At 42.3% G+C, this 144,179-nt stretch overlaps 4 protein-coding genes, 1 long non-coding RNA gene and 1 pseudogene across 5 annotated transcripts in view; 5 read left to right on the top strand and 1 right to left on the bottom strand.

Annotated features, from left to right (window-relative positions):
* The first annotated feature begins 12,225 nt into the window (after positions 1-12,225).
* rem1 (RAS (RAD and GEM)-like GTP-binding 1) lies at positions 12,226-21,733 on the top strand. The gene is made up of 5 exons (XM_034082914.2): positions 12,226-12,316; positions 16,750-17,159; positions 19,702-19,784; positions 20,240-20,447; positions 20,733-21,733. The coding sequence occupies exons 2-5, from the start codon at positions 16,784-16,786 to the stop codon at positions 21,008-21,010; spliced, it is 945 nt and encodes a 314-aa protein (XP_033938805.1). The 5' UTR covers positions 12,226-12,316; positions 16,750-16,783; the 3' UTR covers positions 21,011-21,733.
* Positions 20,355-50,823, bottom strand: LOC117446638 (uncharacterized). Its single transcript, XR_004552168.2, has 3 exons — positions 50,757-50,823; positions 49,612-49,715; positions 20,355-20,438 (listed from the first exon to the last, which is right to left on the bottom strand). It is a non-coding gene; the product is annotated as an uncharacterized lncRNA (long non-coding RNA).
* Positions 35,884-37,216, top strand: LOC139433830 (piggyBac transposable element-derived protein 4-like; annotated as a pseudogene).
* A 1,864-nt stretch (positions 50,824-52,687) lies between the features above and the next one.
* On the top strand, positions 52,688-77,881 carry LOC117446617 (protein SSUH2 homolog). The gene is made up of 12 exons (XM_034082912.2): positions 52,688-52,820; positions 61,476-61,559; positions 61,640-61,715; positions 63,006-63,135; positions 69,125-69,185; positions 69,904-70,025; positions 71,237-71,299; positions 71,416-71,495; positions 72,110-72,202; positions 73,427-73,532; positions 74,056-74,163; positions 75,247-77,881. Exons 1-12 carry the CDS (start codon positions 52,808-52,810, stop codon positions 75,385-75,387), a joined length of 1,077 nt encoding a protein of 358 aa, XP_033938803.1. The 5' UTR covers positions 52,688-52,807; the 3' UTR covers positions 75,388-77,881.
* Positions 77,882-81,090: 3,209 nt separating this feature from the next.
* Positions 81,091-83,319, top strand: LOC117446611 (uncharacterized). The gene is made up of 3 exons (XM_034082907.2): positions 81,091-81,332; positions 81,484-81,583; positions 82,017-83,319. The coding sequence occupies exons 1-3, from the start codon at positions 81,104-81,106 to the stop codon at positions 83,233-83,235; spliced, it is 1,548 nt and encodes a 515-aa protein (XP_033938798.1). The 5' UTR covers positions 81,091-81,103; the 3' UTR covers positions 83,236-83,319.
* A 60,498-nt stretch (positions 83,320-143,817) lies between these two features.
* The window catches only part of st3gal8 (ST3 beta-galactoside alpha-2,3-sialyltransferase 8), a 46,660-nt gene continuing 46,298 nt past the window's right edge, over positions 143,818-144,179 (top strand). Inside the window, exon 1 of the mRNA XM_034082909.2 lies at positions 143,818-143,901. The gene's annotated coding sequence lies outside the window, so the exon portion shown is untranslated. The remainder of the gene's footprint in view (positions 143,902-144,179) is intronic.

Below are 144,179 nucleotides of genomic sequence, written 5' to 3' on the forward strand. Positions count from 1 at the left end.
TGTTATTGCTTTATAAATTCATGTATGTTTATGATTTTTTTATGTTGGGTGCCATTCATTATCAACAAGAGATAAGATAAGTCAAAGAAGTACTTTATTGATGGCAGTATAAAAATACAAATGTTGTATCAAAGGCATGCCATTAAACAATACAAATAAAAAAATGTAAAACTGAATTGCAGCCAGCATAAATATACATGGAATTGTAAATATAAAATGAACATTTTAAAGAAAATAAATAAACAAGGAAGTACAAATGTTGCATTTAAAAATTAACTAGATAAAAAATATATAATATGTACAATAACTATTAAGGTTTTTTGAAGTATCAGGGAGGAGACGGGCCACGTCGGCTGCCCAGTCATGGTGCCGTTCCTGCTGGGCCCGATCCTCACCTCCTCGTTTCCTCTTGCCTGGGTGACAATAAGATAATAATTAGCAATAAGGAAAACACACAGTACAGGTACAGGTCACACAAGGATATAAGAATAACATGTATAAACAGAACAACAGTAAGGTGAACTAAAGAAAGTTCTGGCCCTAGATGTTTACAATGATTGTGAAAGTGAATTACATTATGTCCAGCCTGTTGATAATGAATATAAATATATGTATATGATAGGATGTCACACACAACTGTACTAGCTGCTTACTAGCTAAGACTTTACTTGTAACAGAGCATTTCCACACAGTGATATAGCTTATTTTAATTACTGACGATGGATGATCCACGGTTTAAAAAAACAAAAAAACAATTCCAGTCGTTTTGCCATTTCTATTTCTTACCTAGAACCACACGCTGCGGTGTCGTGATGGCACTCGGTGTTGGTTGTTGAGTCGGTGTCGATTCTTCGGCTGGGGTCCGTTCTGGATTCACTGACGATGTGGACGGAACACTGCCATCACCCGTTGTTCGGGAATGTTCCTCCTCACGAGTCCCAATGTAATCATCTAGAACAGCAAAATGACTTGTTAATTCCACAAACTACTGCAGCACAATACTAAATAGCAACAACAACTATAGAAAAGAAAAACTGAACGTAAACAATGGCACATATGGTGTTAGCAAACAATAGCTCTAGCTAAGGCTATCTGCCTAGGCTATCTGCCTTAGCTAGCTATGTAGCTCTTCGGGGCTCCATAAAAGCACGGGTTGTCGAACATTAATGTAAGGATAAAATAGACATCTTTGTTAGAAGTGAGCGTACCTTGCAGGGACTCCAGTAAAGCCGTTCCGTTTTCCCTACATCGCAGGAAAGTCCTCGAAAATCCGCGCTCGGACATCTGTGCAGAGACATCCTGGAACACTTTCACATTTCGCGTTGTTCCGTCGAGCTCCCGCTGGATTTTATCATCCCCAATGAGATGTAGGAACGTCGTCACCTCCTCGGTCGACCACGGTGTGCTTTTCTTCGACGTTGCCATTTTTGTAGCTCCTCCGTTTACAAAATGCTGCAAGCTTGCTTCTTGATATATATGTGACGCGAGGGATGATCTCGCGCGCGATCTTGTGACGATTCTCTCTGACCAATCAGCAGTCGAGTGTTGACGTCACAGCCCTGGCCTGGTCTGATAGAACCACGATTTTATGGGGCCGGAAAAAGAGAGAAAAAGTACCCGCTAGCCGGTACTAGGCTATATGGAAATGCCACCAAAAACTGGCCTGGCCGCTTGAGGACGGTCCAGGACGCTTAAACGGGGCTACCCGCTGCAGTGGAAATGCGCCATTACAGTGGTTGCTGCGTCAATAGGTAGTGTCGTCACCCGGTCTAGATGCACACTGAGTTCTTCAGATTTTAAATGCGGTATATACAGTATAGGACATTATACAACTTCTGAAATCCTCCTCCTGCTGCCTTTATATTATTCCAACAGGATTTTTCAAAGATGTTTTGCCTTGCATGGCCTCAGATCTACTTCATATAGTAAACAAATCTCTTCACTCAGGTGTTTTCCCACAGGCCCTGAAAACTGCAGTCATTAAACCGCTCTTAAAAAAAGCATAATCTAGATCAGGGATGGGCAACTTTGATGGTGGTGGGGGCCACATAATTGATGTACTGGCCACCAGGGGGCCGCAGCTTCACTTGGAACACACACACACAAAAATGCCATGTGTTGTACGTAATTATTAACAAATATACTAAGTCTGACATCTTCATTGACATTTTACAATCAAAGGGAACATCCCCAAAAAATGGGAACTTCCTCTAATAAGCCACTAAACAAATATCGGTTCACAGAAATGTTATTTCATTTTTACAAGTGGCATGTTTGTATTGAACAGGTTATCAAACAGTGCAATACAACTATTTTAAACTATTGGAAAGCACGGAAATTGTGTGTGTATTGAGATTAACCATTAAGATGACATAAACATGAAGTCATGAACACTAACCCAGACATTAGTTGTCTAACTTGAACCTAAAACACTTGTAGCCTGTCTCTGCATTCCCCTTATTCCACAATAAGGGGAATGTCAACACGCCCGCACTTTGCTGTTCCTCAGCGCCACTCCCCCTCCCTCCCGCTGAAATTATGAATGAAAAGCGTAGTAATCATAGATAACACGGCAGGGTCCGTGACAGTTTGTTTTCATCTGATTTCAAATAAACAAAGTCTTTTTAAGAATATTAAACTTTTTTCGCCAAATTCAGATGATAAATACAAATGTTAAGCTTGTAAAGGCATAATTACAAGAGGCAATTTAACGTCACAGCAGGCATAACAACAGCCGGTGTTTCTTGTGAGGGTTTCCCCGGGAAACAAACACAATACACACAAATGCGTCACAGATTATTTTGTGGTATTTGAAATCATGTACGCAGCTCGCGACGTAACTAGGAGTCTAGTGGACAGTATCAGTACTACATTTAAAAAAAAAAAAATAATAATTAAATTTTTTTTTTTAATTAATTACGTTGTTTATAAATTAATCTGAGTGCCGCAAAAAGAGGAGGTGGGGGCCGCATGCGGCCCGCGGGCCGCTATTTGCCCATCCCTGAACTAGATGCTTCAGTAATGAACAATTACAGGCCCATATCAAACCTCCCATTTCTAGGTAAAATCATTGAAAAAGTAGTCTTTCAACAGTTGAGTAATTTCTTGCATTTAAATAACTGTTTGGATGTGTTCCAGTCAGGATTTCGTCCAAACCACAGCACTGAGACTGCTCTTGTAAAGGTCTTCAATGACATCCACTTAAACACAGACAGTGGCAGAACTTCAGTGTTAGTATTATTAGATCTCAGTGCTGCGTTTGACACTGTTGACCACAACCAACCTGCTCTCACCAGAATGCGTGACTCCACCACGACTCCTTAACACCGCATTGCGTGGTGGACTCACGAACTTTGTTACATTTACGTGTCTGCACCACGCAAACAACCCCAATGTAAAGTGAATGAGTCTCCTTTGTCGTGGTGTACACACGCATTTCTACCACATCCTGCAGTGAGCTTTTATTCTATAAAACGTTTTTTAAATCTATTTTATAGCTTGTAGTAACTCACGGGAGGCTTCTTTTATTTTATTTGTATTCATAATCATTTTTATTTTTCGTCAGAATGTATTATGGTGCATTAGTTACGAATTTTTGTTCACAAAAAACAGTGCATTGTGTGTAATACAACTGTGATTTGTATTACATTAGTTTGTTTTTAAGGAAGGCCAGAGCTTCAGCTGTGTCAAATAGATTGTTCCCTTTAGTTAACGTATATTCCGATTTGATCATGTCCCCTTTATTGTATTACGGAGAGCAATGTGAGCATCCATTCCCATTGGATAACGCAGGATTTTACACCCGGAAGTAAGTATTCTCTTTACTGTCGATTTATTTTACAGTGCTATCTGCACTACTCATCAACTCAAAAACACCAGATTATCCTTGTTGATTACACAACATTGGTTGGTTTAAATTGTGTACAATGCTTTTGTAATTTTCCCCTTCGATTCGGAGAAACAAATATTTGTTCAGTTTAGGATGGCCGAAGACACTACACTACCCAGAATCCTCAGCTATTGTTCCGCGTTGCCTCAAGCTCTGTGATTGGTTGACCTCCAACTGCATTCCATATGAAAAAAACGTTTCGTAAAAGATAAATCATACTTTATTCAGCAGTGCTTGCTTTACTCTTTGAAAGTCTTAACATGAATGCATTGTAATAAATGGTTTGGTTGCATTAAATATTACACATCTGTCGTAGTTCTTTATTTGTATTTATCTACAGAGATCGGGCTCAGAATAGACCGGAAACTATTCTTTTACCGTTCTGTTTTAATTTCATAATAAAGTTAGTAGTAATAACTTGTTTTGATATTATTGTTTTTTTATCAACTACTAGACCGCTGGTTCATGTTAAGACCATCTTTTCTGTGTTGCTGTGGGTTTTTTCCATCGCTTTTGTGTTACAAATATCAAAACAATAACTAAATATATCCGTCGTAAACTAAACCAGAAACAGCAGTATATTTGATTTTGTTAACACTGTAAACTTGACAGCTTTTTAACCCAAACCACCTACTGGTTAAAGCACGTTATTACACGTTTAGAGTAATATTGAAATCTTGAAAAGGGATGTCCAAAATAGCAATTATATACAGTTTTTAATTAACTATTTGTAGAGAATAACGAGTAATGTATATACTTTATAGGGATCTGCAGATACATATTTAGTCTTCTCAAGCACCAACAATCATTACATTACATTACATTGCATTTAGCTGACGCTTTTATCCAAAGCGACTTACAATAAGTGCGTTCGACCAACAAAATACAACCTTGAAGAAAACAGAATCATATAAGTACATCAGGTTTCATAGAGCCAAAACATTTCAAGTGCTACTCAACTGGCTTTAGATAAGCCAGTCCTCCAATCAAATATCTCTCCTGATTGTTGGCACTTGACAATCACCTTCCCTGAATTTTACTCAGGTGTAACTAAAGTCTGCTTTAAGGGTTGTTTATATTTCACATCATTAATCAGAATCTGTAAAGTAACTAAAATAAATGTAGTGGAGTAAAAATACCAGGTTAACCTTAAAGGTGGGGTAGGTAAGTTTGAGAAACCGGCTCGAGATCGCTAGAATTTGAAAATACACAACCGGAGAAAATCTGCCACTTCCTTATAGAGCCCCTCCTCCAACACACATGAACGCGCACATGACCAATGAGGGCACGAGATAAGTTTGTGCCCCGATGGAAGGCTGACAGGCAGGTAGGCCATCGGCTAAACGGATTGGTTGTACTTTTTACAGTATTACGGCTTCTACAGATGACATTTTTGTTATGGATTTTTTGTCAAAGCACTTAAGATATTCATTGCTATCGGGATGTTAAGAGCATTCCATGGAATATAACAAAAAGTGTATCTCGAGCCGGTTTCTGAAACTTACCTACCCCACCTTTAAAGAAAGCCCTCAGGATTATAAAAGACCCCCATCACCCCAGCCACAAACTGTTCTGTCTGCTGCTTTCTGGCACAACAGCCGCATTCTAGGAGAGGATGTGGCTGTTGTGGAGGACTATAGTACCTGGGAGTGCACTTATGGGCTGAACTGGAGGATCAACACTGACGCTGTGTACAAGAAGGGGATGAACAGACTCTATTTTCTGAGGAAGCTGAGATCCTTCCATGTGTGCAGCATAGCTCCATAGTTTCTCTAATACAACCTCGCTGTATATTTTACACATATATAATCTGTTCAATATTTGATATTCCATATTCCATTGTCATATATTTTTGAATATGTATATTTGCATATATAATATCTACATGTATGTTTTCTATTTCAACACGTATATTTTCTATTTTCTTTTCTTGTTTATTTGTGGTTTTGTTTTATTGTAAAATGACTTTTATGCTGCTGCAACAAAAACAATGTCCCAAATTGGGATCAATAAAGTACCATCTTATCTTATCTTATCTTACATCCGGACTAAAACCACCAGACTCAGGGACAGTTTCATCCCACAGGCCATAAGACTATTAAACACCTGAACTTTGAAATAACATCCATAACATTCATCTGGCTGCTACTTAGAAATGATTTGTCTAATATATCATATATTCCAATCACTTGTATAGACTCTTATTGAACTATTTCACTTTTTACTATTTTTCTTTTTGTATTGACTTGCACTATTTTTCTGTTTCTGTTTTATTGTGTTGCACTGTTGGAGGAGCCTGTGACCTAAGGGGGGGGGGGGCGGGGGGTAGGAGACGTTCAATTCCTGTTTTGAATAGTGTGCCGTCGATGGGTTACATTCCATTTCAAAATGCTGTTTGTCACTCAGCGTAAACTTCAACATCCAACATCCAATCACAGAGCTTGAGGACAAACCAAGGGGTTTGTCAAGCAAAGCACATGGTGTAGTCCCAAACGATAGCTGAGGATTCTGGGTAGTGTAGTGTCTTCGGCCATCCTAAACTGAACAAATGTTTGTTTCTCCGAATCGAAGGGGAAAATTACAAAAGCATTGTACACAATTTAAACCAATCAATGTTGTGTAATCAACAAGGATAATCTGGTGTTTTTAAGTTGATCAGTAATGCAGATATCACTGTAAAATCAATCGACAGTAAAGAGAATACTTACTTCCGGGTGTAAAATCCTCCGTTATCCAATGAGAATGGACGCTCACATTGCTCTCCGTAATACAATAAAGGGGACATGATCAAATCGGAATATAATGTTCTTTTAAAAAATGTTAACTAAAGGGAACAATCTATTTGACACAGCTGAAGCTCTGGCCTTCCTTAAAAACAAACTAATGTAATAAAAATCACAGTTGTATTACACACAATGCACTGTTTTTTTAGAACAAAAATTCGTAACTAATGCACCATAATACATTCTGACGAAAAATAAAAATTATTATGAATACAAATAAAATAAAAGAAGCCTCCCGTGAGTTACTACAAGCTATAAAGTCGATTTTAAAAACGTTTTATAGAATAAAAGCTCACTGCATGACGTGGTAGAAATGCGTGTGTGCACCACGAAAAAAGAGTCTCATTCACTTTAGATTGGGTTTGTTTGCGTGGTGCAGACACGTAAATGTAACAAAGTGCGTGAGTCCACCACGCAATGCGGTGTTAAGGAGTCGTGGTGGAGTCACGCATTCTGGTGAGATCAGGTTGACCACAACATATTACTAAACCGACTAGAAAACTGGGTGGGACTTTCGGAAACAGTTCTAAATTGGTTTGAATCCTACTTAAAGGACAGAAACAATTTGTTTCTATAGGTAAATACAAATCTGAGTTGACAAATATGACATGTGGGGTTCCTCAAGGCTCCATCTTGGGGCCTCTTCTCTTTATTTTGGGAGCAGACTAGGCAAGCAGCAATGAATTCCTTGGTATCCTTCTCCATGGAAGACCACCAAAATCGCTGTCGAATCAGGGCTAGGGACCGTCTCACTCCTGAGTGACAAGCCAGGCGAGAGTTATGACCCCACTGGAGACCCTGGGTACGGAGAGTGGCAGGGACAAACGGTTAACAGGACAGGCACTTGGGGCTGGGTGTTCAGCATGGGAGCGCTTGACCTTATCCTCCACCTCCCAGGTCACCAGACCAATGACACATGTAGAAGCGATGATATTCTCAGGATGAGATGGAGAGCTCTCCGGCTGGAACTGGCGAGACAGGGCGTCAGGTTTGATGTTCTTAGAACCAGGTCTGTATGAAAGAGAGAAATCAAAGCGCGTGAAAAAAAGAGCCCATCTGGCTTGACGAGAGTTCAGCCGCTTTGCTGAACGGATGTACTCCAAATTGTTGTGGTCAGTCCAGACCACAAAAGGCTGCTCTGCTCCCTCCAACCAGTGTCTCCATTCTTCCAGGGCAAGTTTCACCGCCAACAGTTCTCGATTACCAATGTCATAATTTATTTCTGCTGGGGACAGCTTCCCGAGAGAAGGCACACGGGTGCATTTTCTGATCCTCGGCCGACCGTTGAGAAAGAACTGCCCCAACTCCAGTGTCCGACGCATCTACCTCGACAATAAACTGCCTAGTAGGATCTGGAAAAATCAAAATAGGAGCAGAGGTGAAGCATGATTTTAACTCACCAAAAGCCCCTTTTGCCACTGAAGACCACCCGAAGGGAATGTTCTGAGAGGTGAGAGCTGTGAGAGGGGCTGCCACCAAACTGTAGTTTCGAATGAACCTCTAGTAGAAGTTGGCGAAACCCAAAAAGCGTTTGGTGCTCCTTGCGTGTTGAAGGGCATGGCCAGTCAGTCACCGCCTTGGTCTTGTCAGGGTCCATCTTGATGTTTCCGGTGGAGACCACAAATCCCAGGAAAGGGACTTCTGTGGTGTGGAACACACACTTCTCGGCCTTGACGAACAGGTGGTTCTCCAAGAGCCTCTGGAGGACTAGGCGATCATGAACCACATGCTCCTATTTTGACTTGGAAAAAATCTAAATGTCATCCAGGTATACAAAAACACATATATTGAGTAGATCCCGCAGAACATTGTGCACCAGCCCCTGGAAGACTTCAGGTGCATTGGTGAGTCCAAAAGGCATGACAAAATACTCATATGTCCACTAGGAGTATTAAATCCCGTCTTCCACTCGTCCCCCTCCTTGATTCTCACCAAATGGTACGCGTTACGTAGGTCCAGCTTGGTAAAAATAGTAGCACCTTGTAACAGTTCAAATGCAGAGGAAACAAGTGGAAGGGGATACCTGTTCTTAATAGTGATGTTATTGAGTCCTCTGTAGTCAATGCATGGGCGCAGAGTCTTATCCTCGTCACCTCACGCCTAGACTACTGCAACTCCTTCCTGGCTGGTCTTCCTGCATGTGCCATCCGACCTCTGCAGCTCATCCAGAATGCAGCGGCTCGTCTGGTCTTCAACCTTCCTAAATGTTCCCACACCACGCCGCTCCTCCGCTCCCTTCATTGGCTTCCGGTAACTGCTAGAATCCACTTCAAGACAATGGTACTTGCATACCATGCTGCGAATGGATCTGGCCATTCCTACATCCAGGACATGGTTAAACTGTACACCCCAGTGCGTGCTCTACGATCTGCATCAGCCAAACGACTCGCTGCACCGTCGTTGCGAGGGGGACCCAAGTTCCCATCAGCAAAAACATGTGGGTTTGCTATCCTGGCTCCAAAATGGTGGAATGAGCTCCCCATTGACATCAGGACGGCAGAAAGCTTACACACCTTCCGGCGCAGACTGAAAACTCATCTCTTTCCACTCCACCTCGAGCGATAGAATTACTAACAAAGAACAGAGCACTTATATACTAATAAAGGACTGGCTTATCTATAGCCAGTTGAGTAGCACTTGAAATACTTGGCTCTATGAAACCTGATGTACTTTATGATTCAGTTTTCTTCAAGGTTGTGTCTTCCTGGTCGAATGTACTTATTGTAAGTCGCTTTGGATAAAAGTGTCAGCTAAATGCAATGTAATGTAATTATCCTTCTTACCCACGACGAAAAAACCTGCACCAGCAGGAGATGATGAAGGCCGGATAAGTCCTGCATCCAAAGAGTCATTGATATACTTCTCCATTGACTTGTACCAGGTAACAGGTCAATAGGACAGTCATAAGCACGATGAGGCGGGAGTGAGGTGGCCCGAACCTTGTTAAAGGCCCCTTTAAGGTCCCAGTAATCCTTGGGAACACCGGAAATGTCTTTACACTCAGAGGTAATCGGCTGACTGGAATCAATAGAGGAACTAGATCTTAAGCAGACAGCATGACAATGAGCACTCCACTCTCTAATAGTCCCTGAAGCCCAATCAATATGAGGATTATGCCTCCTTAACCAAGGAAACCCCAAAATGACAGGCTGATGTGGTGCATGGATAAGGTGAAAAGAGAGTGTTTCGCTGTGATTACCTGACATGCTCATTTGAACAGGAGTTGATCGTTGTGTCCCTCTACAGAGAAGACAACTATCTAGAGCTGTAGCATTGATGGGCTTCTCCAAAACATCCCGACCAAGTCCCATCTGGAAGGCCAGTGTTATGTCCAAAAGACTGGCATCAGCACCAGAGTCAATAAGAACTGCCACAGTGTGCATTTTTCCCGAGCATTTCAGCTGAGCATGGATTAGGGGTCGAGAGGGCATTTCTAAATTCATAATTTGGCTCACCAGCGCCCTCTTGATGACTGGTGAGCCCTACCTTTTACAGGACAAGAGGAGGCAAAATGACCCTCCTGGCCACAGTACAAACAGCTGTTATCCCGCAAGTGGTGCCGTCGTTCTGCCTCGGAGAGCCGGGTCCGCCCCAGCTGCATTGGTTCAGAAGAGTTCGAAAATCCTCCTCTCACCTGTTCAGGAGCATGCGCAGACGGAAGAAGCGGGGCCTGAGAAGTGACGGAGAAAACCCTCTCTTTCCTCCGCTCCCGAAGACGGCTCTCAATGCGGATGGAGAGAGCCACCAGCACATCTAAATCAGCAGGAAGGTCCCGAGCTGCCAGTTAGTCTTTAAGGCGATCTGACAGACCGTTGTAGAAGGCATCGAGAAGTGAAGAAGCATTCTAGTTACTCTCGGCGGCTATGGTACAAAACTCGATGGAGTAATCCGACACAGATTTCCCTCCTTGCGCCAGGTTAAACAGTCCCCGAGCGACCTCTCTTCCGGGTGTAGCGTGATCAAAACTTTACGCAGTTCATCGGAGAATACGTTTACAGACGAGCAGGCAAGGGATTGTCTCTCCCATTCTGCGGTACCCCAGTCTTCAGCTTTGCCCGTGAGAAGAGAGACAATATACGACACCCGGGATCTTTCTGTTGGGAAGGCGGAAGGCTGGAGCTCGAAGGCGAGGGAACATTGGACCAGGAATGGTCTGCACGAACCTGGGGCTCCAGAGTAGCGTTCCGGAGGAGGCAGGCGTGCATCCGACGCCGGAGGATTCTGGAATCGAACAGCGGAAGCTGGAGTCAGATCCGGACTTTGGACCGTAGGAGGAAGGTTCTGAAGATGATCACGGAGATTCACAAAGGTCCGTTCATGACGAGCGGCCATCGCCTGCATAGCTTCAGCCATGAAGTTAAGCTGCTGCTCGTGGCGTTGTAACATGACATCTTGCGTCGGTGCTTCTGTCGCTGAGTCGGCTGGGTCCATGTTGGCCAGATTGTACTGTCACGATCACAGGTACAGATCAGAACCCAATAGCAGTTTTTAGCAATGTTCAGTTTATTCAGGTCTGGGACAGGCAGGGTCAGAGCCAGCAAATCCGTCAGATAGGCAACAAAAACCAGACAGGGGGCAGGCAGGAACTCGAGATCCGACTATAGGCAGGCAGGGGTCAAAACCGGGCAGGACAAGATACTGGAGAGCTTGGCAGAAAAGACAAGACAATCTGGCAAAGGACAAGAGATAGTGAGGTGGTATAAGTACTTTGGAGTAATGAGGGAATGAGTAACAGGTGAGGGGAAGGACTGGGGAGGCCAGGTGAGGGAAGTGAGCTGATTACAAGAGCCTGGAGAAAGGCGGGATCTGAAATGACAGGAGAGTTAACATGAGCCAAACCAAACAAACAACAATAAATGTGTCTTGTGACAATTAGTTCATTGGCTATTTGTTTAGCTAGCCGTTGTATCTGCTAGCTAGTTTGTAAACATTTTCTTCATGGGCAAAATATACTCTTTACTTTCAATCCAATTACTGTAACTTCCATGTAAGTGAATAACCTGAATATTGAAAGCTTTCACTGAGCCCATGGTGTTTTTATTCAGAATGTTATGCTGGTTATATTAAAAGTCCTTCTTGAATCTGACTTTGTTATAATCAAATGTTTCATTTGTAAATCAGTTTGAAGGGTTTCATGAAGCAAAACTGTGTCTTTTGGGTCAAAGGAAGTGACCACATTTTTCCCTAAAGCAACTCAACCCTCCACACTGACACTGATAAAACAACACACAGACACACAGACACACATGCACATGCACACGCACGCACACACACACACACACACACACACACACACACACACACACACACACACACACACACACACACACACACACACACACACACAAACTCCCCCCTCAGTTATCTGTTTCTCCTCTGCTGTCGCACTGACACACACACACACACACACACACACACACACACACACACACACACACACACACACACACACACACACACACACACAGGGGGAGGTAGATAACTCTGTGATTCCACTGCTGAATTTTTAACGCTGTTGTGGAACTTTTTTTTTCCATGCGGGTTACTGTGGCACCAGGGTACTGTTACAGGACAGAGACAGAGAGAGTTCACTTCTGTTGTTTCTCGAGGCTGGACAGACACACCACCGTTCATGGGGAGTACGGTAAGTTACTCTATCCTACTAATGTTATTTGCTGCCGAGGTCTCTATCTATAGTTTATTAAATGAAACATTTGTATTAACAATGTAGGTCTTTTTTTAACGAAAACATGTGTGAAATGTTTGTTTTCACACATTTGTTATTGTATCTCACTCGGAAAGGAAATGTGAAATCTCCAAATACAAATTCACATTACTGTACATCAGCATTGGTTTTAAGATATTTTAAATGTAAAAAAAGAAATCACATTTAATATCACATGGTACATTTAGGCACATTTTTGGACATTTTATCATATGATGAAGTTCACAGGATTAACATGGTTATATTTAATTCATTTCAAATATAAAGTATAATCTGGATATGAGAAAACCTACATTTCTTGTGCTTTCTTAAGAACGGGTTTCTGTTTGACATCACTTTCTCCAATATATCTGATTTACTGATTAACTCTTTTTAATTAGCAGTCATGTAATGCACATTTTACTATAGATGACAAAAGCTCATACCTCTGACCTCCTGACTGTCTGGTACTTAAAAAGTGTATAATTTTGTTTTTTTTAATATTTAATATATAAATAAGATTAAGTTACAGGAAGAATGTTAACCATCTACTTCCACAGAGGGTATATCTGACCTGGTCTCACTCCCCCTCACTATCACTGTGTGTACTACACTGGGTGCCTTTAAATCCTTGAATTATTTATTGTATGAGGTTTGTTTGTGTGTCTGTGCTCTCTTATGCATACTAGAGGGTCCATAGGGTTTCTGGTAACCAGGATTCAAATCATGTTTAGTCCAATCAGTTTTTTTGTATTATTATTATTTATGCTGATCTTTGAGATAGTCTACATCGTTCACTCTAAGAGACATTGCTATTGACTGTTTTATTTAAAGAAAGATAAAAAGTAATGTATGCAATAATATGCATTAAGTCAAACAGTACACTTTAAGACACAATACAAAGCATGCTCAGTGTCATCATGAATGTTGAGGCATGTAATCTGTCACAGGAAATGTGCACCTAATGTAAATATCGGAAAAACAAGTCTGCAGTTACTCTTCTATTATCTCGCTTATCTTTCTAAAGTTTTCCATTACTACTTTTCATAACGAATCACTTGTCCCCTCAGAAAGTTTTTTTCCATTTTAACTGTAATTTACATCTGTCTCATATGTTGGCCTGTTTTCATTACATTATTACATTTCATTGCATTTAGCTGATGCTTTTATCCAAAGCGACTTACAATAAGTGCAGTCGACCAAGAAGATACAAACTTGAAGAAAACAGAATCATATAAGTACATTAGGTGTCATAGAGCCAAACCATTTTAAGTGCTACTCAACTGGCTTTAGATAAGCCAGTCCTTTGTTAGTATATAAGTGCTTTGTTAGTATGTAAGTGCTTAGTTAGTATATAAGTGCTTTGTTAGTATGTAAGTGCTTAGTTAGTATATAAGTGTTTTTTTAAATTTAAATTTGTATTGCTCGAAGTGGAGTTGAAAGAGATGAGTTTTCAGTCTGCGCCGGAAGATGTGTAACCTTTCTGCTGTCCTGATGTCAATGGGGAGCTCATTCCACCATTTTGGAGCAAACCGACGTGTTTTTGCTGATGGGAACTTGGGTCCCCCTCGCAGTACGGGTGCAGCGAGCCGTTTGGCTGATGCAGAGCGGAGTGCATGTGCTGGGGTGTATGGTTTAACCATGTCCTGGATGTAGGAAGGGCCAGAACCATTCACAGCATGGTACGGAAGTACCAGTGTCTTGAAGTGGATTCTAGCAGTTACTGGAAGCCAGTGAAGGGAGCGGTGTGGTGTGGGAAAATGTAGGAAGGTTGAAGACCAGGCGAGCTGCTGCATTCTGGATGGGCTGCAGAGGTCAGATGGCACATGCAGGTAGACCAGCCAGGAGGGAGTTTCAGTAGTCTAGGCGTGAGATGACGAGAGCCTAGTCCAGAAGTTGCGTCGTTTTCTGGGTCAGGAGGGGACGTATCCTTCTGATGTTGTAAAGAGTGCATCTGCAGCAGCGGGTTGTGGCAGCGATGTTTGCAGTGAAGGACAGGTTGTTATCTAGGGTCACACCCAGATTCCTTGCAGTCTGAGTCGGGGAAACAACAGAGGGGCCGATGTTGATTGTCAGGTCAAGAGTGGGACAATCTTTTCCCGGGAAGAAAAAGCAGTTCAGTCTTCTCAATGTTGAGCTTGAGGTGGTGAGCAGACATCCACTGAGAGATGTCAGCTAGATAAGCAGAGATGCGTGCGACGACCTGGGTCTCTGAGTGGGGAAAAGACAAAATTGAGTGTCGTCAGCGTAGCAATGGTATGAAAAACCATGCAAACTAATGACTGATCCGAGCAAGTTTGTGTACAGGGAGAAGAGGAGGGGACCAAGAACAGAGCCCTGAGGGACCCCTGTAGATAATTGACAAGGGTCAGACTCGGACCCTCTCCAAGTTACCCTGTAGGTGCGGTCTTTGAGGTAGGAGGTGAGGAGGGAAAGTGCAGAGCCTGAAACTCCAAGTTCTTGGAGAGTGCGAAGGAGGATCTGATGGTTCACCGTGTCGAATGCAGCAGACAGGTCCAACAGGATGATGACAGAGGAGAGGGATGCTGCTTTGGCAGTGTGCGGTTCCTCAGAGACAGCCAGGAGAGCAGTTTCTGTTGAGTCACCTGCCTTGAAACCAGACTGGTGCGGATCAAGAAGGTTGTTCTGATTGAGATAACAGGAGAGTTGTTTAAAGACAGCGCGTGTTTTAGACAGGAACAGGAGGAGAGAGACAGGCCTGTAGTTTATAACATCGGACTGGTTGAGAGTGGGTTTCTTTAGGAGAGGGTTTACTCTTGCCTCCTTGAGACTGTTTGGAAAGTGACCAGAAGTTAGAGAAGTGTTGATGAGATGGGTGAGAAACGGTAGAATATCAGGAGCGATAGTCTGAAGGAGGTTTGAGGGGATAGGGTCCAGAAGACAGGTGGTAGGACAGGCAGAGGTAATGAGGGTATGAACCTCACTTAGAGAGAGAGGGGAAGGAGGTTAGTGTGTGGGTGAACGGTGGGTCTGGTGACCCAGTGGTGAGTAAAGGTGAGTCAGAAAATGAAGAGCGAATATCATCAACCTTTTTTTCAAAGTAGTTAACAAAGTCGCTTGACAGAAGTGAGGAGGGGGGAGGGGCTTTGGGAGGGTCCAAGAGGTTGGAGAAGATAGAAAATAGTTTTTTGGGATTGGAATAGGATGATTGGATCTTATCTTGAAAGAAAGTGCTTTTTGCCTGAGAGATCGAAGAAGAGAAAGAGGAGAGGAGAGCCTGATAGGTAAGGAGGTCGTCAGGGTGTTTGGATTTCCACCGTTTCCACTCTGCTGCCCGAAGGACGGTTCTATTAGCACGCAGTGCGTCATTTAGCCAGGGAGCAGGAGGGGACTGACGAGCCTGTCGAGATGTGAGAGGACAGAGAGAGTCCAGAGAGGATCAAAGAGTAGAGAGGAGAGTTTCTGCAGCAGAGTTTTGAGGCAGAAGTTGGAAAGAGTCAGATGAAGGGATGGCTGAGAGCACCAATGAGGTTAGAGTAGAGGGGGGTAACGAAGGTTACGGCCGACAGGTGCAGAATGAGAAGAGATTAGTTTGTTATGTTTGGAAAGGGGTAGAGAGAATGATATGAAAAAGTGATCGGATGTGTGGAGCGGGTTTACAGAGAGGTTAGAAGTAGTACAGTTCCTTGAGAATATGAGATCAAGGACATTGCCAGCTTAATGAGTTGGTGGGGACTGAGACAGTGAGAAAGCAAAAGCGGTTACAATAAATATGAATTCTTCACTTTGTTATAAGTGAAGAAAACTAAGCTATGTTTAGACTTAACCACAGCTGGAGCAACAGCATGTCAGATACTCCTTCATACACTAGCTAGTAAACTAATAGTTTTCTAGGGGAAATCCATTTTTTTTATTAACAGACAAAAATGAAAAAGTAAAGTTGTATTGTACACAACACCCAATGCCACACACCCTTATCAGGACATTAAAACAAGAGTCACTTTTTTTGTGAAGTGGTTATCAAGCATGTTGTCATCGCGATGCTGATACAAATTGTTTTATATATTAGGCAGTCCTACTGAGAAAAGAGCAATGAACAAAATTAGCTTTTATTCAAGCAAAGTAACTAAGGAAATAATTTGATTTAGACTGCCTCTGCAACCAGGGCCGGACACACACTGGAGTACACTTCATCATCACTAGAAAGTTTAAACTACACGATGGCAGCAAAATAGATCATTGTTTTGCCTTAGAAAATGAATGAAAAAAAAAAAAATTCCAAGTTTCATATTTTCAGAAAGACGGGGATTATGCCAGAGTAACACTGAATTGGTTGTTCGAAAGACTTTTCAATAACCTTAAAGACGCTAGTGTACCAGACTTTATTCTGAATCCTCTCATCTCCCCACCAGGCCCGTCCTGTCCTGATGCCTGTACCGTAGCACCATGACCCTGAACACTCAGAGAGGGAAGGAGCCCCTGCGGCGGAGAGGCAGCACGCCCATCCCCCCAGCCCACTTCTACAAGCACCCATCCTTGACCCAAGACCCTCAGGACCCCCGGCTTCCCAGGAGCAACCACCAGGAGCCCGAGCCCCCCCGCCCCCCGCGCAGCCACCCTCTCCTGGGACAGTCTGCGTCCTACCACCCTGGAGACAAGTCCCTGCACTACCGAGCCCAGTGGAGCTCGGACTCGGACGACGACTCGGAGAGTGACTCAGACTGTGTTTACAGAGTTGTGTTGCTAGGCGACCAAGGTGTCGGAAAGACCAGCCTGGCAGGAATCTTTGCCGGGATCACAGAGAAAGAGGAACAACCTGGAGGTGGGATGTTACCTCTGATTCGTTCAGCTTTTGATCCCTATAAAGTCTATGGTTGATCAATAACATTCCACCCTAAAACTAATACAATAGTTTATCATAGAAATATGCCATTAATCTAAAAGAGGTCAAGCTTGTCTTATTTTCAATAGTAGGTTTAAAGTCAGAATATGTAACTTCTTAACAAGAGAAAAACATAATTCCTCCTAAAATAAAATGTTGAGTTTGCAAGCAATAAAGGACTCCTTACTAACGGCCCGTCCACACAGCGGCGTGCGTTGAAGATTGCCGGCGGGCGTGTGCGTGTCTGAAACCACCAATCACATGAATCTCCTGCCCCTGACACACAAGCAGCGGTTTGATTGGCTAGAGCTTGTACTGGCATATGATTCGATTGGCTGACGCTTCTGCCGAGGCTTCAAAAGTTGAACATTTCTCAACTTTCGCAGCGAGCCACGCCAGCAAAGCTCCGCGTCGCTTCCCGCCATGCAGTTCGGCGAAAAGTGACGTCACCCCATTCAAAGTGAATGGTGAAGCTTTTAACGCACGCCACTGTGTGGGCGGACCGTAAGTGCAACACAGGTTCAGGTTTTAATGTCTGGTAGCTCTTGTTGGCGAATGTAAGCAAACTTTAAATCGTTACAGTGTCAGTTAACAAATACGGTTATCAACCTTTATCAAGACTAACCAGTGATTTTGTTGGCAGTCTTTGGTTTCCTGTCAACAACTTAAAAAAAAAAGTTTGGTTCTTTGTTGCAGGATAAACTAGCAGGTTGCATAACTTCAAATAAAAGTTTGAGGAACTACGGTTCTTTCCATGATCTAGATAGGAAGATCAACACTACTTTCGCTAGCTTCATTGGTTGGGTTGGTTCGGCAATATTATCATAAGAAGTCAATTGTGGCAGGTAGGGTAATCAGGCCTTTGCCATTATGGAGAGATATTGGACTTGTGCTTCTGTATGTTGCAGAGAGAGTGAATTTTAGAAACATTTGGCTCTTGTTGCAATGGGCATCTGATTTTGGAGTAATGGACTGTCAGACAAATTGACTTTTGGTCCATTGGGAAATGTTTTGGGCTATTAGGCCTTTGGGACAATGGGCAGCAGACGACATGGGGAGAAGTCACTGGTTGGACACAGTTCTGACATTTTGTGATCGGACAGGAGTTCTGTGTGCATGATGTTTGTTTACAAATAAAACTGAAAGAACATTTTGGCCATGTGAGAGTTTTACACTGTCTTTGAGTCAGATCAGTGACACGAACATTGCAATTTGTATAAAAAACACAAGAAGTGAAAGATGACCTATAATGGAATTTTTCAAAAAGTAATCTTTTCTCATTCGCATTTGTATAAATGATCTCTTATTTATATTAAAAAATGTAATGAAATGTGGCATATCTTCAAAGCAGTTCAGTTAGCTTTTAACAATCTAAATGTGTTGTTTACCTGGCAAAAAAGAGAGTAAAATAACCACAGAAACTTAATAATCAACTGCCCAACATGTAACAGGTATGGTGGTAGCTTTCATAACTTGACTCAGCAGTTCAGTTTCTGACTTTGTTGTAACATCCCAACCTTCACTGACCTGACATCATCGATCTGTCCTCTGTCACGTGTTGATTGGCCTGTAGCCATGATTGATGGATTGATGACGGTCTGACATGGTGTGAGGGGGAAGGGCCTGTCTGCTGTTTTCCGGTTGACTGAGCCCCATTATTTAGTTCCTGCTTTAATTTTACAGTCCTTGATGCTGTTGTTTGAAGGTATGAATTATGTTGTAGCTGTTAACCAGGTTTTTCTTTGTCTCTTTAAAATCCCAGATGCAATAGGCAGGTTTCATTTGCTGTTGGTCCCAACGATGTTGGCGAGTTAGTCCACCACTTTGGTCCCAACTGAAATATCTAAGGTTTTAAAGCCACATTTCTTTGCTTAAAATAACAGCTTAAAAAAATGATTTTGTTCTAAGGAGAATGTTGTCATTCCCACTCTTGGCCCTGTAGCAGAAGAGGAAGCAGAATAATATAGTTGGGCAGATCTATTCACAAAACAGAGAATATGCCAGCCTGTGTGAGGCGGACTCTGTTCACATCAAATGATGCTCGGTGCTCAAACGTCAAAGTTTCCCTGATGTCAAAGGTTCAATGTTAAAGACTATTCCCCCTTCTTTTTGATGCTACTGTTTACATGCAATAGAAAAAACATATATAGGACTACATTTTTTGTTTGCTTTTGTCATGATTTTGTAGAATAAATGAAATACTATAATGCAGAATTAGCATAACGGATCCTTGAAACCTTTGAACTTTTAAGGCTCAGTGTGTGTTCATTGCTAATGGGCAACTGTTAGCATTCGAACATGCCAAAATGTAAAATGGACGCTGTAAACATTCTATGTTTAAACACGTGCTAACGTGCTAACATCAGCATAATAGCATAACAACACTAACATGCTGTTGTTAGCACATTAGCAAGTGTGAGAATACTGTCTATAGTTCAGCCACACACAGATTCTCAGTCTTATTTTCTCTTGTTTGTTACAGAAGACTCATACGAGCGGAAACTGACAGTAGATGGAGAGGAAACAACACTCATCGTCATGGATACCTGGGAGAATGACAAACTGGTACATTGTGTGTGTGTGTGTGTGTGTGTGTGTGTGTGTGTGTGTGTGTGTGTGTGTGTGTGTGTGTGTGTGTGTGTGTGTGTGTGTGTGTGTGTGTGTGTGTGTGTGTGTGTGTGTGTGTGTGTGTGTGTGTGTGTGTGTGTGTGTGTGTGTGTGTGTGTGTGTGTGTGTGTGTGTGTGTGTGTGTGTGTGTGTGTGTGTGTGTGTGTGTGTGTGTGTGTGTGTGTGTGTGTTTTCTGGTAATAACTATAATATTATTTTGTGATCTACATAAAGATAACAATTCCATAAACCAGGATAAATGTGTCATTTTTATTATAAATAAGCAAGGAGGCTGTATGATAAATGAAAGAAAAAACGTTCTAAGAATCCAAATGGTATTCCTCCTCTAATTATATCTTAAATATAATTTTTTTAATGAACATGTTTCTTTCCCATGTCTCTCTTCCTCGCAGGAGGGGGAGGAAGACTCCTCGCAAGATCCCAGTCTGAAGGTCGGGAGTGCGTACGCCATCGTCTACTCGGTCACCGACCGTTGCAGTTTTGAAGCCGCCTCTGAGCTACGGATCACTCTGCGACGCACCCGCCAGGCCGAAAACATTCCCATCATCCTTGTGGGCAACAAGAGCGACCTGGTCCGGTCCAGAGAAGTCTCTGTGGAAGGTGGGCGTCAAAGGTCACAGAGTACATACGTGAGAGATAATGGACAAAGCACAGGTTATTTTTGCTAAAATAAACCCCGATAAGGAAAGAGAATGAGTTGAGAAAGAGTTTCCTTAATCTTCTTAGAGAAGTTGCAAACCGCAGTCATGTCCAAACTTGACCAATAACAATCGAGTATTCAACAAAACCGTGTTATAATGCAAAATATGACACAAATGAATAGTAATTGACTGATGGTATTATGCTAATTAATCTCCCTTCCTGTATGTGTCCTTTGTTTCTCAGAAGGCCGAGCGTGTGCGGTGGTGTTTGACTGTAAATTCATCGAGACGTCGGCGTCTCTGCAGCACAACGTGACCGAGCTGTTCGAGGGCGTGATCCGACAGATCCGCCTCCGTCGGGGCGGCAGCAACGCCATTCAGCGCCGAACTTCCTTCTACAAGCGCAAAGAGAGCATTACCCAGAAGGCTCGCCGCTTCCTGGACCGACTGGTGGCACGCAACAACCAGCGCATGGCGGTCAAAGTGCGCTCCAAGAGCTGCCACGACCTGGCCGTCCTCTGAAGACTAGAAGAGACAGGTCGGACATTATTTGACTCAATTAAGTTCTCTGGTTGTAATAACTTGGACAATGGCGTTGTTTTTCCTGTTTGGTCAGCAAGTTGATGATTCAAATCAAAGTCAACGGACAGTCGCTGGGAACAAACACTCTTTGAACTTTTGGTTTCCAAATATTTGGGACTTTTTCTCCAGATGATCTGAAAAAACTGACTTTCAAGGATAAGCACTGTTGCGTTGGATGAATGACTGTGTGTGTGTGTGTGTGTGTGTGTGTGTGTGTGTGTGTGTGTGTGTGTGTGTGTGTGTGTGTGTGTGTGTGTGTGTGTGTGTGTTTGTGTGTGTGTGTGTGTGTGTGTGTGTGTGTGTGTGTGTGTGTGTGTGTGTGTGTGTGTGTGTGTGTGTGTGTGTGTGTGTGTGTGTGTGTGTGTGTGTGTGTGTGTGTGTGTGTGTGTGTGTGTGTGTGTGTGTGTTCAGGATGTCCTTTAGTTTCCACTCTGCTGTCCTCCTGAGGTTTGAACTGTTTTCAGTTTGACACTGCATAATAAAGTCTTAAAGGAACAGCTCTCTCCAAATCATGTTTGACCACCACTGACCACCAAAGTAACAAAATAACGATATTTTTGTATTATTTACAAGTTATCACTCAGCTAACTCCTTTTCGAAGTAATTGTTAAATAATAGTTTAGCACAACTATAATGTTTTAGCAAATTAAAAGATTCAGCCAATGAAGTGGGTTTTGTCTATCCTTGGGAGATGGTTTAAAGTGGACCTATCATGCTATATTTGAAACATATATTGTAGGGCCGTACCTATATAAAACACATTTGTTTTCAAAATACCAAACAGATCATGCATTTTAGCCATGCCTTATTTCGCTCTATTTGCTATTTTCCAGCCCTGTTTTTGCAAGGGCTGATTCTGTGAGAAGTCTTCTTCGCTGCTTTTGTGGCAGACTACAGCGCCACTTACAGGCCTGGCATATGTACTACAGCGTCTCCAGCGCTTTCGAGCGGCAATGGCCGTGGCCCAACCCCCCATTCCCCTGATAGGTGGAGAGTTGCCCATATAGGCGGAGCACCCCTTTTCTGACGTCAGACAAATTAACGTCTGTATCAGCTCCATTGCAGCCCCGTTTTTAGAGATTTGGGTATGGAGGAAAAGAGAGAGGGTTGTGTTTTCTGACACTTGGTGAGTTCCCTGACACACCGGGGACACATATTCATGTATAAAAGACGTACAAAAGTGCATTTTGCATGATAGGTCCCCTTTAAGTTAGACATGGACCTCGGTTAGTTAAGGTAAGGATAGGTTGTTTAGCTTAGTTTGTGCAAAGTTTCACAAAGAGAGGGTTTCCATCTACAGACACAACCACTGAAGTGGTAAATGGATTTGACTTATCAGCTTTATCAGGTCTTTACGACCCCTCAAGCACTTAACATCCTACCAGTTATTCACCCATTCACAACTCCTTCATACAGAGCAGTGCCACTTGCTCAGGGAAGCTAACATTCATACACATTCACACAGCGTTGGATATGCCATCAGGAGCAACTATGGGGTTAAGTATCTTGCCCAAGGAAACATCGACATGTTGACTGCACGAACCCACAACCTTCTGGTTGAAAGACGTCCACACTCCTTTGCAGCCAGTTATTTCACAATTATCTTAGGTGGTCTTAAGTTAACAGTAAACCTTCAGAGGCTGATCAAATTTCAGCTTGGCTAATGGACGACGTGAGACTAGTAAAAAATATACTGTGTAACAAAGATTTTAGAGGCCCATGTTTTCTTAAAGCCCTGAGCCTGTTTTTCAGGTCTCAGGCTCGAAAATGACATTCCCAGAACAAATGACCATATCTTCCCTTCTAAAAGGGTTAAATTAATAATCTTTTTTCTCAAAGTAATGATAAACCTGAGTTGGATGTAGAAAAGTCAGAATCAAGATGTTTTTATTTTAAAGAAAATTCAGATTGAACATGGTAAAAAACTGTAAATTATAGTGTCCGTCCAAAATATATTTTGTACTTATAGTGAAAACTAACCTTGGATGATGGGTTAGTAGACTAAAAGCTTTAGGAATCCAAAGTACAATATATAATAAGTACCCTGTATCAACATTGATGCAAAACAAGTGATATTTGACCTTTTTAGACAGACCTCTTCTGGTGCCATTTGGGTGGATTTTCCTTATCTCTGGCCCACCTTTCCTTATCTCTGGCCCCCCTCTTTTAATGCCATTGAAGACCACTTTTGACCAGACTACCACACAGGTGAGCCATTTTGCCGTTTTTAGCTAACTAGCTCCATATGTTTTGATGTGTGTTCTTGTTATTATCTCCGAGATTTCGTATAATTGAGTGATAATGAGGGTACCCATTGATTCTGTGTCCCCTCATGATGTGAAACGATGGGTTGAGATGTGCAGCAAAGATAAATAATAAGGTTTTGTGAGTCATCTGTTCGCATTTTTTGCTCGTTGCTAATTCAGAGGCTCAGCATTAGCATTGTGGGATTTTTTTGGAAACAAATTAAAATGATCAGTGAGATGACTTTCTTTCCGTTACATGGATATAAAACATTCATAGTTTATTAAATGAACATGCCCTCAGACACTGTTTTCTGCAAGATGTTGCAGGAGGCCCCCGGAACCGGGGTCTCTCGGGCTTCATCTTACAAAAACACAAGCAGAACAGTAAGGGATGAACTCCTCAGTAATTATCTGCACAAATCTTAGCTGCTAATGTTAATATCTAATTCCAGCTAACTAGCTACTACTCAATACAACACCTAGTGTCACTTTGAATGCTAAGACATATCTTTAGGTAACTACATTATTTCTCTAATTGATGTGCCATATTACAAATAGCTCTGTTCAAGGCTGCAATGTCTGTATTTCTCTGCGCGGTCGAGAGGCAAGAATGTGTTTCAGGCAAATCATTGACTTTCTTTATTTCATTTAATTGTACTTATTTGTTATGTATTACCTTCACTTTTGTTATTGTTTAATGATTATCTTGTGTTTTTTGTTTTCAGTTGTAATCTTCTCTGCAGGAGCTGCAGGGATGTTTACTGTTTCCGTGGTGACGCCTGGACCGTTAGCCACAGTTGAAGAAGAGGCGGTTTGAGCGTTCCTCATTACCTCAGGTTTGCATGCTGACACCTCTGTGGGGTTGACAAGAACCAGGTCGAGTGTTTGGCTAATGGATGGGATGGTGTCTTATAACGGGACTTTCCTGCCCTGAGTTTGGCCTCTCAGGCTGTCTTAGTTTCTGTTATAAGCCCCAATATAAGACTGTTTAAATTTGGAAGTACATTTTGAAAGAGAGTTTAAATATAGGGCTGTGATTAGGCACAATAGGCGCGTTCACACCAAGTACTTTTCCCACAAAGGTTCCTGAGAACTTAGTTCATGAGAACTCTTTTAGTTCTCATGAACTAAAGCAGATCGCGTTCACACCGAAATTAGTTCCTGGGGGAGGATTAGGCAAATGAAGCCGCTGACGTCACTTCTTCTTCTTCTTCTTCTTCTTCTTCTTCTTCTTCTTCTTCTTCTTCTTCTTCTTCTTCTTCTTCTTCTTCTTCTTCTTCTTCTTCGGGTTTACTGGCAACCACTTCACGGCGTATACTGCCACCATAGACTGCCACCCGAAGTCCCCGGCCGGAAGTCTCCGGAGTTGGGGACTGGCTCCAGTAGAAGCTGCTGGGACTCCCAGCTGCTTCTCCTGAAGCCTTCCGAGTAAATCGCCAGAACGCCGACACCTCCTCATCTCCACCGCTCCACCACTCCCATGTTTTATTTTGTGTTGCCATAAGTTAGTCTATCTGCGTTTGTGCGCTGGGCTAATGCTAATGCTAATAATGCTAATGCGAGGATAATAAAATGGCGGCTTCACAAAACATTGTTGGAGTTTTACGGGGCGTGGTTTGCATTCCGCCCAGCCAATCAGACATAGGAACCTTTTTCTCCCACGAAAGTCTGAAAAGGGGGTAAAAAAGGTTTTCATGAACTAATTTAGTTCCTGGTGCTTTTTGGTGTGAACGCAACTAAATCGTAGTTCTCAGGAACCTTTGTGGGAAAAGTACTTGGTGTGAACGCGCCTATTGCTACTTTACGATTAACACTAACATGGTGATTTTTAGTATGTAAAATGTTTACCATTTTCACGGTAGGCTATAGCCTACTATATTATGTGAACATGGCATTAGCATGTTAGCATGCAGTGCTAATCAGGAGTAAACACACATGAGGCTGATGGGAATATCATTACATTTGCAGGTATTTAGTAACAACCTAAAGGAATGGAAAAAAGACAAATTGATTTATTAAAAAGTTATTTTTCCTCCACCAAGGGATGGTTTGGTTGGTTTTTAATCAGGATTACCGAAAAACTACTGCCATTGTCTTTAAAGGTAAGGAAAGTGTATAACACGGGCAAACGAAGAACCCATACAATTTCGCAGCTCATGTGGTGGATAGACATTCATTTTCACTTATCGAAACACATTGACCGGGGCTCTGAGTGCTAGTTTTCAATCATTCTGAATGGGAATGCATGATTTTAACCTTACGACAATATTTCACACAAAACCACACATGTTAATCTGTGAGGGGAACTACAGGAAAAAAGTGAATACGCTACTGTAAAATGACAACAAACTGGTTTAAATGAGCAGCAGTTTATCTATAAACCACATCAGGCGGACAAGTTGTCCCAGTTTTTCTGATCAAATATCCTATCTGCTTATTGATCGTACATTTTGGTGACACACACACACACACACACACACACACACACACACACACACACACACACACACACACACTGGGGTTGTAAAGGGACAGTAGATGGAGAGGGGGAGTGTTTAACATTGATTTGATGAGGGTAATGGAAAAAATGCATGACTGCTCAACCCCGGATGACACACACACACACACACACACACACACACACACACACACACACACACACACACACAGTGATGTATAAACATCCTCTCAGCGGAGGAGGACCAGAGGCTCAGCTGTGAGTTCAGCTCCCTCCTGAATCCGTTATGAATAGAATCATAAGAAAATCCTCAGCAGTGTTTCTTCTCTGAGGTGTAAAAGTTTTGGAGAATACTGGAGGAAAGCGATTTTAATGATTTGTATTGATAGTAAACACTACAATATTTATGCTATTATTACTTTTTTATTCCAGCATGAAGAAAAAACACATGTATTTGCCATTAAATTCTTGTTGAAAGCAGTCTCACTTAACTTTCTGGCTAATGTAGTTAATTAGCTTAGAGCTGACAGGACTTAGCATTTTAGTCTAAGATAAATGTACATTGTTAACATAAAGGCTGGCCTTTTAGGGGCTGCTCAAGAGGGTTCGAAATTGGCTCTTTAATTGGAAGACATAAATATATATATATAGATATATATATATATATCTATATATATCTATATATATATTAACACTAATACAGTTTATTATAATGATTAACTGTTTAATTATATTTCTGGTTTAAATGTTCATTATTATCTAATAACTTAGTGTGACTACTATACAAAGTTAGCAACCCTTTTTGACTGACTTCACTATACAATATTTTTCTGTAGCAATTCAGGTTTACGCATTATTACTGCTTTTATTAACACTCTAATATACATTTTAAAGTATAATATTCTTGAATTGAATACGCTGAATGATAGATCCCATTTTCAGCAATATTATCATTCACACTGTTTTAATATATGTATACCTACTGTTATATGAATAATGAACATAATTATTTCACATTTCTAATTTGCTCTATTTACTCTTTTTTACACTTTTTTATTAAATTCAATTTCCTTAGCTGAGAACCAGTAGAAGTTTTAGCACAGGCAAATATTTTGCAAATTAAATCTTCCCACAAAACAATCCCTCTGAGACATTTGAAAACATTGTAAGCTAATTGTTGAGCTGAAAACTAATTTTAAAAAGAAGCTTCAAACTGAGTGACAAAAACAATGTGTAGCCAATCTGTGTTTGCACACACCGCCACTGACCTGCACATTATTCTAAAGAACATTTCAAACATTTCAGCCCCTTTGAGGTGCGTTTGATTTACAGAGACAGAGCAGAGAAGACAGAAATCAAACACCCCCCTGTGTTTATTTAAGGTGCTTCTGTCGGTCTCCGGTTCCGTGTAAAACCCTCATTACTGTCTGTGACTCTGACTCTTTTTCATGCACTTACACACTCTGACGCTGCCAAAAGAGCAGGAATGTAAACTGAGGACTTTCTGCCAAATGTGTGCGTGTGTGTGTGCGTGTGTGTGTGTGTGTGTGTGCGTGTGTGTGTGTGTGTGTGTGTGTGTGTGTGTGTGTGGCTCCCCCTGCTGGATGGATTTCAAAAAGAATAACAGTTAAGACAATTTCTTGTTTGAACTTCATTATTGACATATTGTTTTGTTACAGTAGCAGCAGGTCAGCAAGTTGCACATGAGTTTCAAATAAGAAAATAAATAATAATAACGACTTTATCGATGGAATGTAGAATACACCATAGAAATACATAAGCAATAATACACTGTAATATATTACTAAAACTAAAGTATATACATAGGATACTGGAAGTGTGCAAAGTAGTTGCAGTATTTTATTAATTAAAATGAAAAAGAAATAAGGTAGAGTGTGAGTATTTCAATTGAAATAATGCAAATTCTCCAGGTCTTCCATGCAAAACAGAGTTTAGGTATTTAAAAAGAAAATAAAGAAACTATGGAGTTGGACCTTCGCTGCTAGACACACTTCAATACTTTCAACCTTCAAACACTGCATGCTGGGAAGTCCGATTACACTCTTACTGTGTCACAGTTTCTTCAGAAACCTTTTGTTTGCCGATTGTTTGGGAACTGTAACCGCAAGTAGGCGAAGCTCAGGTGTGGGCCCTAAAGGAGAAGCTGACACATCAGGCTGCACACACAACATCTCCTTTTCAACCCTTCATTATGCTGCATTTGGTCAAATCAATGTTATGTATCATGTTACCAAAGTAGATAAGGAACTAGATATCTAGGTGGAGAGCAGAGGAACAAAAGCATTTAGAAAGACTCACAGTTTGTTTATTTTTGTGCTCAGCAAATGGACAGTGTCCTAACTCCTGTCCATGGAGTTAGGACACTTTCAACCCTAAACACAAACAATGCCAAGTAGGTCACACATACTGTACAGTACAAGGAATTTGCATTGGTGTTTTGTTGCACAATATAAACATTTAGCAGTACATTCATTCAATCTGCCTTTTTCAAGTCAAAAGACTAATACATTCTGAAGCAGGTCTAAAAATAAGATAAAATAACGATTAAACTCACTGATGTTTGACAGTGTGTGTCATACTGTACACAGTATTACACATTTTAAATATACTTAATATTTTATCTTAAAATAAGTAATTTGCCACTCAAAGCAGTATACCTTATACTGTATGATCAAATGTGACACATTGATTGATTCAGTCTTTCTTTAAATCATTGATTGATTGTTAAGTTTGCTATCATGCTATAACAAAACCAATATGGTACACTATAATTACTTAAAATGCAAATACATACAAAATGTAATATTACTGGTCCTCTAATACAGGCGGAAGTGATGATGCTCCCCAAGTATCAGTTGTATCTCCGATTTCTAAATAGAGTCCACGCCTTTTTTTACAGTGCTGTTCTGCTGAATTGAGAGTGGAGGGGGCGTTAAATACAATTTAAGCAGAAACACATTTTGCATAGGCTACTTGTGTGGGAAATGCCTCAGCAAGAATGTGCTGCAGGGAGGCAGTGCCCTCTGGGGCCCGGTGGAGAATCTCATGCCGGGACTTGACACCACATGTCTGTCTCTGCACGACAGTTAGCCCAGAGCATCAGAGTGTGTCCTGCTTTACATGCTGTACAGTATATAAAGTCATATATCACATCATCACATACATTACCAAGGGAAATATTACACTACATATCTTGGTGGAAGGCACAAGGAACAAGAGTTTACATATTCTTGAGCTCTGTTTGATTTTTCCGCAGGTCATTTTTAACTGGTTAATCCAGTTGTGTTTAAATGCTGTTCTAGAGTGAGGCAATTTTCCACAATTAAGTGAATTGCCAAGTAGCTCACAGGGAATTTGCGTAGGCGTACGAGTTCCTGTACCATAAACACAAAAAGAGGAAATAAAAATGTTTTAAAACTTTCTATAAACTATATAAGAAGGTTTCTTTCAAGCGTCAACCAATGCATTCTGGGAAGTCTGCATATAATCTGTTTCTGTGTCTTTGGCATTTTGAATTTGTAAGGTCGATAAACACTGAGCAGTACATCATTCAATGCACATTTTCAATTCAAAAGAGGGAGGATCTTGAATTGATTTCCCTAACTTGCGGTTTGTTGTTTTACAGTGAAGTAAAGCATTTCCAACCCTGCATCAGAATCTGGTTTATTGCAATACATGGAATGTGCGTTTGTGTATCAGTGCATTAAAAAAAAACACAAATAAAACCAGGTACAAAAAGCAAGAAACATACATGTATTCCTGAAGACAATACAAATATGAATAAATATTATAAATGTATTAAAATGTGTTTTAGATCAATTGAAATTGCAGAGAAGTTTTAAACACAGATCAGATTCAACCAGATCAACCAGAAAGGGGTCGGATTACAGGACTTTAGCTGTCAGGATCCTAAAAGCATCCTCACTGAAAAAATTGATACGTTGGACTAACTTAAAAAAATGTCGCTAATTTGTTACAGTTAATTTTTTTTGTTTATTCCAACTTGATTTTTCAACCTAAGAAAATTAAGTTGAGTTAAGTGAAAAACATTGCTTCTGTCTAAGATATATATTTACTAGGGCTGTCAAACGATTAACATTTTTAATCAGATTAATCACAGCTTAAAAATTAATTAATCATGATTAATCACCATTCGAACTATGTCCAAAATATGCCATTTATTTATGTATATTGTTGTGGGAATGGAAAGATAAATGAAAGAAGGCGGATATATCCATTTAACATACAGTATCTATGTTTATTATAAAAAATGTCTGCATGTCAAAATGAAAGACAACCCACACACCTATCAATCATCAAACCGTGGGGTCTTAATTCATTACGTGTTGATTTCTATCAACGGGGGAGTACTTCAGGAAAGTCGACAGAGGGGGGGGGGGGCTAGTGGAGTACTTCGTGACCACAGAGTGTGAACGTTGTGATCAGCTGTTTTAGCGCAGTTCTCCAGTGAAGGGGGGAGTCTCCCTCCGCAGCCGGTTGGCGTAGTTTTGGCACAGTTCCGTTGTACAGACCGACGTTAACAGCAGCCCTGTCTATGCACACGGAGACCGACTCTGTCGTCCGGTGATCTAACCGCCTTCTGGAAAAGCTTCACAAGTACGTCGGTACGCAAATGCGCTTTGTGACACAAGTTTCAAAACCGTGGCTACTGAAATCAGTCTTACTAACTGCTGTCTGTGCAATTTACTCCGCGCGAGTTGGCAGACTTTATTTTGCTTACTTTAACATCATTTTTCATGGTGGGGCTAAGCCATTTCTTGGTATGGGTGTAGCCTACCCCAGCCATACCCTGGCGCTGCCACTGGTGGCACGTATGGGGCGGGCCATTCTGCACATGCGTTAAATATTTTAACGCAATTAATTCAAAAAATTAATTAACGCCGTTAACGCGATAATTTTGACAGCACTAATATTTACATTCACACAAAGTAATAAGATGATTCATTCTGAAGACCACACAACATTTATTACTTTGTTATAATGTTACAACCCGCCTCCCTACTCAATAGTAGTGGCTCGTGAGGCAGTCCGCAACATAAAACAAAAATACACAACACGTAGGCACTAAACTGTGATCGTACATTTATTGCCACAATCATAAAACATTACACTGGAGGACAGGTAAAACAAACAAAAACACGGAGGGGACTTGGGCCAACCACACCACGGGCCGTAGGATCCAGAGCCTTCCTCCGCTACCCAAAATCACACAGAACCTAAAGTGAGAAATAAAGCCGCGAAAACCTAACTCTAACACGTCCTCCAGGAAACACAACAAAAAGCAAAAGAGCTCTGCCACAGCAGAGACATCCGGAGTAGTGATCGGCCTCCTCCTTCTCCTTCAATCTCCTCTTTTATGCTCGGCTGATTGGCCACTGGGAACACCTGCGCCAAGCTCGGCTGAGTGACAACTGGGAACACCTGGGGAAGGCGGAGCCAGGTGTACCTGCACAGCAGAGAGAACAAAGAGGACAACAAAAGGGGGGGGGGGAGTACGTAACATAACTTAATTTTTCCTTTTGGACTAACCTCATATTTATATTAGATCTAAGTAGAGTTTTGAAGTTTGTGAAAAAAAAAAAAAAAAAAATACTTCACTTTGTTGCAGGCAATATTTTTTATTATAGCTTAAAGGAGACATGTCATTCTTTTCCGGTTATTACCCGTCCCCTTGTGTGTTATGAAGGTTTTTATGCATGTAAGCGGTGTGCAGAGTCAAAACCCTCAAAGTACACCATGTAGCGAGTAAAACTCTAACACAGAAAATACCTCCCCAAAACGCCTCGTTGGTGAAACGTCATTGTCCATTTTTTACTTCCTGGGTGCTGTGTCGTAGAAGCACCCAGTAGCCACGCCCAGAACTATGACGCGATAAGGTCATGAGGTACCCGGAACCAAATGGGCCAATCCGTGGACCCGTTACATCACGTCCGCGGAGCTGTTACGTTAAGCCCCCGCTGATTGGTCCAAATTGACCAATCCACGACTTCCTCACACACACACTCAGTGCATGCAGCTCTGCTGATTTCTCCTCCCTGGCTGCAGGCTGATAACAGACAGTTGGGATCGCGGCGAAATTCTCTATGCAGACCCATTCTCACAGCGTTTATCAAGCTTCTTCTTACTCAATTTCAAGCCACACTTAGGCCAATCCCAAACCACTCCCTCGACCCTACCCCTCCGTGACGGAGTGAACTCCGTCTGTAGCCACACTCGCAGCTCAACGAGGCTCCCTTCTGTCAGATGGAGGGAGTAAATACAGCAGCAAGCTTTGGGACGGCCTCCCCTCTCTTCGGAAGAAACAGGAAATGCTGTAACTGTATGTAACAACGGTTTCAAATCAGCATCTCTTAGACAAAAAGTTTAAATGAATAACTCAAATAAAACTCCAAACATCTTTCATTGTGTTTCAAAGCTCTTTTAGTTTTAAACCTGATGTTTATAAGCTTCTTAGTTTTTGCAACGGTCTGTAAATATACACAACTTTATAATAAAATGCACACATTTACCTTTTTCTAGACTAAACACAGGTATGATCCTAAGTTAAAAACATATGAGGTTATCATGAGGTTGTTAACATCGCAGTTTATCAGTGGATGTTTGCTGGAACTACTTGTAAACAGCATGTTTCCTGACGGACACACACAGCGTGACTCCGGTCAGGTAGAGACCGGTCTCAAGTCAGCACCGCTGCAGACTCGCAGTTTGAGGGCTTGATAGCCCACTCCCCCTCCACACTCGTTGCTTTGGAACAGCCCTCAACATGGCGGACCCTCCACGTGAACGCGCAAATGGAGGGGTAGGGTGTAGGGGTAGGGTGTAGGGGGCGGTTTGGGAATGGGCCTTATTGTTTTTACTTCGGCTGTGACTTTGTGTGTGCTCAGGGTGAGTTTGGCTGTGTTTCGCTGTGTATCGCTAAACAAGGAAATCACACCTCCACGGAGCTCAGCGCGATTCACAACGTCCCGACTGGTCCCGACCAATCGGAGCACACTGTGCTCACAGGGAGGGGGGGCAAGAGCTGCAGCGAGCCGTTTAGTGGAGAAAGTGAATACTGCTGAATACACATACTTTACAGAGATGCTGTATGCGAAACCAATGTGAGTTTGGAAAATTGTACAGTATTTTTCCATTTTAGTAGACCTCAACAATGGAATTATGATCAGTGGAAATGGCCATGACACCTCTCCTTTAACATATTTTCTTTTATTACAAAGCAAACACTTTAATGTACATCAATACAATACTGTGTATTTTTTACTGTAAACAAATGACATTTGACTTATAACACTTTGTTTAGCTCAGTTCACAAAGACAGGAATATTCTCTTCAAAAGACCTTAACATTTATTGGGATGTCTTTAAAATATGCATCACCTATTCTGTATTATAAAATACAATATTTTTTTAATTACAAATAAATACATCAATTGAGTAGATTATACAACCAATTTGCACTTATGTAAAAAATAAATAAAAGTAAATTAAGATCACTTTGACTTGTTTAAAAAAACTCTCCTGTAGCCTTAACCAAATACATCACAAATATGCATATGAACATGTTAAACTAGCTTGCATATCTATCCTTTAAAATGTAAATATGTAATGCGTTTAAACCTGGCTGCCTTTTAATTAAAGATCGTATGCATAGGGTTGGGTACCGAGAACCGGTTCCGAACCGGAACCGGTTCCAACATTTCGATTCCAACGGCATCATTTAGAAATGTGAATTTCGGTTCCGCTTTTCGATGCCTGAGGAAATGTTTCTCGCCGCTCTCTGTAGCCTACTGTATGACTGCAGCGGGGCGGGAAATGTAGCGTTGTACCTACACTTCCTACAGTGTAACCTGAGACCAGGGCCGGCCCGTTGCACTGGCGTTATAGATGTTCGCCTAGGGCGCCATAGATGTTCGCCTAGGGCGCCAGATCTGTGGAGGCGCTGCGCTGACAGCTCTGGGAGGAAAACAATTTGTTTTGACCGTTGGTGCTCATCCTAATTTTTGGCCTTGATGTAACAACATTCATAATTAAGTAAATGTAACACCCTTTTCATCCCGGTTACAATTTTCATTTCCTCTGTACGATGGGCGCTGTAAGTGATGAAAATGGGGGATGTTGGCTTATCTGGCAACCGCAGCTCACAGCCAAAGTGCGAGGGAGAAAGGGAGGGTGCACTGGACCCGGGCTGCAGTCGAATAGTCCAAAGATCAGCTCCTAAGTTCTAACCCTATCGTCTATTCCTTGACCTCTGAGTGAAACGTCACGGGGTTAAGGGATAGTGGATAGGAGAATTCAAAAGGACTTAGGAGAAGATGCTGCGGTACTTTAGAGAATCCGAATGCACTTTCACTATCCGACGTGTTTATGATGCGCCAGCGGAGGTCATGAATGTGCGTCTGCTGCTGTGGGGAAACCATGGAAACTACAGTTTTCTATACAGCGGACTACAACATGGATGTTTAATAAGAAGGAGGGACTACTGTAAACTCATCTAGAGACTCTACACCGTGCTCTTATGCTGCTACTTTATGCTTTATGAACGTGGACAACAGAGAAGCATATTCTTCATCATGACCAAAGTTGGAATTGAAATAAAAAAGGAAAGTGAAACTTATGCTCGTCACCCTCTCCCTCCGGTCCACATTAATACCAATGATCCCAATACGTATGATTGTATGAACTAAAGATCTTAAAATCAATACAGATGTATTTATTATAAACGTTAGTCCCTAACATCTATCACTGTGTATATCACCATTCAAACATCTTTTAAAAGTTGAACAAACTCCACACAGCTCAGTAAAGACTGAAATGTTGACTTTATTTGATAATTTCAGTAAAAACTAACGTTCATATTTCTCTTTTTGATTATAATACTGATGAACGTTCAAAACAAAGCACTTTGGCAACTTACCACCTATGTTTTAAAATGCTTAATAAGCACCGTAACTTTCATGATATCATTTCTCGGTCATAATCGGTTGTTTCCGTGAACGGCCAACTGTTGAGTGACGGCAAATGCTGCAGCTGCAAGGCATTGTGGGGCAGCATTTTCGCTTCTCCTGTCGGATAGGGAGGTCCAGTGGTTCCTAAGCTAAAGGAGGTTATAAAGGAAGTTTGAAACCTCCTTTCCTATCATTCTCATCATTCAAGAGAATTCTAACGGCACTTATCATGGCTGCCACTGAGGGACTTCCGGGTCATTTCACTCGTTTAGGAAGGTTCCTAAGCTAAATGGACTATTCGACTTCAGCTCCGGTGTTATGCCGTAGGTTGAAGCCTTGCCGTGGATTGAAGCCCTGTTCGCGGGGACGCGCAAAGGTGACGTCATCGCCTGTTTTGAGCGTTCGCCGTTTTCTAAGCTTTTTTCACCCTTTTCAAAGCTTTTTTCTCTCTTTTGAATGATATATCAGATTAAACAGCAAACGGCTGAATAAATAATGTGCATACAATTGCGAGGAGGCTCGTTTTAAGGACACGTTTTTCAGATCTGTCACAATCTTCGTATTGGAATAAACTTACGTTTTTGAGTGCATAGTCCCACTCTGTTATATTCCTCCTTCCTACAGAACAGACAATGACAGGATAATAGGCCTATGTGATTTGTCAATAGTCCTATTTCTTAAAACCTTCTCTGTTGTTTAAGTGTCTGATAACCACGAATAGTAAGCAATGATATAACAGTAATGATATCACATGATCATGTCAGACACTGTTATTTTCAATCAAGTCTAAAAGATAATGTGTTCAAACTGGCTTCACTCACTTCAATTGCTCCTTTGAATATAATTTTTATATATTACTACTCAACACATGTTTGTATTGTAATGCAACTATTTTTTTTAAATTGTATTTTAAAGTGACATTGAATGCTTTGAAAGGTGCCCTAAAATAAAGTGTATTATTGATCTTGTATCTGTGCCTCTATTACATTACATATCATTTTCTATCACACTATTAATGTTCCTTATTTTAGACTAGGTTAATCCTGGTGTCAATAGGGAAGATCTGCACTGTTCTACATAACATGTTCAGAGCAGGTATTTCTCCTGCCGGATTTGGCACCTCATGGGGCACCTCATGGGGCTGCTCATTTTGGCCGGTGTTTACAGATTAAAATATGAATCGACCCTCAGCCTTTGGAGTGAGAAATCGGTACGGAGCATTTTCAGAGCCACGATGTCCCACAGGAGGTTTTACCAAATCAGCCGAACACTGCGGTTCGACGACAAGCTATCCCGACCGCGGCGCCGTGATGACAAGCTGGCTGCCTTCCGCGAAGTCTGGGATATGTGGACGCACCGCCTGCCGATGCTGTTCAGCCCATTCAGCGACGTCTGCGTGGGCCAAATACGGTATAAAGATTTGGGCAAACTGTGATGTAAAATCATCATACGCCTGGAGACTGCAGGTGTATACAGGCAAAGCAGCTGGGCAGTCCTTCTGAAGTCAACCAGGGGATGAGGGTGGTCCTGGAGATGACAGAGGGGCTCCAGGGACACATAATTACCTGTGACAATTGTTTCCCGTCCTTCGCACTGGCTGAGGAGCTGCTCAGGAGAAAACTGGCCCTGGTTGGCACAATTCGCCGAAACAAGCCTGAGCTTCCCCCTATTTTGCTCCAGGCAAGAGCCAGAGCGATCCTCTCCTCCACCTTTGCCTTTACGAAGACCCACACACTGGTCTCTTACATCCCTCGACAGGGCAGGAATGTGCTGCTTCTAAGCACGAAACACCGCAGTCCAGATGTAAGCGACGAAATGAAGAGAAAGCCAGTCATAATCAAAGACTACAACCGATGCAAAGGAGGTGTCGACAACCTTGATAAGGTAGGCACACATGTATTCTTTCTTACTCTTATATTCTTGTCTGAAATATATGTAGGTTTTTTTCAAATGAGCATTTTCCTATAAAATAATTAATATTTGCATCATGAGAGAAAATGCTTGGAATAATTTATTCAAATTGTCTTGTTTTATGTTTTTGTTAGGTTGTTGCCACCTACTCCTGCAGGAGGAGAACAAATCGATGGACACTTGCCCTCTTCCACAACCTGGTTGACATTTCCCATTACAACGCCTACGTCCTGTGGACATCAATCGAGCCATCCTGGCAGCAGCAGAAACCATACAGAAGGAGGCTCTTCATTGAAGAGGTGGGAGAAATGCTGATGACCCCACACATCAAGAAGAGAGGGCGCCTTCCCCGCTCATCAGCCGCTGCAACAATGGTGTCAGATCTGAAGGGTGCTGCTGCAGGCTCCTCTCTCATCAGTGAACAGAAGAGCAGGAGGCAGTGCCGCTTTTGCATGGACAGAAGAGTTTGCAGGACCTGCTGCAAATGTGGGAAATTCATATGCAAGGACCACAGTCTGTCCATTTGCAGCCCCTGCTCCACCTGAGCTGGACTCTCACAGCCAGACACAGTGTTCATTCAATGTTCATCTTTGTAAAAAATAAATGTTTTTCTGGTTCAAAATGATCTTGTATTATTAATTTTAGTCAGGCTGGAGTAGCTTTAAAAGATTTACTCTTTGAAAGTGGGTAAATATATGAATATATCATATTTTTTATAGCAATTTTTGTGCAAATTAATTTTTTGAAAATTATTCTAGTTTTTTGTTCTTTTCAATAAAAAAACTGTGGAGTTTTTTCAACAAACTGGCATTTAAAGGGTTAAAATCCCCAAAATATAATTCATATTTCATATGTGTATGTCAGCCTGGAGTAGTTTTAAAAGAATGACTCTTTGAAAGTGGGAACAAATATGAATATATCATATTTCTATAGCAGTTTTTGTGAAGGTGGCATTTTCTGGCCTCAGGAACACGAGTGTGAGTTTTTGTTTAAATCTAACACTGCAAAAAAAATAACAATGCATTCAAATTAATTTTGCTGCCAATCATTGACCAATCTAGGGACCTAATAATAACAATAATCAAATATTCCTTGAAATGTATTTTTTGAAAATTATTCTAGTTTTTAGTTTTTTTCAATAAAAAAAACTGTGAAGTTTTTTCAACAAACTGGCATTTAAAGGGTTAAAATCCCCAAAATATAATTCATTTTGCACATGTGTATGTCAGGTTGGAGTAGTTTTTAAAAGACTGACTCTTTGAAAGTGGAAATAAATATTAATATATCATATTTTTATAGCAGTTTTTGTGAAGGTGGCATTTTATGGCCTTAGGAACAAATACGTTTTTTTTAAGGGACTCTTAAGGGTTAACCCAGCATAAATCACACACCCTCACCCTCAAAGCATGGTCAACAAGACGGGCAGCGTGTTACAAGGAGATTCGGGTTGTTTCCCCCTCCCCACTGTTTACAGTCCCCTCCGGAGCGGCGTGGTCCGAGTGCGGGTTGCTGCGGAGCAGAGATACACCATCAGCCACATAACTATAGCGGTCCCGGAGCTTTAATAACGGCTCGCCAAAAGTATAAACATCTCTAACGCTGGCTGGGGTCTGGCTGTTACGGAGCGTCCACACTACAGCTCCAAAAATAGCTTGGAGCTGGGCGTGTCTGGAGCTTGGGGATTTTATTCAAGCAACACGGCCAACAACCAATCACATGAATCTCCCGCCCCCGACATACAAAGCAAAAACCCCCGGGGATTTTATGCGAGCAATATATCTATAAACTCCCCAAACAGGCGAAAACCTACCAGTTTCCCCCACTGTCTCTGCCACCTCCCTCCATGCCTGGTTCCTCCGGTTTGTATCCCGGTAGGTGAAGAGGGTCTGGTCATACAAAACCGGGTGTTTCGCTACGGCGATAGTTAGTTTCTCCTCCGACTTTTTTTGAAATATAGAAATGAACGGCGGGATATCTCTCCCAGCTTAGACGCGGTTTGATTGGCTAGCGCTTCAGCTGTCAGATTTTGGGAAACGGGATTTGATTGGCTGGCGCTGGCTACTCCGGCGTCCAGGCGACCAGAAGTTGAACAATGTTCAACTTCTGGTCGCCTGGGTCGCCTGAGACGCCTCGCTCGGCTACCCACAATTCAGTTCGGCGAAAAAGCGCGGCTACGTGACGTCACCCCATTGAAAGTGAATGGGCAGCTTGGAGCTGCTTGGAGCTTTCGACGCTCTCGACACTGTAGTGTAGACGGGCCGTTACGGCCCGTCTACACGCCTCGCCTGTCTACACGCCTCGCCCGTCTACACACTCGCCTGTTTGGGGAGTTTATATATATATTGCTCCCATAAAACCCCCGGGTTTTTTTTGCTCTGTATGTCGGGGGCGGGAGATTCATGTGATTGGTTGTTGGCCGTGTTGCTTGAATAAAATCCCCAAGCTCCAGACACGCCCAGCTCCAAGCTATTTTTGGAGCTGTAGTGTGGACGCTCCGTTAGTGTGTTTAATATGCTGCGGTGTTTTTTATGAGCGGAGCACGCATTGAAAATGACCTGGTTTAACAGCTTAAAAACGAGTTAGCACGTAGCTAAACTTGCATAGCCCCATATAAAATACCTTATGTGAAACCAATATAACATTTGAAACTATTTAAACTTTTCACTAGTCAAACCGACACAACAAAAAAATCGCCACTTGCATGATAAATGTATGAAAATTATCTGGTTAAGCCATTCTTAAAAAATGGTTACACGTGGTTAAACGTTGCGAGCTAACACATAGCCAAATTCAAAGACAGATGGTAAATTACTTGTTTATATTGACACGACACTAAATGGATAAACATTTAAACATAGTTTAAAACAAAAAAAGCAACCATTTCAAATCCTAACCTTATTTAAAAGTGTTTTTGGGTCAGACACTTTCACAGACAGTGGGTAGCGGTGTAATGGCGGCTGCAACAACTCTTGAAGTCACCTTGCTTTGTACGTCACGTGGTCATGTGACATGCTTTGAAGTGAAAATAACGATTTAGGTTGAATATTGTTTTTAAGTTATTTCAGGGGGTGTGTGTTTTGCTTCTGGGCAAACCAATAGAGTCTGGCTGCAGACTGCAGCAAGGAGGCGGATCGTATAGGGGCGGATCCTATAGTGAACGACAGGAGCCAGCGTTTTTGCGGAGGGATCTAGATCGAGTGGACTTTCCTTTCCCGATCACAACAGCAGCCGTTGCTCGTCTCCCTTTCCATCAACAATCACGTTTACTTCCTTCATGGTACAATTATGAATTATGAAACACCGTGGAACACGTGTTTTCCTAGGCAGGCGTTTACACTTTTCGCGCCCATTTTGCTCACAAAATTGTAAACATCCGGGCTAGGTCACATGACTTCCGGTAAGAAAACGTAACGTGTGTGTGTCTCTCTCTCTGTGTGTGTGTGTGTGTGTGTGTGTGTGCGTGCGTGCGTGCGTGCGTGCGTGTGTGTGTGTGTGTGTGTGTGTGTTATGTCTTTGTGTGTGTCTGTGAGTGTCTGTGCCTAACCCTATCAGTCGGAATATCCCTAACAGCCTGACCGTGTCCCTTCTGCCTGTAAAACTACATGGTGATTAAATAATGTTTCCTCTTAGGAAAGCGCGCACAGGACACACATGATGAGAACTTCTTTGCCACCATCGAGACTATGGAGGACAGGCGTGCCATGGCCAGCAAGGCGATGCACGAGGACCAGATGATGCTTTTACACAAGGCCCAGGAAACAGAGGACAGGGTGATTGCGATGATGGAGCGCCAGGATGAACGGGACACAGTCTTGGCACAGCAAATGGGGCAGCAAATGGAGCAACAAAAGGCTTTTCAGCAGGGGTTTCTGGGAGTGCTTTCAGAGCTAGTGAAGTCAAACAGGCCTTCCTCCCTGTAGTATTGTTTTAAATATTGACACACAGCGGTGTTTCCTGGACATGGAAACATTCAGGGCTTAGCCCACAGTTAAACTCTTACAGTGCTATTTTTATATATTTTTTATAAGTGTATTTTTTTTTAAACATTCAGGGCTTAGCCCACAGTTCAACTCTTACAGTGCTATTTTTATATATTTGTTATAAGTGTATTTTTTTTGGGTACATTTTATTTAAGTTGATTTTCTATTGTTATTATATATATATTGCCACTGTTTTTTTAATACTGACACCTAACTTGCACTAAGGTGTGTTGCTGCTGATAAATAAAAGATAACCTCCATGGCGATTTAACAGATAATGTATCTTGCTTATTTCTCCTCTGACACTATCTTTACAGTGACCTGTGTTGCATCCTACAGTATAAATCACATTTAAGTGATTATTCTGATACCATCATGTTTCATCGGTTATAAACTGGCGAAGCTTTAGTTGTGTCCCACCCACAATGTGGCTTTGAAATAGATAATTTCATTGTATTTCAAAATGGTGTCCATCAACACAAGCACTATTTATTTATTGAAAGAGAAAAGTTTGTAATTACCAGTGTTGTGAGTTCAATATTTTAATTAATTATAGTAAGGGAACATCTTAGGAGTTAGTGTACCGAGTTCCTCTCAGGAGGATATATAATAAAAGTGTGTTAACTGCTGAGCCTATTTAATGTGCATACGACACCTGGCAGTTTGTTATTATATTGCCACACTGTTTTGATACTGACATATTTTCTTTGCACAAAGGTGTGTCTGCACTATTGTAATTGTGCCCGTCTTGAATGTGGTAAATAAAAGAGAGAACCAAATGCACTGTACAAAAGATCAAAAGATTTTATTGTCAATTTACAATATAATCGATGTTGAGATGCCTCATAAGGGCTGTGCGCATTTCTTTCCCCCCAGTCTCGCCAATATTGGCTGGCACATCAAGCTGGGTCGCCGCTGGTAAGGCAGTCCATTCATCCCTGTATTCATCACCATTACTCTCACACAGGTTATGTAATATGCAACATGCTACCACCTGGGTTCTGATCTTGTCAATGTTGCAGTCGTTTCTTTTCATCAAGCAGCGCCACCTTCCCTTCAGTCTGCCAAAAGCATTCTCCACCACCACTCGTGCTCGGCTTGTTTTGAAGTTGTACACACGTTGCTCGGGTGTGAGCCTTCCATTGTCCTGGAAAGGTTTCATCAGCCATCTTTGCAGGGGGTAGGCTGAGTCACCAAGGATATAGTAACCCACATCATGTCCCCCAATATTCCTTGTTACATGAGGAAGTAGACCACCCCTATCCACAAAACTAACCAGTGAGGACATGCTGAACACTCTGCTATCATGCATGCTACCTGGTAAGCCAACAAAAACACTCCAAAAGAGGCCCCTAGCATCCACAACACCCTGCAGGACGAGCGAGTGCCAGCCTTTGCGGTTGAAATACTCGTTATGGTATTCCTCTGGTCTCATAATGGGGATGTGTGATCCATCTACTGCACCAACACACTGTGGCACACCCCATTTGCCCTCAAAAGTTAATGCCATCTCCTCTAACTTCTCAGAGTTCGGCCATGGCATAAACTCAGGAAGAAGTAGGCTCACAACAGAGGAGCAGAACTCCTGCACACAGCAACACACCGTAGAGATGCCGACTCCAAACAAATGAGAGATGGTCCTGTACTCTGAGTTGGTTGCAAGTTTCCAAGTCGCCATGGCGATTTTTTTAGGCACAGGGACACACTCCCGGAAGTTGGTGTCGCTTCTCCCCAACGTTGCTCCCAGGCGACAAATTAGGTATTTGAAAGATTGCTTCGACATTCGGAAATCTTTCATCCACTGCTCATCGGTGTACGTTGGCACCACCGTCTCCCACAAGGCCGATGTTCTATTGTTCACCCAGAGAGAGCGTGGGACACGACGCGCTCCGTAGTATTGGCATATCTGAAACACATACAAAGGCACAAATTAGCTCTACATAACTCCACAAATCCTACGCAGTATTCATGTGATTTTACTGAACTTACCATCGCTGTTCTTAGGGCATGAAAACGCTGATCGTCATCAGCCATCTTACGGCGAAACATGGCTATAGTGTGTGCCTTTCGTCGTCCAATCCTTTTCCGAAAGCTTTTTAACCGCCTTTGATTCCGAACCAGCATTGCACTTACAGCATCCGACGAGTGGGTCAAATCCCTAGTTGGCTGCAATAACTCAGTTACAAAGCTGTATAACATGAGCACAAAGACAACAAGCTCATTGAACTCCATCATGTCTGAGGTCTGAAAGTAAACAAACGCCTCATACAGTGGGTGGGCTTTATACCCCCTCCCCCGTGTAGTTTTTCTTCTCTCGTTTTTTTGTTGTACTCGCCGTGAAGTGGTTTTGCGGCCTGCCAGGAAACCCAGAGAAGAAGAAGACGAAGTGACGTCAGCGTAATCGTGCCTCAGGGAAAGTACTGCGGTGTGAATGCGATTGGCACTAGCCCCCTGGCGGATTTAGTGCCGTGGTACTTTACCGCAAGTCCTGCAGTGTGAAAGCGGCTAATGCATTCATTGGGTGGTAGAGTTACACGGGTCTGTAAATGCAATGAAAACAATTGGCCACAGCAAATAATTTATATTAAACATGTAATTTTTACTTTTGAATACTTCAGTACAAAGGGTGTAGTGAATAATTTAAGTGATATATGTGTACACATATAAATCATTAGTCAAAACAGGGCTACATTTGATTTAATTAAAAGGTATAATATGTGGTAAACTGAAGAGCCCTTTGGGAGCCGAAAGAGCCGGCTCTTCTTGGTGAGCCGAGCCAAATGATTCGGCTCACCAAGAAGAGCCGGAATTCCCATCACTAGAACGAATGAATTCTTCTGCGAGGATTTATAAAAGCAGCTGGAATCCCTTAAAGGAGACCTATCATGCTATATTTAAATGATATAGTGTATGACCATACCTATATAAGGTATATTTATACATTTTATTTTTCAAAATACCAAACGGATCATTTTTTAGACATGCCTCGTTTTGCTCATTTTCGCTCTATTCCAAGCCCGTCTTTGAAAATTCTGAGCAGCAGCTGACCACGCCCCCCTGCAGAAGAGCAGGCATGAGCCGGCGAGAGTCACGTTACCATGCTTGCTGTGATTACGAGTGTCGAATAAACATGTCATCTCAGAGCAATGCATGTGTTCAAGCATATTATCAATTTGATCCAGAAACTGACCCTGAAGCAGCAGAGGTTTTGGTGGAGGTGCAAAAATCTCGGTTGCAGCAGGACGTTTCTGAATGGTTAGCTGACAAGCTGTTGTCCCTATTTATTTTACTCTGTTACGATGCTTGCTCCTTATTCCGTTCATAGTTTGGCTAATTAGCAAGAATGCAATGTGTACAGTTTGTAACGCAAAAACAGCGATATATATTTATAAAGGGAGACATTCATATTTTCAGCATATATACAATGGCCTCATTGCGTTTATTAATAGTTTACAGTCCTTTTCTTCCAACATCGTGCAACAACCGTTGGAAAGTTGAATAACTTAGGATGATAAAAAGTATAACTCCAACAACACCTCAGTTGTCAGCAATGTGTGTAGTTTCATGTGTTTTTAAAAGCTCAGTTATTGACTTCTTTGTGCAAATTGCGCCACGATGCCTTCTGAACGGAGAATGTGTGCTGCATGGAGATACCACTGGTAACATTTTTGACAGCTTTACTAAGTTGTCTGTTTAAATACATTTTTCACATGTCATTCAATATATGTTTATCACAATGTGTCAAGACGGATGCAGTAACTTGAGGACTCTGTAACCTATATGGTGGACCATCCTGGATTGGAGCCTGTGTGCCTAAATGTGTTCTCCCTGCAGAATGCGTTGAATATTTACAGAGCTGAACATGGTGGACTACAGTTGAGGCAAATAGAGCAGTGAGTGGTTTGTTTGTTTTGACTGAAATTGTAAAACGAATGCTAATATTGATCATGGAAATAAATACTGGTGTATATGGCTTTATGCAATCTTTCATTCTGTCATTGTACATGTACTATTATATTATATACTACACAGCAATGGCATAACACACCCATGTGTACGACAAAAAGGTCCACACATACAACCTTATGCTTTTGAAATCAGAATATTCTTTACCTATCCAAACATGAATAATCACGACACAGTTGATATCAACTCGGAACTTTATTGTCAAAATCAACGGTTAAAAAAAACCCATAAAAAAAAACTAAATGTAGCCTACTTGTATTTTGTATAAATGTCACTAAATATTTTTACAGAAGCTTTGTGAGCTGGTGCTGGGGCTTCCTTGGACGCAGGATCAGAGTGGTGATTCCGGCCTGCGTTGTCCTCAGGATACGCAGGGAGTTTCCTGATCCGTGAAATGTCGATGTTGGGTTCAGACAGCAGCCAAATTGAACCGTGTAGCATACCCGGCGATGACCTCCTCCCTCTCAGGTCGCTCATAATGGTGCAGGGTCCACAAAGACTTGGTCGAAGATGAGGTCCATCAAGTTGCCCACGTAGGGCTGTGCAATGGTAAAAAAAGCACAACAAAAAATGTGGTTTAGATTAGTATATGCATGTAAAAAACTGAAACTTCTTTCTAATTTTTTTATTTTATATTTGTAAATAGTTGTATAATAAATATTTTAAACACTTACGGAATGTGGGGTCAGTCTTTACTGGTTTTGCTCTGCATTCTCCCTTCCTGGCCTTTGGGAACTGCAGTTTATACAGAGGGTTTCCAGTGGATGTAGTGGCTTGTGCACGCTCAGCGTTTTCATTGTAGTGCAGGGCTGCCAGGTACAGTCTTTCATTTCCGCCATGATAAAAAAAAATGTAAATAATAGCAAAGGATGTACAAATTGTCACTAATTAGTAAGTATGTGAGGTGCTGGCCTGTAAAGAAGAACACATAGTTATAACAAAATCATCTCAACTTAGTATTCAGGATGAGAAAATACTATTTGGATAAATATAGTCTGAAATCCCAAAAGATGGGGCTAAAACTCTATTTAGCAAAACTCTCTATTTAGCAAAGCTCTCTATTTAGCAAAGCTCTTTGCTTAGCCTTTTCCAATCTGAGTTAGTTTTGAACCGTAACGTGCATGCTGTGTTTCTGACTCAATACAGATGATGTGTTGGAGAGGGGCTGAGCTCAGTAGACTGACTGTAATGAGTGCTAGCCACTAATTAGCCTGTTGCTAGAGGTAAGGCCTTGTCAACAACAACAGACCAACGGGGCTTTAGCTGAGTTTTACTCATGGTGTGTGTGTCCCCTCGCATACATACACAGTGTTGTATCCTAACACATCCCCATTTATATTCATGTGCGCAAACAAGTAAACACACAAAAGCTTTTACATATAACGCTGCAAAAACCGGCATGTCTCATTAGCGTAGCGTAGCATAGCTTAGCTTACAGATCGATGATATCTGATCGTTCTTACAGACTACAATCACAAAAGCTTTTACATATAACGCTGGAAAAAACGGCATGTCTCATTAGCGTAGCGTAGCTTAGCTTACAGATCAATGATATCTGATCGTTCTTACAGACTACAATCACAAAAGCTTTTACATATAACGCTGGAAAAAACGGCATGTCTCATTAGCGTAGCTTAGCTTACAGATCAATGATATCTGATCGTTCTTACAGACTACAATCACAAAAGCTTTTACATATAACGCTGGAAAAAACGGCACTTGCCTACAGAAGATTACGTTTGTTATTATAACTTACTCAATATGATTTTAGAGGATACAAAATACTAATAAATAGGAGAATAAATACTTGTGTTATCGCCTCGGGCGTGGCTTTACAGCCTTCACACAGATCGCCATTACGGCAGTATGTCTGAACATGTTAGCAAATGCCTGATAATTCAAATAAAAGACAAAGCAAAGACTGCGGAGCGTACAAAATAAAATGCTACAAAAATATATAAACACCTAACCGATTACTATTTCGGTTTGAGGCGACATTGATGCGGCGAAGCTACATGCTACATGCTACAAGCTAGAGATAGCTTTATCAGGAAAAACACCGCTAAATAAAAACTTACAGCTTCAAAATTGGATGTGTCCTCACTGGCCTGGTCCCGGATGGTTGGTATTGATCCCGGGTTTAGCATTACTTTGGAGGCATATCCGTGTTGGACTTGAGACAAGTTCATAAACATGTCCGTCGTAAAATGTTTGGAACACACAAACAGAAATCTTCCGTGGTCTTCTGGCACATGTCCCTTGTAAATGAAGTCTAGCCACAGATTCATTTATTTTTCCACTGATGGCATTGCATGCAGTCCCCTGTCCCGAGTCTTGCAGCCAACAACAGCACAACGTTTAACTATCTTAGACATCCTGGCAAGAGCAGGCAAAAACAGGCAAAAACACAGATGTGGGTTGATTTAGCCTGCCGATAGCCTATATGCGAATGAGAGGTTTGGCAATGCACGTGGCCGTGGCTCATTCCCCTGATAGGTGGAGAGTTGACCAATAAACCGAGGACTTCTCTGTGACGTAGAAAAGTATTGAAATCTGGATCCGTTTTTTTCAGATCCGTTGCAGCCCCTTTTTTAGAGATTTGGCGAAGGAGGAAAATAGAGAGGGTTGTGTTTTCTGACACTTGGTGAGTTTCCTGGAACACCGGGGACACATATTCATGTATAAAAGACGTACAAAGGTGCATTTTGCATGATAGGTCCCCTTTAAGTTGCATTACTGCCAACTACAGTATGTATTTCTGCTGAGTGTTATTATTTTATTGGATAAAAAAAGTTAGGAAACGCCCCTATACGATCCGCCCCTATACGATCCGCCCCTCCCTTACGAAAAAACACTATAGTATTACTATTGAGAATTACTATAGAAATACCACAAAAAACTGCGATAGTATTTCTATGGTGTTTTGGGACACACTATAGAGAATTACTTTAGTAATACTATAGAGTTGGCTATGGTGATCTTATAGTGAAGTTACAGTTATACTATAGTGTTTCCTGTAGTATTTCTATGGTTTTTCAGCCACTATAGGAAATTACTATAGCTATACTATTGAGTTTTATGTAGTATCACTATAGTGCTTTATATATTATTTCTATGGTTTTTTGGAACACACTACAGAAAATTACTATAGTAATACTATAGAGTTGGCTATGGTGATCTTATAGTGAATCTATAGTTAATTAGCTTTAATAATGATGTATTCATTCCTATAGTAAGTATGGTATCAACAAATACAAGTTAGCAAGCAGAGCAGTTTCAATTTGAAAGATAGGGACTTTATTAACAAAATAAAATACATTGTTCACAGAATATGAATACGAAAAAGTGTCCCAACCCCTATATATAAACACATTTCACATTCATATACTTAAAACCCATGCCTCTCCACCAAGTCAGAGAAGCAAACTTTAACAAGTTTGAGGCTGGTCTTCTCGGTAAGAATGGCATTAGTTTGCAGTTCATCAAATACTGCTGGAATTTTCTTCTTAAGTAGATCAGTTAGGCCATTCACAGGGTATATGCAGGAATCCTGAAGTCAAATTTAATACCTTTTAAGACCTTTTTAAGACCCTTTCTATATATTTTAAGACCTCATCGCAACTTCGAGTTCTAACCGGTTACATTGGCGAGACACTTTACCTCACATTTACTATTGATTGTAAGACAGCACAACTAAACAGAGTGCAGACAGACTCCTGAAGCCTCCTCTCCACATGAACTTCAACCTCTCTGTGAAGGTCAGGTTTAATGCAGTATGCTGCTTTGTTGCTTCTGGACTCTGTGCTCTTTCATTCCAGTAAAACCATCAGAAACCAGTACAAACCAGTATTTGACCAATATACAAAACAATTGACAAAACTTTGAACTATGAAATATATGAAACGTTGGTGAGCTTCAGCGGGGTAATGCCATATAGGAGCTCCCTCACAAACACCCAGGGGTTAAATTGGGCTGGGGCTGTCCGGGGCTAAGCCCGGCACATAGGACGATGCTCTGATGTCATCCCCCTCACACATTTGTCATATGTTTACAAAAAACGATAAATATGTTAAGACTTTTCTCGTTCTTAATATAGACTATATTTAGGGTCGATATGTGTTGACCTTACTTTAAAATAGCAGATCTCTGTGACCGGATATAGTTTGGCTTAGACCCCGGCCCCACGAGGACGCATACAGTAAAACGCATACGCAAACGCAAAAAAGTCTTCCGTTCACACGCATTCGATTCATTAATGTGTCCGTTCACACTAGACCGCTGGAAACGCTGTAGTACATATGCCAGGCCTGTAAGTGGCGCTGCTGCCGCCACAAAATACACCAAAAGCAGCGAAGAAGACCCCGGAGCATGGTTGCCCTTCTGTTTATTCTCCGCGGTGGACGGCGTGTTCTCCTGCTGTATCTCTCTCAGGTAGTCCACCAGCAGATAAACCACAGAGCGGAGCAAGGCAACGAAACTTAAAATAAGAAGCAGCATTTTATGGCACGCTCTGCATGGGGCCGCCTTGAGGGGGTTTCCCGACATGTTGTTTCAGTAAATTAAAGGGTGTTTCATGTTGTCGTTGCTGTGGACCTTCTTAATACCTTGGAAAATGCCGTTTAATACTTTGTAATACTTTTTAATAGCCTTAATTTTCGCTAAATTGATTTATCAACTTTTAATACTTTTTAAGACCCCGCGGACACCCTGATTCAGAAGAACTGGTTCTTGGCTGAACAAAACAATAAGAGCAAGCACAGCACAAAGTAAAGTTCTGGTCTGTGTGATTTTTTGAAACACAATTTAACAAGCATGATACATGTATACCTGAGTTTGACAGACTTCTCTTAGGACAGGCTGAAGATCCAGTGCTTCAGAAAAGTGCACTTGGAATCTGTCAAAGTTACTGATGTTCTCACTTCTATCAATATCTATAAACTCTTTGAAATCTGTGTTGTATTTTAAAATCCTATCCAGGACAAATCCAAATTCACCTGTTTCTTCCAGGAGATGGTTTGTGCTCTGGACACTGTAGATTATTCTATTAATTTCCTTTTTGCTAGGACTTTAACAGATTCCTGCAGCTCATTCCCGCTTCCTGTAATTATAAGAAAAAGACAAATTCATCCAGATGTTGACTAATCATATTATGCCAGATTAAATTAAATGCCATCATCTATCATCTTCTAGTTAAACCCATTAATACACACCTTATATAAATTATAAGCAGTATGGTAATTTTAAGTTAATTAACTTCACCCATAGAGACAACTTCTAGCGAAGCACAGGGGATATTCTGCTCAGCCTCCAGTGGCGTTTTCTCCTGGAGGCTGGGTATTTCTTCATATTTTTTATTTGTATTAAAAAACATCTCTCCACTGTTGTCAGTGAGTATTTTACAAAGACTGAAACAGCGCTCCTCTAAATTAATGTGTGGTGAAACACAGTATTGCACGCTACTCACTCTATACTATACCCGCAGTCCGCTGTGTCAGGGACATGTCAGGCCCTTCCCTTCCGACCAATCAAATAATCGTAAGGGAAGGCCCAACGTGCAGTGTGTGACGCTGCATCTCACATACACAAGTTGCCTTAGCGACAAGAGGCAGATATGAAATCTCCCTTCTACACAATATAATATTTGCAAGTATAGAGTAGTGGCTGATGTTTTAGTCAGAAACAGGTAAACTGTAGTGTACACGTACTACTAATAACTTTAGTGCGAGTAAGTTACATATTTGCACTGTAAGAGACTGTATATCAACGCGGCCTCTGTCGGTCTTCTCACTTGCACTTTCCCGCCACATCTGGCCAAACAATGAAACCTAGCCAAAGTAGCTAGATAGCATTAAACATATAGCTGCTAATGCTATCAATAATACCGATTGAAGAATGATGGTCACAGAAAAGAGTGTAAGCTACATTAAGTCAAGATAAAATAAATATAATAAAATAGAAGAACGGCTTAAAGGAAAATAATTGTCATCCAGGCAGCTAAACTCAAACAATAGTTAGCTGTTCAACATTGGCAAAACATATTTATTTAAGTTTAAAAATATGTATTTAGACCCCTAGCTTGTTCACATTATGACAACATATCTGCTCACTTTGTTAAAAACGTTTTGTTTCTGTAACTTACCTAGAGTTAGACTCTCCTCTGCTGACATCCATCCTCCACAGCAGCCAGAGGTGAAATGGCAGTTGGGACATTTGATGGACAGTTGAAAAATGATACATTTGAAATAACTCAACCGTGATTGGGCAGGACAGTGCCCAATGACAGTGCCCAATGTTAGCCCAGTGTTAGTCAAAACTAATATGTTGACTATGTGCATTTTAATTTTTTCGACTACACTGTGTAAAATAGTTCAGAAATGACACTGAATGTGTTGAATTGCCTTTGACACAGCAGTGTGTTAAAAAAAATGACATTAATTCTAGGAGTGTAATACTTTTACAAACACTATGGTAATAATATGCATTCATTATGACAATATCATATTACTATAGGAGTGGTATAGTGTGTTCAAAAAACAACTACAGAAACTAATTATACTATAGTTATAATATTTAAAATAATATAGGAATACTACAAAGATCTAGATAGTATTACTATTGAAATATTATAGGGCTACTATAGCTAGTAAAATGGCACTACAGAAAAGACTATAGTAATACGATAGCTGGTGAAAAATACTATAGAACTCTACAAACTTAATATAGGATACTATACAACTCTTATAGTAAACTATAGTAATACTATAGTTCATTTTCGTAAGGGCTATACGATCCGCCTCCTTGCTGCGGACTGCAGCCAGAGCCATCTCGGGCAAACGGAAAAAATCATGTCAAAAACGGAAACCATGATTCTTAATTAGACCAATTAAATGTACTTTGATTAAATGACACAGTTGTTGCACTTTTTTCAGTGCGCCTCCTGTTGACCTGAGAAATATTTCCTCCGAGACACTCGTGCTGCCTCGACATGTCTGTCAAATCTGCGCCTGTGGTACTGTGGTGAAGGAACAGTCTGACCTTTGATTAAATACTCATTGTTCACTGTCAGTCAGATCGGTTTCCAGACCTGGCAACCCCATCGTCGGGACAAGAATTCAGACAATGTACTGATACAAATCACAACACATCCATTTTTTTTACATTTCTTGCTGTTAAATAAATTCAGTAGGCCTACATGTTCTAATGTTAGGTTTGTATGTGTTCATGTTTTTTTTATCTACTACAATCGATGGTCCAGCCCATGTGCACTCCCCTCAGTTTTGTAATCCATTCAAGGTGGGTGTGGTCGACTCGACATTCCTGCGGATCAGTTGCAACAAATTCTCATTAAAACCGGAAATCCTTCAAATTAAGAGCCTGAAGTAATTTCAATGTTGTTCCATTATTCAACCTTTATTTAAATCTGCTGGAGTTTTTGAGGGCTTTTCTTTCCAATGAATTATAAACAATACAATACAATGTCCCCTGTGTAATTTCATAATTGTATACTTTCATATTTGTATTTAATAATATTTTTCTATTTTCTATTAAAGTACTTTTTTTGTAATGCACATAACACCAAGGCATATTCAATTATTTTGTTCCAGTAGCAGTGTCAACCATTACACGAGTTAAACATGTTTAAAAGATACAATACACATATAATAAAAAATAAATTAACATTGCCAGTAAGTAGATATAGTAAGAATACAAATGTAATTCAAATTGACACTAGCAGCAAGTTTATACAAATTCACAATAGAAAATACTTATATCCCCAGAGTATCTAAATAATACACAATATAAAGAAATATTAAATAAATTGAGTAGGCTACTATACAGTATACAGTATACAGTCTAGGCTAGAGGAATATATAGAAATAAACTATTGACACAAATATCATATCTGTAGTTGTTTCAAAAATATATATCAGGCTAAGTACAATAGGTAATTGTGAATAGTTAAACATATTTGTAATTTAGTAAATGGAAATGGAAAAAAAAAGAGGAAGAATCTGACAAGTCAATTATGTGTGACTTTTATTTTCAAAGGGTGATACCGGAAGTTGTGTTGCGGTTTGGTCATTTTATGTGAGCAACATCTTGAAGCAGGGGAGAGAAGGAACAGCGGAGAGTGTCTGCAGTTATTGACACAGTATAATAATAATACTGGTTAACAGCGGCAGCAGCAGCATGAGCAGCGCAGGTAAGAACAGACACAGGCACCACATTAGCCGGGTCTTTTTACCGCAACTTCTACTGTGTTTTATCGATTTTAAATGTATATATGGTGGATTTAAACCCGGTGTCTTGAGGGTAGAGTTTTCTTTTGGCCTGTGCTTCTGTGATGTGTCTACACTTGGAACAAATTCGATATGCCGTTACATTTCTATTAATAACGTTTTTGTAGAATCTAACCAGCCTTTAAGACTTGTTTCCAATAACATATATGGAATTATTATTTTCTAAAAGGGATTTGTTTAAAAAAAAGAGGTGTGGTGTGGAGTTGCATTTATCAGAGTCCATTTGGTGGCTCCAGATTGACGAGAGCCTATCCTCCTCTGGATGATGACTGTGCACTACTTACAACTGTATTCAGATAAAAACACTATATTATGGACACATAGGCATAGCACATTGAAGTTAGATTGCGTGCCATTATTTATAAAATAATGTAGACAGATATGCAGCAAAGTGGATGTAAATGTGAATATGGACACCAATTAACATGAATACAGTAATCTTCTTTCCCTCCTCTACTTCCTCCTTTTCCTGAATCCCTTCCTCACTTTCACCATATCTTTATTCTCTTTTTCTTTATGTCCTCCATTCGTGCCCTACCTCTCCCACATACCTTATCCCCTTCCTATACCTCCTCTTTCCCTGTCCACTTACCTGTCCTCCCCCTCCTTCCTTTCTCTACCTGCGACACCACACCTTCAAAATCTCCTCCTTCCATTTTTTACTTCCTCCTCAGCTTCTCTCCCCCACCCTTTGTTATTTGTTACTTCCTCTTCTATAGCTAGTTTCTGACTTCCTCATCTCATTGTCTACCTTTACCTCATCCTTTTTCTTAACTGGTTCTTTACTTCCTCTTTTTAAAGTCTTCCTCTCATTCTCTGCCTCCTCCTCCTCCTCCCTTATCTAATTTCCACCTTCTGACTTCACTCCTTCTACAACAAGCCTAACATATTTCCTTCTCTACTTCTTCATGCCACCTATCTTATAGCTTGTCCCTATTCTCCCATTCTCTCCTTCCTCCTCATAATTTCTCCTTCCTCTTTTCCTTTTCAAACACCTGTCCTTATCCAACGCTTCCTCTCCTACCTCTTCACTTGATTCTCTACTCTTTAACATCTCTTTATTTCCCTTCTGAGCCAGTGGCGCCTCCAGACATTTTTCATAGCGGTGGGGCCACTGGAAATCTTGGGGTGCCCACCAAAACCAAGAATGTAATTGTTGTAAAAGTATAGACTAGATGAAAACAATGGCAAAGAGAATCACCTACTGATATACTTTGGTTTCTTATTTTACATTTTCTAATACTATTCATCTGAAGTGAATATGATACGGATAGTTAACATTTTACTTCAAACAACATTTAAAAGAACCTTGTTTTGTGTTATGTATATATGTGTTGGTGATTTATTGTTTTGTTTTTTATTAGTGCTGTCAAAATTATCGCGTTAACGGCGGTAATTAATTTTTTGAATTAATTGCGTTAAAATATTTAACGCATTTAACGAATGTGCAGAATGGCCCGCCCCATACGTGCCACTAGTGGCAGCGCCAGGGTATGGCTGGGGTAGGCTACACCCATACCAAGAAATGGCTTAGCCCCACCATGAAAAATGATGTTAAAGTAAGCAAAATTAAGTCTGCCAACTCGCGCGGAGTAAATTGCACAGACAGCAGTTAGTAAGATTGATTTCAGTAGCCACGGTTTTGAAAACTTTTGTCACGTAGTGATCGTCTTCTCAATAGAACATCTTTGATAACGGCGTGGTGTTGTTGCAGGAAGTCCCGACGGAGAATACTTTTGCTGTAGTACAAGGGTGCACATAACTGGTACGCAGGGTATGTGCCTAATCTGAAATGCCTACCGTCACTTGTGTCATAAAGCGCATTTGCGTACCAACGTCGGTCTGTATAACGGACTTGTGCCAAAACTACGCCAACCGGCTGCGGAGGGAGACTCCCCCCTTCACTGGAGAACTGCGCTAAAACAGCTGATCACAACGTTCACACTCTGTGGTCACGAAGTACTCCACTAGCGCCCCCCCCCCCCCCCCCCCCTCTGTCGACTTTCCTGAAGTACTCCCCCGTTGATAGAAATCAACACGTAATGAATTAAGACCCCACGGTTTGATGATTGATAGTAGTGTGTGTGGGTTGTCTTTCATTTTGACACGCAGACAAATGTTATAATAAACATAGATACTGTATGTTAAATGGATATATCCGCCTTCTTTCATTTATCTTTCCATTCCCACAACAATATACATAAATAAATGACATATTTTGGACATAGTTCGAATAGTGATTAATCATGATTAATTAATTTTTAAGCTGTGATTAATCTGATTACAAATGTTAATCGTTTGACAGCCCTATTTTTTATATATGCTAGTTGTTCTTTCCTTTTTAAAAAGACAAATACAGCTTAATTTAAACAAGTTCCTTTATTGTAAGGCACACAATGTTCAGCATTCTCAACAAATAGCCTACAATACACAACAGCAACACAACATGTTCTTCAGTTATATGTCTCTAGGTTATAAATTGTTTTAGACTGAACAAAGCTGTTTGTGTCACACTGGGATCAAAGATGATTGACATCCATCCATCTTCTCCCGCTTATCCGTGGTCGGGTCGCGGGGGTAGCAGTTCCAGCAGAGAGCCCCAAACTTTCTTTTCCCTGGCGACATCAACCAGCTCTGACTGGGGGATCCCAAGGCGCTCCCAGGCCAGCGAAGAGATATAATCCCTCCACCTGATTGACATGACTTTATTAAATCAAGTTTTAAAACATCCATCCATCCATCCATCCATCCATCCATCCACTCCCGTTTATCCGTGGTCGGGTCGCGGGGGTAGCAGTTCCAGCAGAGAGCCCCAAACTTTCTTTTCCCTGATAGTCATGTTTTAAAACATGACTATTTTATTTCAACAGGACCCAAAAACACAAGGGCAGGGTTTCCCACAAATAGACTATACTTGGGCGGGCCGCCCAGGTATATTAACGGCCGCCCAAGTATATTTCGCGACCCATTTAGTTTTTCTTTAGTTTTTTATATAAAAAAAAAATTATTCGTCCGTGACCACGACGCCATCTGCGATCGATTAAATTGTGGACAATGATCCCTCGCTCCCTTGCTCTGATCTCGCCTCCTTCTGGCCTGTTAAGTGGTCTGCCTCACACAGGGTTACTGGCTGTCCACATGATGTGGCCTGCCGACATGGCCACTGTCATAGAGATCATAAATCAAAGCCCTTGATTGGTCTCTGTGTGTCATTCAAGCTCGGGATAACCTCAGCTCAGGTGAGGTAAAGGACTCTCTGAGTGTTTAGATAGTTAACTTAGTCTAAGTTCTCAGTGGGTCTCAAATGGTGTGGTCACCATATATGGAAACACATATTTCCATTTGAGAGGGTAGTGATTGGTCTAATGGATAGTGAGGTGGGCTGAAGATTGGAAGGCTGTGAGTTCAAATCCCGCCAGGAACACCACCCTTGAGTAAGGCACTTAGCCCTTAGTTACTCCAGGGAGAATGTCCCTGTAATCGGTCATTATAAGTCGCTTTGGATAAAAGCGTCAGCTAAATGAAATGTAATGTTATTAGTACAATATGCATGAAAAAATAAATAAAAAGTTAACTTGGTGAAAAAAGGTAAGATACCCTTTTAAAACTTGTTGAGAGAAAACTAGTCTTTGCTGCTGCCTCAAAGAGGAGCAGGGGGGAGAGGAGGGAGACAGGAGAGGCTGATTCAGGAGCACAGACACACTCACAACTATAAATGAACCAAAAATAAATTAATAAACAAGTTTCAGTGTTTTTGTCATATTGGAAATGGTATGTTATTGGTTATGGCCATGATTTTATGATTATTGAAATGTATACAGTTCTGTTTAATATAGGTGTTTCCATAGATCTAGTCTCTTTATTTTCCCCTCATAATGCACCAGATTGTTGCATTTAACTCCAAAATAAAATAAAAAATCTTACCGGGGGGGCATGCCCCTGGACCCCCCTAGAGGATTTGAGGTCGACCCCCACTGAAAATCACATGGATAGGTTCCTAAATACATTTATAAATACATTAATTTTTTTAAATAGTAACCCATTTCCATATGTTCATGTGTGGGTAGTAGATTTAAACTATAGGGCTATCATTATGGGCCCTGCCTGTACCTGTTCGCTCTGCCACCGCGTGAAGGGTCTGCTAACAAGCGACCAACAGAAAGGTTCATGTTAATGTTGTAGCACGTCACCTCAACCCCCCCCCCCCCCCCCCCCCCCCCAAGTATATTTCAGATCTGTGGGAAACACTGAAGGGGTATAACATGGTAAATACATACTGTTATTGAACACAAACACACCATCTATTATTGACCTTCATAGCAAATTCAAAACATTATAAATGATACAAAACACCACCTTTTAGTATTAGACAGAAAATAGGTGACGAGACATATTTCTATTTTTTTTAGATTAGGCCACTGTGGTGAGAGTAATACATATAGCTTGTATTCCATTTGTTTTGAAAATGTATATTTATACTTTATAAACAAACTGGTTACCCTTTTTTTAAATTAGCATACAGAAGATTATGAAAACAAACTTGACTAATAGTCGGCTCATAACCTCAGAACACAGAAGAGGAAAAACTGCATAGATTCTCGTTTCATTTTGAAGGAGCTGCAGACCTAAAGTGTGTAGAATACTTAAATGATTACAAAGGTCACAATCACATTAATAAAACTGTATTTAGGTTTTAGTTTCACTTTTACAAAACAGAGTTCCACATGTACTTTCTAGCATGGCCATATCCTCACTAGCCCTATGCTTCTGCTCCCCTGCCAGCTCTATCTCTCCTTTACTCATCTTCTTCTTAAAATAAGAAGAAATGTCTGTTGACTTTCTCTTCATTTTCTGCAAATTGACATTACACACAGCAGTGATTAATAGTAGCCTACGCATTACACCAGCCCAGCATACCGACATCAGCTAACGTTAGCTTAGCAAGCTAAACTAACGCTAACTAGGATAGCCGCCAAAGTGTGTTGACAGACGAATTATACCTGAAGTCAAGCCAGCCTTTACTGAGCCCCGAGCATGTTTTCCAGGTCTTCCAGCGTTTTTCTCGTTTTAATGCCATTGAACACACATTTTGATTAGAATAACAGCTAAAGGTAAGCATATTCCGTTTTTTGCTACCTAAAGCTAACACACTAAAACCTAAAGTGTTGTGGGGCTTAACAGGCAACTAACGTATACGACTTACCTTCTAGAAGTCTGGTGGATTTTTGTCAAGTCAGTAGAAAGAAACGTTTTGCTGCAACCTTCTGCTGTCTGCGCGAGTATCAGAGTGGTGCGCGCGAGTATCAGAGTGGTGCGCGCGAGTATCAGAGTGGTGTGCCGAGTATCAGAGTGTTACCATGGTAGCAGTGGGAGAGGGAGGGGCTGCAGTATGAGCGTTGGAAGCTCAAATCAAGCGACCTTGATTAGTGTAGTGTATTTGTTGTTAAATATCAGATAAATTACTACGCATACGTGACTGGGGAGGCGGTGTGTGTGGTGGGGGGGGCCAACAAATATATCAGGGTGGCCATGGCCCCCCCCCTGCTGGCGCCACTGTTCTGAGCCTGTCCTATACCTCCCCTTTTCCTTACATACACATGCTGTTTCCTAACCCCTTGTTTCCTTCTATATAACCTCCTTCTCTACCCCCTCTTTCCCTCCAACTTTTTTTTTACAAGCATAAGTTTCACTTAACTTTTTTATTTCAATTCCAACCTTGGTGATTCACTGTTTTCCACGTTCATAAAGCCCATATAAAAAAACACCATCACTCACATGCATTTCCAAACATTTGGACTACCTATGTTGCAAATGTATTATCTTTTCGATTTACACACGGCATCTATTGCACGTCTGTCCGTCCTGGGAGAGGGATCCCTCCTCTGTTGCTCTCCCTGAGGTTTCTCCCATTTTTCCCTTAAACTGTGGGTTTTCTCTGGAAGTTTTTCCTTGTACGATGTGAGGGTCTAAGGACAGAGGGTGTCGTATTGTCATACTGATATTCTGTACAAACTGTGAAGTCCACTGAGACAAATGTAAGATTTGTGATATTGGGCTATATAAATAAACATTGATTGATTGATTGACCATCAGAGCACTGTGCAAAGTGCTCTTACAGTACTCTGCTGTACAGTAAACTTTAGTTTCCCCACAGCAGACACACATTAATAACAGCTGCTGGCGCATCATTAATGGATATTGTTTTTAACATTTATATTTGATTAGACATTTTCCAAAAAACAAAACCATACGGACAAGGACATGGCTCTCAAACATCACAAATTATAGGACAGGACAATAACATGAAGGGTGGGGGGTAGGGGGATTACAGTGTCAGTTACATTTTATGTATGAATATGGAATTGTATTTATACATGATTTGCTTCATAATATAGATACACTTCATTGTTTCCTCATTATTATTTTTTTTATAATCGATAAATAAATAAATATATATTATATATATATACACACACCTCTTCCTTTTCTGATTAATTTACCTATTCATCCATTCAGTTTATTTCTCTTTATTTATTAATATATTATTAGTCAGCCATTTTGAAAAATGTGCGTTTCTCATGCATTTTAAGCACATTTTAGCAAAGTCCTCCTAGGGAAATGTTCCAAAAAATTCCAATCCAGCACAAATTCTGCCCATATCCAATGTAATGCTAAATTGTGAAGAAATTAGTTGCTAGCTGAATCGAGGACCTCGTAAGCTAACGGAGAATATACCTTTTTGGACCATTTATATGTCAGATAAGCTACTGAAACCTGCCTGTCTGCCTCGTACATCAACGCTCACAAACACACAGACACACCTACACGTTCTACAACACACACCTACACGTTCTACAACAAACACAAACAGCTCCTAAAGCATATAATAAATATAAATATTAGGCTACAGCCCTTGTATTTATTAAGTGAAGCACCATATGGTTTCATGAAAAATCTCCTAAAGCCTACAAATAAACACACCCCCCCCCCCCCTCCCCCACACAAACACTTTCTCTGTCTATAAGGCTTACAGTTACATTGTTCAATCATGCTTTAGCAACCATGTCTTTATTATGATCTCTTGTTTTCTCTGTGATTACCACAATTCTGGAGAAATGGATCTGCTGGGGAACGACCCTTACTTTGAAAAGTGCACGGCAAATCAGAAGGACAGAGCTGCCACCTGAGGTGCTGGATAAAGCAAGCCTGAACAGCACTCAGGAACATCATCCACCCAAACCTCCACTGACTACAGTACATACGTATGAGTGTAGACGTGTAGAGCTCATCACTGCTGTCACTTCAGCCTTACATACTTTTACTTATAATTAAAACATTACATCTGTGTGCCATATAGTACTTGTCATTTTGCATATACTGTATATACTTATTACATTGTCTTTATTTGAAATACTGTCTACACTTAATCTACAACTTCTCTCATATTATTGAATCTACATTGTGGTTGTTATATATTTATCTGTTATCTTGCACTTCTTTGCGTCTTAGGTTTACATTTTAATTGTTGGTGTAACGGACTGCGGAGCTGAGCAAAACACACACTAACAGTTAGACCAAACACACTTGGCTATTCCATCTACCTCTGGAACTAGCTAAACTAGTTATAAATATGTGTATTCTTCACTGTCGGCATATCGCTACCTGGTTGATGCAGGAAAAATGGTACCAACACAGTTGGCGCACATGCCTAAGATTTCCTGGTCAGAAACAAAGGAACGCAAAGTCAGGTAAACAATTTAGAGGGATGACAAATGGCTCATTTCGGAGGACTGAGGGGGGGGACCAGCAACCCTCCCCGACAGGCGCACGGACGCGAGGGCCCGCTCATCACTGCGCGCACAAGTGCGACCGCAGTTTTAATTATAATTATTATATTTGTTATTGGCAGCCGAGATGGTTTGAGTCCAGGAAAGCCCTTATCTTATCCCATCCCAAAGCCTGTTGTCTGGCTTAACCAAATATAACCGGGAGAAAGCAGCTTCTTCCATACTTAAGATGTTTAGGAAGTCCTCCAGCCATCTCTTTAATGGATATTGTAATTGCAGTCGCATTCTCAAAGCACTGCAGTCTCTTTTCCTAAGTCCTTTTGAATTCTCCTATCCACTATTCCTTAAGCCTGTGACGTTTCACACAGAGGTCAAGGAATAGTGGATAGGAAAAGACGCTAGGAGCTGATTTTTGGACAATTCTACTACAACCATAGTCCTGTCACACCTCTTTCTTTCCTTCTTTCACCTTCATTACCATCTCCTTACCTCCTCATCTCCTTTCCTTCTCTATGTCGTTCTTTCCTTTCATACCTCTTTCTCTCAACCTCCTTTTCTTTCCCACACCCTTTTCTCCCTTTCTGGCCAGGCTAGTTGTCTCCCCCTGTCTGTATACTGTTATACAGACACAAGAGAGCAATCTTCTCATCTAACTCGTACAGAAACAAATGTGTAATTTTCCAAACTGTCCAAAACTATTCCTTCCCCTGCTCACTCATGCTGCATCCAGTCAGGTGTTTCCACTTTCTGATTTCCTGTTGTTTATTCCAGCGTTTCCCCCCCCCTCTGCACCCCCGGCCAACATGTTTGGCACCGTGCCCGGCTATGAAGGCATGGCAGCAGCAGCAGGAGGAGGTAAGAGGAGTCCAATCCACACCTTTTCTCATGAATTTCATTGTGTTGCAACTACTTGCAGTGTGTCTTTGTTTGTGCAGGAGGTTACCTGCCCCCTCCTATGCCCCTGCAGCCTGTGGCCCCGCCCCAGCCCAGCCCCGAGCCTGAGGACTGGAGGTAAGACCGACACCACCAGCCAATCATATAATGCTCGTATCACTGAGCATTTGGTAGATAAAATAGTTCAAACCATGATTTACAGAATTTACAGTGCTGCTTTGGACAATAAGCTTTTTTATTAATGGCCATCAATTGAAATGTCATCACTCTTTTTACCATGATGCAAACAAATGTATCTTGATTACTTAACCCGTAAAATGAAATTACGGGCCAAAAGTTTTATTTACAAGTAAGCATAGGACACCAAACCAACTGTCTGCCGCATCTACACACACACACACACACACATACACATACACATACACATACACATACACACACACACACACACTGTACCACACACACCTACAGCTCCTAAAGCATATCATATATATCAGGCTACAGCCATTGTGTATTTTATTATGTGAAGCACTAAATGGTTTTAGAAAAATATCGACTCTTTGTAGATATCTACTAAACTAAAGAAAATAAAGAGAGTAGGCCTGTTATACTGGTTGATATATATTATACACACTGCTCTGCTTTCTGCACGGACCTCACAGCTGTTCTCTCTGTAAACATTGCATCGCAATGAAAGCAGTTAATAAAATAATATCCAGGGGATGCATGCAGAGCTGTCATTGGCTAGATAAGTCCGGCCGTGCGTCGCGACTCTTTTAAACATCACTGTTGCCGGAAATGCATCCGTGGAGGAACCATCAGTGTTTCCTCGATTATAGCTCCTCCAGAGAGCCTCCTCGATGGCGATGCTCGATCCTCGATGTGCATTTAGAGAAATGAGATGTCCTCAACATGGTGCTCTGAAATCCATTTCCGGGTCACTACCGGAGGACCGAGGAGGGGGAATTAGAGGATGAGAAACCTTCTAAGGCTGCACAATTGTTGTCAAATTGTTTCAATTGAAATGTGAGTAATGCAATATTCAAGTTGCAGGAAGCACAATATTTGTTAATGGATAAATATGTGGTAAAATAGATTATTTTGAATGATGTATTGTGGAGAAATATTCCGGCATATTAATCGTATTCTACAGATTTAACAAACCACATTAACTTACTTCCTAAAACTCACACAATGTTAATAGTAATATATTTTTCAATAAGAGATTAAATGAGAATAATAATGCAAAAATTATCAATCCAGCAAATTGAAACTAGCTACATCCTCCATAAATAATCTCTTCTCTTTTTGAGACTAATATATATTTGTATGCATGGTCCTTGTTTAATAAATACACAATAATAATGATGTGATTCTGTCTGTCTGTCTGTCTGTCTGTGTGTGTAGCATCCCATCTCTGTCTGAGGATGATGCCCGTGATGCGTTCAAGGATTATGCGTCGTCTCACTGCTGCTACAATAAAGGTCCTGCCAGCGATGGAGTCATCACCAAAATGGAGCCGCACGACACGTACAGGGTGAAGTGATGTTCAAACTGTTTATGTTGCTGTTGACTGCTGCTATTGGTGGTGTGTTTGTTGCTTTAAGCTAAGGAAGGCGGGTTTTATTTGCAACATTGGGCAAACTCCTCATAAAAATATTTCAGCAAATTGCAATTGTAGTGGTCTGAGAGAAAATAGGAGTTTGACACCTCCTCTGGTTGTCAAGCTTTAGAAATCTAGCCCATAATTGCAGACTTTTCCCAAACAGAGACCATTTCAAATACCAATTGGCTGTAATACAAATGCAAATGCTTACTGTGTAAGGAAAGCATATATGCCTGATTTGAGGGAGATTTAGGACGGAGGGTGAAGATGCAGGAGGATCTTCAAAAGCAGGAGTGTTCTTTTGTCAGTAGTCTGACTTCACTTCACAGCAGTCTGTCAACAATTTAATGATGTCACTCTGGAGACTCTCACATGACTGTCATGTGACCTGAGGCACTCTCATGTGACACTTAATTGTAATAAACAATAATGGTGTAAATATTTTGTGATGATGAAGCCTCCTGATACCTTTTTAATTGTTTTTAGCGTCAGGTAGTGTGTCTTCCAAGCACTGCCAAAACACAGGAAGCGTACACTCGGTAGTGTGCCTGAATGGTAAATGGACTGTACATATAGCGCTTTATCCAGTCTTTTAAGACCCCTCAAAGCGCTTTACATACGACATGTCGTTCACCCATTCACACCCATTCATACAGAGCAGTGTACCTTACTATAGGAACTAAGTAACATTCATACACATTCACACACCGTTAGCCATCGGGAGCAACTCAGGGTTAAGTATCTTGCCCAAGGATACATCGACATGTTGACTGCATGGGCTGGGATCGAACCCACAACCTTCTGGTTGAAAGACGACCGCACTCCCTCGCAGCCACAGTTGCCCACGATGAATGCCATCGTGTGTGTCAACCAAAGAGGATTAATATGCTGCTAATCTGCTTCTTTTACGATGTAGACATTGTGTTCGACTAAAGGTTTAAAATGTCTCACAGTGGCCCCCACTATAATACCTCCACACACCCCTCCTTATTCAACCTGCATTCGTTATTAGCAGTTCCCGGTTGGTATTAACCCTTGCATGGTTTGAAAAATATTGATTACTTGGATAATAAATAAAACTTAAAATAATACATCTTATGCAAGTTCAGAAGAGTGTTTTTTTTAATTTGTTTTAATCAAATATATGGATGTTTATATGCAGATACTGTTATAAGTGTAAGTCACCAATTGAAAAAAAGTAAGATCATAACGTCGGGTTACGTATTGTAACCCTTGTATATTAGCACAGGCTCCGCCCTCTACTGGACTCTATGGGTACTACCTTATCATGCAAGCATTCACGTACTGAGATGTCTATGGACGTAGCCGGCCCCGGGGCGGGCCTACCTGAATGCGTGTGCATCTCACTTCCGTATAAAAGGAGGCCTCGCCTCCTGACCATCATCCTACACCACTCTTCAGCGAGCGGTATAGGACAGACAGTGCCTCCAAGGTAGAGGGCTCCGCCTGTGCTAATATACGTAACCCGACGTTATATCTCTCACAGGCTCCGCCCTCTACTGGACTCTATGGGTACAGTGGGCGGAGCCCCGATGTATGCACGCACTGTCGTCCAGCACACCGTTCCACCTCACTGTCCCTGACCAGCTTTAGCAGCCACTGCGCCTCACTCACCTCTCCCTCGGTTGTAACCGTAGAGAAGTCTGGGCTGCGGTCGATGGAGCACACCCTGACGCGCTTGCCTTGTGAAAAAACGTGTGCTCGAAAAAAACAGTGTGGATAGTAGTATGGAGGGCTCTACCCCTCCTGCTCCCAGGCCGGCGAGGGGAGCCCTGAAAAGGGCCCAGAGCACCCCACGTCCCCCGCGACCCTCCGGAGAAACGTAAGGGCATTTTACGCCCGGGGAGAGGGTCAGATGCCCACTGACCAACAGCCCCCCTCCTCACCAGTCCTGTGTTGCCCCAGCAAGCACAGGTGTTGAGAAAGAGCCAGACATGTCCAAGAGATAACACTTTATGAAGGGGCCTGGCGTTGACCAAGACGCCGGCGTGCATATATCCTCCGTACTCGCACCGTTGAATAAGGCTGTTGATGCAGCCACAGCTCGTGTGGAGTGCGCACGGACCCCCGTGGGACAGGCTCTCCCTGCCTGCTCGTAGGCGTGTGCAATGCATTCGCAGGTTGAGGTTGGCTCCCCTGTTCTCCAGTCCCGGGATATGCAAGGCTCTCAGAGATAACACCACCTCTGATGCCCATAACCACAGCCTCTCCGCTGTGGCCAACAAGGCGGCGGGGCGGACTCCGCCCAGCCTGTTGATATAAGCCACTGTGGTGCTGTTGTCGCTCCTGACCAATACATGTCTCCCTTGAATTAGGGGCATGAAATGCTGGAGGACTAACACTACCGCCCATAGCTCTAGGAGGTTGATGTGTCGTGTTTCCGTTAGAGACCAGCGCCCTCCGCTATAGCCCTCTTCAGGCAGGTCTCTCCCCATCCTGTTCTGGACGTGTCCGTGAACACTGATGTAGGAGGTTACCCGCCCCAGTGGAGACCCCCTCCGGAGGTGCCCGGGAGACCCCCAGAACCGGAGGTTGCCCTCCACTGAGGGAGGGATGGTCACCAGCCGCTGTTTGTGCCTCTTGGGATCCAAACGCAGGCTGGAGAACCACCTCTGCAGGCGGCGCATATGCAGTAACCCCAACAGGACCACAACGTGAACAGCCGCCATGAGACCCAGAGTCTGCATGACACTTAAAGCTTTCACTGTCGCCCCCTGTCGCAGCCTGTGAACTGCCCGGAGAAGGGACGCACGTCAGCTCTCTGACAGGGTGGCGCGTAGCGCGCCTGCATCGAGCACCACACCCAAATACAACGCCTGTTGGTGAGGTATGGGGGTGCTCTTTTTCCAGTTGATTGCAAAGCCTAATTTGGTTAGGTGTGTGTGATCAACTGTGCTGTGCAAAACATTGCCTGTTCCGGGGACCCAGCCATGAATATGAGGTCGTCTATGTAAAAGAAAACTCTCATGCCATGGGTGCGCAGTGGTTGAAGCGCTGTGGCCACACATTTGCTGAATGTGCGTGGGGATAGGGAGTAGCCGAACGGGAGTCTGTTGTACTCGTAGGCTATCCCTTGAAAGGCAAAACGCAGATACTTCCTGTGCTCTGGCACAATCTCCACATGAAAGTATGCGTCTTTCAGGTCGATGGTGGTCAACCAATTGCCCGGTTGCACCAGCCTCATTAACTGTTTTATGGTTAACATGCAAAATTTCCTGCGGCAAATGTGAAGATTCAGGCTGCGCAAATCGAGAATAGGTCTTCTTGGGAACCAGGAAGTACATGGAATAAAACCCCCTTTCTCTGTGCTGAGGATGCACAACAGACACTGCCTGTTTCTGCACCAGGGCCTGAATCTCTGCTGAGAGGAAACTCATCTCCTCCTGGGAGGACAGAATTACCTCTCGCATGCCTCTGAATGGAGGTGGGATGCTGCAAAACTGGAGTGAATAACCCCGTTTCAGCATCCTGTCCATCCGCTCTGATAGTACACAGCTGAGTATCCATTCCCCATAATATTGAGTTAATGGACAAGCCCTCAGCTGTGGGGCCGCAGCTACAAAGCTGTGATACTCTCTGGTGACCCGTTCCGCCGCAAAAACCCCTGTGAAGGGTAGATTTGCCCATGGAGGGTCGACACAGAAAGGGCCGATTATTTATTGAGGTCCCTGAACGCACCGCCATGCGCTCCTGAGAGAGCTTAGGCTCCGCCATAATGCATCTCGTACGGTACGTCCACACAGCAGCTTTTCAAAAATCTTGAAAATCTTGGTGCTGGGCGTGTCTGAAAGCTTGGGGATGTTTTGCGAGCAACGCGACCAACAACCAATCACATGAATCTCCCGCCCCCGACATACAAAGCAAAAAAAAACGGGGATTTTTTGCGAGCAATATATATATATATATATAAACTCCCCAAACAGGCGAAAACCTACCAGTTTCACCCACTGTCTCTGCCACCTCCCTCCATGCCTGGTTCCTCCGGTTTGTATCCCATTAATAGTTCTGGTCGTAAAGAACCGGGTGATTTGCTACCGTAATTTCTCGTTTGGAATATGAGGAAATTAACTGCGGTCTGGTTCTCCCTGCTTACACGCGGTTTGATTGGCTAGCCCTTCTACTGTCAGATTTGCATAAACGTGATTTTGATTGGCTGACGCTTCCAGCTCAGCTTCAAAAGTTGAACATTGCTCAACTTTTGAATCCTGGAAATCTTCGCTTCGCTCCCCCACAATGCAGTTCGGCGAAAAGCGAGGCAAAGTGACGTCATCCCCATTCAAAGTCAATGGGCAGAGAAGTGTTTCTTCAGAGAAGATTCGTCTAAAGCTGATGTGTGGACGTACCGTTACCACTATGGTAAACTGCATTAATTGGAGCCTTTATTTTAAGCGCAGTGTGTTCCCTAACCATAATGCACCTACCAACAAGCCCCTGCACCCGCATAGCGCTTCTATAGCACTTCCTGCGGTTTATCTCTCTCATCTGCGCATGCAGATCTCTTTTTTGGGCAGTGCGGTGAGTCCCAGCCACACATGACGAGACGCCACTGTGGCTAAGGACATCACCCGCCCAGCTGCGGTGGCTACTCCATGGATCAGATTATTCATCTGACATATGCAGCGGTCCGGATAATCTTCCCCGTCCTGAGACGGGAGAGCGGGGGCGTCTGCTCGAGGAGTAATCAAGGAGACGCCCAACACACCCAGATTATTGGCCGCAGCCGCCATCTGTGCACCGAGCTTGAACATTTTATCCAAATATTCCAAAGCCTCCCGGTTCCGCGGCAGCGGGGGCAGAGGTTTCTTCCCCTCCACCCAACCAGCTGATCGTGGCAACACATGGGCCGCCAGGCTCTCATCGAGGGGGGGCACGCCTCCCTCGCCTCCACACACTGCCAGATGTCTGGCAATGGAGGCGAGACAAAGGCCGGCTGCGCCGGAACCACCGGGCCGTAAAACCCCTGCCTAAGGCGGTTTATAGGCCTCGGTGGCAGCGGTGTGGGGAGCGATAATCCTACATGCTCCGCTGCCTGGGTCATCACCGCTGGAAAGTCCAGACGCGCAGACCTGAGTGCTGGGCCCTCCTGGACATCCGAACCGGGGGTGTCGGAAAAGGAGATGTCGTCATCCTCCTCCTCCACGAAGTCGACCACTCGGTCCCTTGGAAGGACGAACTCGAATGGCACGTCCTCCAGATCGTCCATGTCCACCACCTCGAGGTCCTCCTCTTCCTCTACGTGCACCTGCGGGCTGAACTTCTTCACGAAGTGCTCCGCACGATGCCGGCGGTTCAGCATCGGGATCGAACGGCAGGCAACGCAGGCCGATGTCTGGCCTATTCCCTGCTCGGCATGATCCTGTCCTAGGCACTGGAAACACTGACAATGCAGATCTGCTCCCGCAATCAGGCCAGGGCACGACGGGCAATTACGATGCTCCAGGAGAGGCTCCATTTTCAAAATACTCTCGCTTTCTTCCTTTCTCTCAAAATAGTACGTCTCGGACTCAGTGCTAGGCTATCACCTCCACTCGCTGAAGAGTAAAGGATGATGGTCAGGAGGCGAGGCCTCCTTTTATACGGAAGTGAGATGCGCACGCATTCAGGTAGGCCCGCCCCTGGGCCGGCTACGTCCATAGAAATCTCAGTAGGTGAATGCTTGCATGATAAGGTAGTACCCATAGAGTCCAGTAGAGGGTGGAGCCTGTGAGAGATATAACCAAGTAATTTGTTATAAATTTCAGTTTTGTTAAATAGATTGATAACATTGAAACCATTGCTATGATTGTTAGTAATTTGATGAGTGGTACTTTCTTTTTTGTTGCAACAATAACATCTCTAAGTAAAATTGTATTGAGGTTGTACATTCAGTGTTTGTTAAAGTGTGCTTTCTGCTCTGTAGTATCGACTGGAGACGTATACTGAGTCCAGGTCAACTGAGTGGGCCACCAAACCTCATGAAGGTAAACACACACACACACACACACACGTTTGTGCAACCTGAACATAACTCTGAGCACAAAAGGTCCACTAGTTGCTTTCCTATTTTGTACGTTTCATTGTGTGTAAATCAGTGGGTTTCATCCGTTTTAAAGAGAAAGGCAGTTCGATTTTCTAGGATTTTCTTTCATCTTAGAAAGCAGGAAGAAAGGGTTTGGTTAATGGACAATTTGTGGTGACTTTATTGGTTGGTCACACACACTAACACACACTTCGTAGTGCATCATGAGGTCACCACTTAAGATGAGCTGTTGTTCAGGATGTTTAACCACCAATTGAATTGGGTTACTTATAAACCTTAAAACCTGGTCTGAACTTTAAAACAACTCTTTGAAGAAGTGAGTTAAAGTGGCAATAAGCTAACATTCCCATCCCCTCTATCGGTATTAATGTGGCTGCCTTTATCACAAAGACAAAGGGATCACTTCCTGTTTTACCAATGGCGAAAGATGTAGACTCTTAGGGAAAAAGCAAGACATTTATTTTATGCTGCAAGTGCCAGCTAGCTCTTTTCCTTTGTGCCGTAAATCAGAATACTGACCTGGTGACGGACAGAATTGACTGCTGAAGTCGAGGGTTATAGAAATCGAATCTCAATGTTAACTTTAAGTAGCATCACTCTGCCAGCAGCTGTTTTTTGATTGACAGGTTAGTATAACGTCTCTCTTGTGTGACCCACAGGTGAGCCGGCTGACTTCTACACTCAGACCGCCCCCCGACCCTGGGAGGTCCCGGCCACCGCCCCGAATCTCTTCACCAATCACACGGAGGAGATCCGCGTGCCCTACACCTCCTCCGTCAAGGTGATTAGTTAACACAAGCTGTCCTTCAAAGATAGCCATATTGCTACGTTTACCTACAAACAGCTGACCTGTGCAATACTTCATTAGTACACACTGCCATGTCGGGTATTGTTGTCTCAATTCCATGCGGCACCTGTGCCTTCTCAGGAAGTGACGATCAGCGCTGTTGGCTCGTTTTTTCGCCTCAGAAAAAAAAAACCTCATTAGGCGGGATTCTCAGCTGAGCACTGAAGGGATGTTGCTATAACTAATGTGACAACATGATGTCAAAATGCAGACGAAAAGGAGAACAGTGGAATCACAGACGGGCAGATGAAGCATAGAGAAGATCAAATAAAAAGCATGCAAAACCGAAAAATAAAATGAATCTAAAATGAATGACAGTGTAAAGTCAGTGTTTGCCTATAGCAGCGGTCCGGGGCCCACCTGCGGCCCGTTGTCTATTTTAAATTGGCCCTCAGCAAATTCAAAAATAATGCTTTTCTTATATTGTACTTCTCAAATATATATCCAAACATATATTACACATTAGTATTCACTTGTAAATAAGCCCAGTTAATACATTCAGTCAAAGTTGAAATTTGTTTCTAGCAAATCTTAGTTGATACCAAAAGCCCAATAACTTATTTGCATAACAAGCTTGAAATATACTCTTCCTATTTCCCCTTATTGTAATCAATTTGACGTTCCTGTTTTAAGGAATGAGCGGCCAACACTTTTTGTAACAAAATAAATGAAACCCTATGGAGAGCTGTGATGTAGGCTGTTGGTTTTTTCAAAGCATATTCAAGTATCAAGCATAATGTACCTACATTTGATTGATTTTGCTAACTTATAACTTAACTTATGAGGCAATACACATCAGTTCTAGCTAGCTAGTGGCCCAGCCCTTTGCATGTTTTTCTGTCTGTGGCCCTCAGTGAAAAAACGTTGGACACCCCTGGCCTATAGTAGGCCTATATATCAGCAGTACATGGTACGCAATGGACATACTATTGGTTTTGAGTACTTAAAATATTCTTAAGCGTACTAACTAGCATGTTGGTATGGAATTTGGTTTACAGGCCAACCTCAAAGTTTTTATGTATTTTAGCTGATACCTGACAGCCAATCAGAGAGCTGGATTCTGATGTGGAGAATTCAGTGGGACTCCAACAGTAAAGTTATTTTTAACTGTGTGTATATGTTTGCGTGTGTTTTTTTTTTTTTAGGACTGCAACAGCTGCCATTCCACAGGGACGATGCCGTGTGATGAGTGTCATGGAGATGGATCTGTAAGAAGCCTTCCAACCAGTCAATCATTAACCCATCAGCTACAATAAACTACAAAGTGATTGAACTGACCTAATGTGGATTAATTGTTCATGTTAATATTTCTGTGTGTGTGCAGAAAGTCTGCTGGGTGTGTAACGGCTCTGGGAAGAGAGACGAGAAGAGCTGCACTCAATGTGACGCTTCAGGCAAAGAAAGGTCCTGAGGGGGGGTTGGGAAGTCCAGCTGCTTGTGACACTTAAATTAAAAATCCATGTTCCCCTCTTAGATTTTTAGAGACTAAAATAGGTAAAACTATCCAGGGTTTTCAAAATGACAGACACAAATAAACAGCTACCTTATAAATAATACAACAGCAGACAGCTGGAGAATCTGTTGACCCTGCATACAAATCGTGTTTTAGTCCGTGAAACCCCTGAGTCAAATGTTTAATTTGTGATATTGGCCGATATAAATACAATTTAATCAATGTTTTAAAGACAATTGCAACCATAATAATGATCTCCTATGATACCTGGAAGAGGCAAATCTCAAACACACAGTGTGAAGACAGAAAATCGCCATTTCACTATAACTTTATTTGGACAGAAATGGAAAGTTCCTTCAATTGTAATTTGTTATCCAATCAACAAAAGTGAAATCAATCAAAAAGCGAATTTTATTTGAAAAATCATCAGAAAGTTAGTGAACTAGGACACGAAACGCAGCGGTATGGCCCCTTTAAATGACACAGTCAGTACACTTTGGGAAGATTGAAAAGAAGATTGTGAAACTTGTCTCATATCTGACTGTGTGTTTATGTTCGTGTGTAGGTGTGATAAGTGTGATTCTAGAGGAACGAAGGAGTGTGAAACCTGTAAAGGAAAACGACAACTGCTGACCTACATCCAGCTCAAAGTGGAGTGGTGAGTACTGATACAACTTTGATATGGGTCCTTGAACAGATTCCTGGAGTCTTTGAAGAACAGTCCTTAAAGAGCTTTGCAGCTGCCTTAAAGAGTTTCAAGGGGTCCTTGATCATGTTTCATGGTTTCTAGGAGTGACGGTGAAAGTTCAAATGGTCATTGAGGAAGATGTGAAGGGTTTTGGCGGTCCTTGAGGAGGTTCCCTGAGATTGAAGATGTTCTGGTGGTCTTTGATGTAGTTCTGTGGGGTCTTATAAAGATCCAGATGGTTGTTGTTGGTTCCAGAGGTCCTTCATGATGTTTCATAGTCCTTTAGGACGTTTTTGATAGTTTTAAAGAGTGTTTAGCAGTTCTTTAGGAGATTGTCTAAAGTGTTGATGTTTTATCGGGTATAGTAGTTAGGGTTAGTTAGTGGTTGGATGTTCAGGAGGTCTTTGAGGAAGGAGGAGGTTAAGAAGACAAACTATTTAGCGTCAATAAACTGCCTTTTTAGATACTGTCTGAGCTAAATCTTTTATTTTACTTCTGTCATGATATAATAAGGAGGATGCATTGATTTTCATAGTTTGGGATATGTTAGCAATTAGCAAAACAATTTGAAATCATCAGTTTAAAACGAGTACAGGAGCATGTATGTGCCCTATTAGGTAAACATGAGAAAATGTCTCACTATAATGATATTTAAATGTACTTTGGCTCAAGTTTAAACCCTGATTTTAAAGAATGCGTGATTTTTGCCGTTTCAGACACATTATCAAGAGTCGGAGTGTCTGAGATTTGGCTTAACAGTCTATTATAAACATATTACAGCAGCCGAGATTAAACTTCTAAATGTATGCCATATGGATGAACACAGATTAAAAAGCCACACTTTTTACTAGTAAGACACGTGGGTTAAGAGGGTCTAATTGGTCCTGATGAGGTTCCCTGTTTGAAAAGCAGCACAGACAGATTGTTTAATGCCATACATTCTGACCCAAGGTCGCTTCAGTTCACTGTAGTTTGAAATTCAAATAATTTGTAGGCAGTTGTGTGCGGCTCTTTAGTAACCTCTGGCTGCGTAAAGACAAACCTACACCATGTGAATTTAAATTAATACATACTGTACTCTGTATCCGGTTCAAATAACTGATAACATCATGTGTACAAAGCATATAGCTCCCTTAGTGCGTGTGTGTTTGTGTGTGGAAACATGTTTGTTTATATATGTGTATCTGTGTTCAGGACTAACAATGTGGAGGACCACGTGGTGCGGCAGGACTCTGGTCTGGAGGCCGATGATCTTCGTTCAGTGACCGGGAAGGAGCTGTTTAAGAACAACCAGTACCTGGTACGCAACACACACATTTACACACATTACAGCATATTTCATAATATCCTGAAGGAAACTCTGACTCCATATCTGACTTCCTTCATTATGGTGTTCAGTATATAAGTATAAAGACATGGTACGGTGTTTTTTTCCTCTGTAAGTTTACCGTGTTTTTGCACAATACATCTTATACTACATTATGCTCACACATTAACATCTACATTTCTGATGTTACTGACGTATGCACTATATATTCGTTGTTATTTCTTTACTTTATTACAATAAATACTTTAAATACTTTAATTTACCAGCATCTTTTTTATCGTTTCCCTTTGTCGTTTCCCTAGGAGCAGCGTTATGAAACATGTACAACATAAACAAAAGTGCAGTTATCTCTTCAGACAGGTGTAGCAGAGCTAAAAGGAAATGTTTCCTTTAGATTGTGCTACAGGAATGTTCATGTGTTGATTAAAGAATGTTGCTATTGTTAGCTGTGTGTTTTATTGTCAGTGTGTAAACCTCTCTCTCTGGCTCCTCTCAGCTCTACCCGCTGCTCGGCTTCCCCAACCCGGCCATCTCTGAGGCCTCTGAGAAAATGGTCCGAGAACACCAAAGCAAGTATGCTCAGAACGCCAGGATCCTGCAGCAGGTAAGTCATCAGACTGCGAGAAAAAATATTATCTCTCTTCTTTAGAGTCAGGTGAAAATATGGATATCCGTGTCATCATGTGTGTCCAGAGCAGAGATGGGCATTGCCATTTAAATCATAGATTGTCATTATTTTCTACTGTCATCTTGTAACCAACATCATTACCAGATCTACTACTAAATGTTCATTCTTTTTTTAAGATTTTAACCTTTTTAAAATGTCCATTTGTTTAAATAATGTCACTCTTTGACTAAAAGGAAACACAACAATTTATTAAAGCTATAGTTACCTGCTAGTGTATGCATTGTCATATATACTTTTTTAAATATATATTCATATCTGTAAGGTCGATGCAAGTTTATTTATACAGAACATTTATACAAGGCAATTCAAAGTGCTTTAGAAAAATAATGTACAAGAGTGAAAACATATTGTAAAAGGAACAAATTATAAAATTACAATTTAAATGCATTTTAAAACTTTCATTTAGAACCCAAAACAAGATACAATAGAATAAGAAAGATATAAGTTAGAGTGTAATTAGAGATATGAAAAACTTTGTGTTCACCTATTATGCAAAATCTACTTTTTCATTTATTGTATACATCAACATGTGTCCCCCTCTGTGTTAAGAGATTCAGGAAAAAAATGTTTCTCTCTTTTTGTCCTGATCCATTTATATAAAAACCTGTCTGAAAATGAGCTGGTCAGGTTTTGGCCACTTTATGATGTCATCTCGCAGAGGGGCGTGGCCTGCAGCATCATTAGCATTTAAAGATACAGACACTGAATCAGCACTTTTGAAACAGAGGGGTTTATGGCATGCAACAATGATCTGTTTGGTATTTCAGCCAAACACTTCAGTGATATCTTGTTTATATATCTGAGACCTGTAATATATTGTTGAAAAAGAGTGTAATATGGTACCTTTTTAATAAATATGAATGAATGCAGATTCCTTGTATGTGTACACAAACTTTCGGAAGTTCAACATTTTAATTCTCAGTTTAGAGAATTTGAAGTTGACCATATTCAGACTTTTGCTTTAACATCTCTGTCTCTGCCTGTCTCTCTCCGTCTCAGAGGCAGACAGTGGAGCTGATCCCCATCACTAAGGTGAAGTACAAGTGGAAAAGTGACTCTCACAAGTACTACGTCTACGGCAACGAGCGTACGGTGGACTGCGACAAATACCCTGCAACCTGCTGCTGTGTCATCCAGTAGACACACAAACACACAAACACACACACAAACACACACACACACACACACACACACACACACACACACACACACACACACACACACACACACACACAAACTGTTATTCTGTTTCTTTTTAAACCTTTAACAAATCTCTCCTCAAACGTTCAAGATTTTTCTGGTGGTTCCCACATGTGGCCGGGTCCCACTTTTGCATAAACCTGTATTTTGTGTATGCTTAAACACGCACAAATGTTTTCCTGTAATAAAGAATGCATTTTTAAAATATTATCTCAAATTAATTCAATAGTTAAACTTCAGTATGTAACGTTTTACACAAAAAGGAAGGGATAATTAACCTTATCGGTATGGCATTGAGTATTTACATTTGTGTTATAGTTAATATTAAAAAGTACTCAACACTAACTTAATGCTCCTGTAGGGACTCCATTTATTAGTTTTTTTGTGTTTCCATAACTATTCTGACTCTACCTCCTGCTCAGAGTTAGTGAGGCTCCACCAGGTGTTCTAATAAGAAAACAAACATAATTTAATCATTTATATTGAGATTTTATTTATAGAGATTTTAAAACGATAACTAAATTGTCGATAACAAATAAAATAATTGTTCTACATTCAAACCACACTTTGGTATCCCTTTTTTTTTTGTCCCTGTATGGATACCTGTGTGGACCAACACGACCACCAACCAAAGACATGCCAGTATGTACCATGTAGTGTCCTCAGTATTGCATTGAAAGTGCATATGTCCAAATCATTGCTGTTTCAAGAACAATCAACAGTTTTGACCAAAAAAAGACTGCATCATATTTACATATGTGGGATCTGTGTATTTTAACAAAAACAGAAACCGGCTCACCTGGTCTCTACTTCTCTTTTTCTACCTGTGGGTTAATGTTTCATGAAAGTAAAAAGGTGTTGATGGCCAAATGTATCTGCATGTGCTCATGAATATTTGATGCTTTGTGATATACTTGTAGCTTATTTTGAGAGCAAGCATGGTGTTATGTTTACAGCTGACTGTCTGTCTTGTCTTCAGCTGACATTCACTACAGGATGAAATGTACAAGTTGTCCCTTTTTAAACTGCCTTCCTGTCTTACACCAGAGCTCCTGCAGAGGGTGCTTTGATGATGTATCTGTGACGAATAGGACAATGCCACTTCATGTTTACAGCTGCAACCAGGCTTATGCAAAAAAACTGCAATTCTTTACATGACCCCCATGCCAAGATGCTTACCTTTACAGCAGTAGTAAAAATGTTAACAGCCTGGAACAAAAAAAGTGTTGGTCTCTATAGCTTATTTCTCATCTTTTTATATCATTTATTTAAATTATATTAAGGCTTAAGATGACAAATCATGTCAAACCACAGACTTTATTTCAGGCATCTAACCAAAAACACATTAACAACCAGAAGCCGTAGAATGCTAACTTGTTTCCAGCTTTTAGGACTCCTAGATACCTGCACCTCTCTATTAGGGGTGTGGATGCTTTGAGTGACAGGTGCTATCTCAGGTCGCTAACCGCTGCTGTGTGACCCGGGCTGCCTTAATACACAAACAATGCCTGGTTTTAGATTAGCCTGGCAGTTATAGGTGGTGGCACTGCCAAGATGGCTACCTCAGAAACCAATTGGTGACGTTGCAGGGACTACGTCCATTTTTATGCAGTCTATGGTTTTAATCTTAATCTATCGTTGAAATATATGTTAATTTACTAAATAATCAATTCCTTCCATCTTGCATTTTATAATATCAATGTTGCTTATTGTTTATCGTTAAGGGTTTAAGTTATACTCCTTCTTTTCAATAGAAAAACACTTCAGCAGTCGACTGTTTATTTCATGAAGACAACCTTAATGTGACTTTGTCTAAACTCAAATGCTGATGTGATGTGACAAACTTTATTGCGTGTAATGTTAATGCCTTAAACATTACTGTGACTAACACAGCTCTGCTTCTAACCTGATGGACCTGATATAGCTATAACTCTTGTTAGTACTCAATAATACTCTGTTACAGTAGATTATTAATCGTCGGTGACCAGGGCCGTATCCAGGATTTCCTAAATACCGAGGTCCAAACATGTTTGGGGGATACCCCCCGAGATTTTTGGGATTTTCATGATCTAGTTAGGTGCTTTTTAAGTCCTATGGGGGGTCACAAATTGGATAATATATTGATTTCAAACCATGTCAGTGGACTGCAGCATACATTATTTTGAATCAGTTGATTGTTACTATTAATGATCTGGACATGCAGAAGAGGCTAAAATGATCACAACACATTGTCAACATTAATTTTCCATGTCTCTCTCCTTTCCATAACCTGCCCCCTCTCTTCCATCTTCTTTATTCTCCTTCTTCCTGTTCATTACTCTCTCTGTCCTCTACTCTTTCTCTTTGTTCAATCTTTCCCTCGTTGTTCACTTTTTGTTCCTTCTCACTTTTTGCTCCTGCCAGTGAATTAAAAGCAATTCAGCCATTTAGTTCATTTCACTTGTTCGTTTGCATTATTTTGTTTATTTAAATCTGTTTTGTTTGATTCTCAAGAGAGCAAAGATGGAAGCAAACGGTGTTTTATACAATTGTATGTTGTTATGACATAACTGCAATAGATGTATGTTTTTAAAATTATGCCTATTGTTATAAACAGATAGATAGATGGGGTTATTAAGCCTACATTCTTTAGTGTGACTGTACCTGCAGTTCCTCCCTGACTTCCATCACTTTCTCTCTCTCTCTCTTTCTCTCTGCCTGTCCTGTCTCTTCCTTACCAACGCTGAGCTTCAACTGACGTATTTTCATTATATCTGAGTCAGTGTAAAAAGAAAACAATACAATGTTATATCTTCAATGTTTTACTCAAATTGAAATGAAAGAAAACCATTAAAACGTTTGTTAAAAGGTAATCCTTCTGACATTGGATGAATGTAATTAACTTGAGCTCTCTAACTAGTTTATTCACGCAATTTAAACCAAAGTTTATCCTATAGCTGCAATATAAGTTAGTGTGCATGTTGTCAGACGTCCACTGACTAACGTAGAGCGTTCACACAGGATCTGCTACTCATATGGTGTCCTGATGAACAGAAACACAAGCAGCCCGCTGGACTCAGATCTCTAGATACCTCATCACTCCTTCGCTGCTCCGATACAAGTCCGGGGTTGCGTTCCGATAATCCAAAAATCAGCTCCTAAATAGTTCTAACCCTATCTCCTATTCCTTGACCTCTGAGTGAAACGTCACGAGGTTAAGGGATAGTGGATAGGAGAATTCAAAAGGACTTAGGAGAAGAGACTGTGGTACTTTAGAGAATCCGAATGCACTTTCACTATCCGACGTGTTTATGATGCACCAGCGGACGTCATTTTGTGCGTCTGCTGCTGTGGGGAAACTATGGAAACTACAGTTTTCTATACAGCGGACTACAACATGCAGAGTTCGTACGGTCATTGAAAACCTGGAAAAGTCATGGAAATTCAAAATGCAAATTCCAGGCCCTGGAAAAGTTATGGAAAACAATATTTTTCCCAAAGTTTTGGAAAAGTCATGGAAATGTAACTAAAATTGCGTCATATATAATTTACTGTTTATCTAATCGCCGAAATAATCTGCGGTCGCGAGTTGTTATGTGCCATCATGACGCGCATGGTGTTATTTTTTAATATATGAAGCGCGAGCTGTGTGCTCGAGTCTTCCTGCCTGTCGGCTGAACTCTGCTGCTCCGGGATGAGGGTCAGCTACATTATCTACGGTGCGTTCGTTAACTGTGCGGAGTCACTGTGGCACAGACTGAGCCGCTGGTGAACAGCTGTTAGAACGGGCCGTTCAGGTGTTCAGAGCAGAGCGGCAGAGCGTGATGTGAACTGAAAAGTCTTTCTGTCGCAATATTATTTAAGGAATCGTTGAGCTAGCTAGCTAGCATACATTGTCACTATCTGCTAACGTTAGCTTTAACCTTCGTTTTCTAATAGTTTTTTTCATAGGCTATAAAGAGAGGTGGCATAAGTATAGATATTGTGCTAGAGTAAAAGTAGAAGTACTCAGATCGTGTACTTAATAAAAGTATAGTACTCAGATCTTCTACTTGAGTAAAAGTAGAAGTACTCAGGTCTTGTACTTTAGTAGATATACTCAGATCTTGTACTTAATAAAAGTAGAAGTACTAGAGTGTAGGAATACTCTATCACAGTAAAAGTCCTGCATTCAAAATGTTCCTCAAGTAAAAGTAGAAAAGTATTCTCATCAAAATATAGTGAAAGTAGCAACAGTAAAAGTAGTCGTGCAGATTGGTCCATTTCAGAATAATATATATGATATTTTTTATAATGATTGATCATGAAAGTGTTCTCAAAGCTGGTAAAGGTGCGGCTAGTTTGAATGACTTTGTATTCTGCAGGGTAGCTTGTGGATTTACTCCAGGTGGAACTAAAGTCTGATTTAACACTTGATTAGATTTCACATCATTCATCCACATCTGTAGAGTAACTAAAGGTATTAAATACATGTAGTGGAGCAAAAGTACACCATGTACCTCTGAACTGTAGAGGAGTAGAAGTACAAAGTAGCAAAACATTGAAATACTTAAATAAAGTACAAGTATCTCAAAATTGTACCCAGGTATAGTACTTGTTGAGTTTATGAACTTAGTTACTTTACACCAGTGGCTATACAGATAAAAAGACTAAGCCTTGCACAGAGGCATGAAAATACATTTTCAAAATGCTCAACAGTGCTGCCAGAATTATAAACTGACTGCTACACAATTCAAATAAATGCTTTTATATATTTCTATTAGATGTGACTCTTTGGTGTTTCTGTTATTATTACCTGCTGCTTTAGTTGTTCTGACGGCTAACATCCTGTTATTCCTCATTTTAAAGCCGATATTTCGGGGGGCTCGGATCCTTGTCATCTTTTTCATACCTGATGAGTTTGCATCCCTGACTACAGTTGCTTCAGCGTGTAGAAGCTAGTAAGCCTACTATTTGATTTGTTTTAGATAGGCACAACATGTTTCATATGCAGACCTTATTTTCCTGTTCCATGTTAAAATAAACCATTTTTAGTGGTAATTTTTTTTGGTCATGGAAAATTAGGTAAAGGTCATTGAAAATCATTGGTGAAAAAGTGTATGAACCCTGAACATGGTTGTATAATAAGAACGACGGACTCACCTATGGCGCGTTTCCACTGCAACGGGTAGCTCGCTTTAAGCGTGCGGGGCCCGTTTTTGGTTGCGTTTCCACTTGGCCTAGTTTTGTCCCGGGGCTACTTTTTCACCTTTTTTCTGGCCCGACTAAATCGTGGTTCTAGGGCCAGGAACAACCAGGCTGAGTATGCTAAACTAGAGAGAGAATCGCTGGCAAGGCAAGGGGGCTACAACTACAACAAGATGAACATATTTGACCGTGATTTAATTGTAATACAAGTTTCAAAATGATGCCGAAGTAACAACATACTGATACCGGTTAGTAAAAACCATGAATTAATACTTTGACAAGTCTGCAGACAGACTGCAGGCAAAAAACCCTTTTAAAATGCTTGTTTTCTAAATGGAGCTTGGCTAAGCTAACGTTATTCTTTCACACACACATCCGGGTTTTGGGCCGACCGCGACACCGTACTTCCGGTAGCTGCCATTTTACGCGAGGTGCAACCAGGCAGGGGTTTCCGCCGTGTTACTTACTTGTTAGTTACAATACTTTGAAGATGGTGAAGTGGTGTAGTGCTGGGACTTGTAGAAATCATCATTGGATGACAGATAGTGATGGGAAATCCAAGTTTTCTTTCTTCAAGTTCCCCAGTCATGAAAAACAGCCAGGACGGAGGGCCCAGTGGGCGAGAGCTTGCGCTCGCGTTGATCCCATCACTCGCAAGCCGTGGAAACCCAAGGACACCGTGCAATATGTGTACATCTTCTCGGCACACTTCATTTCTGGTAAGTTGAAGTTGTATTTCAGAACAACTACTATGTTTATGATTAATCTGATGTCCGCCGCTAGCCCGGACTGGACCAAACTACTGTTTACCTTCCTCTACAGCAGAATCATAGCATGGTAGCATCATGGTTGCTCTTATCTGTTTTTCAGGGCAGCCTTCCAAGGAGCTTGGCCATCCAGATTACATCCCGACCAATTTTGTTACGCCTGGGAAACTACCAACGGCTGACAAGTGCCAGAAACTGAGAAGGTTTGCGAAAATTCATGTAGATACTGATGATATGCCTGGCCTAAATCGAACACTGTTGTGATAGATGTGAAGTATACCATTTTACAATAACATACCAGCTGTGGGTAGGTGTTAGTTATCACCCCTGGTAGGGCTGTGCAATTAATTGTATTTTATATAAATGATATATATAAATATAAATGCATTTATTTAATTTATGTTTGTATTGGTTTTTCAGTTGAATTATACGTTCAGGGTAAACAACAGTTAAAAAGATACTGTTCAAATTATTATTTGTTTTAAAGTTCAATACATTTATTTTTCTAAGTCAATGAATAATCGTATTTAATAATCGTGATATCAATTATTGACCCAACTACGTAATCGTGATTATGATTTTTGCCATAATCGCACCACCCTAACCCCTGGTATATGTAATGTTTGTGTGGATTAGGTTCTCGAATGCTATGTGTCGTCATGGCAAGAAGATGCTTGGCAAAGCAAATGGGCCCTCAAAAAAGAAGTGCAGAGTGGCTTACGCAGTCCCTGTTGGAGTGCAGGACACATCCCTTGCATCCTCCGAACCTCCACAGCATCAACCTACTCCTGATTCGCCTCAACCGTCGACCAGTTCAGTGTCTCCACCTTCCGTGCCTCAACAGATGCTCTTTGATGAGATCTCTGCACTCAGGGCGGAAAGAGATGCTGCTTTTGCTGAGAGGGACCATGCTAGGGCCACCCTCAACTCTGTCCGGCTGTCTTCTAACACTGTTGCTGAAAACAATGAGAAGTCTCAGTATTACACCGGACTAACTTGGCCCATTTTTCTAGCCACTTTTCAATTCTTGCTAGTTTCGTTGATATGCAAAGGTACCCCATCCATCCCCTACATTGATCAGTTTTTTTATATGATAGTGAAGTTGAAACATGGCATGAAGTTTGAGTATTTGGCAGACCAGGTAGGCATCCCTCAGAGCACGCTCATAGATCATTTTTGGAAGTGGATGGATGTAGCCTTTGTGAAACTGAAGCGTGTTGTTAGTTGGCCAGAGAGGGAGCGCATATTTTCTAATATGCCACCTGCATTCAAGGCTCTGTACCCTAGACTGACTTGTATCATAGATTGTTTTGAAGTGTTCATTGAATCTCCAGGGAACCTTAAAGCTCGTGCCCAAGTCTGGTCAAATTATAAGCGTCACACCACTATGAAGTTTCTTATTGGATGTAACCCACTTGGTGCCATTTGTTTTCTGTCTGATGCCTGGGGTGGGAGGGTGAGCGATGTGGAAATAGTACATCAAAGCGGATTCTTGACTAAATGTGACCATCACCCGGGTGACCAAGTTCTAGCGGATAGGGGGTTTACAATGAAGGAAGAGTTTGCGGGTATTGCTGGTGTAGAGCTGCTCACACCATTCACTAAAGGGCAGAGTCAATTACTAGCCAAAGACCTTGAATCCTCTAGGAAATTGTCATCTGTGAGAATTCATATTGAGCGTGTGATTGGCCTAATGAAAAACCGTTTTGTTATTTTGCAAGGCACTTTGCCGATTCGACATATTAAATCTCTGAAGGATGAGGCAGATCAGGTAGACAAATCAAGTGCAGATAAGATAGTTGGGGTATGTGCAATTTTGACTAACCTTGGGGGTGGGATTATATACAAGGAATGAATTTGTATGTGTAGTTGCTAGTTCACATGCTTACATTTAGAGTTGACCATGTTATATTTTGTATGTTGATTCTGTGATACTTTACCTAGGATTCCATCCATATTTTCCGTATTATTGTCTTTGTTCAAATATTGACCTGGTGTCTTTGTATAAGACTATAATGGATTTTTTTGTGTTCCATAAATAATACATGTTGCCAACAATATCGTTTCAATTGTAATTTCATCTGGGTTTATGAAGGAGTACAATGATCCACAATAATATGAGAATTAATAATCCTTCTCGGATATAATTATTTATAAAACATAACATGAACACACATTTATAAACATAAACATGACATTGAAAAACTATACTACACATACTTTCAAAAACATGGCAGAATTGTGCCAAATGAGAGAGAAAGCGTCAAAGGAGACAGTGAACGTTCACTGTCGAAACGTTCACTGTCTCCTTTGTCGCTTTCTCTTGGTGTTGCTCGACTTGCAATTGTCGCAGTACCACGTTTTGGACCTAGGCTCCTTGGTAATGCCAACGCAAGCCCAGTGGAACCATTGGTGTGTGCATTTCTCATCATCACACCCTAGCATGGGTACACTATCTGCGGAGCCACACGAACAATGACCCTGCTTGTTGCCAAGTTCAGTTTGCTTTGTACCCAGTTCCAACTTTCTGAACAACAGCTCAGGGCGAATATGTCCTTCCCAAAATGCTGTTAAAACAGGCACAGAAGTTAGGGTGTACTCCTTGTCAGGGAAAACTGTGCATACATGACCCCCAGTGGGCAGCCACACAAGGAAGTCGCAATAGCTTGCACCAGTCACATACATCTAATGTTGCGTTTGGGTGTAGTACTGGTGTGACACCTTGAGCTCGAGATTATGGTCTAGACAACTGTCTTTCTCCTTGCTCATTTATTCTATACTCATTTCACGGAATTTAAATGGTAGTGCTGGTGCGAAGAACAGAGTGGGAAACGGATGAGGTGATTCGACCAGCCCTCTGCTCGTACCACACCAAAGACTTGGACTGCAGCTTGGTGACATTACCGATATGCTCCACATCTTTTTGGTCAAGTGTCATAGTTTGTGTGGCAGCACTGTACACCTCATCAAGGGACTTGAAACCCTCCACATCTCTATAAAGGGACCGCAGCCCTGGAGGGACTTTCTGTGAGGGTACAACAGCTTTCTTTGGGGCGAAGTTGGAAGAAGTCGAACCGAAGAGGCTGAGCCCAACTGGCATGACTGGGTTGGAGGCAGCAAGAAGGGAAACAAGGAAGTCTTCAAATCCATCAGAGGAGACGGGTTGGGGGTCTGCTCGACGAGCTGGCGCGTTGTTGGCAACCACCTTCTCTTTGGGCTTATCACCATAAAAGTTGATGTCGGCCACTCGAGCTGGTTGCACACCTTTCATGCTCGCCTCGTTCCATGTGCAGAGTAAATCAGTGCAGGCAGGATCTCTTGCTCCGCCGACTCTGACGATCATCTCCACCTTGTAGAGGAGACCTCCAATATGGGAGCATGACTCACCAAGCCTATAAACACACACATAAATCAACGTAAAAGTTCAACAAACTACAAGTCAATAATCTGGCATTGTTTTCTGTGAGAAAGGCATCCACCAAAGGTCAAATGTTTTCATATTTCCAATGATGCCTATGTAATTTAATTGTTTTCAAAAAACAATTGTGACAACCCTGTGGTTGTCCACCCGGTGGTGCTGCTGTAACCTGTGTGTTTACTGTAATCAGCAGTGATGGAACCCACCTGTGGCGCTGATTCCAGGATATAAGAGGGCTGCAGAACACGCTCTCGCTCTCTCTCAGCTGCCCTGCTCGGTGCAGCAGGACACCGCTCCTCTGTTCTGTTTTATTGTTGTTGGAACCACTGTGTTGGATAAATAAATGATTGTTTTGGGCAACTCCGGCGTGGAACTGTTGTCCTTATGTTACAAGCAGAGCCAGCTTGTAACAAACTCGTAACAAACTTGTAACAAAAAAGTAACAAACTACTTATGGAGGAAATGTTTTTTAGACCACATCAAAGTTGACAAAAATGCTCATTCTTGTTCTCCGGAGAGGACTTTGAAACTCAAATGACTGAAAAAGTACACAGTAAAAGTAGTAGGCTGGTGGAACATATTTTTGGTGGGGCTGTTGATATAGTGAGTAAAACATTTTTTTTTGGGAGAAATTACCCCTTAAATTAGGACTTCTGGTGATGTAATGGCGCGTTTCCAGTGCAGCGCGGAGCTCGCTTTAATGCTGCGTTCAGACCGGACGCGATGCGAATATTCGCTTCGCTCTAAACGCTCCGATCGCATCGCTCTAGTCGCTCGAGTTTCACCGCGGCTGCCAGCTGTGTTTACTCGCATCCAGGGTTCGAGTTATGTGGGAGCCAATGGTAGCTGAGCTCCCATAAGGAGGGGTCTGAGCTCCCACGGACGCAGTGAAATCAGGGTGCGAACTGGAGGGGAGCAGGGGGAGCTATAGCTCCCCTAGTGGTGACATGAGCTCCCCTGGGAACATGGGTTGTGAAATTTGGGGGGAGCTCTCTAAAATACTGATATGATGACCAAATAAATTCCATTTTGGGCATGTTTTTTTTTCAAAGGTGTAAAATAAGTGAAATAAAATTATATTTAGAATTTATGATTCATGAAAAAAGTGTCGCCTGCTTGCACGCTGCCCGCAGCTCCACCCACTACCCACTCACTCACAAGCTTGTTTAGTTAGCACTGCATGTTTAGGCATTGTTGCTGCTGCTGACATGTCGAAAAGAAAAAAACAACTTAGGCAATTTCTTTAAAAAGACGGCCAAACAACCTGATCAAGAAGACCAACCGAATGTAGCTGGTGGTAGCACATCGTACGTTGTGACTGCTGCTACAACAGAACCGAGAGAGGAGGGAGCTAACGTCAGTGCTAGTGCTAACTTGACAGCTAACATTAACTTGGGGGCTGAAGAGACACAAGAAGACGAGCCGAGAGAAGCTAACTTGATGACTACAACTACCATACAGTAGTAGAGATCGAAGGAGATGTGGAAGAAGATGATGATGCTGCTGATGACCACCCCACCTGTTCTTCCTCTTCCTCCTTGCCTGGTGCTCGAGATGGGGGGCGAAGTTGCTGCGGTGGCTGGACCAGCCAACAGTGGAGTGAGTGGATCACATTTGAGTCATTTTAAGTTGATTAATTAATTAATTAAACAGTCAAACGTTACATTGGTGGTCCGTGGATTATTTATTATCAAGTTGATTGAAGTTTGCGTAGCCCATACATGCTCGGGAAATCTGTTGACATTTACATGATCCATCGGGACGTTTCATGTAAATGTAGACCTGTGGCACCACCCCGTGTGCAACAGATTTTCTATTTATAATAGGCCTATTCTTTCACACACACATACGGGTTTTGGGCCGAGGGCGACACCGTACTTCCGGTATGCGCCATTTCACGCGAGGTGCAAGCAGAATATCATAGTCTATTGCCTTAATCAATATCTAGTCAACTCTAAAATACCACATATATGCAATGGCATGATAATATTATTGTGACAAGTGGGGTATTCACCTGGTGTTTCCAGAAGATAGACGTAGATGCTGCCAAAATCGACCGAAGGCCACTTTCGAGGGTCGTTTTTCCATACATCTGCAGGCAGTCTGTAAGGGCAATCGGACAACCCACACAGCTCTAGTTACCCTGGTAACGACCTAGAGCACACCCCTCAAGTCCAGAGATGTAATCCGAAGACATGCAGCGATTTCTTCGGTTATTAATTCAGAAAACAAACCTAGTGCGCTCTGCCTGGCTACGTTAGCTAGCTGTTTACGTTAGCTAGCTGTTTACATTAGCACCTCCAGGAAAATGGCGGATTTATATATATATCTATGGCGCGCGTTGCATTGTGGGTAGCTCGTGACGTCACTGTGTGTGAAAGAATGTCTGTGCTGTTGCTATTAATGCACGGATCAGCATTTACCCCCCCCCCCCGCAACAAAAAAAAATCCCGGCTCCCCCGGTATAGTTCGCACACTGAGTGAAATCATACATCTGCGGGGGTCGCTAATACATTACCAACAACCATTATTTTTAATCACAAATAATGCATGTGTCAATGTAATGAGTTTTATTTATGTTAACGAGGTAAATAGGCTAAAAGAAAAACATGTTTTCCAAAAGAACAACACATCTCTTGAATAACAATATGCCTTCACTGCACCTCCAAGATATGCAATACATTATTGCACAATCTATGCCTGTGAGCGTGCTGCGCAAGCCGAGATGATGTGTGTGTGCTAGGGGTGTAATGGTATCCGTATTCGTCCCGTACCGTCACGGTTCGGACGTCACGGTTCGGCACATGCAGTCACACGGCGAATACGCCTTTTTTTTACGAGTGGGGAAAAAAGTCTGTCCTTCAGGGCAGTATCCACTACACTATTTATAATCCAGGGGGCGGTATTGCGCCTAAAAGCTGTTTGCCAGCCGCCCTTAAACAACAAATGAAGAACAAGAATAAACCCAACCACAAAACGAACTAAATACAAGAAGAAGAAAAGTTAGTATGGTGAGTTCAGATAACACACAGGAGCTAGAACCCACCTGCTTCTTTTAAATCAGCTGTGTGGGAACATTTCGGGTTCCCTGTGGACTACAATAACGATGAGGTGTGCGAGTGGTGGATCCGACGAGGACGGTGTGTCGGCGTTGTTCGATAGCGGTGCGGTATGCTAATGAAAACACACGCCAAACATGCTAAATCATATCAGAAGGCATCACCCAGATTTGCCAATCACCGGAGCCCGGCAAAAGACAACAGCAGTTCAACAGCTGATCCCCGCTGTTTTTAAGAAGCCAATAGACATGAAAGCCAAACCAAAATAAATAACGGAATCTTTTGGCATATGTTTTTCAACGACTTTGCGCTCTTGAAACACTTTCTTATTATTTATGATGTAAGACATTCTTTTTAGTTTTACAGCTTGATGAAACCTTTTTGTTTGACATCAGCCATTATAGATAATATGGCCATCTGAGTGTACTGTGTATGGTTTGTTTTTAACTGTTTAATACAGTTAATTATTCAAAATGTCAGAGTTCCTTATTTTTAAACTGAAACTTGCACTACTGTTCAAAAATAAATAACAACAAACCTGGAATTATGCATTTGGGACTTTTTTTTGCTTTTTCTTGTTGTACCGAACCGTACCGAACCGTGACCCCCAAACCGAGGTACGAACCGAACCGTGACTTCTGTGAACCGTTACACCCCTAGTGTGTGCGTAGTTGAACCTTTTCATATTTAAGTTTGTAGCAAGTAGAGGGCTTCTGGCAGGCCCGGACTGGCCATCGGGAGGACTGGGAGGTTTCCCGATGGCCTGGCGATTTTTTTTTTTTAATGTAGGGTATTGTGAACGCAACGCTGTGCAAATGTGGGTTTGCCTCACACAGGGTGACTGTTTGTCTATGATGTGGCATCTGTTTTATATGGGTGTTTCCATAGATCTAGTCTCTTTATTTTCCCCTCAAAATACACCAGATTGATGCATTTAACTCCAAAATAAAAAAGATATCTTATACATATATATATATATATGTTCACATGGATAGGTTCCGAAATACATTTGCACATTTTTTAAGATAGTGTTAGTTTCAAAGACCCCCATAGAGCTCAGTTTATAACTCGAACCCTGCTCGCATCATTCAAACAAGACGCGCTGGCTCGGGAGCTACAACTACAACAAAATGAACATATTTTACTGTGATTAAATTGTAATACACGTTTCTAAATGATGCCGACGTAACAACATACTGATACCGGTTAGTAAAAACCATGAATTAATGCTTTGACAAGTCTGCAGACAGACGGCAGGCGAAAAACCTTTTAGAATGCTTGTTTTCTGAATGGAGCTTGGCTAAGCTAACGTTATATATGCTCCGACCGTCCACACTCACAACAACGGCCTATACAGACATAAATAAACCAGCGACTGTATTCACCATGACACAGACAGTCTGTGGTTTGTACTTATTTAACTTTTGTCTAGTTTCTGAATAGATATGAAGAGCTGTGAGCTCTGAGTGCTAAGAGCTAACGGCTGTGTTGTTTTTTTGGGGCGCTCATTGAAGATTACATCACGGCTCCGCCTACACTGCGTTACTATAGTAACTACCCCAGTTCCTCAACTGTAATGGAAGCGCAGCATTAAAGTGAGCCGGTGTCGGTACCAGATGTGTTCGGGGTGTCACTACCCGATCCGTCCCCCTGCCCGATCGGTACTGCGCATGTGCGAGATGGTCCGCCATATTGGACACCTCCGGACGGCAACCCAAGATGGACACTTGACACAGTGGCTTTTAGCAAAGCTCAAAAATAAAACGAGAGAGATGAGTTATTGTTATTACAACGTGACTTCACTATTATTTAAAGGAATGGTCCACTCATTAGATAATTAATCAAAACTTCAGTATTTAGTGAAACGTTATGTTTAAACCATACCCTGAAGAAATCAGCGATATTCCCCGGTAAATAATGATTTTATAGCTCTTTTTTATCAAGACCTGTATATTCCGTCTGGCCGCCGCCATGTTTGCCATTTTCAGTAGTCACGTGATGGTCGTGACGTCATCCATGCGTTCACTTTGTCAACACACTGAAACATGGTGGAGTATTTCAGTTCGGACTCGTCAGCAGAGGAACAAGTTTTGACCAATGTGAAGAGATTGGATGGGGGAATTCAGCCATACATATCAGTATGACAATACGACACCCTCTGTCCTAAGACCCTCACATCGTACAAGGAAAAACTTCCGAAGAAAACCCACAGTTTAAAGGGAACATGGGAGAAACCTCAGGGAGAGCAACAGAGGAGGGATCCCTCTCCCAGGACGGACAGACGTGCAATAGATGCCGTGTGTAAATTGAAAAGATAATACATTTGCAACATAGGTAGTCCAAATGTTTGGAAATGCATGTGTGTATAATGGGAAGATGATATAAGATACTATATGTATGCATGTAGTACCACCCTTGCTAGCGATTCCCTCTCTAGTTTAGCATACTCAGCTTCGTTGTCCCTGGCCATAGAATCACGATTTTATGGGGCCGGAAAAACTGGGGGGAAATACACACTAGCCGGTACTACGCTATATGGAAAGGCCACCAAAAACTGGCCTGGCCTGGACGTTAAAACGGGGCTAGCCACTGCAATGGAAATGCGCTATAACATACCTTATTCTTACTCCGAGCACTACTTCTGCTCCTCCGTCGCTTCACACTTGCAGAGGGCGATTTCTCAACTGGCCGAACTGGTGTCCTGGTCGGTGATGACACCAGAAAGACCGATGGTACTGCATCTCCATTGAGTAATGGTTGTTCTTTAAATCCCATGTTATGTTTGATCATACTCTCAGAGTAGTCGTCCGGAAATGTGAAATGTTCGCTGCATACATGAGCCTGTAAATCTCTCGGTTCGGGCCGGCCACATTTCGCTAGCCACTGCCTCCGAATGTACTTCTTATGCTTACCTTTTGGCAACAGATGGAACCGAGAATTCCGTGGATTGTTCCTATCAGAATTATGGCAATATTTCGCGATACAGTGAGGCATATTTGAATAGAGAAACTACAGTAAATAACATGGAGATCAACGTGTCTTCGAAAACCAAACGCATGGATTACGTCACGTCCGGGAAATGGCGGCGCCCACAGTGTTGATGTTATTTCGGTATATAATCAGTTTAAAATCACTGATAATGTCATCGGATTAAAAAAAAAACTGGCAGAGACTGGTCTGTTTTATCGGATGATAATTTATAAAAAATGAGTGTCATGAGCATACCATTCCTTTAACAACTCTTTTTATTGGGTTCTTTTATTTGGGGTTAAGTACATTGTCAGAATAAGTGAGGAATGAATTTGACTTCTGTTAATTACATTATGTGGTGGGGTCCCATGTACTTGTGCACATAAATAATATTTCTAATTATTTACAATTAAAAAAAATATATATTCTGCGTTACTTTAGCCAACACTTTTATAAGGCCACTAGATTAGATAATTACGGAATGTGTAGATAGAATACATATCTTTCAGGTTGTTAAAAAAAAAATGAAAATGTTTGAAAACGTGTGCAAAGTCTCAGAAAATCCTAAAAATAAGCTCATATTTGAATTCCCCATTAAAAAAACACATCATTCAGTAAAAACAAGGCCCCACTGATCATCTACTCTCTGAGACGATTCCAGGGATGTCTGGCTTGAGTTTCTACCACCAGGGAAAGTGGACAAAAGTGCCCGAGATCAGCCTCTTAATTAACCCAATAATAGTGCTTGGCTTTGGGCATGAAAATTCAGGAAACTCCCCTGAGTATTTTATTAAATATCTGAACTTTGGAGAGGAGTTGGGGGACACACGACACATCAAATTACATCTACAGATCAAGACGAAGCGAATGGAAGTACTCCTAGTGTGTGAAAATGTTTGTGAAAAACGTGTGCAAAGTCTCCGAAAACGGAGCAGTGGCTGTGATGCTAGCTTTGCGGCTAGCGGTTAGTTGTTATTGTTTGAAGTTGCTATGGAAACAACATAACGGAGAACAAATGTATATCTTCTACATATAATAACGGACAAAGTAAAGAATGAAGTGTAGGCTATGCCTGTTAGAAGTTGTTGCTATGGAAACAACATGACGGAGAAAAAGTATAATCTTCTACATATTCGGACAAAGTAAAGAATGAAGTGTCGGCTATGTTTAAATGTTCGGAATTTGACCGTGATGGCCCTCTTGAGTTGCCGTAAAATATGACTGATATGACGGATGCGACGGAAATACACCCGAACACATCTGGTACCCCGAACACATCTGGTACCGACACCGGGCCTAATAAGGCCTAACCAAACCGAGCGAGGCCTGCAGTGGAAACGGGCCACTAGAGACTCTGCACCGTGCTCTGATGCTGTTGTTTTATGAACGTGGACAACAGACAAACATATTCTTCATGACCAAAGTTGGAATTGAAATAAAAAAGGAAAGTGAAACTTATGCTCGTCACCCTCTCCCTCCGGTCCACATTAATACAAATGATCCCAATAGGCTACGTATGATTGTATGAACTATGAAAATATCTTAAAATCAATACAAATGTATTTATTATAAACGTTAGTCCTTAACATCTATCACTGTGTATATCACCATTCAAACATCTTTTAAAAGTTGAACAAACTCCACACAGCTCAGTAAAGACTGAAATGTTGACTTTATTTGATAATTTCAGTAAAAACTAACGTTCATATTTCTCTTTTTGATTATAATACTGATGAACGTTCAGAACAAAGCACTTTGGCAACTTACCATATACATTTTAAAATGCTTAATAAGCACCGTAACGTTCATGATATAATTTCTCGGTCATAATCGGTTGTTTCCGTGAACGGCCGACTGTTGAGTGACGGCAAATGCTGCGGCTGCAATGCATTGTGGGGCAGCATTTTCTCCTCTCCTTTCGGTTAGGGAGGTCCAGTGGTTCCTAAGCTAAAGGAGGTTATAAAGGAAGTTTGAAACCTCCTTTCCTTTCATTTGGAGAATTGGAACGGCACTTAACATGGCTGCCACTGACGTACTTCCGGGTCATTTCACTTGGTTAGGAAGGTTCCTAAGCTAAATGGACTATTGGAACGCAATCCGGGCCCTTTCTCATTTCTCTAACTCCCCTCCTCGACTCCTATCCTCGAGACTTAGTCCCGCCCACAGGAGATGCGAGCCGAGGAGGGGAACCGAGGAGAGAGGAGGGGAAGCAGCAGGCGGTTAGAGAAATGAGAACTCCTCTCCTCTGAGCGGTCATTTTAAAGAGACGTCCATTAATGATGACAGGAGGCACAGCAGCCCTCTGTCTGATGGACAGATGTGTTCATGACGACTTATATATTTACTTTGATTCATTCACAGTGCGGTATAATGAGACAATAACAGGCTACAGGTGCGGACACACACACATATATGTATATATTTATATAAATATATACAATTTCAGAATCAAACAGAGCACTCTCATAATAACGTAACACTATCAGAAACTGGATATACCCCCCCCCTCTCTGGTCGCTACAATGAGGAAAATAAATTACGGGCCAAAAGTTTGATTTACAAGTATTACAAGTAAGCAGAGGACACCAAACCAACTGAGACCTGTCTGTGCTCTGCATCTACACACACACTGTACCACACACACTTACACATATCAGGCTACAGTTGTTGTGTATTTTATTATGTGAAGCACTGAATGGTTTTAGAAAAATATCGACTGTTTGTAGATATCTACTAAACTAAAGCAAATAAAGAGAGTAGGCCTGTTATACTGAGTGATATATATTATACACACTGCTCTGCTTTCTGCACGGACCTCACAGCCGTTCTCACTGTAAACATCGCGTCGCGATGAAAGCAGTTTCTAAAATAATATCCAGGGGATGCATGCAGAGCTGTCGATAGCTGGGGATTCTGGGTAGTGTGGTGTCTTCTGCCATCCTTTACTCCGAAAAAATATTTGTTTCTCCGAATCGAAGGGGGAAAATACAAAAGCATTGCACACAATTTAAACCAATCAATGTTGTGTAATTAACAAGGATAATCTGGTGTTTTTTAGTCGATGAGTAGTGCAGATATCACTGTAAAATTAATCAACAGTAACGGGAATACTTACTTCCGGGTGTACAATTCTCCGTTATCCAATGAGAATGGACGCTCACATTGCCTTTTAAGGGCAGTCGACACAAACGAATGCCGTGCTTCCATGAGCGTCAAATCCCGCCGCAGAACTGACGGCAACAAAAGTCCTACATTATTCAATTAAAATAAAGAAGTAAAAACAATAAGTGTGGCTTGATATTGAGTAAGAAAAAGGTTGATAAACGCTGTGAGAATGGATCTGCGGGTAGCATTCACTCGCGATCTCAATTCGTCTACAACATACGTTTAGGGAGCTATATAGAAGCCTATATGGACATCCCGGAAAGTTGAAAATGTACGCTTGCGTTGGAAAAAGCCGACACAGGGGACTTGACATAACGTCAGCATAGGCCGACCTGGGAGTGAGGATGTGTTGGCCTGGTGGACGGTAGAGAACAACAATGGTTAATTGTATAGGATGTGTAAAGGCAACCGAACAACAGGTATTTGCCAGTGAGGGATATGGTGTGAAGCTTTTCCAGACGTGGTGTTGACAGCAAATCAGGTCTTCTCTTTGAATGCATTTAAGATGTTTATTTGGATTGCAGGATGATGACAGCAAAACAAGAGCCGGGTGTTTAACTGATAACTAAACAACTAACTGTGATAAAGAAATGAACTCAAAACAAACAGAAAATAAGCGAAAACACGCACGGTTGAAAAACTGTGTGGCTTCCCTCTGGTGATTCCCAATCCCTAATGCTGTGCACCTGTGTCCTCCCTAAATAGTAGGTTGTACCCTGAAATTGGCTGAGTCCCCGCCTATGCCCAGGTCAATTCAGTAGTATCACAGCACCTTCATATACAAATATTAAAATACATCAAATTGGCTGCAACACACCGGCTCCTAATTGTTACTGTATAATAACATAACAATTCAACAACATACAAAACATTGCGGCCAAATAGAATAGTCCATATCAGTATTCTCAATCGATAATGTTCATTGTTCATGTAGATAATCCAATAGGGTTGGTAACCCCAATAATAGAAGTTGGGTTTCAGTCTTTATTCAGCTTCCAATAGAAGACAGATCTTCGTGATTGGTCGCTCCAGGATGTTGTACTTCGTCCGGACTTTAACCGACCGCACACTCCTTGTCTGTCGGGCAAGGTACTGCAGACCTTTCCCGACCGCACAAGTCCTTGTCTGTCGGGAAAGGTCTGCAGTACCTTGCCCAACAGCCAGGATCCGCGAGGGGCATCAGAGTCCGCTACGATGACAATGTCTCCTGTGACAAAGTTCCTCTTGTCCTTTGGCCACCGTTGTCTCTCTTGCAACAGTGGTACATACTCCTGAATCCATCTGTGCCAAAAGAGATTGGCAAGGAATTGAACTTGCCTCCATCGTCGTTTGGAGTAGGAGTCATTTTTGTCAAAAAGCCCGGGTGGTAGAGAAGGTTTGCCTTAACAAGAGAATGTGATTTGGAGTCAGGGGTTCGAGATCATTTGGATCCTCTGAGGTTTTTGTAATGGGACGGTCATTCAATATGGCTTCCACTTCGCATAGGAGTGTTTGTAGTCCTTCATCATCCAAATGTTGCTGATGAAGAATAGAGTGCAGCACTTTCCTGACCATGCGAATGACTCTTTCCCATACTCCTCCATGATGGGATGCGGCTGGAGTGTTGAAACTCCATTTCACTCCAGAATGAAGCAGTGAGTTTTCCAGCTCTCGTTGCAACTCTGCTTTCAGGAGTCTGTCAACTCTCGCTGCCAGCACAGCAGCTGTTAGTTCTATCCATGGGATTGTCACATTCTTTAGAGGAGCAACTTGTGCCTTTCCTAGAACGAAAGTTACATGGATCTTCTCATCATCACTCTGCAGCCTCAAGTATGAAACTGTGCCATAGCCGTTCTCGCTGGCGTCAGAGAAATGATGTAGTTGGGCACTTGTGAGCTGTCCAAATCATTTGGGTTTAAAACATCTCGGCACACTGAAAGTGCTGAGTCTTCTTAGATCTTCTAGCCACCCCACCAACTGCAACTGGTAGTTTTGAGGAATGTGCTCATCCCAACTGTAGCTCATCTTACAGAGGTTTTGCAGCATTATCTTGACAGGTAAAGTGAAGGGTGCTAAAAATCCAATGGGGTCGTAGACCGAGCTCACCACCGACAGGATACCTCTTCTTGTGAATGGTCTTTCTTGGACTGCCATCTTGAACCTAAAGGTGTCAGTTTCTGCGCACCACTGCAGTCCCAGGGTTCTTTCGACAGGAAGGCTGTCTGTCGAAATCCAGTTCTTTCACTTCCTTGGCTCTTTTCTCCACATCAATGGCTTCCAACACTGACCTGCTGTTGCTGATCCATTTCAGCAGTTGGAATCCTCCCAACTGGCATAGAGCAGTCAGGTCTGTAACCAAAGACATGGCTTCTGCCTCTGAAGACAAGGATTTCAAGCAATCGTCCACATAAAAGTTCTGCTTGATGGTGTCTGTTACATGTCTGCTTTGTGGTCTTCAGCCGTTTTTCTAAGGGCAAAACTGGCACAGCTGGGCGATGATATTGCACCAAACAGATGAACAGTCATTCTGTACTCAGTGAGCGGCTGTGTCAGATCACCTCTTGGCCACCATAGGAAGCGAAGAAAGTCTACATCCTGTTTTGCCACTTGGACTTGATGATACATAGCTTTTATGTCAGCCATAACTGCTATAGAGTTTAGGCGAAACCTTGTGAGAACTCCGAGCAAGGAATTTGTCAAGTCAGGTCCCTGGAGTAGTTTAGTGTTGAGTGACACACCTTTGTAGCTTGCCGCACAGTCAAATACCACTCTCAGGGTTTTCTTTTTAGGATGGTACACCCCATGATGTGGGATGTACCATACCTTTCCTTCTTTTCCTTTCACCTGATGCTCTGGCACACTCTCTGCATAGCCGTTGTTTATGACATCACCAAGAAAGTTGGTATATTCCTCTTTGAATGTTCGATTTCTCTCCAATTTCCTTTTTAGGCAGAGGACCCTTTGCTCAGCAAGATGGCGGTTGTTGGGCATGACAACGTTGTCCTCTTCTCTAAAAGGCAACTTCAAGCAGTAATGTCCATTGTTGAGTTCAGCTGAAGTGTTGGAAATTTGCATGAACTTAAGATCTTCTATGGACATTTCTGGCTTGTCTTCTGCTGATTTCTCTTTGAAGTCATGGTTGTACTGCTTCACCAGCAGTTCCTCTATGTGAGCAATGGATATGCGGTTGGCTGTGACTGTGGGGCAGCTACTCCCACTCTCATTGCCTCCTCTCAATGGTCCGTTGACAATCCATCCCAATAGGGTTCTAACAGCGTAAGGTCCTTTACCCCTGCTGTTTATCACTTCCCATGGCTCCATTACCTCTGGAGAGTTAGTTCCAATTAACAGCTCCACATCAGCATCGATAGCAGGAATTTCCACAGAGTCCAAGTATGGCCAAGCATACAAGTCTTCCTGTTGTGTGATGTTATTACGAGTCACAGGCATCTTGCGTTGGGTGTACACATCAGGCAACTCAATATAGATGTTACCATTGAGTGCAGCTACCTCTAGTCCTGAGATGACGTGACTGTTGACAAAGCTTTCTTTATTCATTGTTTTCATCAGGAATTTAGTGTTCCTTCCTCTCACCTTTATCTTCCTCATCAGTTGCTCAGAGCAGAAAGTAGATGAGCTGCCGGGATCTAGAAATGCATAGGTCTTTAGAATTGTGCTGCCTTTCTTTGCCTTTATCTTTACAGGCACAATTGACAAGACGCAATCCTGTGCTCCGGCTCCTATATGGCCACATGTCTTGGGAGTAGTGGCTTGACTCATCCTTGTTGTTTCTTGCTGTGTGTCCTTTGATTTGATTTCTTTCCATTCCTTTGCATGGATATGGAGAATGCTAGGATGTTTCAGGTTACACAACTTACAAGACAGCCAACTGTGACAATCTTTACTCATGTGTCCAACTGATAGACATCCAAAACAAGTACCTTTCTTTTTTAGGAAATCAATTTTATCCCGATGCTGCTTCTTTTCCATCTTGGGGCACACTTCCAATCTGTGGCCCTCTTCACACAGCAGACAAGGTCCCTTTGTTGACTTATCAGGTAAGTATTTATCCTTTTGAGTTTCAGAGTTAACAGCTGCCACAGATGTAGCGAAACTACTTCCTTTCTCCTTTATGCGTCCCTGTGACACTTTATTTCCAACTTTGAATTTTGAGAATGAGACAACTGTGTCTTGAATGTCTCCATACAGTGGGTCAGATGCAATAGACACTTGTCTTTCAATTAAATTGACCAAGTCACTGAAACCTGCTTGACGATGGCGTCTCTCCTGATGTTCAAAAGCAATGTTTCTCAATTTTCCCCTCAGTTTGTATGGTAACTTCATGATTATAGCACATATGTTTGATGGCATATTCATTTCTGATATGTAGCTTATGTCCTCCATAGCGTTACAGCAGACGCGTAGGAATAGTGAAAATGCTTGTAAGGCTTTGATGTCCTCTGACTTCAGTGGTGCCCATCCAAGTGCTTTTTCCATATATGCAGTGGCTATTTTTTGCTCATTTCCAAAGCGTTCTTCTAAAAGCATTCTTGCTCTTTGATACCCCCTGTCAGATGGCATGTGTTGACAGCTCTTGACCAGCTCTCTAGGTTGCCCTCGAGTGCACTGCTCCAGGTAGTATAAGCAGTCTACACTGCTAGCAGCTTTTCCTTCCACTCCATTTTCAAAAGCTCTGACAAATAAGTTGTACTCAAGAGGGTTTCCATCAAACACTGGTATGTCCCTTGGGGGTAATGATAATTTCATTTCATTTCAAACCTTTATTTATACAGAAATCCCATTGAGATCATTGATCTATTTTTCAAGGGAGACCTGCTCAAGTAGTTGCACATGAAACAAAAACATAAATAGAACAACAAAAGGACATCATACAGCATAATTTACATAATTATCCACATAAAAAGGTACCAATAGCTTCCGATTGAGTAGCATCCAACTGAGCTTTAAAAACATTTAGTGGCACCAGATTGTTCAGTTTCCATTTAATTTGCAGACTATTCCAAGACAGAGGAGCTGCGCATCTAAAAGCTGTCTTCCCTAAGACAGTCCTAGCAGTTGGCACATTTAATAAAACCACAGCATTCGATCTCAGGCAGTAGCCACTTACAATTTTCCGTGAGATCAGGGAGCAGATATAAGATGTAAGTTTCCCTAACATGGCTTTGTATATAAAAATGTACCAGTGACTGAGCCTCAGTACAGTTAGTGAAAGCAAACCAGCCCTTGCATACAGGGTACAGTGATGGGTTAATGCTTTACAGTTTGTCACAAATCTTAGTGCACTGTGATACGCAGCATCTAACTTGACCAGGCAATTGGCAGATGCATTCATATACATCAAATCACCATAGTCCAACACAGGTAAAAAGGTCACAGTGACTATTCTTTTCCTGGCCTGAAGCGAGAAACATGACTTGTTCCTGTAGAAGAAACCTAGCCTAACCCTCAGCTTTTTAAGCAGGTTATTGACATGAAGTTTAAAAGTGAGACGATCATCAAGCCAGATACCAAGGTATTTGTAACAGGTAACCACTTCAAGTTTTATTCCTTGCGTAGTTACAATATCTAAAACAGGCTCTGGTGTCTTTTTAGCTTTAGAAAAGAGCATTACCTTGGTTTTCTCAACATTTAAAAGAAGCTTTAGTTCAGAGAGCTGAGTCTGAATAATGTTAAAAACAGCCTGTCATTTAACACCAGCCTCTTTAATGGAGGGACCTGCACAATACATCACGGTATCATCCGCATAAACATGTAAAGTAGCTTCATCCACATTTTCACCTAAACTGTTGATGTAGATGGAGAATAAAAGTGGACCTAAAACAGAACCTTGGGGAACACCATTTGCAATGTTCAACCACTCAGAAGACAGCCCATCAAAGTGAACACATTGGGACCTTTCAGAGAGGTAGTTCACAAACCACCCCACTGCAAGGCTGGATATGCCTATACTGGTTAGCCTCTGCTTTAAAATATGATGATCAACGTTGTCAAACGCTTTTGAAAGGTCAATAAATAGAGCTGCACAACTCTGCTTATTATCTAAAATACTCGCCACATCATTCACCACTTTCATTGTGGCAGTGATGGTGCTGTGTTTCTTTCTGAAGCCTGACTGATGTTTAGACAGGATGTTATTGCCCGTTATTTTGATTTGTACATAAAAACACCTTTACCTGTTCACTCACTAAACGTTCAAGAACCTTAGCCAGAACTGACAACTTCGAGATTGGCCTATAGTTATTTAATAAGGTGGCCTCCCCTCCTTTTAGCAAAGGCAGGACATACGCTGACTTCCACAATTTTGGAATTGTGTTAGTGCTGAGGGAGAGGTTAAAAAGAGTAGTGAGAGGTGGAGCAATACAATCTGCAGCTATCTTTAAAAAGAAAGGTTCTACGTGGTCCGGGCCAGCCGGTTTCTTAGGATCTAGCTTGGTTAAAGCTTCACGAACAACATCAACAGTAAAAGGGGTAAAACTAAAAGGGTTTTCCAACACACGTTTTTCAGAGTCACATACTGTAGTGTTCACAGAAGCAGAGTTAGTGACAGAATCAAATAGAGAACCACTGTAAGGGTTTAGCCAGCATGCTGATGTTTTTGTTATTGTTCCTGTTCTCATTGTTGTTTCTCTAATTTCAGTCTCAGCTTTCCTGCCCTTGATTGAACTCCACCTGCTTCCCTTCCCTAATTAGCCTCACCTGTGCCCCATTATCATCTCTCCCTCTGTCTATTTAGTCTGCATCCACAGTCCCTTCAGTGCCAGTTCGTCTTAGTTATTCCTAGCGTTCCAGCAGTGTTTTTCTAGTATCTGATTCCCGTGTACCGAACCTTGGATATAAAGACCTTTTTGCATCCTAATCCTCTGTCTCCGAGTCGTGCTATTGAGTCCTCCACTTGTATTCATTCAGTCGTTACAGTACGAACTGGCCAGAACCATGGACTCAGCCGACTCTGAGAATTTGCGGTCTGCTATTCGATCCCAGGGGGCTCGTCTTAACCTACAAGATGAACAACTTACCGCTGTCTGCCAGGGAGTAAGAGAATTGTCGGATCGGCAGGAGGGTTTCCAGTCATCCATCGGCAGCAAGGTTTGCCAGCTGGCAGATCAGATCCAGCAGCTGGTGGCACATCTCAATCCACAAAGCTCTGCTACTCCGCTTCCAGCGTCGGATCCGGCTACAGCTCCCGGTCCTGTTCCTGCCACCGTGCCGACACCGCTGCCTTCGGTTCCTCACCTCTCCAGACCAGAGCGTTTTTCCGGAGACTCGGATAACTGTCGTGCGTTCCTGGTCCAGTGTGGGTTGCACTTCGAGCTGCAAGCATCTTCCTTCCAGTCTGAACGGGCTAAGGTAGCCTACATCGTTTCCCACCTCACCGGCAGAGCGGAGGCGTGGGCTACGGCGGAGTGGGCTCGAGATTCCCCAGTCTGTAATTCCCTGAGAGGTTTTACAGAGACTTTAAGCAAAGTATTTGATCACACAACTCCAGGCAGGGAAGCAGCGAGAGCTCTAATGGATTTACACCAGAGAGGGAGACGTGTCTCCGACTACGCCGTGGAGTTCCGCACTTTGTCTGCAGACAGCGGCTGGAATGATTCATCCCTCTTCGACGCTTTTCGCCATGGACTGTCTGGCCCCATCAAGGACCAGTTGGCTCCTCTAGAGCTTCCCTCTGACCTGGATAGTTTCATTGCTATGGCAATAAGAATTGACACTCGCCTCGTAGAGAGAGAAAGGGAGAAGTCGAGAGCTGTGTTTTCTCCGCCAGGCCAGAGAGGGCAGTCTCAGGCCAGTCCTTTTTTCTCCAAGCAGCGTTTCCAGACGACCGACTCTCCAGCGCCGCCTACTGCCCAGGAGGAACCCATGCAGTTGGGAAGAGCAAAGCTGACTCCTGAGGAGCGCCAGCGCCGCCTACGGGAGGGGAGGTGCATTTACTGCTCACAGAGGGGTCACTTTGTAGCCAGATGCCCAGTAAAAGACCAGGCTCATCAGTAAGTAGGAGGGTCCTGGTGAGTCGAACTGTTTCTTTTTGTCCCTCTCGTACTCTCACCTCTGCTCAGCTAATTACTCCTACTCAGACTTTGTCGCATGCTGCTCTAATTGACTCCGGAGCAGATGAGAGTTTCATTGATTGGAGATTAGCCAAGAGACTTGGACTTAATTTTGTTCCCCTGTTGAGGCCTCTTGTAGCAAAGGCTCTCGATGGACGTTTATTGTGCCGAGTCACTCACCGTACTCGGCCCCTTAAACTAATCATCGCTAACGGCCACACTGAATCCCTGAGTTTTCATCTTTTTAACTCTCCTTCACACCCTCTTATTTTGGGCTACCCATGGCTGGTAAAACACAATCCCCACATGGACTGGTCCACCGGGAGAGTTTTGGGTTGGCATAAGGATTGTTTGGCCACATGTTTCCCTTCTGCTCCTGCTCCAGAGAGAGCTCTGCCCTCCACCCATGTGACTGTTGCCCTGACTACTGCTGTCTCTACCCCTCTCCAAGCTGCAGCAGACTCTGATTTTCCGGATCTTAGCAGGGTGCCCACCTGTTACCGGGACCTGAAGGAGGTTTTCAATAAGACTCGTGCTTCCACCCTGCCTCCCCATCGACCCTATGACTGCTCCATTGACTTGTTCCCTGGGACCTCTCCCTCTAAGGGACATCTCTACTCCTTGCCTGGCCCCGAAAGGGAAACAATGAAGAAATACATTGACTCCTCCCTTGCTGCCGGGATAATTCGGCCTTCCTCCTCTCCGGCTGGAGCAGGCTTCTTCTTCGTCGACAAGAAGGATAAGACTCTTCGTCCATGTGTCGACTACAGAGGGCTAAATGACATTACCATAAAGAACAGGTACCCCCTTCCTCTTATCTCTTCAGCATTTGAACTATTACAGGATGCAAAGATTTTTACTAAACTTGATCTTCTAAATGCTTATCATTTGGTAAGGATAAGGGAGGGGGATGAATGGAAGACTGCTTTCAACACCCCTTGTGGCCATTACGAATACCTCGTAATGCCATTTGGGTTAACCAATGCTCCAGCTGTTTTCCAGGCTCTGGTTAATGATGTTCTCCGTGACATGCTCAACCAGTTTGTTTTTGTCTACCTCGACGACATTCTCATCTTTTCTCCGGATGAGACGACCCACATCCAACATGTCCGCCAGGTGTTGCAGCGTCTCTTGGATAATCTACTCTTTGTGAAGGCAGAGAAGTGCGAGTTCCACGTCTCCACCGTCTCTTTCCTGGGATTTGTCATTTCGGAGAACAGCATTCAGATGGACCCAGCAAAGGTTAGTGCAGTCACTGAGTGGGCTACACCTTCCAATCAGAAACTCATGCAACGATTTTTGGGCTTTGCAAATTTCTACAGACGTTTCATCAGAAACCATAGTTCTGTGGCTGCCCCACTGCATGCTTTAACCTCCCCCAAGGTGAAGTTCCAATGGTCCCCCCTAGCAGAACAGGCTTTTCAGAGGCTTAAGAAGAGCTTCACTTCAGCCCCTATTCTCACGCTTCCTGATCCACTTCAGCAGTTTGTGGTCGAAGTGGACGCTTCAGACGTGGGCGTTGGGGCAGTCATCTCTCAAAGGTCAAAGAAGGACAACAAGCTCCACCCCTGTGCTTTCCTGTCTCGGAAACTCTCCCCAGCCGAGAGAAACTATGATGTGGGTAACAGGGAGCTGTTGGCAATTAAGGTGGCTTTGGAGGAGTGGCGCCACTGGCTGGACGGAACTGAGCACCCTTTCCTAGTCTGGACCGATCATAAGAACCTTCAGTACATCAGATCTGCAAGACGCCTCAACTCCAGACAAGCCAGGTGGGCCCTATTCTTTACCCGATTCAACTTCACCCTGTCATACCGTCCCGGTTCTAAGAACGCTAAAGCTGATGCTCTATCCCGCCTGTTTGATTCCGATCCAGCTCCTCACACTCCCTCACTAATCATTCCCCCCTCTTGTGTAGTGGGGGCAGTCACATGGGACATTGAGGAGAGGGTCAGGCAGGCGAGTGCTAATGTTTTGGTTCCCGACGGTTGCCCACAGAACCGGTTGTTTGTTCCTGACCCTCTTCTCTCACAGGTCATCCACTGGGCACATACTTCCCTCCTCTCCTGCCATCCTGGTGTTCGCCGCACCATGTTCTTCATTAAGCAGCGGTTCTGGTGGCCCTCCATGGAGAGGTCGGTCAAGGAGTACGTGGCAGCCTGTTCAGTTTGTGCCCGGAACAAGACTTCCCGTCAGCCCCCTTCTGGTCTTCTGCGCCTGCTCCCAGTGCCACATCGCCCCTGGTCTGACATCTCGTTGGATTTCGTCACAGGGTTGCCGCCGTCTCAAGGTAACACCACTATTTTGACAATTGTGGATAGATTTTCGAAGATGGTCCACTTTGTCCCGCTGCCTAAGTTGCCATCTGCCAGAGAGACAGCAGAGGCAGTGTTGTTCCATGTTTTCCGTCTCCATGGTTTCCCTAGGGATGTTGTGTCAAACCGGGGCCCACAGTTTACCTCACAGTTTTGGAAGGCTTTCTGCTCACTCATCGGTGCCACAGTCAGCCTCTCTTCTGGACATCATCCGCAGTCTAACGGCCAGACGGAGCGGCTGAATCAGGAGCTTGAGACCTGTCTACGCTGCCTGGTGTCTCAGAACCCTGCCACGTGGAGCACGCATCTGATTTGGGTGGAGTACGCACACAACACTTTGCCTAGTTCTGCTACTGGTCTCTCACCTTTTCAGTGTGCCAATGGATACCAACCACCATTGTTCCCCGACCTGGAGAAGGAGGTCAGTGTTCCATCTGCACATGCCCTCATCCGCCGATGTCATCGCACTTGGAGCCGGGCCCGCCAGGTGCTACTACGGAGTTCAGCCAGTTATAAAAGGGTGGCCGATCGCCGACGTATCTCTGCTCCTGCCTACCAACCTGGACAAAGTGTGTGGCTCTCTACTCGAGACCTGCCCCTTCGAGTGGAGTCTCGCAAACTGGCTCCTCGTTTTGTGGGTCCCTTCCCGGTATCCAAGGTCATAAATCCTGTGGCAGTACGGCTTCGACTACTGTTATGGAAATCTTGGGCCCAACACAGCTGGAGAGTACAAGTCAAATGATCATAACAAATAAATGGTGAATCGAGAAAAGCTGTCTTTTGGTTATTTATTTGAAGCTTCAAATACACGATATAATGATTGAATAATGTCACAAGTCGCACAGAGTATAAGATAGTCTGCGCGAGAGTGCGCAGGACAATGAAAGAGCAGAGATTATATAAGGAAAGAGTGGGAATATTATAACTCCCCTGTTCACACGGGGAGATTGTTATGAGACACCCAGTGGCCTTGAGTAGATAGCATAACGGTTCTCAGAGCAGGGAAGTTCGTGATGTGTCTGACTGTGTATGAGTCTCCCAGTCTGCTGAAACAGCTGTGGCCTTGCAGAGACTGGGAAACTCATAAGAGAATATAATAGAATAATAATGGTAAAAGCACAACAAGAGGAAATAAGAAGCATTTGGTTTAAACATATGAAAGATATAATAAGGATAATAATAATGATGATAATAATAAAATGTTCCACTACATTCCCCCCTTTTGATCATACTTGATCAATAGAAAAAACAAATGATAGGATAGACTGATATAACACATCAATGAATACACTCCATCGCTGGTTTAAGTAAACACATCACAAATATATCATAGAAAACTGGCTGTTTTTGTGGAGGACAGACTCCAATATAATGTAAGCATAAAAGAGGAGATACACACATGATTATATTGATAAATCGGAATCAGACTCTTCTGATTCTAGCTGATCTATCTCACTGTGGCGCAAAGGATTGTCTTGTAATGGAATAGTAGTATACTGAACGAAAGCTAACAGGTTGTTAAGATGCAGCACGGTGTCAGTGATGTTCTTGGTGGCGTCGGGAATGTAAGTGCAACAGGAGTCACCGATCACATGACACAGGCCACCCTTTGAGGCGAACCAAAGGGCGAATTGGTGCTGCATGAGCATGTTCCTAGAGGCTATTATGAATGGGGTCAATGCCTGGAAGCCTTGCGTCGTCTCATAAGTGAGATTCTCTAGCCGGACGTGTAAGGTATGTATTTTATGGGCATTGTTTACTGTACCCCACCATGGGAACAGGCCACCCATGAATTTAGCTCCAGCGGACGTCATATCTCTTTTTACCTTGTGGTGGTCGGGGTGTTGGAACTCTGGGTAATGATGTGTCGTGTGCATTAAGGACGTGAGTACAGTGACTGCTGGATTCAAATCCACTAGAGTGAATGTCCCTATCCAGAGGGGAGCCAGAACTTGATAGAGCTTGTTGCCGCACAACCAAACGTAATCTTGTGGCGCGCTAAACCCAGCCTCACTGGGCCAGGCCAGTTGGAGGGAAATATGTTTAACATCAGGGAATGCTACGTTAGAAAGGATTCTCTCAGGGGCACCAGATATGTGACAATACGAGATTTTGTAAGCACCGTCACCGCACGTGTTCCGTAGGATACGGTTACAACCAGTAGTAGTTCCTAGGGGAAAATAAGGTGGTGTAAAAGACGTTTTGTGGTAAACTCTCTGGATGCAGAGGTTGTGTTTCATCCCTCTCAAATGACTGGGGTGCACATGGCTGACGGGTTGGTACTTTGCGTATGTGGTATCAAGCGTGGATGCACGCAAAGAGGAGTCAGACCGATTGCTGCATGGTGGGGGAAGCTGCCTAGCATAACGCCACTCGGTTACGCTGTCTTCACCCTTGATGGGTCTCGTCAGAGCCATAAACGCGCAGAGGTGTTCAACCTGGGTCAGAGAGCGCGGACGAACTGGCACGGACATTGATGAGTCCTGGGGGAAAAGGGTGCATGCATAACATGACCCATTTTGTCCTGCGGCCTGCAAGAATGATCTCAGAGTGTGCCACCAGACGTTACCGGTGATCCCACTACTGGTCTGACCCACATCAATGTTGCTATGGTCGTTATCGCCTATGTATAGATTAAATGTAGATGTACCTATGGATGTCAATAGTGGCGTCAAAGGTTGCTTACGTTTTTCCGGGTCTGAGTTTTGGGCGCGATGTCTATGTAAAATGTGCCACACGGGTCGGCGCCGGATACATACATACAGACAACAAAATAAAATAAATGTGGTTCGCCCTGCTTTCCCCATGTACCTCTTAGATACCTCGATGTTGGCTGACATGCTGTATGCTGAAATGGATACATAACATATAGGACTAGTCCTAACACAACTATCATGGCAAGTATGCAGAGGAACCATTCTATGAGTGTCCAGGCTCTCCAGTAGCATTCACATTGCTCACGGTTGCGTTGTCGTCTCTCCAGGCGAGCCCTCATCACGAGGGGGAAATGTTCCATGGAGTGTGTGAGTGTATTCTCTCGGTCGATTTCGTGACACGGACCGTCAGACTTCGCACACTGATAACACAAACGAGGAACCAGAGAGCATATGGAACCGCTCAGCTGGCACTCGCTCGTGACACCTTGTGTGTAGTGTGTTTTGGTGTATGTAGTGCAAGTGTGGTGCTGGTGGTGACTAGGACACGTCACTTGTTGTCATCTGTTGGTGACTTGGACATGTCACTTGTTGTCATCTGTTGGTGACTTGGACACGTCACTTGTTGTCATCTGTTGGTGACTCGGACACATCACTTGTTGTCATCTGTTGGTGACTTGGACACGTCACTTGTTGTCATCTGTTGGTGACTCGGACACATCACTTGTTGTCATCTGTTGGTGACTTGGACATGTCACTTGTTGTCATCTGTTGGTGACTTGGACATGTCACTTGTTGTCATCTGTTTCTATCGTTTCTCCTTTCCTGTGACCACGACCTTGCAGTGGCTGGCGTGGACCCATGTAGCTCTCTCGGCGACCTTGACCGCTGTCTGGGTGACGAGAAGCACCTGGTAGGGACCTGCCAACGATTGGATTTCCAGCTCTTTCTCCGGAAATCCTTGACCAGCACGAAGTCGCCCGGTTGAAGGCGGTGAAGCGGACCAGTGGCAGTCGCTAAAGTGGATGATAGGTTAACACAATATGACAACATAGCATCCTCACACACAGTTGTGGAGGGAGGAGGACATCCTGGAGCCTTGAGTCCAATCTGGATTAGCATAGGATTTCAAATGGGCTGAGTTGACTCCGTGTTCTTTTCCGCATCCTCATGTACATCAGCACAATGGGCAGAGCTTGTGTCCATGACAGACCTGTGTCTGCACAGCATTTTGCTAGTTTGTAATTTTGCATGATGCAGATTAGCATGCTTCACAGTGCTTTTGAGCTGTTACTGTGAACCCCCTTGTGAACCACTCCTGATTTATAGACTCTAACATCCCCCCTTTTGACACATGATCCCACCCATGTGTCAACTTAGCGAAATGAGGGAAAAAAAATGTCTGGGAAGACATGGATTGGAATTTGGGCCAACCCAAAAAACAGCCCCAGCAGCCTTCTATTGAGCTTTCTCAACTGGCGTAGCTAGCTGCTGCATGGAAGTTAGTGATGACATTTTGTCAGTAAAGGAGGAGACAGGGATTTTAACAAATGAGTGTGCGTGAGGTGCGAGAGGAATCAGGGCAGCTGCCTTTGCGGCTGAGTCAGCAGACGCATTTCCTAGGGAAACTGGGTCTGTACTGCTTGCGTGTGCGGCACATTTACAGACTGCAACCTCAGATGGGAGCAGAATGGCGTCTAGTAAGCCTGCAACCAGTACATGGTTAAGTACTGGTTTGCCATCAGATTTCAGAAATTGTCTACACTTCCAAATAGCCCCAAAATCGTGTACTACCCCGAAAGCATATCGTGAGTCAGTGTAAATAGTCACGGTTTTGCCTTCTGCAAACGTGCAGGCTTCAGTTAGTGCGATGAGCTCTGCTGCCTGTGCTGAGAGGTGACATGGAAGCGGTCCAGAACGGAGTACAGCAGAATCTGAAACAACAGAAAAAAACAAAAAAAACACAATAGAAAAAAACAAACAAATAAATTAGTGCCCCCTTGGTCGCGAGAGGCAGACCCATCAACATACAAAATGAGGTCAGCGTTGGTCAGAGGAACGTCTTTTAAGTCCGGTCTACAGTAGGTGTGCACACAATGGAAATTACGTCAACCGTCTTCAGGCAATATTCAAACTAAATGAAGTCTCTCCTTTTGAAACATCATGTTTTGAAATAAACACCTGTAGTTAAAAAAAAAAAAAAATGAATTGCCTAATATTTTTGTTGTGGAATCAATTAATTTCTTTCTTTAAAGGCAAAAACATGAAAAAGCTAAGAGAAAAACCCTATTGATACAATATTATTTGGAGCAACTTAATTTATAAATAGTTGTCAACTTAAAAACATGTGTTCATGTTCAACATGTGGTAATTAAGTACATACAATTTAAGATTAGATTTAAATCATACGGTAAAACAAGTTGGAACTTTTGGAGTAATCAACTTAAAAACGTGTGTTTATGCTACCAATTATTAAGTGAGTGGTAATTGAAAACACCTCTGATTGCAGAGGAAAAGCCTTCTCCCCTAACCCAAATAACTTTGTTGCTTTAACAACATTTCAATAGAAGTTGTCTTAACTCAATAACCATCGATGCAACCTATTGCCTTGATTTTCTTTGTTAAGCCAAGGCATTTGTTGTTAGAGTGTACGTAGACTGGGCCTCCCATATAACCTGGCTGAGCCGATATAAAAACCAATTAGCAAATAACTTTCCAATACATTATTGATTACTATTTTTTAGGTCCTTTTAGGTTGGAAGTGAACATAAGTCATAGGTACATGGTGTACTTTTCCTTCACTTCATGTATTAATACCTTTAGTTACTTCACAGATGTGGATGAATGATGTGAAATATAATCAAGTGTTAAATCAGACTTTAGTTCCACCTGGAGTGAATCCACAAGCTACCCTGCAGTATACAAAGTACTTCAGACTAGCTGCACCTTCACCAGCTTTGAGAACACTTTCATGATCAATCATTATAAAACATATCACATATATTATTCTGAAATGGACCAATCTGCACAACGACTACTTTTACTGTCTTTACTTTCACTATATTCTGATAATACTTTTCTACTTTTACTTGAAGAACATTTTGAATGCAGGACTGTTACTGTAACACTCTGGTATTTCTACTTTTACTCAAGTACAAGATCTGAGTACTTATTCCTTTACTCAAATACAATATCTGAGTACTTCTAATTTCACTACAATATCTGAGTACTTATTCCACTTCTGGTAGTGTATTAGTCTGAATTGTAGCTACAAAATCACACAGAGCTGCATAAAAATAGAATAATATGTACACGTGTGTACAATGATTTGTAGGTAATTTTGACTACTCAAGACACCTCACTTATACATCTTCAAAGTATTGGCTTTCAGAATATTAAACTTGTTTCGGCAAATTCAGATGATAAATACAACTTTGAAGCTTGTAACGGCATAATTACAAGCAGAGAACGGACTAAGGTAACGTCACAGCAAGCATAACAACAGCCGTGTGTTATGAACACATACGCAAGAATGACATCATCTGTTGCTTAGTGACTTTTTTAACATTTAGTCTTAACACAAACGTGTGAATGTGTAAGGTTTACCATTATATTCAAATGTGAACAAAAATTGACTGTCTTTGTGTACCGGAACACTGAAAAATGCATTTGAGACATCTATGGCAGTAAATATGTTGCAGAGGCTGGAACTTGGGAAATAATCAGATAAGAATTCCGGACGAGCGTGCATGCACAGCTGCATTTACATCGTAAATCCTGGACAAATCTCCACTCGTCAGGAGGTTTGTCTCTGATCTTTTTGACAGGAAACACTGGAATCGTTACACGGAATAATGACCCCTTGTTTAAGCAGAGAGGTAAACACTGGCCATCAACAGCTTCACGTTTCAATGGGTACGGTACGTGAACGTGGACATTAACCCTACGTCATATCTGTGAGCTACCCAGAGTGAGTATGGCACATCTGAAAGCGCGGCAGGAAGCTCAGAGATATGAGAATTACCTTATCCTCAACCAACAGCAATGTGCGCAGAACGGCTACGTTCGTGCACATTTTCCTTTGATACACGTCACGTGACATAGAGTACATGACATATTCTGTGTGTGTAGGTGCCCAATCAGTGACTGACTCCCAATCTTTAACGATTGGACCCAAATCCCTCCATTTATCAGTGGGGCCCCCTGGCTAGTGAAATGTGTGGACCGCCCCTGGGATTTGACACAGCTGGTTGTGTCTTGTGTGTGTGTGAGTCTAACAGAGATAGTGCTACCCAGCAAATTCCAATACATTTTTAAATATGAGCTCATCATTCACACATTCTAACAGTAAAACTCTCATCATAGCATTTACACGGATCTTTCAACCACGTTAGTAGTACAATGCAAAATGAGAAGTTTCCACACAGCAGGTGGAAAACCACGTTGACCAGTCAAACGCAACAACTCCTGAAAATCAGGATATGTCAGCAGCCCATTGATACACATTCACCAGTTCTTTATCATCAAATGACACTTTTTGAACCATCGTAGGAGATGGCTGTCGGACTTTAAGACCCTCATTTGTGGAAAAATGAGGTCCAAGCCGAACCGGAGAACCAGATCTCTGCCCAGTAAATGTATTGGGCAGGCAGATGATAAAATAACCAGAATCAACCAAAAATGTGTGGGACATTTCTTAACGCAAACATTCAATCAATCAATCAATCAATGTTTATTTATATAGCCCAATATCACAAATGTTACATTTGTCTCAGTGGTCTTCACAGTGTGTACAGAATATCAGTATGACAATACGACACCCTCTGTCCTTAGACCCTCACATCGTACAAGGAAAAACTTCCAAAGAAAACCCAGTTTAAAGGGAAAAATGGGAGAAACCTCAGGGAGAGCAACAGAGGAGGGATCCCTCTCCCAGGACGGACAGACGTGCAATAGATGCCGTGTGTAAATTGAAAAGATAATACATTTGCAACATAGGTAGTCCAAATGTTTGGAAATGCATGTGTGTATAATAGGAAGATGAATCCACGAGGATATCCATCCAGGACCTATGATCCAGGACCACAGCCACGACTCAAGATCCAGCGCTCGCGATCCAGGACACAGGACCGCAGGATCATCCATGACTCCGGATCCCAGCGTATATAGACACCAAAAAGAAAGACATTTGGGGAAGCTGGGTTAATCGGAACATGAGTGTACACGGGTATAGACAGAGAGAAGGAAGAAGTAAGATGTCCCCTGACAAACTAAGCCTATATCAGCAAAACTAGGGGCTGAATCTAATCAGCCCTAACTATAAGCTTTATCAAAAAGGAAGGTCTTAAGCGCACTCTTAAAAACGGATAGGGTGTCTGCCGCCCGAACACAAACTGGAAGCTGATTCCACAAATGTGGAGCTTGATAAGAAAAGGCTCTGGCTCCCATTGTACTTTTAAAGATTCTAGGAACAACCAACAACCCTGCATTCTTGGAACGCAATGCCCTAGTAGGACAGTAGGGTATAATGAGTTCTTTAAGGTAAGATGGCGCCTGCCCATTAAGGGCTTTGTAGGCGAGAAGAAGAATTTTAAATTCTATCCTGTGTTCTATAGGGAGCCAGTGTAAGGCAGCCAGAACAGGAGTAATGTGGTCCCTTTTCCTAACTCTGGTTAGTACACGAGCCGCAGCATTTTGAATCAGCTGAAGCGACTTGATTGACTTCTTGGTACTCCCTGATAATAAAGAGTTACAATAATCCAGCCTAGAAGTAACAAATGCATGGACTAGTTTCTCTGCATCGTTTTGAGGCAAGATTCACTGTCATATTTTAAATATGTACCCTTTTTAATTACAGACATGTCCTCTAATTCTTCTAATTTCTCAATAGCATGTATGATGCGTGTGTGTGTGTGTGTGTGTGTGTGTGTGTGTGTGTGTGTGTGTGTGTGTGTGTGTGTGTGTGTGTGTGTGTGTGTGTGTGTGTGTGTGTGTGTGTGTGTGTGTGTGTGTGTGTGTGTGTGTGTGTGTGTGTGTGTGTGTGTGTGTGTGTGTGTGTGTGTGTGTGTGTGTGTGTGTCACTTCCCTGGTTTGATGCTGCTGGCTGAATTTCCATCTCGCTCGATTGGGCCCCTTCCTTGCTGTCCCCCTCTGCCTCCACTCCAGTGTTCTGTGAGCAGTCCCATAATCCAATGTTCAACACTTCCACACTTGGAAACATCTTTCTTCAAATGAACGTCTTGCTTCTTGTCCTCTGCCTCTGAAAACCTCCTCTGCCTCTCCCTCGGTATTGTGAGCGGCCAGCATTTTGTTTAGCTTGCGCTGTGTCTGTGAGTCCGTTGAGAAAGGCATTACTGAGATTTGTTTCCCAAACACCTGCTTGGTCTCCTAGGGCATCGGGTTTGTTTATCCCGCTGTTGTCGAGCTTGGAGTTGACGCTGACTGCATGGCTGGGGCTTGTAGTTGAGGTGGTTGAGGTGTTCCAACCAGATTGCCAGGGTTGTACGCCGGAGGAGGGAAGGGATACCCAGTCGAGGAGAGGTCATTCAGGCCTGCAATGGAAGGACACAGAGATGTCTGGGGTTTACATGTTTTTTGGAAATAATGTATTTCTTTTCTTCACATTCATTTTCAACCTTAATATTTTATTTAATCCCCAAGGCCAACTGCCTTTTTTTTACTCCCCAGTATTATAAACACTTTCTATGAGTGTCCTTTTAGGTTTTTGATTTTTAATTTACTCAAAGAACCTCCCTTAGGAAATCCGAACATTTCCATCCATATATTTAATTTAGACAGACTTTCTTCACCATATTTTGCTCGCATGACATCAACTATCGGACCCTCAGGAGGCTGTACATACCCCCTCCCCTGCTTTGCCCCCATAGCAAAGTCTTTTAAAGTGTCACCAAAACACTCCGTGTCACCAAAACACTATTAAAGTGTCACCAAAACACTCCGTGTCACCAAAACACTATTTTTCATCCGTCAATGCTAGATATGCCAAATATCTCTGTTTTCGAGCAGTCCCTCTCCTGATGTCATGGAGTTTTAATTACGTTTAACTTTAAACAATTTAGACTTTGCACATCTCACCGAGTATTGAAAGCCCTTTGAGTTCGTTGGATCTCGTGAAGTCAATCGGTTCCACCCCTCACGCTGGTCCCCTCGTCCCGTACGTTTTATGTCGGGGTAGAGGAGGATCCAAGATCCCGGAGCTAGCAGCCACCAGCGTCCAGAGGTTTCCCCGATCAAACATACAGAGATCCTGCCGACAACGCCATTTGTTATGGAAATCTAGGGCCCAACACAGCTGGAGAGTACAAGTCAAATGATCATAACAAATAAATGGTGAATCGAGAAAAGCTGTCTTTTGGTTATTTATTTGAAGCTTCAAATACACGATATAATGATTGAATAGTGTCACAAGTCGCACAGAGTATAAGATAGTCTGCGCGAGAGTGCGCAGGACAATGAAAAAGCAGAGATTATATAAGGAAAGAGTGGGAATATTATAACTCCCCTGTTCACACGGGGAGATTGTTATGAGACACCCAGTGGCCTTGAGTAGATAGCATAACGGTTCTCAGAGCAGGGAAGTTCGTGATGTGTCTGACTGTGTATGAGTCTCCCAGTCTGCTGAAACAGCTGTGGCCTTGCAGAGACTGGGAAACTCATAAGAGAATATAATAGAATAATAATGGTAAAAGCACAACAAGAGGAAATAAGAAGCATTTGGTTTAAACATATGAAAGATATAATAAGGATAATAATAATGATGATAATAATAAAATTTTCCACTACACTACCTCGATCCTTGAGGGCCTATCCTACATTCCATGTGTCACGCATCAAACCAGTTAAAGTGAGTCCACTGGTCCCCACCTCCAGACCCCCTCCACCCCCCCGGTTTATTGATGGTGGACCTGTATATACTGTGAAACGCCTCTTGGCAGTTCGACCTAGAGGCCGGGGACGTCAGTACCTGGTTGACTGGGAGGGCTACGGTCCTGAGGAGAGGTCATGGGTCTCCACCAGTAATGTCAGTAAGGACCTCATCCAAGACTTTCAACGTCAACATCCTGAACAACCTGGGACGTCAGGTGCCGTCCCTAGAGGGGGGGGTACTGTAAGGGTTTAGCCAGCATGCTGATGTTTTTGTTATTGTTCCTGTTCTCATTGTTGTTTCTCTCATTTCAGTCTCAGCTTTCCTGCCCTTGATTGAACTCCACCTGCTTCCCTTCCCTAATTAGCCTCACCTGTGCCCCATTATCATCTCTCCCTCTGTCTATTTAGTCTGCATCCACAGTCCCTTCAGTGCCAGTTCGTCTTAGTTATTCCTAGCGTTCCAGCAGTGTTTTTCTAGTATCTGATTCCCGTGTACCGAACCTTGGATATAAAGACCTTTTTGCATCCTAATCCTCTGTCTCCGAGTCGTGCTATTGAGTCCTCCACTTGTATTCATTCAGTCGTTACAACCACAGGACACAAAATGCTCATTAAAGCAATTGAGCATAGTAGCCCTGTCCGATATAGTGCCAGATGCTGTGGTAATGCACGGAGGTAGCTCATTACGGATATCGCCGGTGGATAACGATTTAATGGCTTTCCAAAATGTTCCAGGATTATTCAGATTCTTTGTGGTTACTGACAGATAGTACTTTGATTTAGCACTTTTGATTTGCGATGTGAAGCTATTCCTTAGCTGCCTAAAACACAGCCATTCTACCTCTGAGCCTGATTTCCTAGCCTTTGCCCAGGCCTTGTTTCTCTCATGAAGGAGACTAGACAGTTTAGCAGAAAACCAAGGATTGTCTCGTCCCTTTACTCTAAATGTACGCAGGGGTGCATGTCTATCAATGATCTCCATAAAACCAAGATAAAAATAAGACCATGCGGTTTCTACATCAGCACACAGATCGATTTTACCCCAATCAAAATCAAACAGATCATGCACAAAACCCTGCTCCGTTTTTTGTCTCTCTTAATGATAATGCGAGGTTTAACCTTTTGGACCTTAGTGTCCCTAATTGTGGCTACAACACAGTGATCACTCAGATCATTTGCAAATACTCCCACAGATAAGTATTTATAGGGAACATTAGTTAAAATGAGATCAATTAGGTAGGATTTATTAGGGGACTTAATGTTAGGGCGAGTAGGACTGTCAACAATCTGAGTAACATTTAAAGAGATACAAAGGTTTTTAAAATCCTCTGACACTGCAGTTAACCAGTCCCAGTTAAAATCTCCAAGTAGCACTATTTCCTTGTAGTCTAGCTGCGATAAAAGATTTGCTAGCGAAGACAAGGAGTCCTTGCCAGCTGAGGGGGGTCTGTAACAACTCACTACCATGACCTGTTGACCCTTTGCAACTTCTATATTTAAGGCTAAAAATTCAAATTGCTTACTGATCGATTTGGAAACTAATGTGGGTACACTGAACTTATTCTTAACATAAATGGCAACGCCACCACCTTTATTAGGCCGGTCGGTACGATACACATTAAAACCATTTAAGGCAATGTCAGAGGCCAAAATAGATTTATTTAGTCATGTTTCTGATAAAACAATGACGTCAGCGTCAGTCGAGCTCGCCCAGATACGGACAAAATCTAGTTTACCTAACAGACTGCGCACATTCAAGTGGATGAAACCCAACCCAGATCTAGCTTTAAAATCAGCAGGAGTAGCGATCTGACTACTACTACTGGGCGGACCAGGGTTAGGTTGTACATTTCCTGACAGTAATAACAACAACAAAAACAGGCATCTTTTCCTCTTAAACGACACACATACATTGTCATCTGATTTAGAAACACCGGAAAAGTCTGCGAGAGTGTGATTAGAGCTTAAGAAGCAGTCCTGAAGAACCATCATCACAGGAAAACAAAAAAGACAAACATATTTTGTCGAGCAGATTGTCTGTAACAAGGCAACCGGTAATAATGAAGACTGCTGTTGCACTAGTAATGCTGTGATGTCGTTTTGCTTTTGCATGATGGTGAAAATATTGCCTTGGTCCGGTTCCTCACTGTTTTGGTTTGATTGCTGTGATGGCTGTGCAGTTGGATATGACTGACGAGATCTTTGAGGCATTCTGCCTTGGTCCTCATCGACTTGGATACATTGCTGTTGTGTATATGTACTGGGATATGACTGCAAAGACCTTTGAGGCATGCTTGGGATGTGATTTGAAGCATACGTTTTTGATCTGGTTCCTTGTGAAATGGTTTCTTTGCGCCGTGCCCCTGTTCCACTTGGCATTGTAGCTGCAGTATTGAACTGGTTGTATGGATCCTGTAGCTGCTGAGACTGTAAAGGCATTGCAGCTTTAGCAGCTCCTGTTGGTGGATTGTACTGGTTGTGTGGATTTTGATGTGATTGAGTGGGTTTTGTAGTTTTACTGCCTCCTGTTGGTGAATGATTGTATTGACAGTTTGGCTCCAATAATTGTGCTTTCATTGACATAGCAGTTTTACTGCCTCCTGTTGGTGGATGATTGACGGTACAACCTGAAGTTTGTGGAACAAATGGCACAGCAGAGGGTTTGAGAGCAGACTTGTGTTTTGACACATATGCATTTGTTCCATTTGTGACTCCTATGTCAGACCCTCTGTTTCTGAGTACTGTGACTTTTGCTGTCTGACTTACACAAGCAATTCCCTTTTCTTCCTAATTTGAGCCTCTTGAGCTTCCAGCTCATGCTTTTCCTTGAGAGCAGCCTCCAAAGCCAGGAGTGCAGCCCTTTCAGCCTCTGCCTTGATACGTGCAGAGCACATTGTTGACCTTGAGGACCTTGAATGGCCAGAGCTTCCACCTGACACATTTGTTTTGTCAGGAAATCTGAGCAGACCACGGAGCGACCCATTAAAAGTTTTATGGCCTCAGCACAAAGAGGAAGATCTGGAGATTGTAAGGAACTCCCCCAGAGCAGGCTACCCCCAACCACACACACACACACACACCCACGCACTCACACACACACACACACACACACACACACACACACACACACACACACACACACACACACACACACACACACACACACACACACACACACACACACACACACACACACACACACACACACACACACACACACACACACACACACACACACACACGCACTTTGGATGTGTATTTGCCTTATCCACTTTGTGTGAGGAATAACAGATGATTTTGGCAGGCAGAACAACTAAAGCAGCAGGTAATAATAACAGAAATGCAAAAGAGTCACATCTGATAGAAATATATAAAATAATTTGTTTTAATTGTGTAGCAGTCAGTTTATAATTTTGCCAGCACTGTTGAGTTTTTGAAAATGTATTTTCATGCCTCTGTGCAAGGCTTAGTCTTTCTATCTGTATAGCCACTGGTGTAACTAAGTTCATAAACTCAACAAGTACTATACTTGGGCACAATTTTGAGATACTTGTACTTTAACTTTATTTGAGTATTTAAATGTTGTGCTACTTTATTCTTCTACTCCACTACAGTTCAGAGGTACATGGTGTATTTCTACTCCACTACATGTATTTAATACCTTTTAGTTACTTTTCAGATCTGGATGAATGATGTGAAATATAATCAAGTGTTAAATCAGACTTTGGTTCCACCTGGAGTAAATCCACAAGCTACCCTGCAGTATACAAAGTCATTCAAACTAGCTGCACCTTTACCAGCTTTGGGAACACTTTCATGATCAATCATTATAAAACATATCATAAATAGTATTCTGAAATAAAATAAATATACTGTCGCTATTTCCACTATATTTTGGTGAGAATACTTTTATACTTTTACTTGAGTAACATTTTGAATGCAGTACTTTTACTGTAACTTAGTATTCCTACACTCTGGTACTTCTACTTTTACTCAAGAACAAGATCTGAGTACCAAATCTATGGAAGCCCATTTCCGCCACTTGAAAAAAATAAAATCCCCATGAAAAGTCATAATTATGAGATAAAAAAGTCGAAATTATGAGATAAAAAGTCATAATAATGAGATAAAAAGTCATAATTATGAGATAAGAAAGTCGAAATAATGAGATAGAAAGTCATAATTATGAGATAAGAAAGTCGAAATAATGAGATAAAAAGTCATAATTATGAGATAAGAAGTGCGCATGCGCTGCAGTGGCGCTGTCTTTAAAGGTCCCTTCATCACCTTGCTGCTCTCCACCATGCAAACAGCATCTATCTAGTCCTAAATAAGGTAACTATTACAGGTGACTTTTGTAAATGTTAGATGTTACATATAGCCTATATTGCAGCTAAACTACAACAATGCAGTTTATAGCTTTGACATTACCTGTTATGAACTATAATATATATGCCTATAGTGTTGTGGTAACGTTCACGCCACTAATGACAATAGTGTAGGCATACTGCTGCTGTGAGTTGCTCTAACTCTAACCCGTGAACGTTACCACAAAACTATAGGCATATATATTATATTCATAACGGGTAATGTCAAAGCTATAAACTGCATTGTTGTAGTGTAGCTGCAATATAGGCTATATTTAACATCTAACATTTACAAAAGTCACCTGTAATAGTTACCTTATTTAGGACTAGATGCTAGGGATGTGCATCTCCATCACTGAGGCCGATGCGATGCGCATCTCGATACGTTGCCACGATACGATACATTAACGATACATTTGAAACACCAGGTGATACGATACGATTCACCCCTGTTGCGATACAGTTCGATACGATTTGATTCAATATTATGCGATTCGGTGCGATTCAACACAATGCAAAAATAATGATACTTCAATTTGGTACGACAGAGGATTTTTGTTTTATTCCTTATATGCAGCAAATCATACATTAACAAAAAAGTGCTTTACATATTTGGTACTGCACATCCCATCATGCCGTTTATTTTTTTAACTTTAAAAGCTCTCCAGAGTACAGTACAATTGTATAACACCTCACAGTTAAACAATGTAAGGATGCATTGCTCATGATTAACAATGTGCAAATAACAGCTACCATAGTGCAATGCCCATACAGCTGCCAGCCTGATGTGCTTAACACTCATTCATAGGCTGACTCACCAGTGAGCAGAACGCAGTGGGTTCTATATGAACAATAAAGAATACAAATAACCTTTCACAAACAGGTATTTCATAACTGCTTACAGTAAGGAAGACATTTAAATTATTATTGACCGTCACAGGCTGCTGTAAACTAAACACCACTCTCTCTGACAGAACACCTCACTGAGTGATTTAACTCATATGTCTAACTTTTAGGTTTCTCTTTTCAGCCGCAGACCCCATGTCGCCTCTTTATGTGCGTCGCTAAGTTCCTCGTACTACTTGTGTACTTTAAAGCGGCTCGGCATCGTTTACAATTTGCGAGCGATTTTTCAAGTTGACTGTAGTATATAGTGCCGCGCACATATACCATCAGGACGTTACTGACGTTACTGATGGGGTGCGGCTGCGGAGTGATACTGTGTGTATGCAAGCCCGCATCTATGTATCATGGCTGTAGACCTGTTGAGTAATAAAGATACCTCATACAAAGGTCTACGGATACCTTATTACTCTCCATGACCTGCGGTCAACTATATAGCATAAAATGACTATTACACCGTCTTTCTTGAACAATCCGAAGTGTTGCCAAACGTTTGATTTGTAGGTATTTTTCGGTGCCTGTGTTTCTCTTTCTCCTCAACTTCCGTGTGTGTTGATAACTGAGACTCTCGGCCTCGGGCGAAGCAAATATCCAAATCAAAGATCGTCTCTGCTGAGCGTTGACAGGATGAGGGGATTTTATATGAATGAATCGTTTTTTTTACCGATGCAAAGACGCTACGCAATCGATGCATCGCGAGTTCAACCCGGTTCAACCCAAACTGTAGCCGATGTGCACTCTTTCAACCGGTGCACTCGCATCTTGAACGTTTATGCCGGTGCACCGATGCGAATCGGTGAATCTTAACATCTCTACTAGATGCCGTTTGCATGGTGGAGAGCAGCAAGGTGATGAAGGGACCTTTGAAGACAGCACCACTGCAGCGCATGCGCACTTCTTATCTCATAATTATGACTTTTTATCTCATAATTATGACTTTTTCTCATTATTTCGACTTTCTTATCTCATTATTATGACTTTTTATCTCATAATTATGACTTTTTATCTCATTATTTCGACTTTCTTATCTCATTATTATGACTTTTTATCTCATTATTTCGACTTTCTTATCTCATTATTATGACTTTTTATGCCAAACGTTTGATTTGTAGGTATTTTTCGGTGCCTGTGTTTCTCTTTCTCCTCAACTTCCGTGTGTGTTGATAACTGAGACTCTCGGCCTCGGGCGAAGCAAATATCCAAATCAAAGATCGTCTCTGCTGAGCGTTGACAGGATGAGGGGATTTTATATGAATGAATCGTTTTTTTTACCGATGCAAAGACGCTACGCAATCGATGCATCGCGAGTTCAACCCGGTTCAACCCAAACTGTAGCCGATGTGCACTCTTTCAACCGGTGCACTCGCATCTTGAACGTTTATGCCGGTGCACCGATGCGAATCGGTGAATCTTAACATCTCTACTAGATGCCGTTTACATGGTGGAGAGAGCAGCAAGGTGATGAAGGGACCTTTGAAGACAGCACCACTGCAGCGCATGCGCACTTCTTATCTCATAATTATGACTTTTTATCTCATAATTATGACTTTTTATCTCATAATTATGACTTTATCTCATTATTTCGACTTTCTTATCTCATTATGACTTTTTATCTCATAATTATGACTTTTTATCTCATTATTTCGACTTTCTTATCTCATTATGACTTTTTATCTCATTATTTCGACTTTCTTATCTCATTATGACTTTTTATCTCATTATTTCGACTTTTTTATCTCATAATTATGACTTTTCATGGGGATTTTATTTTTTTCAAGTGGCGGAAATGGGCTTCCATACAGGCTAACGTTAGCCAAAAAAAAATCAGTTCACTTCACGCTCTGCCGCTCCGACAGGGAGCTCTGCTCTGAACACCTGAACACCCCGTTCTAACAGCTGTTCACCAGCGGTCCAGTCTGTGCCACAGTCACTCCGGACCACACATTTAATATTAACGAACGCATCCGAAGGTAATATAGCTGCTTAAGCTAGACAATTTTAGCGGAAAAGCAGAGCCTTATTATGCATCCAAAAGCAGAGCCGACGGGCAGGAAGACTCGAGCATTCATTATAATATATTAAAAAAAGAAGAAGAACACCATGCGGGCAATGTTGGCACATAACAGCTCGCGGCTGCAGATTGTCACGTAGTGATCGTCTTCTCAATTGAACATCTTTGATAATGGATTCTGGCCTATCAGAATCAAGATAACGGCGTGGTGTTGTTGCAGGAAGTCCCGACGGAGAATAATTTTGCGGTAGTACATCTCTATATACATCGATACAACATTACGTGTTGATAGAAATCATCACATAATGAAATAAGACCCCACGGTTTTATGATTGGTAGGTGTGTGGGCTGTCTTCCATTTTGACACACAGAACAATGGGGGCTATCCACCCTTATCCACAATGTAAAGTAATTCACACAGCCTCGTCCCTCTGTGAGGAGCAGCAGGTTCAGCTTCATTTAAATATGTCGTGTAGTAATAGATGTATTTATTTTTCATCTCAAGAGAGAATGTGTATTTTATGTTAGTATTTCAAAAATCTCCTGGGGGAGAATCCCCCCAGACCCCCCTGCGGGGGTTGGGTTTTCAGCATGTCAACTCTTTCACCTGTGGGGAAATTGCAGGATTGGCTCCAGGTCGCCCTTTTTATTTACTACAAGACAAATGTGCCTTTTTATTTCATACAGTTCAATTTGGATTGAGACGGGGGAATAATCTAAACCTCACGCGTGGCGTTTCACCGTCAAGGGGGCGATATAGCATGTATGTAATTACATTTCAAATACTGATTTGAGCCCCACCACTGTATGGGTTAGCCCAGGGGTCTTCAACTAAAATTCAACGAGGTCCAGTTAGAGAAAATCTCCCCATGCAAAGGTCCGGAACATCAAAATGTCTAAGTTGCTTCATGAATTAGTGCGATATATATTGAAGTGACCTGTAGCTTTATCAACGTCTGCATGTAATCAACAACTGACTGCCAATCAAATAAAGAAAGTACAATTCAAAAACAACAATATTTATTGTCAATTAACATTACTTAAATACTGTGGATATGTGTAATGTTTAAATATTGAAGTTAAATGCATCAATGTGGTGCACTTTGAGAGCAACATTAAGAGATCTATGGATACATCTCTCAACACCCATATGAAACAGAACTGTAGCATATTTTCCTTTTTGGATATTTTACAAATCACTCCCCTTTTAAACTCTATTCTTGTTATTTTTAACAACTTTTTTGTTGCTGTCATATAGTATGTTATACCTGTTTTTCATTTAGTCTCATTAATAACTATAATGATCATATCAAGGTGTGCCTTAACCTCACTGAGCTGAGGTTATTTGAGCCTCTCAGAAGATAACTCTCTTCCACCTGGTTGTAGAAAAGCTCTTTAAATTCGTTAGCATAGCTAGCTAACCAGATGCTAATAACAACAGATCGCCACTGTGCTTACAACTAAAGACACAGCCACGCAAACACTGCGGCATGTGTACGGCTCCTTATGGGTATTGCAATATTTTAAGGGCTGGAGCGGCGTTCCGGTGCTCAGCACTCCTTTCAGACGAGACATATACCACGTGAAGACACGTTACGCTCGTGTTGTGTTGTGAAATCCAAACACCGTGACGACCTCCTAACCTATCAGGCTCTCCTCTCCTCTTTCTCTGCTTCAAAAAAGCACTTTCTTTCAAGATAAGATCCAATCTTCCTATTCCAATCCTAAAAAACTATTTTCCATCTTCTCCACCCTCTTGGACCCTCCCAAAGCCCCTTCCCCCTCCTCCCTTCTGTCAAGCGACTTTGTTAACCACTTTGAAAAAAAGGTTGACGATATTCGCTCTTCTTTTTCTGACTCACCTCTACTCACCGCCGGATCACCTGAGCCACCTTCAACCGGCACACTAACCTCCTTTTCCCCTCTCTCTCCAAGTGAGGTTCTTACCCTCATTACCTCTGCCCGCCCCACCACCTGTCCTCTGGACCCTATCCCTTCAAACCTCCTTCAGACTATCGCTCCTGATATTCTACCGTTTCTCACCCATTTCATCAACACTTCTCTAACTTCTGGTCACTTTCCAAACAGTCTCAAGGAGGCAAGAGTAAACCCTCTCCTAAAGAAACCCACTCTCGACCCGTCTGACGTTATAAACTACAGGCCTGTCTCTCTCCTCCCGTTCCTGTCTAAAACACTTGAACGCGCTGTCTTTAAACAACTCTCCCGTTATCTCCATCAGAACAACCTTCTGGATCCGCACCAGTCTGGTTTCAAGGCAGGTCACTCCACAGAAACTGCTCTCATTGCTGTCACTGAGGAACTGCACACTGCTAAAGCAGCCTCCCTCTCCTCTGTCCTCATCCTGTTGGACCTGTCTGCTGCATTCGACACGGTGAACCATCAGATCCTCCTTCACACTCTCCAAGAAGTTGGAGTTTCAGGCTCTGCACTTTCCCTCCTCACCTCATACCTCAAAGACCGCACCTACAGGGTTACTTGGAGAGGGTCTGAGTCCGACCCTTGTCAATTAACTACAGGGGTCCCTCAGGGCTCTGTTCTTGGTCCTCTCCTCTTCTCCCTGTACACAAACTCGCTCGGATCTGTCATTAGCCCGCATGGTTTTTCATACCACTGCTACGCTGACGACACCCAATTAATTCTGTCCTTTCCCCGCTCAGAGACCCAGGTCGTCGCACGCATCTCTGCTTGTTTAGCTGACATCTCTCAGTGGATGTCCGCTCATCATCTCAAGCTCAACCTTGACAAAACTGAAGTGCTTTTCCTTCCGGGAAAAGATTGTCCCTCTCTTGACCTAACTATCAACATCGGCCCCTCTGTTGTTTCCCCGACTCAGACTGCAAGGAATCTGGGTGTGATCCTAGATAACAACCTGTCGTTTACTGCAAACATCGCTGCTACAACCCGCTGCTGCAGATACACGCTTTTCAACATCAGGAAGATACGCCCCCAGCTGACCCAGAAATCGACGCAGGTTCTGGTCCAGGCTCTCGTCACCTCACGCCTAGACTACTGCAACTCCCTCCTGGCTGGTCTACCTGCATGTGCCATCCGACCTCTGCAGCTCATTCAGAATGCAGCGGCTCGTCTGGTCTTCAACCTTCCAACATTTTCCCACACCACGCCGCTCCTCCGCTCCCTCCACTGGCTTCCGGTAACTGCTAGAATCCACTTCAAGACACTGGTACTTGCGTACCATGCTGCGAATGGATCTGGCCCTTCCTACATCCAGGACATGGTTAAACCGTACACCCCAGCACGTGCTCTACGCTCTGCATCAGCCAAACGGCTCGCTGCACCCTCACTGCGAGGGGGACCCAAGTTCCCATCAGCAAAAACACGTGGGTTTGCTATCCTGGCTCCAAAATGGTGGAATGAGCTCCCCATTGAAATCAGGACCGCAGAAAGCTTACACACCTTCCGGCGCAGACTGAAAACTCATCTCTTTCGACTCCACTTCGAGCGATAGAATGACTAACAAAGAACTGCTAACAGAGCACTTATATACTAATAAAGGACTGGCTTATCTAAAGCCAGTTGAGTAGCACTTGAAACGATTGGCTCTTTGAAACCTGATGTTCTTATATGATTCTGTTTTCTTCAAGGTTGTGTCTTCCTGGTCGAATGTACTTATTGTAAGTCGCTTTGAATAAAAGCGTCAGCTAAATGCAATGTAATGTGTTCATGAACCTGTCCTTGGCCAGGAAAAACAGGTACTCGCTTGTTTAATTATTTTTGCGGTCTAGATTTCTTCTTCTTTTTTTAAGTGAGAAGTTGTCCGTCTGTCGGACGGACTCCCTCCCCCCCACCCCCAAAACGAAAACTCTTCGGTTCTTCACGAATTACACAAGTCACCCAAATCAGCGTTAAAAACGCGGGAGGCGCCGAAAAATCCCCTATTAATATATTGATTATAGCTCCGGGTCCGTATAGGTCGGCGTCTGGGTCCGGATCCGGACCGCGGTCCGCCTGTTGCCGACCCCTGAACTAGATGATACCACCTTTTCACTTTGATACTACTTTGTAACTCAAAAGTACTTTTTCAGGCGAGTGGAAAACACGGCTCCACACATCTCTGCTTTGACTGAATCACCTCTGTGGTCCAAAGGAATCAGTTTGGCTTTGGATTCCACCAGCCTGACAATCGGGCCTTCGTCCATGTTCCATCTCAGATACAGTACTGCTCCGTAAGCATGCTCGCTTCCATCAGAGAGTGTGATTCCACAGGGCTGCTCTGCAAAGCCTGGGAGGGTTAGTGCACTGCTGAACTTGACTTTGCAAAGTTGGGCATACTCCTCGAAAAGCTTGATTGCATCTTCCCTGAGCCCATCTGAGAGTGCCATGTCCCATGTGTTCTTTACTGCACAACTTTTGCCTCTTGCCTCCTGAAAAGCCTGCCGCACCAGAATGGCTCCTTTCTGTTTAGCAGGAGTTACCAGTCCAACTGGGTCATATAGTCCTGACACTTGGCTCAACAGTTCTCTTCTCGTCAGAGGGTTTGGTGTCTGGGCTCGGATTTCCTCCTTTAGAAGGTTTTGACCTAGTCACATTTTTCTTTCTCCTGGAAAAGTTTATTCCAACCATGACATGGAGTTTGTCCTCTTCCACCATGTAGCCCAAACCAAGCGCCGTATTGTTCTCCTCACACATTTGGTTTGGTAGAACCATGGTCTTTCTCTGATCCAATTCCAACTCGTTGCCGCATTTCTTCCTCCCACTTTGACCAGAGAACGCCCATGGCTTGAGCTCAAACCCCTGGCCTTTAGGATCTGCTTCACATTTTCTGTGATGGTATACAGCTGTTCACGATCGTTGTGTGATGTGAGTATATCATCGACGTAGCTGTCCTGATGAAGTACCTGCCGCTCTTTTTCAATTTGGGTGAAAGGAGGCAGGTTAGCTGTCTCCCGCATGGCTAGCTGTGCGATGCACCCTGCAGGTTTATCTCCGATGTTTACCCTGGTGACTGCATATTCCTCCAGCTCTTGATCTTCGGAGTCTCTCCAAAGGAACCTATGTAGGTGCATCTCTCTGTCTTCCAACCACACTGAATCATTGACCTGGCAAAATATGTCTTGGACATGTGAGCCGACACAGTAACATCCTCAAAGAGATCAGGGTGAGTTCCTCCAACAGTCTTCCCCAGAGGTCCGTCCCATAGGACTAGCTCTCCAACAGCTCTGATTCTTTGAGGTGCTAGTTGACCTTCTCTGTGGCTTATCAGCAGACTTATTTCCCTGGGTCTTTTCAGTTCACAGAGTGGTATGTCTGGAAATAGTTTTTGCAGTTGCTCTGGAGTTACACTTCCCTGAACATCTGCTATGCTGTCCAGACCATAACAAACCAATTGATGTGATTTGAGGGTGCCCTTGAGAGTATTCACTCTGATCTTTAGAAGGTATCTTCGGGTCTCCACGAAAACCTTCATCCCTCCAATTCCATGGATGACAAGTGTGATTTATTCACTCCTTAGGTTCAGTTTCTCTGCAGCCTTGTGGGTTATATAGTTCGTGTCGGAGGCCAAATCAATTAAAGTCCCAACTTTTTGTCCAGCATTGGCTGTGACTTCAAGAATCATCATCAGCACCGGTGCTTCCTCTAATCCATTCTCCTCTAGAAGTCCCAACTGGTCTTTTCTATTGCTGAGGGTTCTTGACGCAGCATTTGAGAACACATCCCGACACTGTTTCGCCAATTCCGGAGGTAGCTTGTTGAGGAAGTCTTCTTGGTACTCTGTACATCTCCTGCTGTCTTTATTTCCCCCTGAACCAGGTCCGCTCTTATTCGGACTTTCTTGGCTACTCCTGGCCTTGGTGTTGGGACATAGGTAGAAGTGATGGACGAGAACATGCTCATTCCTGCAGTCTTGATTCTTACACAGAAAGCCAGGTTTGCAGTATGAGCTTCCATCATGGACCTCAAGACATCTCCTGCATGCTCCCAGTTTCCACACTGCACTCTTCTTCTCTGTTAGCTCCTGCGCTCTAAACTTTCTGCAGAAGTAGAGCTTTCTCCTGTGTTTCTCATCTCCACAGATTACACACCCTGCCTGGTCGTCGGTCATTTTTGGTAGACCTGGTCCTGGCATGCCTTGGATCCGCCTTGGCCTCCTTTCTGCATGGTTCCTCTTCCCTCAGTTGCTTGAGCTGCTCATATATGCTCTCTTGCTCTTTAAGGAAAGTCAGGAGACAGTCAAACCGATTCTGCGTCGGACCAGAACGTTTTCTCTCAGTGGCATAGCCAAGCCATTCTTTCTTGAGGGTATCTGGGAGTTTACTCTCAATGGATTTGGTTACTAGTGGATTTTTTATAGCTCCTGTGTCCCCAAGGTCACTCAAATCTTGAAGAGCTTTTTCCACAGTTTGGATCAATTCCACAATTTTACGTGGCTGATATCCTCTGACAGCTGGCATCTTCTGTAACTCCTCCACTATTTCGATGGCGATGGATGTGTGATTCCCATAGCGGTTCTCTAGGACACGGAAGATATCATCTGCAGTGTTGTAGCTAGTGAGGCGAAGATCTCTCGTCATTCTGTCTTCGAGACTGTCCAGCAGTTGGATCTTTTTCACCTCTTGATCCAGTAGGCTCACCTTGCCTCTGAAGTGCCTCACAGTCCATCCTCCATCTGCGGAATTCGTGTCTGTTCCACTGAACTTGGGAAGTGCTGTTGGCTTTAATTTAATGGATGCCACAGGATATCTGGCTGAAGCAGCCGTCTGCATTCCTTCAGTATCCTCCTTCATTTTTGCCTGAATGAAGTCTGCCTTTCTGGAGAACAATCTTTGGAAATGGAGTTCAAACCCCCATAGCTGGCTTTGCAGGTCCTCCCGCAAAAGGGAGGGATCCACTGGCTCCACCGACTGTGCACTTCTCTTGCAGATGGTTGAGTGTGAAGTCATAGGCCTTCAGATTCCCACCAGGCTCTGCCGCAGCAGCACGTTCGCCTTCAGCCTCCGCCGCATGAAGCGCTACTGACACTTCATGTTCTCCAAAGTTAATCCACAGAGCTTCTTGAATAAGTCTCTTCAACTCCTCAAGCTTCCGCGTACTTTCCTCTGCAGTTTCTTGTAGGTCGTCTTTTTGCTGACTCGTTAACTCGGCTTCTTCAGCTGTGTCCAGCTCTGCGATGAACCCAGCTTCCAAGTCGTCATTTGCTTCCATGACTTTTTCAACTTCTTTAGTGAATTTCTTGAAACTGTCTCTGAGTTCTTCTTCAGACATGTCCTTATAAATCCTGGTTATGGTGTTGGGCAGTCGAGAGGCTAACCGCTTTGCCGTCGTCCTCGCCACCTTTAGTTGCTCCACAGCCTTTCCTCTCGCTTGATCCGCCATGATTTCCCTTCTTTTGGGCATTCTGCCCTTTGCCTGGAGAGTGGTGTGATCCAAGAACGAGGATCCTTGGAGGATCAGGTATCAGGTGTCTGCTTGAGTTGTAGTCCAGCGTCTCAGTAGTCCTTCCAGTTCCTGGTCTCCCGGTTTTTCACTGTCAAGTTCCGCTGGTTTTTTGCAGACTCCCCACTTGAAAGGGACTCGACGCATCTACTGGACGTTAATAACAGGATTCCACTCCACAGCTTTTCTTTTAGACTTTTTATTTAGTAGATTATGCAGCTTCATGCAGCAGCTTTAATCAGCTTCATTCAGCAGCTTTATTCCGCAGCTTTATTCAGCAGCTTCATTCAGCAGCTTTATTCAGGTGAAAAACCTTTAAACAAGAAAGGTGCATTTTAGTGATCAAAACAAACAAAACATGTAAATAAACCTCACTATCAAATGCTTCTAACAAACAAAATGAACATGAATGAATAACTTTCTCCCCTTTTTAGCAGGACTCTTCAGTGGGTCAAAACAACAGGATTCTAAGTAAATCAAAAATTAAACTTTCCAAATATAAATCCCTCTCTCTCCCACCTATCCCTCCGACGATAACCAACAGAGCGTCCAAGCACAGAATGCCCCCCACAACCAGCGCAACACACTGAAACCTACTCTCTGAGCAATGCTGCGCAGAGTTTTGACAAGACGTGACACACACGCAAACAATCCAAACAGAACATAACATCAGCGGCTCTGCGGAGCTCTTACACAACATTTTGATCTGCTCTTACCGGCTGCCTGTCCTGACTTAGTAGAAAAATGACTCCCGTCTGCATGCTTCCGTCTCCCTGGATCACACACAGCAACTATTTAAATACCTTCTTCCTACTGCAGCTGGGGCTCTCTGATTAGGGTGATTGCACCCAGCTTGCTAGAGGAGGCAGGACTGCCTGCGATCGTTTACACCTGTTGACTATCCCTACTAATTGGTGACTTGTTTTCTGACTACATGTAGTCTGTTTTTACTCTTGTATTTATTAACGCCTTAGGCTCTGTTTGACTTTACAGTTACTGTGACGGCATGGAATTCAAAGGTGGAAGGAGTGCAGTTAGGTAGCTTGAAGAGGGAAAAGCTCCATTTGGGAAAGAGCAGGAGACCAGTGCCACCTCCTCTGCCAGTGGGTCTGGGTGTATGGGAGAATGAATATGCTGTGGAGAGAGCTGCTGGGGTGGATGTGTTGGATGGAGTAATCCAGGTCTCAGTGAGAGCAAGGAAATCCAGAGACTGCAGGGAAGCGTAGCCAGAGATGAAGTCAGCCTTAGGAACAGCTGACTGGCAGTTCCACAGTCCACCTGAAACTAGATGTTGGATCTCAGTAATAAACATATGGACATGGGTTACTATTTAAAAAAATGTGCAAATCTATTTAGGAACCTATTCATGTGAACATATTTTAAGTGGGGGTGGACCTCAAATCCTATAGGGGGGTCCGGAGGCATGCTCCCCCGGTAAGATTATTTTTAAAATGTTGGACTTAAATGCATCAATCTGGTGCATTTTGACGGGGAAATATAGAGCCGGCCCGACCCATTAAGCGACATAAGCGGCCGCTTAGGGCCCCGCAGCCACTAAGGGGCCCCCTATTTAAAATAAATAAATATCTCAGTACACAGTCACCGTGATAAGTATGTTTAACTAATTGTGTTAATATGCCTAGATTGCCTACTCTCAAAGTCATGTATTATATTATTGAGTCAATAATATAATATATTAACCGTGCTTTACCTGAACCTCATCATGACACAAGAGAGGACGGAAGGATTGTAATTTCCCGTGTTCAGTGAATGCAACAGAGGCAAGACATCAGACCAACCAGAGAGTTGAATGGAAATAAACATCCGTCTTATTGGCTGACAGGTACTTATCCTGTGAGCTGTGACAATGTTTAAAATAAACTGTCAGTCGGACTCAGAGTTTTTAAAGATGGACATAAGAAAACATTTTCTTAAAAAAGACGACATTTCATGGTGGCTCACACAACAACCCCAGAGCCACCACTTGAGCCAGGTAAACAAAGTATGTAAATGTCAGTAAACTTCCAAGTTATGCGAACATGTAAGCAAAGCATAAATTACAGCTACGTTGACGTTACTTTGAATCGCGGGGGTAAGCTAAACCGTTAGCAAGTAGCTATAGCTAGCCAGATATATTAAATAATCACTTTGTCATACAATCTAAATGTTATGTTTTTTAGCGTTACCTGGTGATTTAAAAGAAAGCTCTCTGGGAAATCTTGACTTACTGTTCGACATGAAGCTAGAAGCTACCTTACAGTACACAGTTGATCCGGAGTCCTGTCAGTTAAAGTGTTTCATAGTTAACTTAGCTAAGCATCAACCTAGCACTGAAATATATGGATGTTATGTGACAGTATTTCTGAGAAAAAGTCAGCTGAAATGGTGGCATAGTTGCCACTGCTTTGTGTCAACAGCATGTTTGAACATATTTGCAGCAGTAAATGTGGCTGTTTGGCCACTGACGTTGCCATAACAACACCTGAATTTAAATGTGCAACCTCTTTTTGTGACAGATTTTTGCAAGAAATTATAATTCTTCTGAATAATTCTCCTATTGACAGCTAGTTTCTATGTGAACATTATGAGATGGACAGCCAGAGAGAATACATGAAAAACAGTTATGAAATACAAATACTATATGACAAAACAAGAATACAGTTTAAGTGATTTGTAAAATATCCATAAAGAAAAATCTGTTTACAGTTCTGTTTCATATGGGTGTTGAGAGATGTATCCATATATCTCTTAATTTTGCTCTCAAAGTGCACCAGATTGATGCTTTTAACTTCAATATGGAAAAAAACAAAATCCCGGGGGAGCATGCCCCCGGACCCCCCTAGAGGAAGTTAGGTCCACGGTGTTTACATGCTTATTTATACAATATGTGTGCTTATGCTAACATCATAAGACAAAAGTTGGTTTCGTGTTGTGTGTAGTGAGAACGCGCTAGAGTGAGGGGGGCCCCCAAGCCAAAGCTCGCTTAGGGCCCCCAAAAGTCTAGGGCCGGCCCCGACTACACCCATATGAAACAGAACTGTATACATTTAAATAATCATAAAATCATAAGAACATGGCCATAACCAATAACATACCATATCCAATATGAAAAAACATTGAAACTTATATATTTATTTGTTTTTGGTTCATTTACATGTGTGAGTGTGTCCGGGCTCCTGAATCAGCCTCTCCTGTCTCCATCCTCTCCATCCTCTCCCTCCTCTCCCCCCCTGCTCCTCTTTGAGGCAGCAGCAAAGACTAGTTTTAGCTCTCAACAAGTTTTAAAAGTGTATCTTACCTTTCTTCACCTAGTTAACATTTAATTTGTATTAAGCATATTTTACTAATCACTCCCCCCTTAAATGGAAATATGTGTTTACATAAATGGTGACCAAACCGTTTGAGACCCACTGAGAACTGTTGGAGATATCTAGGGATTACTAGTCCGCTTTTTCAAATCTCCGCGCGTCCCTAAACAAGCTGATATCTTACAGGAAGGAATCCAGAGCATACAATTAACCGTTAACAATAATCTACTTTAATGGTAATATGACAATGCAATACAATCAATACAAATTCAATACAGTTATCTTTGGGATCCCACATTTACCTGATACTCACGTGAGCCAGCCAGAGGAAAGAGAGCGAATACAGTGTGGTTCCAGTGTTTAATACATTGCTAACAATGGGAGGAGTTATCTGATCCTCCCTTCCAGACCTCCGTGATTGGCTGCCCAAATATCCTCAACACCTCACTTCTTAAGTTTCCCCAATCCCAGTAGCTCAGCTTCATTATCTCCTAGATCTGAGTTGACTGTATGTCAACTCCTCACCTTCCCCCTTCTTCCTTTGTCCTCAAAAACCACATGTTAACAGGCCCAAAACCAGCTCACAGTTTTCTACATAAATCATTTTCCCCTTTTAAGCTTCTTCATAGTTTGCATGAATACATACAACTATTTCCTTAGTCCTCACATTTATGAAAGGATAAAACAGATAAATCAATATAAAACACAGACACAGGTATTGTTTGAACGGTATTCACTTAACTGCTACTATTTGATAATTACCAGAGGAACTCAAGGGACCTCTTTTAATATCTGGAAATTGCAACAAGACTTTCTGCCATTTCAAATGTAACACACTTCTTAAATATCAGATGCTGCAGAACTTAGACTAAGTTAACTATCTAAACACTCAGAGTCCTTTACCTCACCTGGGGCCTCATTTATAAAGGGATATACGCTCAAAAAATGGCCTACGCCAGTTTCTACGCAATATTTGCGATTTATAAAATACTAACTTGACGGGAAAACATGAGGTCCTCCACGCAAACTTTAACCCATGCGTACGCACTAAGCACAACAACGGGACAGACGAGAAACTGCGACACCGTTGGCAGAAGGAAGAATGGAGAGAAATATGTGGAAATAATACCATAAATAAAATGTTACCACTCATTTATCATATATGAAGAATTCATTTTCAAACATTGATTGAAGCCAATCTTAAAATGATTAAACAAACGCCGGTTTGAGACTCCTCAGTGCACACAAAAACATAACTTGGAGAAATAAATAAATACGGATATAATATCTAATATGTTATTTAAAACCACCTCGAATATGTTGTGTTAATGTTATGAAATGTTTTCTCATAAATGATGCGGTTTTGCATTTCTATAGGTTGTACGAGCATGGTTTTATATACTAACATGTTTAATCATGTTTTATGCCGTTTGCTAAGTCGCTCATAAAACACAGGAGGTATGGAAACTAAGAACACCATATGTGGTCCATTGTACAGCTAATATAACACAACACACATTAGTTGTATTTCCTTTAACTGGTGGATATAGGGTTGCTGCGGGGGGGGGGATGCATAGGCTGCATTGGAGACGCTGCGCACAGCTGATCGACAGCTGGACACAAACCACCAAATACGAAAACATAATTCAGATCCAGTCGTCATGACTCCACTCCGGAGGGATTCCCCGATCATTTCTTACAGTCTCTCATCAAGGGGGTGTCTCCTGTCCCCGGTACAAACACACTGCCTGAGGAATGTGTATTTTTTTTGTCATGAACCTTTTTCGGACCACTTATTTATTTATTTTGGTGACGATCTGACCTCCATGCTGCTACTCTGGTTCAAACTGCATCCACCAAACAATATGATTTATCTCGACCTCCCCAAAATAACCAAAATCTGACACGGTGTGAGATGTCTTTTTTAGCTGTTCTGTCGTCATTTCCAGCGATCTTCTTCATAAAGTCAGTCAAAATGAATGAATGAATGGGCGTCTCTTTGACTATTTATAGGCAAATATGGGCGTTACGTGAAGGCCGCAAAAGCGCTGCACCGCATTTCGAGTCGGTTGTGATTTATAAAGGGAAACTGGCGTAGGAAGTGCTGTACGCACTTTCCTCGCCGGTACGCAATGTTTGGTGAATCGGAACATTTCGGTACCTATTTTTTGGATTTCTACTACGTAAGCAACCTTCCCACGTGAATCCTACGCAGGCGTTATAAATGAGGCCCCTGAGCTGTAGTTATCTTTCAGTCCAGGGGCGGTTCTAGGGGGGCCAGTGCCCCATAACACTGACCTCTGACCCCCTGTGGTCCACCTAACAATGAAAAGTTTTTTTTTTTTTTTTTTTTTTAAATGTATATTTTCTGGTACTCGGTTTGCCAAAAACCACAGGATTTTGTTGCTGTAATGTGAGATTGTGCAAACACCCTTATGTAAAGTAGAGATGTAACTGTTCATTGCCTTTATTTTTATATAAATATGGTGTGAGTGCAAACATTGCACTATAACTTAAAGAGCCTGTGACAGCATCCCAACAACTGTTTTGCAATGAAATATTGGGCTACTAGTAATCTCGAACCGTCAGTTTAAAAAAGAAAAAGCGATACCGTTCCGTTAAATATCAATAATGTCGAACATCGCGGGGAAATTCCTTCGACTCATTTTGAAGTTTTGGGGGAAGCCGGAAGTGACGTCAATGAGAGAACGCTTCACTGTGCGGCGAGAGCCAAACACGGACAAAGTGTGTTGTCATGCGTAGAAATAGTGAATTACTGAGATTAGGCACGTTAATAACGTTTTAATGAAGTTGACTACAGTATATTCATATTTGTCAGTGCTTTCATGTCAATTCGGCGAACATAAACATAAATGATCGTGGTGAAGATGATGATTACATTACGATTAAAAATCGGTAGTGAGAGCTGCTGAATTTCCTCCCGTCGGATGTGATATAAAAACAAATCGATTATTTTTGTAGTTGTAAACTCAAGTGGATGAAACTACATTTATTAGTGCTTTCATGTCAATTCGGCGAACATATGATACATTAGATGATCGTGAGGATGATGATTAAAAATTGTTTGTTTGTGCCGGTCTACATTTCCTTATGAGAAAACAAACCGATGCTTTTTGTAGTTGTAGTACACCAACATGGATTAAACGTGTGTTTTTTTTACCACAATGTTGGGTAAATTAATGGATAAAATGCACGGATTATTATTATTATTATTCTCACTCCGATCGGGACACTAGTCCACCGTTTCCCCGCAGCGAGGCTCCCCCCGTTGACAGTTTACGTGGGCTGGGTGCAGTGGCGGACTGGCCATCGGGACGAATCCCGATGGGCCGGTACCGAAGTGGGCCGGTCGGATAAGTCACTAGCACATCCCCCATAGGCGGCGCGTGAGGCTCAGGTTTGAGAAGGCTAAATGACTTTTTTTACCTGACGCTGCCGCCTCCGGCGTCTATAGAAAAGAGATCAACTCAGTGTGCGGAGTTTAAATCTCTCAAGTCATATTACAGGATAAAGGAAATACAGTTTAAACTGCCATATGCAGAGAAGACGCCGACGTGTCGCACTTATCATTCATATTACATCATCAATCAGATCATCGATCATATAATATCATAATATATAATATATTTTCTTATCTGAGTCAGCTTCTCCAGCTGTATCTGGCCGTGCAACACTTACAGTGTCACATACTGTATGCAGAAGTATTATTTTAAGCAACACATTATGTTGACGAAACACTCGAGACAAATGTAATTAAAGTCAGATCCACTCGTGTCTTAGACGTGAACGCGCACTCAGCTGGAGAGAGAAACCCTGGCTTGATTTACCGAGTTGATAACCAGCGTCGTAGGACCGCTTAGCGAGATCTCGTTTGTTAGTTTGTTGTTGTTAGTTTGTTTGTTACTCAAACATATCCAGGGTATGTTGAACTGGCTTCGTAGTACAGGGCACAGGTGGCTAGCAGCGCTAATGTCAAAGACACAGACATTATACATTATATTTGTATTTTACCAGGATGCAGTGACACAAATATTTACATATTTACATTTACTATCTACAGCACCCGCCGCCCCTGACATCCCCCACTCCCCCGTTGACAATTTACTAGCGATACCGAAGTGGGCCGGTCGAGAGTCCTGGGATGATTTTTAGTCCCATTCCACCACTGGCTACATGACCATATGATCGCCCATATTGACGCACCTCATTCCTAAACTTCTAACAGATACAACATAAACCAATCCTTCAGCCTCATATGAGCTCTCAGATACGTTCAAAATTAAACTGTCATCGCTGTCTGAGCTTGCTGCTGTGTGCACCATCGTGCGTTTACATGCAGAAGGGGAGAAACTCGTGTCACAGGCTCTTTAAGCTGAAGCTAACAGTAATAACTATAAGATCTATCTGAAATAAATAAGTGTACTGAAACAAATACCAATAACTGTATTTCATTGTTTTCTTATGCACAATTACTTCATACTGTCTAGTTCTCTTTTTTGTCCTGCATTTATTGTGCCCCCCTCAGAAAATAACTGGCCCCCCAGTAGCCCCCCCAGTCAAATTGGTCAAGAACCGCCACTGTCTCAGTCTGACTGGAGAGGACTCTCCTCCACCTTGTTGTTGAAACAGCTCCTTATATCCATTAGCGCAGCTAGCTAGCACCAGATGCTAACAACAACAATACACGTAACAGGTGCGCTTTCTTTCTCTCTCTCTCTCGCTCGCTCGCGCCACACATACACACACACCCTCCCGAGCTTGAACGACACACAGAGACCAATCGAGGGCATTAGTGTATGATCTGTATGAAAGTGGCCATGTCGGCAGGCCACATCATGTAGACAGCCAGTCACCCTCTATGAGGCAGAGTCAGACCCACATTTGCGCAGCGTTGCGTTCACAATACGTAAAAAAAAATCCTCAGGCCAGCAGGCCTCTTAACAGGCCAGGCCATCGGGAAACCTCACGGTCCTCCCGATGGCCAGTCCGGGCCTGCCTGGACTCATATGGCGCATTTCCACTGCAGCGGGTAGCCCCGTTTAAGCGTCCTTAATCGTCCTCAAGCGACCAGGTCAGTTTTTGGTGGCCTTTCCATATAGCGTTTCCATTCATGTCAATTGCAGATACATGTTTAGTCTTCTCAAGCACCAACAATCAAATATCTCTCCTGATTGTTGGCACTTGACAATCACCTTCCCTGAATTTTACTCAGGTGTAACCAAAGACTGATTTAAGGGTTGTTTATATTTCACATCATTAATCAGAATCTCCAAAGTAACTCAAATAAGTGTAGTGGAGTAAAAATACCAGGTTAAGCTCTGAATTGTTGTGGAGTAGAATTAGTAACAATGAGCTGTCATGTGGGTTATGGACACAAGCGATTTTCCATTTATTAATTATATGTTTTACATTTGATAACACCAATGTGTTTAATACTGGCAACTTCTAATTGTGGGAAAAACGAAAACGTTCAATAGATACGTCCCATAGAACATTTTGCAAAACACAATAGCCAGCATGTGTAGTTCTGGGGAGGCGTTCAATTCCAGTTTTGGATAGTCTGGCGTGGTTTCGTTCCATTTCAAACAGCTGTTTGACGCTCGGCGTGACCTTGGCGCACTGCCACTCCAACATCCAATCCCAGAGCTTGAAGATTAATCTCAGGGACTGTAGTCCTAAACGATAGCTGGGTATTATGGGTAGTGTAGTGTCTTCGGCCATCCTAAACTCCTAGAGGCCTACGTCTGTTTCCGGTTATTTTTATTTTGAAATTCAGTTCCTGACGGATGCCAAAAAAGCCCGAAATTATGGAATTAAACCAATAAATAAAAGCAAGGATAATTGTGTGTTATTGGTGAGTAAATAACAGTGTGTTATTTTGAAAAGAATAACAAATTAGAAGGAAAAAAAGATTTAAAAAATACGGATTTCAGTATTCTGAGGCTCTGAGCCCCATTTATTTTCCTCACAGACGGCAACACAAGTCCGAAATTATACAATTTAAAATAAAAGCAATAATTGTGGCTTGATATTGGGTAAAAACATGTTTTTATGAACCACACAGCTTCCGGTCTTCCACGACCCGACCGGAGAAAAAGACGTGCTGCACGTAACAGGTGCGCGCGCTTTCTCTCTCTCGCTCGCTCGCGCCACACATACACACACACAAACACACACACACACACACACACACCCTCCCGAGCTTGAACGACACACAGAGACCAATCGAGGGCATTAGTGTATGATCTGTATGAAAGTGGCCATGTCGGCACATTTCCAATAATTATAAAGGAGTGCCTTGGAAACATGTGTTAACATAAATTGCATATATCTCTCTCGCTCGCTCCCACGCCCACTTTAGCTGTGAGCTGCGGGCGCCTGATAAGCCAACACCCCTGCACTTTCATCACTTACAGCACCCATCGTACAGGGCAAATGAAAAGTGTAATCGGGGTGAAAAGGGTGTTACATTTACTTAATTATGAATGTTTTTACATCAAGGCCGAAAATTAGGATGAGCTCTAACAGTCAAAAATGTTTTTTCCCTCCCAGAGCTGCCACCGCAGCGCCCCCCCAGATCTGCCTCCCTAGGCGACCGTTTATGCCAAAAACCGGCCCTGTATGTCTGCATAAAGCTGAGTTATGATCGGTCATAATAACACAGAATTTGGTGATGATTAAATAGTTTACAGTGAGATTTACTCCCATACTTTTGGCCATACTCACGCAGCCCTACAAATGAATTGAGATTTCCAGACAAATGTTCTTTAGCAAGTGTGCAGAGCAGTGTTGATTTAAAAAAGCAATTTGAAGGTTGGATATTTGTAAACCTTTTTGTGTATATATATTAATAATTTAAGATGTAAATGAATTCCAGTTTATTTGTAGTACTTTCTATTTTGACTGACATTTGGTGGCATCAATGTGTGCATTTGATACAGATAATAGAGCAGTTGCTTTAGGGCCACAGTATATATCCCTTAAGTCAAATAAAGAGATCCTCGACCTCCGCCCCCCTCTCGCACCTCCACACAGAGCCCCCCCACATATCAAATCCCAACTTAACCCCTGGGTGTAACCAAAGACAGATTTAAGGGTTGTTTATATTTCACATCATTAGTAGTGGAGTAAAAATACCAGGTTAACCTCTGAATTGTTGTGGAGTAGAATTAGTAACAATGAGCTGTCATGTGGGTTATGGACACAAGCGATTTTCCATTTATTAATTATATGTTTTACATTTGATAACACCAATGTGTTTAATACTGGCAACTTCTAATTGTGGGAAAAACGAAAACGTTCAGTAGAACATTTTGCAAAACACAATAGCCAGCATGTGTAGTTCTGGGTGGGCGTTCAATTCCAGTTTTGGATAGTCTGGCGTGGTTTCGTTCCATTTCAAACAGCTGTTTGACGCTCGGAGTAACCTTGGCGCACTGCCACTCCAACATCCAATCCCAGAGCTTGAAGATTAATCTCAGGGACTGTAGTCCTAAACGATAGCTGGGGATTATGGGTAGTGTAGTGTCTTCGGCCATCCTAAACTCCTAGAGGCCTACGTCTGTTTCCGGTTATTTTTATTTTGAAATTCAGTTCCTGACGGACGCCAAAAAAGCCCGAAATTATGGAATTAAACCAATAAATAAAAGCAAGGTTAATTGTGTGTTATTGGTGAGTAAATAACAGTGTGTTATTTTGAAAAGAATAACAAATTAGAAGGACATTTTTTTTTAAAAATACAGATTTCAGTATTCTGAGGCTCTGAGCCCCATTTATTTTCCTCACAGACGGCAACAAAAGTCCGAAATTATACTATTTAAAATAAAAGCAATAATTGTGGCTTGATATTGAGTAAGAACATGTTTTTATGAACCACACAGCTTCCGGTCTTCCACGACCCGACCGGAGAAAAAGACGTGCTGCAGGTACGAAACACATTACTAGGGTTGCGTTCCAATAGTCCATTTAGCTTAGGAACCTTCCTAACCAAGTGAAATGACCCGGAAGTACGTCAGTGGCAGCCATGTTAAGTGCCGTTCCAATTCTCTAAATGAAAGGAAAGGAGGTTTCAAACTTCCTTTATAACCTCCTTTAGCTTAGGAACCACTGGACCTCCCTTACCGAAAGGAGAGGAGAAAATGCTGCCCCACAATGCCTTGCAGCCGCAGCATTTGCCGTCACACAACAGTCGATTATGACGGAGAAATTATATCATGAAAGTTACGGTGCTTATTAAGCATTTTAAAACGTATATAGTAACTTGCCAAAGTGCTTTGTTTTGAACGTTCATCAGTATCATAATCAAAAAGAGAAATATGAACGTTAGTTTTTACTGAAATGATCAAATAAAGTCAACATTTCAAAGTCTTTACTGAGCTGTGTGGGGTTTGTTCAACTTGTAAAAGATACTTGAATGGTGATATACACAGTGATAGAAGTTAAGGACTAACGTTTATAATAAATACATTTGTATATATTTTAAGATATTTTCATACAATCATACGTATTGGGATCATTTGTATTAATGTGGACCGGAGGGGGAGGGTAACGAGCAAAAGTTTCACTTTTCTTTTTTATTTCAATTCCAACTTTGGTCATGAAGAATATGTTTCTCTGTTGTCCCCGTTCATAAAGCATAAAACAACAGCATCAGAGCACGGTGCAGAGTCTCTAGATGAGTTTACAGTAGTCCCTCGTTCTCATCCATGTTGTAGTCCGCTGTATAGAAAACTGTAGTTTCCATACTTTCCCCACAGCAGCATTCATGATGTCCGCTGGCGCACCAACACGTCGGATAGTGAAAGTGCATTCGGATTCTCTAAAGTAAAGTATGCAGTCTCTTCTCCTAAGTCCTTTTGAATTATCCTATCCACTATCCCTTAACCCCGTGACGTTTCACTCAGAGGTCAAGGAATAGGAGATAGGGTTAGAATTTAGGAGCTGATTTTTGGATTATCGGAACGCAACCCAGTAGAAATACATTGCTTTTAAAATCGTGCTATGCAACACAAAAAAAAGGGGAACATCGTGTTGGTGAACACGAATCAATCAGTGGCGGGCCGTGCATTTCACACCTAGGCCTTCAGTGATGTCCGACACAGTCCTACCTGAATTATTCCACCTCTTAATACCATCATTATGACGCCATGGCTCTAGAAAATATACATTTAGACAGAAACGCAGTATAACCGGGCGTTGCATCACCTTAACATAGTCAAGTACAACAGAGTTATATTAATATTTCCGAAGCATTTATAATCAATATATCCGCATTTACAATTAAGAGTGTTAAACTACCAGCTTTAAGATCGCTTGGATACTGTCAAAACTTAAAAATAAAAGGGGCTTTTAAGGCATTAGTCTACAAAGTTTTATTAAGTCCACCAAAAGTATGTGAGCTTTAACAAGTTTGTTCACTAAACAGCGCATTGTCGCACCCAAAGCAGTTTCATTTAAGAAACGTGACGATAAAGACACAAACTATTCACTGAAAATAAAAGAAAACAAACAATTAATTTGCATTTGTTCATGAGGATATATTTGCGACAGTGGTGAAAGTGTATTCCTAGCCCTGAATGTCCACTTTGATAAAGGTTAAACCAAAACAATTCAACAAGTCTCCTTGAGTACTTTTACTGCACAGCTGAGCCAGTGCGCCACACACATCTCGATATCTCTTGCAGAAGCATCAAACATTTATTTTTTATATATTTGTCATTTTAATTACATATATATTAATTCGTTAATATTGATTTAATATTAACGACATAAAATGACAAAAATATATTAAAATAAAATAAAAAATAAAATGCTTTGTACTCACCAAAACAACTGATTATTTGAACACAAAATCCATCCTCCTTTCTTTCCTCAAGAAGACTTCAATGACTCTGTTGTACAGTTTATCTGTGCGTTTCAGTTCCACCAATAAGTCATTTTCTCGATCATTTGCAAATAGCAGGCATTCCCAGCAGTACAATTTGCAGTGCCTCTCGGAGGCTGTGAGCCAGGGGTACCGCTCGTAGTTAGTGATTTGAAAGTGGCGGACAAACCCTTTCCCCCGCTGTGATAGGCTCGCTAGCGTCGGGGTTGGCCGTTCTCTTCTCACAATGTCTAGCTTTTCTTGAAAAGTTCGTCTGGAAAATGGCGTTGTAATTATATCTGCGACCAAATCGATCTCTTCTCCTCCTTCAGCCATTGTGGGTTGAAAAAAAACAGCTTGTAGAAATCTACACAAATTAGCTCGTTCAAATTCAAGTTCAATTTGCTAGCTCTACATAGCTCTGCCTCTCAATAGTGCGTATCCAATCAAAAGACGTGCACGTGCTGACGTAATCGTACGCCTGCTAGCTGGCCCGTTGTCGCCAACTCAAAATCTGATTGGTTAACGCCACAGTTTTGTTTCCGTTCACTTTAAGCTACAGGCGCCCGCACTGTTGATTCTGAAGGCCTAAGGGCAGATTTCTTGGACCCTGGCAACACATTATGGCTGAAATATGATTGGATAAAAGCTCTAACATAAAGGCCAGCCCTCCAAATCTTGTTCTGAGGCTGGAAGCAGCGCAACCAAGAGGAAAGCTATGAAATGAAAAGAATAGACTATGGGGAATAATTTAATACATATTTGTGGAAAAAATATATCAAAATTAAATTTATATTCTGATGATGTTTAGGCCAGCAGAGAAGGCATTGCTGGCCCTGACGGCCCACCACTGGAATCAATAGATTACAAATCGTGTTGGTGAACACGAAATGCCATGAGACTGGGTTGTTATTTTAGAGATACACCCATTGCTCCGAAATACACACGCACACGCACAATAGGCGTGTTGAAAACCCCGCACACCCAAAACAAATCTCCCTTCCTCTGTCTTTTCTCCCCATCTCCTCCCCCTTTGGTGGGCGGGGCATCATTATGCCCCCTCAACTGTGCAGCAGCTTCACAAAGAGAAGAAGAAACACCATCCGGACGGCTTCTCCTTCATGTGAGTCCTCCTCGGTTGGTTCTTACCGGCGCTTTGTGCCGTTAAACCGGCTGCTTTTTCCCGTGTCAGTGTGTGTCTAAACCCGGGTACAGCCCCATGTGTGTGTGCGCGCGCGTGTGTGTGTGTGTGGCAGCGTGCCTGGTGTGTAACTTCGTCTGGAAAGTTTTCAGCAAACTTCATGCAGATTCAGCCGCTGTAGCTGCGGGCTGTTCCAAGGCTGCTTCACTCGTGTTTGATGCATTCTGTGTGTGTGAAAGAAAACGAGTGTGTGTCCGATA

The sequence above is a fragment of the Pseudochaenichthys georgianus genome, chromosome 5, assembly GCF_902827115.2.
Source record: "Pseudochaenichthys georgianus chromosome 5, fPseGeo1.2, whole genome shotgun sequence".
Lineage (NCBI taxonomy): Eukaryota > Metazoa > Chordata > Actinopteri > Perciformes > Channichthyidae > Pseudochaenichthys > Pseudochaenichthys georgianus.

What these genes read in the sequence shown, in the direction of transcription:
- rem1 (XM_034082914.2), top strand. Translation starts at nt 16,784, where the DNA reads ATGACCCTGAACACTCAGAGAGGGAAGGAGCCCCTGCGGCGGAGAGGC. An exon ending in CCTGGGAGAATGACAAACTG is followed by an intron (nt 19,785 to 20,239) that starts GTACATTGTGTG and finishes TCTTCCTCGCAG; the next exon opens with GAGGGGGAGGAAGACTCCTC. An exon ending in CAGAGAAGTCTCTGTGGAAG is followed by an intron (nt 20,448 to 20,732) that starts GTGGGCGTCAAA and finishes TTTGTTTCTCAG; the next exon opens with AAGGCCGAGCGTGTGCGGTG.
- LOC117446617 (XM_034082912.2), top strand. An exon ending in CCTACACCTCCTCCGTCAAG is followed by an intron (nt 70,026 to 71,236) that starts GTGATTAGTTAA and finishes TTTTTTTTTTAG; the next exon opens with GACTGCAACAGCTGCCATTC. An exon ending in ATCCAGCTCAAAGTGGAGTG is followed by an intron (nt 72,203 to 73,426) that starts GTGAGTACTGAT and finishes ATCTGTGTTCAG; the next exon opens with GACTAACAATGTGGAGGACC.
- LOC117446611 (XM_034082907.2), top strand. Translation starts at nt 81,104, where the DNA reads ATGGTGAAGTGGTGTAGTGCTGGGACTTGTAGAAATCATCATTGGATG. An exon ending in CTCGGCACACTTCATTTCTG is followed by an intron (nt 81,333 to 81,483) that starts GTAAGTTGAAGT and finishes TCTGTTTTTCAG; the next exon opens with GGCAGCCTTCCAAGGAGCTT. An exon ending in AAGTGCCAGAAACTGAGAAG is followed by an intron (nt 81,584 to 82,016) that starts GTTTGCGAAAAT and finishes TGTGTGGATTAG; the next exon opens with GTTCTCGAATGCTATGTGTC.